The sequence below is a fragment of the Echiichthys vipera genome, assembly GCF_963691815.1.
Source record: "Echiichthys vipera genome assembly, chromosome: 23".
In the NCBI taxonomy this organism is placed as follows: Eukaryota; Metazoa; Chordata; class Actinopteri; order Perciformes; family Trachinidae; genus Echiichthys; species Echiichthys vipera.
This window is the reverse complement of record NC_139848.1, coordinates 18,337,044-18,481,222: the sequence shown is the minus strand read 5'-3', so window position 1 is coordinate 18,481,222 and position 144,179 is coordinate 18,337,044. Positions and strand designations below refer to the sequence as shown.

The 144,179-nt window shown below is 41.7% G+C and overlaps 5 protein-coding genes across 9 annotated transcripts; 3 read left to right on the top strand and 2 right to left on the bottom strand.

Moving 5' to 3' along the window:
• Window positions 1-4,957: 4,957 nt before the first annotated feature.
• Window positions 4,958-21,045, bottom strand: LOC310964570 (sodium/potassium-transporting ATPase subunit beta-233-like). Its single transcript, XM_083937748.1, has 6 exons — window positions 20,913-21,045; window positions 14,109-14,237; window positions 10,775-10,930; window positions 10,421-10,605; window positions 6,644-6,727; window positions 4,958-6,517 (listed from the first exon to the last, which is right to left on the bottom strand). The coding sequence occupies exons 1-6, from the start codon at window positions 21,001-21,003 to the stop codon at window positions 6,257-6,259; spliced, it is 906 nt and encodes a 301-aa protein (XP_083793874.1). The 5' UTR covers window positions 21,004-21,045; the 3' UTR covers window positions 4,958-6,256.
• A 34,538-nt stretch (window positions 21,046-55,583) lies between these two features.
• ddrgk1 (DDRGK domain containing 1) lies at window positions 55,584-69,570 on the top strand. Its single transcript, XM_083938292.1, has 8 exons — window positions 55,584-55,749; window positions 58,082-58,231; window positions 62,335-62,453; window positions 66,556-66,657; window positions 66,875-66,997; window positions 67,079-67,117; window positions 67,204-67,309; window positions 69,054-69,570. Exons 1-8 carry the CDS (start codon window positions 55,662-55,664, stop codon window positions 69,212-69,214), a joined length of 888 nt encoding a protein of 295 aa, XP_083794418.1. The 5' UTR covers window positions 55,584-55,661; the 3' UTR covers window positions 69,215-69,570.
• Window positions 69,571-81,394: 11,824 nt separating this feature from the next.
• On the bottom strand, window positions 81,395-104,746 carry cars2 (cysteinyl-tRNA synthetase 2, mitochondrial). 2 transcript variants are annotated; one of them, XM_083938180.1, is made up of 15 exons: window positions 104,357-104,746; window positions 104,233-104,283; window positions 102,443-102,560; window positions 102,266-102,337; window positions 101,488-101,593; window positions 101,299-101,379; window positions 100,049-100,187; window positions 98,254-98,387; window positions 94,085-94,152; window positions 93,917-93,983; window positions 89,099-89,237; window positions 85,266-85,389; window positions 82,417-82,515; window positions 81,621-81,836; window positions 81,395-81,489 (listed from the first exon to the last, which is right to left on the bottom strand). In XM_083938180.1, the coding sequence occupies exons 1-15, from the start codon at window positions 104,587-104,589 to the stop codon at window positions 81,421-81,423; spliced, it is 1,716 nt and encodes a 571-aa protein (XP_083794306.1). In that variant the 5' UTR covers window positions 104,590-104,746; the 3' UTR covers window positions 81,395-81,420. The 2 variants fall into 2 exon arrangements, with proteins under 2 accessions (XP_083794306.1, XP_083794307.1); XM_083938181.1 differs by lacking the exons at window positions 81,395-81,489; window positions 81,621-81,836 and adding an exon at window positions 82,191-82,260.
• Window positions 104,747-104,810: 64 nt separating this feature from the next.
• Window positions 104,811-120,021, top strand: atg3 (autophagy related 3). Its single transcript, XM_083937624.1, has 12 exons — window positions 104,811-104,990; window positions 105,270-105,311; window positions 105,411-105,460; window positions 108,685-108,755; window positions 109,818-109,925; window positions 110,131-110,183; window positions 113,534-113,627; window positions 113,717-113,751; window positions 113,831-113,983; window positions 115,127-115,254; window positions 115,758-115,826; window positions 119,508-120,021. The coding sequence occupies exons 1-12, from the start codon at window positions 104,919-104,921 to the stop codon at window positions 119,587-119,589; spliced, it is 957 nt and encodes a 318-aa protein (XP_083793750.1). The 5' UTR covers window positions 104,811-104,918; the 3' UTR covers window positions 119,590-120,021.
• Window positions 120,022-123,679: 3,658 nt separating this feature from the next.
• Window positions 123,680-140,582, top strand: slc19a2 (solute carrier family 19 member 2). Of its 4 annotated transcripts, none has more exons than XM_083938241.1 (7): window positions 123,680-123,835; window positions 132,218-132,778; window positions 132,923-133,163; window positions 133,935-134,127; window positions 136,291-136,432; window positions 136,944-137,139; window positions 137,586-140,582. In XM_083938241.1, exons 1-6 carry the CDS (start codon window positions 123,683-123,685, stop codon window positions 137,106-137,108), a joined length of 1,455 nt encoding a protein of 484 aa, XP_083794367.1. In that variant the 5' UTR covers window positions 123,680-123,682; the 3' UTR covers window positions 137,109-137,139; window positions 137,586-140,582. The 4 variants fall into 4 exon arrangements, with proteins under 4 accessions (XP_083794367.1, XP_083794368.1, XP_083794366.1 ...); XM_083938242.1 differs by having other exon boundaries at window positions 137,958-137,994; XM_083938240.1 differs by having other exon boundaries at window positions 136,944-140,582.
• Window positions 140,583-144,179: the final 3,597 nt, after the last annotated feature.

Below are 144,179 nucleotides of genomic sequence, written 5' to 3'. Positions count from 1 at the left end.
TCCATTCATTTTGATTCTGGCTGTTGGTTTGTTATATAGTGCTGCAAACGTGTCAATTATAGTTGTATGTAAGCCAAATTTCGAAAGTACTTTGTATAAGAATGACCACCTGACTGAGTCAAATGCTTTTTCGGCGTCCAAACTTAATATCAGTGTCTCCAGTTTTTGATGTGTGACTTTTCTCATAATGTGCAGTGTTTTCCTGATGTTATCTTGGGTCTGTCTTTGTCTGACAAAGCCAGTCTGGTCCTTGTGTATTAATAATGGTAATAAAAACTCTATTCGTTTGGATAATATGGAGGTGAACAGTTTATAGTCGTTATTTAGAAGACTTACAGGACGGTAATTTCCACACTCCAGTTTATCTTTCCCCTCCTTAGGTATGTTTCCCCTCCATGAGGGGGGGATATTTTTGTTCTCCAAAACCCAGTTAAATGTTTTTAATAATGTTGGAATTAGTTGATCCTGCATTGTTTTGTACCATTCTGTGGAAAAACCATCTGTCCCTGGAGACTTCCCCCCTTTCATTCTCCTAATTGCTGTTAGGATTTCTTCCTTTGTTATTTTGGATATTAATTTCTCATTTTGTTTATCAGTGATCTTTGGGAGAGTTACCTGGGCCAGGAAGGCATCAATCTGGTTGTCATTGCTTATCTGTGGTTGTGTAAATAATATTCAATAGTATTCTTGGAAGCATTGTTGTTTTTTCTCCGGACTTGTTTATATTACATTTTTACTGAGTTTCTTATTTTATATATAGTTCTATCTGCTTGTTGTTTTCTTAACCTATACGATAGGAGTTTCAGTGATTTCCCACCAGTCTCATAGTATTGTTGCTTTGTAAAAAGGAGCTTCTTCTAAAATTCCTGAGTATTTATTTCATCTATTTCTTTTTTTAAGTCTTTGATCCTACCTTTGTCATCATCTTTGTGAGACTTTGCATGTTTCTTCTGTAGTCTCTTCAAATTCTCTTCCAATGTCTTGAGTTTTTCCTCTTTAATTTTCTTCTCATATGAGGAGATGACTATTTTTTTGCCCCTCAACACTGCTTTTAATGCATCCCAGAGAATGGGTGGGGTCACTTCTTCATTATCGTTGTTTTCCAAATACAATTTAATTTCGCTTCTCAATTTATCTTTAATAACTGGGTTATTCAGAAGGTTTGAGTTCAGTCTCCAGAGAGTGGATTTCTTGTTATTATTCAGATGGATTGACATATACATGGGACCTTGATCTGAAATAGTTCTAGGTTCTATTTCACAATTGCCCACCCTGAAGAGGTCTCCTTTAAGCATAAAAAAGTAGTCGATGCGTGAGTAGACATTGTGAGTGTACGATGTAATGTGAATAGTCCCGGCTCGTCGGGTTTATCTCTCTCCATACGTCCACAATCCCCACTTCACGCATCCATGTATTTAATCTGTTGCTGATATTTTTTCGGTCAGATTTCCCGTTTGAAGAGTCAATTCTGGGATTTAATCGGATGTTAAAGTCCGCCACATATTAAGATCCCTTGACTCTTTGTTGTCATTAAATCAACCATATGTTTATAGAAGGACCAGTCACTGCCCGGCGGCACATACACGTTAAGGAGACTTATCACAATACCTTCTATCTTCCCTGTGACCATAACAAATCCGCCTTCCTTGTCCTTATGTGCTGATATGTGTTCATAATTTACTGCACTGGATATCAAAATCGCCACTCCTCTCCGTCTCCCCGATACGTGTGAGGAAAAGTAAACATGTTTTTTGGTTTTATCTTTCTTTAATTTTGATTGGATTTTCCACCTTTTAACTGGATTGAGTACTCCATTTATATTAAATTACGCTATTTTTAAAGACCTGTTTTGCATCTATGTGATTTCCCCCTCCCTCCCACTCAAAAACCCGGTGCGCTTCCCCCTCCCTGTGAGAACCAGCAGGGAATTAACAACTAACACGTTAAACATCATCAAACTGAACTCAATTTGTCCGTGTGACTCCCTATGTAGGGGTCTGATAGTCCGACCCTGTTGAGCCTCCCGGGGTGGCTCTAAGGAGACAGTCTCCCTCCCTGACCCGGAGGAAGAGGCCCTTACCTGCAACAGCCGCATGTCGGGAAAAAAAGAAAGAAAGTCCAAGGTGAACAAGTCGCCCCAAGTGAACCAATAGTGGATCTCAACCACTAATTATACTCAGTATATTTAAAAAATATATATATACATGTATTTCACAATTTAGTCCGCCGTCCTCTAGCGTGGGTTAACTCTTCCCGTCCCGGAGGGGGTCGGTGATGTTCTCCTGAAGGTTCGGAGCTTCTCCTTGTAGCCCTGGTCCCATTCAGCTAGGCCCTTCTTTGCTCGTCTGTCCACTCTCGTCCAGGAGAGCCGCTGCACCTGCTCCATGAGCGTCTCCGGAGGTGTGGTGGTGGTTGTCACAGCGTAGCCTCTTCTCAGCAGGTCCTCTGATGCCTCCTCTACCGTCTCGTAGGTTCTGGTTCCGTCCTCGTGTCTCACGCGCAGCCTGGCAGGGAAGAGGGTCTGAACTGAACTCTGTTCTCCTTCACTATTTTGCTGATCTCTGTGTATTCTCTTCTTTTGAGTATTAGAGGTGGGTAGTCGTGATCCAGGTTTATGTGGTTCTCTTGCCAGGTGAACCCCTTCTTCTGCCATGCCTTGCGGAGTAATGTCTCTTTTGTTTTAAAACTTAAACACTTGATTATGATGGAGCGTGGCGGGCGTCCCCGGCGGCTGCGGTCCCAGCGACTTGTGAGCCCTTTCAATCTGCAGGTCGGGCATGTCGTGCGTTAGCGCGAGACCGTCGCGGAGTAAGTTTTCCACAAATGAGACCATCGTGGTTGATTCCGTCTCGGACCCCTCCGGCACCCCATAGATCCTTATGTTCTCACGCCTGGAGCGGCTCTCCAGATCCAGCAGCTTGTCTTCCAGCTTGGTGTGTAGCTTTAGCATGGCCGTGATGACGTCTTCTGTGTTTTAGATCCTCTCCTCTGCTTTCTCAATTCGTCCTTCCGCCTCGTCCAGTCTGGTATTAGCCTTCATAATTTCCTCTCTTATGGTCTCTAATTGTACTTTGTACTCTGTTTTCTTGGCGAAACCCTCTCAGTTCTGTAAAATCAGATCCAAGTCGGCCATCTCTCCGCACTTCACCGCGGTGTTTGCTAGCTCCGACCTGTTAGCTGCACTCCGTCTTTCTCTCCCACTTTGTTTCGGTCGACGTTTACTGCTCAAAGTGGTGATATTACTATTTAACCCCTTTCTCTACATTTTATTTCTCGAATTGCTCTGGTTCAACCGGGAGCTCCCTCACTATGCAGCCATCACGACGGTGTTCCGACCGGAAGTCCCGGAGACTCTGTTCTGTCATTCTGCTGTTTCTTTCCCCAACAAGCAGCAGCAGCTGGGGAGCTTCACCCCCCGTCGCGATCACTCACACTCACAGGCGGTCATACTTCACAATAACTTGGCGCAGCAACTCCAGCTGGGCCAAGGCCGTTTAAGCAGCCTATTTCTGCTGGCCATTGAGAGGACACTGGTGAAGTCCCTGGGAAGGACGCCTAGTTGGTACAACAAGGTCACAGATCATTTTCTTGAAAAGGAACAAAGGGTAGAATTTACATATAAATAAACAAACAAATTCATGATGTAGGCCGGAAAAATGAGCTTCCCCTCCATGAAAGACCAGCAGCCACAACTGGTAGAGAGTGTGCTTAAGATGAACGGTAGTCTGTGTGCTCCTTTTAGAATGTGTAGAGATGTCATGCAGGGCTTTGCTCTGTCTGGAATGCTCTACTCGCTCTCACTGGAACCTTTCCTCAACAAAATACGTTTTAATATTGAAGGTCTAATTTTACCTGGTTTGAATGGAAGCATTGTTTTATCAGTCTATGCTGATTACCTAATTGTTTTTATCAAAAATCAGTGTGAGATGGACATTTTAGAAAACACTGTAAACAATTTTGCTATTTTATCAGCAGCAAAGATGAACTGGAAAAAAGTGAATAATAAATTATTTTGTTGCATCCCTCCTGTAATCATCTGTTGTGTGTGTAGACCCCCCCAGAAAAAAATAGTTAATTTCTTTTAGGGGGGTCTGCTATATTTACCTCTCTTTCTGATTTTAAGATTTTAAAACTAAATGGGTTTCCTCCTTTTTATCAGTGCGTTTTTAAGTCATGTGCCCTTTTTAACCGTAAAATGTGTGAAAATACTAACTCTCTGCACTGGTTATTAAAGGAGCCTCTGATAAATGAGAGTAGGCTGGACATTTGTAGTGACGCTTGGGCTGGTGACACTGTCCATCTCCAAGACTGTGAGCCTGAAGCAGCTGGTGGAGGCTGCAGGGCCGGAGCTGACAGGGGCCTGGGCCCTGGGCCAAATCCTGGGCATTCCTTCCGTCAGGGTGGCTGAGAAGCTGCTGGAGCTCTGTGGGATGGAGAGAAACGTTCTCACAAAGTATGGTTGCGGAGAGGTCATGCCAGACCCCACTGACCCTTTACCTGAGATCTACCTGAGCCCAGAGCTTAGAGAAGAGACTGGGTCCGTTAGCTGTCACTAGCCCGGGAAGCTCAGCCTGCACAGAGCCGACAAGGCAACACTGTACAAGAACATTGTCAAATAAGTCAACAGGAGCATCATCACAGACAGGTGTAGTCTTCTATGAGTGTATCCATTAATGGAGTATTGCATTATGGAATTGCGGCCAAAATGATTTGGGAAATTTGCAAGCTTTATGCTATTAATAGGTATTGATTTCAGACAGCCTGAGAGGTGTGCTCCCTGTCTTCCATAACCAGTGTATTCTAGGAAAAGGCAGGCCCTGGATAAACATGTTGAGATCAGATGTGGTTCAGGATGCAGATCTGTGAACATGTCACAATATAACAGAAAAGGGAAACACAAGAGAAAGGTCTATAATGATTTTATTTGTATCTATCTTTGATTAAATGACAAAGCTGGATGAACTGATGGAAAGTTGATTGATGTTGAAGTTCAAGTCGAGTGTTTTACATTAATATGAGATCCTATGGAATACTAAAGCCAACATCATTAATCATTTAAAGTCACTGAGCTCTGGATGAACTCTTATCTTTTTAAAAATGCAGGAAATCAGGTCATTGTGGTCATTGTCACTGCCTGTTACCTGTTTGCCTAACTACATTCATGGCCAAAACACAAATCATGAATTAACCATTTAGGTTGCAAGACACTGACTTTAGCATTTAACATAATGAGATCCTCAAAACGAGTACTGCATTGCTTTTGATAGATGCACTTCAACTCGTCACTTTGGTATTGCATTAATACATTAAAATATTCTGCAAAGAAAAAAAATGTACATGCTTACATATAAAATTCTTCTTTGTTTAATGGCTAAAACATTCAGTTACACCACAATTCTGTGATGAATCCAGCAGAAACAAAAAAAAAAATCTTAAAAACTCAAGTTAGCACTGCTGCTCATACAGTATGGCAGTGTCTAATAGGCTGGGCACAACTCTACACCCAATAAAAAATCAAAAGTAAAAGGCATGAAACCAAGTAATAAAACCCCTTTACACAAGTGATTTAACAAAGAAAAAAAGGCTAAGTAAAAGGTCTCCCATGATCAGATGTAAAAGACGAAAAAAAAGAGGAAAGAAGTTCCCTGGAGTGAAGCCTTTTCCTTACACAGATCAGAAGAGTGCACCATATTAAACTATTTCAAATCATTAAGTGGGAGTGTGCATGCACGTCTGACACACACATGCCTAGAACTGCTAAAGCTTGCTCACAGAGAATAATTAGGAACAGCATGGTTTGGAAGGACCAGATTTTGCAACTAATGCACACTCCAAAAGAATCCACTGAAACCACACAAGGCAGCAATATGCAGAGGGGACAAATACAGCTTGTTACACATCAGAGATGGAATTAAACTCTTCAGTCATCAATGAATAATGTCCTATGGCTTGTGGAAAAGTAATTTACAGCTGAATAAATATTTTTATTTAGGCCTATTGCTACTTTTCCTCTAAATTACAATCTAACGCTAGACAGAAGTGTAGAAGCTAGTGTTGAAAGCATAGAAGATTACACATCGGTCCCCTATTAGGTATTTTTCTTTCATATATTCATTTGAGACTATTTGTGATTGACTTAATCGCTACAGCCTACCCCCCTCACTTATAATCTCTTACATTAGATTTGTATTTAGTTAAGGGCAGAGGGGTGGGGGGGCTGGAGGGGGCAACGAAAGTGCTATGGTCCTGATGACGGTCATAAACTGTTAATGGTTAATTTTATGTCAAAACGTCCCTGGTAGCGGTCCTTTTCGCTGTAATGGATGTTGTCTCCGAACACTTTGCACTCAATGCGCAGTTCAGTGTTCAGGGTCAAGTTGGTGAACTGCAGAGCCACCAGCGGCTGCAAGTACTGAGGGTGCAGCAGCTTTCCATAGTAGGGGTAATACTGCAGGGGGAAACCGTTGCCGATACCATAGTACTTAATCTCCCCGATTTTACCAGCATCCTCCTCTTTCTGCGGGGAAGAAGAGACAAACGTATTGAATGACAAATTAGAGCAAACACAAATGTTTCAAAAAACACACAAAGCAAATCACACATACATGTTATACTGACATCTAAACTGAAAAAAAGAGTATACCTTGTTGGTGCAGTAGATAGGGATGACATTCGGTTGCACCTTTGGTTGAGCCTCTTCAGGGATAGTTTCATTAGAGAGAGGAGGCTGAACAAAAAAAAAAGACAAGTTACAAGTTGGACTGGATCGATATGCTTCAGTAAATAAGTCCATGACAACTTTGTCTTTCATACAGAGACCCAATTGACCATTCGCAAAGTCACGCAGCGAAGGGTCTGTCAAGCTTTCATTTCAATATGGCATTTTCAATTATCTGTGAGGGATATACTCAAGCACAGTAATTATCTGGAATAACAGTTGTGAAATATCAGACAGGCCGAACCAAAGAACTACAATTTCCATTCACCAATGTGCCGATCACCACTAGATTATATATATATATATATATATATATATATATATATATATATATATATATATATACACACTACCGTTCAAAAGTTTGGGGTCACCCAGAAAATTTTGTGTTTTCCATGAAAAGTCACACTTATTTACCACCATGAGTTGTAAAATGAATAGAAAATATAGTCAAGACATTGACAAGGTTAGAAATAATGATTTTTATCTGAAATAATATTTTTTTTCATTCAAACTTTGCTTTCGTCAAAGAATCCTCCATTTGCAGCAATTACAGCATTGCAGACCTTGGGCATTCTAGCTGTTAATTTGTTGAGGTAATCAGGAGAAATTTCACCCCATGCTTCTAGAAGCCCCTCCCACAAGTTGGATTGGCTGGATGGGCACTTCTTCCGTACCATACGGTCAAGCTGCTCCCACAACAGCTCAATGGGGTTTAGATCTGGTGACTGCTCTGGCCACTCCATTACAGATAGAATACCAGCTGCCTGCTTCTTCTCTAAATAGTTCTTGCATAACTTGGAGGTGTGCTTTGGGTCATCGTCCTGTTGTAGGATGAAATTGGCTCCAATCAAGCGCTGTCCACAGGGTATGGCATGGCGTTGCAAAACGGAGTGATAGCCTTCCTTATTCAGAATCCCTTTAACCCTGAACAAATCTCCCACCTTACAAGCACCAAAGCAACCCCAGACCATCACGTTACCCCCACCATGCTTGACAGATGGCGTCAGGCACTCTTCCAGCCTCTTTTCAGTTGTTCTGCGTCTCACAAATGTTCTTCTGTGTGATCCAAACACCTCAAACTGCGATTCGTCCGTCCATAACACTTTTTTCCAATCTTCCTCTGTCCAATGTCTGTGTTCTTTTGCCCATATTAATCTTTTTCTTTTATTGGCCAGTCTCAGATATGGCTTTTTCTTTGCCACTCTGCCCTGAAGGCCAGCATCCCGGAGTCGCCTCTTCACTGTAGATGTTGACACTGGTGTTTTGTGGGTACTATTTAATGAAGCTGCCAGTTGAGGACCTGTGAGGTGTCTATTTCTCAAACTAGAGACTCTAATGTACTTTTCTTCTTGCTGAGTTGTACAGCGGGGTCTCCCACTTCTCTTTCTACTCTGGTTAGAGCCTGTTTGTGCTGTTCTCTGAAGGGAGTAGTACACACCGTTGTAGGAAATCTTCAGTTTCTTGCATTTCTCGCATGGAATAGGCTTCATTTCTAAGAACAAGAATAGATTGTCGAGTTTCACATGAAAGCTCTCTTTTTCTGGCCATTTTGAGCGTTTAATCGTCCCCACAAATGTGATGCTCCAGATACTCAACTAGCCCAAAGGAAGGTCAGTTTTATAGCTTCTCTAACCAGCTAAACTGTTTTCAGCTGTGCTAACATAATTGCACAAGGGTTTTCTAATCATCCATTAGCCTTCTGACCCAATGAGCAAACACATTGTACCATTAGAAAACTGGAGTGATAGTTATTGGAAATGGGCCTCTACACACCTATGTAGATATTGCACCAAAAAACAGACATTTACATCTAGAATAGTCATTTACCACATTAGCAATGTATAGATTAGTTTAAACTTAGATTAGTTTAAAGCACTGTTTAAAAAAACAGTGCTTTTCTTTAAAAAATAAGGAAATTTCTAAGTGACCCCAAACTGTTGAACGGTAGTATATATATATATATATATATATATATATCATTCATTCATCTTCAACCGCTTATCCCGGGGTCGGGGTCGCGGGGGTGCTGGAGCCGATCCCAGCTGACATCGGGCGTGAGGTGGGGTACACCCTGGACAGGACGCCAGTCTATATATATATATATATATATATATACATATATATATACATATATATATATATATATATACATATATATATATATACATATATATATATATATATATACATATATATATATATACATATATATATATATATATACATATATATATACATATATATATATATATATACATATATATATATATATATATATATATATATATATATACATATATATATATATATACATATATATATATATATACATATATATATATATATATATATATATATATACATATATATATATATATATATATATATATATATACATACACACACACACCATTGTCTCATTTGAATGTAAATCTATATACACTAATTCAACTTCTTTACCGGAGTTGTTTGTGCTTTGTCATCTCGCAAGTCTCTGCTGATCGTGGTGGTGCCTGCTGCCGTGGTCCTGCATGACGCTTCCTGCTGCTATTATCACTGTTACTCATATATACTATCACTAGTTTTATAAATTATTATATTTGTGGCCATAAAAACATCATTAGTGATATATCTCATTGTATCACAGCTGTTGTTACCACTACTCATCATTGATCATGTTTACTACCATAATTATTATGATCATATTCTATCTTCTTAGCTGTACTTGTTTCTACTGTATTAACTGCCATAGCAGATAAATACTTTTCACATTACTATAGATATTATTATAGTTACTGTTACTTTTGTGGCTGCTTTCATCTCTGGAAATGTCTATATGTCTGTCTTTGTCTTTCTCTGTCCATCTGTCTGTCTTTTCTCTCTTTCTCTCTCTTCACACTGTAAATAAATTTGAATTAAATTGAATTTACCGCCCAGCCCCACAGACGACGAGCTCTTTCTTGCAGAGTAAGACTACACCAAGCCCTTATAGTAGCATTGTTTAGGAAGCCTCTCGAGGGACCGCAACGATGTACAAGAAGAGAATCTTGTTTTTTTATGGGGGTACCTGAGCCAGTACTAGTTCTAGCAAGGTTCTTAACCAGACCCGATTACCTTCTTACAGTATAAATAATGTATAAGGTGGTAGCCTATGGCCACCTTCAGCTGTATGTCACAGGACCCTCGACTTAAGGGTATGATGCATCACTTCTCCTGACCTGGACGTGATGTCAGTTGACAAGTCTGCCAGCACAGCCTACCAAATGCAAGTCTAATCACAATATGGGCAGAGGTCTGAGCAGTTGCCATTATCCGGATGACTTGTAAACTACGCAAGTAGGGATACTTATCATGCAGCTGTCAAGGTTTGGTGTTATTTCTGAGCAGTATTAGTGGTTAAAAGAGCTGTATTAATACCTACACCGTACTGGCCCAAGCTTATCAGTGTTAGCCACATTCGGCTGTCAGCAACTCTCCCAGATTAGTTATACATTAAAAAAAAATGTCTCGGTGGCTTATTTGATGTATGCAGGTACCGATAAAGACAACAGATTTTTTTTGTGCCGGAATTACACTCTAAATGATATTTTGAGTTTGGTGCTCAATTTGTTGCAGCAAACAACAATTTAAAAAAATTATGACTTCATCTCCAACAATTCATGAGTCCACCTGCAAACAGACTTATTAATTTAAAATCACCTTTGGATGAAAGTTGACAATCCTGTTGAGCTTTACAATCAGGCAAGGCTTGCCGTCCTTGAAACCAAACTCACGGTCCTCGATGCCCGAGCAGGGTCCCAGTAGGGACCTGGAGAAACGACAGGCCTTCCTGATGCCGACATCACTCTCTAAGTCACCTCTGTTCTTGAAATCTGCGGGCTCATCTAAATGGGGGGGCACATTGTCAGAAATTCCAGCCAGAAATATTCAGTTAATAGTTAAAGATGGCTAGTCCTGTATTTCCTTGTCAAATTTCTGATGGACACCTGTTCAGCTTTGGGACTTTCAAAAAGGTATCTAGGAAAAGCCAGCAGAACTTCAGAAAAAACCTACCTCCACAGTCCTCGAATTTCATCTGGTCCCGCTGCCATTCATCGTCATACTTGGCCAGGAAGTCCTTCAAGGCCTTGGTGTAAGGCAGGTAGGTCGCCATGTCATTGAGGTTGAAACTCACTTCTGATTTGTCTGATCGTGGGGTGTGTGTAAGGCCTGCATGAACAAAAGATCAGCCACTTGTCAGCAACAGTAATACTTATTCTCTATCCACTACCAGAGTTCCCACTATTTTCTACAGATCATTTTCCAAGACTTTTAAGTGAGAATCTAGCTGGTATGGCAGACAACGATGGCACTACATACTTATGTTCCTCTCTGTGGAAGTCTGATTCAAAAGATGTGCAGTCTATGGCTACAACTTAAATATGAAACCATCTCTTTTATGGTTAAGTAACAAATTTCTAAAATAAGAATATAATGATAAAAACCCGTGCAGTTACCAGGCTTCTGTGACTAGGTTTGCAAAATTCCTAGAATTCTCAAAGTCGGAAACTTTACATGGGAAACTACAGGAATTTATGGGAATATACATATTGAAGGTTGGCCCTTGACAGTGATTTTGCTGTTCCTCAATCACATGCATGTAGCACACTGCAGGGGTATTGAGGCCACACCCCCTACATGCACAGATGATTTGTAAAACCCTGGACTATCGCGGCCATATCTTTGAGCCCAGATCACAAAACTATTGAAGCCACACATCTGAGCCCGTAGACTACATACAATTTCTAAATATTTCCAAAATCCCCCAGCTTAAAGTGTAATTCCAGCGCAAAATCATCACGTTTGTTTTTTTCGGCACTTACAGCCGGACGTTGCTAACACGGATTAGCTTCAGTCATTATGGAGAAGGCATTAAAGCTTTTTTAACCACTAATACTGCTCAAAATAACAGCAAACCTCTGCAGTAGCATGAAAAGAGTCCCTACACATAAAACAAAGCACCAATTGGCTCCTTTCTTTTGGATTGACTTTGGTAATCTACTTGAATGGACTTTACTACGAGAGAAGCTGATACCAGGGTAAGTTGGTAAATCTTTCAAAACATTCTTTCGATAAACTCCAGGTTTGCTAGCTACATTGTTGGTGCTTTGCCAAGTCCGGCTGTTAGCAAATCTCCCTGATTCCTCCATAAATAGTTTATACACGAAAAATATTGTCTCAATGCCTTTTTGATGTATATAATTGGCGAAAAATACCATTGGATGATTTTGTGCCTGATTTACTACTGAAAGTATCCAGAATTTTACCTTTGTATTCCTTCCTGTAACTAATATTTAACACATTATTGAAAGATAATTTACTGTGCTACAATGTGATGTGACTTAAGGGTGTATTCACAGCATTTCCACAACATTACAGTTCATTCAAAATACTCAATATACTGCCATCTGAGAGGATTTGTTCCTAATCATATTAACATTTAGTAATGTTATCCGTTTTGAAGTGCTGCAATAAATAGCCTAGTTGTTCATTTTGGTCTAAAGGAAAATGTTGAAAATAATTTTCCAGGACAACACAGGATTTTCCAGGACATCTCGCCTTTTCACTTATTTTCCATGTTTGGAAACGGTTTTCCGGGAAGTGCAGGAATGCTGACGACAGTAAAGCACACATGAAAAAAAGGGATCGACTGATATGGATTAGTTAGGGCCGATACAGACTGCCATTATTTGGAGCTGATACTACTTTTGCTCCCTCAGTTTACATCCTACAAATAACACAATGATGATAACAAATGTTATGAGTCTGAATTTGAAAAAAAGGACGTCTGTAAATAATGCAGGGAGCCGATGCATATAAAAAACAAAAACATCAGCCGATGTATCGGTCTATCACTGCCAATTTTTTTTCCCTTTTACATTTCTTTTAGTCTTTATAAGATTTGGCGACTTGGGCCTTTCTTAAAAAAGAAAATATTTTCACAGTCAAATAAATCATTCTTTTTCCTTATCCCAGAGTTTAAGTGGATACAAAGTCAGGAGAATAAATTAGAAAAGGTTTCGAAAGACTGGAAATTAGAAATTAGAGTTTAGATGTCTCAGCATTACTATGACAAATTAGGAATACACATTTTTGCCAACTTCTGCGGAGTCAGATGTGACTATGAATATTAATGTCATGTCTGTACTTCCAGGATACAGATACTGTTTCCTAATGCTTCCAGTTCTTGTGCTAAGATAGGCTGGATATGGTCCAGACCTGTAGTGTTGCTAAGAAAGCAAGTGAGTGACTCTTTATTGTCAAAAAAGTCCTTCAGCCCAGTCACAGATTAAGTTCATTTTAACCTGCTCCCTGTAAGCTGCATGATTATAACACTGTCTGCTTTAATCAAATGGTCAAAATGCTCATGGATATCTCTCCTGTTTTACGTGGAACTCTGAAACGAACTCCAAAAGCAGTCAGACAGTAGCCAAACGCTACCAGCCTCCCTCCTGCGAGGTTTGGCCTGGTAAATCCCTGCTGGCCTCCCCACCCATGGAAACTAGGCAGTGGAACAAGGCAGTGGTGTGTACACTGGGGAGGCTGCTGACAATATATTCACTGCACTGGGACCATGATGTTAAGATATATGAAGAGTTCATTTCAACAACAATATGCAGCCATGTTACATAAGGCCAGGAGAGCACATGTACCCACACTGATCTTATGTGTTTCCTTCTATTAAGAAATGTGTCATCCAAGGCTTCTACGTACGTCAGCAGTTATCTGATTTGGAGAATCCTGTTAATGTGAAATGTAAACACTGTATCTAGGTTACTGATAATGTCTGCTCGGGGTGGGAATCTTTGATTGATCAGTACCCCAAAAATCGTCTTTTCCCGGTTAAGGGAATGATCAGATTATTGAGTTACCCCGTATACATGAAAAAGGGTTGAATGGTAAAAATGACAGGAGTAGCTAGACCTCCGGTACAGTAGGTTGCGCTCACTTTGTTTTCGGTGCTGTGGTATCTGTTTGCAGCCGAGTGTGAAACGGCTGGGAAGAGGATCAGCACCTTTAAATCTGAGGGTGTGGCTCTCCAGTGGATTGCTTACTCTAGGTACGGAAGTCCAAGTGAAGGAGTTCAAGTACCTCAGGATCTTGCTTTGTACCAACAAAAAACAATTCTAGTCTAAATGTTAAGGTCCATGTTTGTACCAGGCTAGTTCTTATTTTATTGGAGGTAAACATTTATGAATAATTAGGGGCGCAGCCTCTTGAGTGACACCTCGCCTCATTCCCCGCCACTAACAGCAACTCCCGTAGGCAAACACATTGAATCAAGTTGCGAGAACAGACCTTGACGGAGAGGCTACATCCATGTTTTAATACAGTCTATGCTTCTTACCAGGGGGTGCGACTCTGTCCTGCCAGGTAGGCTTGTAGTTGCTCAGGGTGAGTAGCAAGGCTTGGATGGTTCCTATGAAGATTCCAGCCAGGCAGCCATAGAAAATTATATAGAAAAATATAATTTTGACTGTGGAGGGAAAAAAGAAAGAATGGGTAAGTACAGAGGGTAAAACCGTAAGGTGTCTGGGTTAATATAATATAAAAGTTATAATCATTATCTAGTGGTCAGTAGAGCTGGACGATAATCTTTCCAATCCAAAATCTGTAATGCATGTTCTCTGGTAATTTAATATGTCTATTGTTATGTATGAATTTAAGATATAGCACATATTATGGCCCAGCCCTAGTAGTTAGGGCTGCAAAATTAATAAAATACTAATCAAGATCACAAGTTTGGCTTTCTATTATTAAATGAACATGATCAACTGCCACTCATAATCAAGTGATTCCTAAACTAACAGCATGACTCAGCCAGTGGCATGCTAGCAGTGGCATTATGCCTTGCCATTTACAGTCTTTACCTTCATTGAATGGTCTGAATGCCGGACCTCTACTCACATCAGACTGTCTGTCTATTAGATTGTTATAGGGCCACAATTTCTCCGTTTCCAACTGTGATGGACAAGATAGCGCTGCAGTGTTTCAGTGTTTCCACTGTAAAAATGACCAAAGCCACTAGCAGATTTCCTCTGCACATCTATCCAGACGTAGGGTCTGGGAACGACCAATAGACCTTCCCAACACATGTAGTACAAATACCACAGCACGCAATTGGATAGCAACATGACCAATTACAACCAATCAGAACAAAGAACAAGGTGACGGATCCAATTTTCACTGATCCCCATTCATTTAGCTAGGTAGGCTGGTCGCGATAAGCAATAAATCGATTAATCGCATAATAATGAGCTTGGTAACTTTTCCAGCTGCAAATATTTTCCATTTTTCTCTCCATCAGAGAGACTTGATGAGAAGAGTTTTCACACCAGTGAATCAGTTTCTCCTGACCCCTCTAAACCCTTGTCACATGTGCCAGTCACCCGGCAGTGGCACTGTCTCTGTGTGGGAAGGCTGACCCCTGGTGTTACAATCAGAGTGCAGCATGAGAGCCCGGTAAGAAGCACACATGGTAGTTGAGATTTGGAGTTTTAAAAAGATGAAATTCGTTTCAAAGCCGAATGCGACAGCTGCCATGTGGGAACAAGCATAACCATCCAATGCGATCCATATGATTTTGTTTACATCCATTTTATTTATTGTTTCAGTGTCTGTTTTTTATTTAAATTTTATTGAGATTGACATCAGTTAAACAGGAATGGACGCAGTGTCCGTAGGCAGCAATGTTTTTTACCTGCTACAAACACACTGTCTGTGTGGTTGCTGCCAGCTTCACTGTGTGCACATTGCGCTTTATCACAGTTGGTTCTGCAGCTTTGTAAACTGTTTACAAAGGTCCAAACTGGCAATTTTGCCTTATTCAAGTGGATTTTTTGTTTAAAAAAAAAAAAGTCGGGGAATTTTATTGTTTTTAGTCGTTTTGTTTATTTATTTTGGATATTTCAATATATTCCAATTTCTAATATTGAATATTTTTTAGAAATAACATTTTTTTGATCTTTGAAAGGGTATACTTGCATTACTATGCCACTATCATATCAGTTGAAAGTGGTCTCAAAATGGCAATATTATCGTGTATTGCAATCATTTCTGGGACAATTAATCGCCCAGCAAAATTTGTTATTGTGATAGGCCTGTCAATGGGGCTCACTGGTAAATTAAACTTTTGCCATATCAGGCTCAGCAAAACAGCAAATAAATCTTTCAAACTAAAGATTTGAGAGCCATCTTCTGTTCATTTTTAAAAGAAAAAGCTAAGTCCAAGTTGCTGAGAGTCTAGGCCAAAGCCGTTTCGAACAACTACTGTTCATCCGCAGCCATCTTTGTTGTTTACTAACGAGACTATGATGGCACTGTCATCATTGATTACACCCGCCCATAACAGATAGTACGATTTCATTGGTGATTCGGGATGTTGTTACAGAGCAGCTAATATAGGTTATATGCAGGAACCCTTAAGTTAAACTTAATATATTTTAAGGCATTTTAAGACCCTTTCCATACATTTTAAGACCTCATCGCCACTTCAAAACGTGAATGTTTTTTTAGTCTTTTGAGGCTCTTGTCAAACATCATCACAAACAGCCCAGCCTTATTGATGCAACTAACAAGCTGTTCTTTACAGAAAAGGGCTAAGCAGAACCCCTGTACCATGTTTTGTCTTTTTCACAGGTGACTTCTTGGCTATTTTGCCTCAGTTACTTCCAGAGACAGCCATGGTTCCTTATCCTCCAAACATTTCTTTGAAAACTTGCATTTCCCCATCAGAGAATTATGTTGTTGAAACATCAGTGTAAAGAGTACCTTTGCACGATATCCAACACGTGAGTGTAGAGCACGCTGACTGTTGCCTTTTGACATCAAATCTATCAGGATTCCATAGATACCCTACACAGAATCCAACTATTCATCAATGCAATGATTTTTAGCTTTAACTTTAGCTACAGCCTCGTTCAACAAATATATATATATATATATATATATATATATATATATTTATACATATACACACACACACACATATATATATACACACTGAAGATACAAAACCTTGCACAATGGACCTGAAGACTTTTTAAGGGTCTTAAAGGTTGCTAAATCTATTTATCTATTTATCTTTATCATGAGGACACTCATTTAAAACTAAATCACTCTAAACTAAAAAATATCTTGATATTTAAATATTATTTTTATGCAAAGATGACATTAGCAGGAGTGTAGCACAACATGGAAAAGAAAGCAGAAATCTATAAATATGAATGTCAATGTGCAAGAAAAATATTTTGTCCCAAAAATCAATATTAATTTGTGATAAAAAATTGCGATCTCATTATTTATCAAAGAATTTTGATAATCATGTATGGCCATTATCATGTAGCCCTGCTCACAGTAGCCAAACAAATCACAAGTGAATAGTTTTATAATGTATGTGTAATGTATAATGTGATTCATCATAGGATTGTCATGATGATACATTTAGTAGCACCGGCTCTCGTGACATCTCCAATAATAATAGTGCAGTCCAGTTCATTGCATAATTGTTAGCTTGAAATATTTAACCCACACTACTAATTATGTCAAAAAATAAGACCGTATAATCATACCATCTGATACCATTATAAAAAGACGATAAACCATAATATTATCATCTATAAAATATCAGATTGGGCAATGTTTGTTGAATTTATAACTTCCCGTTTCTTAACTTTGGCGCCAAGCCACGCCCACACATTGCACTTAAAAGTCAAAGTTTTCGGAAGTGTTTGGTCAACATGTCTTCGATCGTGTTTAATCCGTAGGAGGAGTTTGTTATCAAAATGTCCAAAAAATAAATCGCCACTAAATTCAGAACAGCCAACTTCCTGTTGAGTTTACGATACGGCTCCAAAGGGCTTTTTTGTTTGACTGGAAGAGTTGTACATGCCTACAGAGTTTGGTAAATGTATCATTCGTAGCGCCGTGGCTGATTTGAGCTAATTGGCCATGCCCATTTCTGAAAACGATGAAATACGTACATATTCACTGAGCTTGAATTTTGTGCGAAGTTTGGGGAGTTTTTGAATATGATAAAGCTTCCAAATAGGCAATTTATTTGCATGAATAACAAAAAAAATAATAATAATAATAATAATAATAATTCCTTCAATTTCAATAGGGCCTTCGCTGGCCCAATTTTCGTTAGTGCTCGGCCCCTAATAATAATACCTTCAATTTCAATAGGGACTGACAAGGGATGTGGACAGTATTCGCCATCTTGGGTGGTTTTTTGCACTATATCGCATTACAGTTGTACAACATAAAAATCAAGGCTGTTTTGGTTGTTTTTTTTTACACTGAACAAAAGCTCTTTAATTAATTTCCGCCTACAACTGCCTAGAAATTCTAGTCACCACTGGGGCAGTTAGTTGTGTTATTCCATCGCAAAATCATGATCTTTTCCGGCACCTACATACATCAAATAGGCCATAGAGACAGTGTTTTTTGTGTAACAACTATTAACGTATAAATCCGTCAGAGTTGCTAACAGCAGGACATGGCTAACACTGATTAGCTTGGGGTAGTATGACAAAGGCGTAGTTAGTGAACCCAGAGTTTATTAAAAGAGTGTTTTAAAGACTTACCTACTGGTCCCTCTACCAGCTCCTCTCATAGTCAAGTCCATTCAAGTGGATTACCAAATTCAATCCCAAAGGAAGAAGCCCATTGGTGCTTTGTTTTCTGTGTAGGGACTCTTTCTCATGCTGTTGCAGAGGTTTGCTGTTATTTTGAGCAGTATTAGTGGTTAAAAAAAAACTGTTTTAATGCCTTCATCGTACTGTGCTAACCCGAGCTAATCACGGTTCAGGACTTCTCCGTTAATAGTTGTTACACGAAAAAAACTGTCTCTATAGCTTATTTGATGTATGTAAGTGCCGAAAAAGGCGGAATTATTCTCCTGTGTGGGTGTGACACATGATTTGAAGGTAAGTCCTCAATGGACACAAAAATTGCAATATTTAACAAACTAGTCAACCTAAAAAATCTGTTCTGCAGTGTTAAAAGCAGGGAGGACACCCAGGTGCAGGGCTAAAATTTGTTTTTTTTTATAGCTGTATACTAGCCAACTAACTCTGTATGGATGATAGTTTTGTGGCCTGGCTCAGGTTTAACCCTTTGTAAAACATGAACAAATACATATGGAGAATCAAGCAATAGAACGTTATTTCATAAGTTTGAGAGGCAGATAACGAAAAATAACAAACAACTATGTACTCGCCAACACCAGCATTTCAGGCAGTATTGGATGCATGAAACCTGCTGGTGGCAGCAACATGCTGTGGGGCGGCTGCACCTTTAAGGCTGGAGAAGGTTGAAGGTCAAAATAAGCAGCAGCATACTGAGACAAACTTCCTGCAGTTTCAGGAGTACCAAACCAAACATGAAGCCCGACACCAGAACAACCAAAAAGTACACACCCGGACTGACCAAGTCTGACCCCGGGCTTATTTAGACCCATTTGACTTGAAAACCCTGTTGTTAACTCACAGTCATTTAACTTAACCAGACTTAAATTTACACAAAGACAAATGGAAGATAAACAGTCAAAAATGGTGAGCGAAGCCGACAGAGAGGTAAATCCTGAAAATGGGGCTAACTTTTTCGGGTGAAAATGTGTTTAGAATCAATTATTCTGTGCTCATGTGTTGAGATTTGTTTGAAAAAAAAGGATGTGAAAGCATCCAAGGGAGCTGCATACTTGATAGAGTTTGATGCATGGATGAAGACTACAGATTACATTCTTTAAATAAGTCATTCACAATTGCACTAGTCTCTTGAAACATAAAGAAGTCTCTCAATAAGCCGTTAAAGGGCAAAAGATGTCTGTCAGAAACCGACGAGTAAAAAGAGCTTATGTCGTCACCGAGGAACTACAAAGCCAGCATTCATAATAAAACTATCTAACAGTGGCAGCCATTGTCTTTACAGATTCACACAAATTCAACTGTGAAGCCTGTACTTGCAGTACAAGGTTGGAATTACCCCATGAACCGCATGGCTCCTCAATGTTATTTTCAGCATAAAGATGCTGTAGAAATACAGTAACAAATATGAAATGATATTGTATGCACTGCCAAGTAATATATAAAGCATGGTTGACTATAACCTTGCAGTGCTATACATTCACCCAATCAGTCATTTTGCTGCATGAGACAATGTCAAAGGGTCACAACAGCCTGAACCAAGTTGTGCAGGGCAAATCACTTGAGCTTGTTAGATGCGAGGATATATTCTAAACGCGTGTACCCTCTGGACATTAGGGTAAAGCTGACATTCCTATCATTATAGATATCTATAGAGCTATATCCCAGCCACAGAAAAATAACTATTTATATTCAGTAAAAGAAAAAATGACTTTGTTAATGGGGTCCCACATCAGCATGGATGTCCTTTCACAACCTTCAACACAGCCCTGTTCATGGCACGCTTCCCAAATCCATCAGCATTTTTCAGGTGACCTCAGAAGGACAAACACACGCATCATCCCCCTCAGAAGCAGCTCCCGCAGGCTGCCTCACTGTTCCTGAGCTCTGATCGGAGTTGGGCAGACGTCATGTCACTGAAAACATTGGGTTTTACCCAGGTGTTATAGCGTCTAGACAGGACCGAGGAGCTCGCGTGACATTGAGGAGAGGGGAACAAGGACATGCGCACTACCGCTGCCGGAGAAACAAGAGAAGGAAGGTCGCCCAAGTTAATCAGTTGTATTGTTCGTTAGATTACAGTGACATCTGATCAGAGGAACCCGACACGGATCGATGGTCTTCTGTCCCGTTTCCCGAGCAGAGCCCTATCACCTTGGCTCACCTTGGACTGTGATGCAGTTTTAACCCTTTGACTGCCCATTTCCAAAACTACTAAAAAAAAAAGAGTGAGAGAGAGAGAGAACATGACGGTTCCCACAACAATAAATATTCGTTCAATGTGGACAAGACTGGAGGTCCAAGCGTGAGCGACATTTCTCTTCCGCCGCAGCCCGCTCCGCTGCGCCTATACGCTCAGAATTTAAGTTACAGTAACCAACAGCACAAAAACATATAATGATCTTATCTGATCTGATCATATCGGATCAAACAGGTGGTTCAATAAAACACACACACACTCATTTATACCACAACATCCCCGGCAGTTTGGCATTCATACTCACACCAACTGCCTCCGGTGCGACCAAGCAGCTCTCCTTTCTCCGAGTCCCACACAAACTTCTTCCACCCGCCATCGTCTTTGTTTGAAGGCATTGTGTTTCTAGTACTCCGTCCGCGCGATAACCGAGTACTGACCCGAGGTGGTGAAGGAGCCCAGCTCGGATCCGCTGGAAGGCACCTTAATATAACCGTTCCCCCCCCTCGACTCCGCCCGAAACTTTCAATAAGTTACCTTGGAGGAGGGCGGAGCAGCGTTGGCCAATTAGGGAGCGGAGAGGCAGTGCGTATCTCTGATGTCAGGAGGACGGATAGTAAGCCTAAAGATGCAGACATTGAGCTCTGCACATATCTTGGCTGAGCTTTGCAGATATGTGTGTGTAGGTATTAGACACTTATCCATTCAGGTATTATGTATAGTCCAAACATCAGCCATACAGCCACACAAATAGGTAACATACATATGCATACATACATACATACATACATACATACATACATACATACATACATACATACATACATATATACATACACAAAGGTTATTGGAAGATAATGGGCAAGTCAAATAACCAGTGATCATATATTCTACCAACACAGATTTGAACATTATGGCACCTCACAAAAACTTTTTATTCCTGTTTCCCCTAATGTCCTTTGATATTTGTGTTATCCTCTTGTGCATGTATGATATTGTGGCGTAATAATGCATGTAGCAAGGTTTGGATTTACAAACCAAATGATGATTTAGTGTTGCTAAAGTGCCCTCTCTGAAGTGGTGAAAACGAGAGAAAGTGCCTTATTAGCTGCATGAAAATAATTATTAGTGCCCTCCAGGGTGCCCCTTCACACAATAAAGGATGTGCCCTTTAGAGCAAGAATATGGCAAACCGAAAAAACATGTTGTGGTTAGCCACATCTAAAAAAGAAGTCTCTGCTCTCCTCCCCTACAATGCAAATGAATGGGTCTTTTTTTACACAGATGCTGATGATCAGCAGGCTTTAAAAAAATGGGCTTCATATTTTGATATTTATTCATATGAATGAATCATGCATAAAGTAGTCCCATACACTGGGAGAAAAGGAAGATGGTGAGAATAATTGATGGTGAGTAGACATTACATGACTGAGACCCTTAAAATTCTGAATTACTATTATAACAGTAAGCAGTGATATCAAGTTGAGAGAATAGACCTCGGCATACAGGCTACATCCATTTTTTATACAGTTTTTGGTGAGATTGCATGCCACTTGTTAACAGCCTTTTTTATGTGCTGGGTTATATCTTCTTCAGCCTGCTCGCCAGAAATAATGTTGGCATTGTATGTTACTGCAACACAACAACAGAAAGGTTGTATTAAACATTTGTGGCACACTTTTATGCCTATATAGTACGTGCCAGGCTTTCAACTAAACATTGTAAAATTATCGACCTTAATATGACACGGAAAGTGCTCGAGATGTCAAGTGACTTAATACAACAAGCCTCAAACTCTACTTAGGGAGGATGGTTGGTTCAAATAATTCAATTCAATTTTATTTCCAGTGCAAAATCATAACAAAAGTTATCTCAAGACACTTTACATATAGAGTAGGTAAAGACCACAACAATTCCCCCATTAGGCATATACACACCAGAATTTAACTCCCAGGAGACCACTTAAAAAACTTAAAACTTAGCTACATAACATATGTTATTTTAACCTAATCCAGTGAATTTTTCCTACACCTTACCATGTAGTGTTTATGTCTGAACTGCAATGTTAATATGTTTGTCGTGTTTACAACTGCAACTGTGGAGCATATGGAGCATGTGGAGCATGTTGAACATGTTGAAGCAGTTCAGAAACGTTGTGTGGTTCGCAGAAGTGTCAGATTCCAAAGTTTTGACAGTTACAATGCCAGTATTATATTCTGGCAACTGAGTTTATCTTTTTGGGTAAGACGGAGCAAAAGAGAGGAAATGTAAATCCAAGTTTTTGAAAATATGAGCAATTCAATTGGATGCCCAAGGATAGCTAAAGGTTTGTAATTCAGCATAACAGTTCAGGTTTAATCACTGCATGCCAATTCAAGATTCAAGATTCAAGAAGCTTTATTTATCCCGAGGGAAATTATTGTGCAACAGTTTCATACAAAGGCGGAAAAGGATCAGAGTAACAATAAGCATAAAAACATAAATCAAATCAAAATAAAGCTAACGTCAGATAAATCAGATAAATCAAGCAATGAACCAAGTGTGACAGAGTGCAACAGATGTCGTTACAACAAGGCACATGCAGAATGCCAAATTACATCCAACCTTCAATTCTGGATTAAGTAGGTTGCTCTAAAACACTCATTATGGCACAAACAATACAATGACTTTATCCCCTTCACTTGCAGGACATGGAGTTCATTTATATATCTGATATCTGTTTCCAATTTAGCTTGGTGGGTGTCCTGTGTTGTTGTGTGTAGTGAAGTCCTCCTCACAGCCACCCCCCTCACACCACATGGATAATAAGCTTTAGCTACACAGCATTGCCAAGTATACACATAGTTGAAACTTGTATATATATCCTACCTTCTATAGCCCCTCTCTAAAGCCGGCTCCAAGGGCATTTCTTCTGACAATGCCAGGGGCCATACAATGAGCCAATTTTCAATCTGAGCTCAAAAAAGGAGGCTTTTAATTTACATTGTGTTACCTATTGAATGGCTTTACCTTTTAAATGTTGCAAATGCTTTGTCTAAATTGATTTTGAAAAATACAAATATGATAAGCAGCAAATGACTTGACCACCCGTACTCTGACAATAGAGACGTGTGTACACCCTTCACATTTTTGTCTGACTATGTGAGTTGTGTGTAATGTGTGTGTCCATGTATGCATGTGTGAAATTGCTCAGCAATGTTCTGCCATGTTTGTTTGAATGTAAATATGTGTGTGATGGGTTGTGGATACAAAGGGGTTTTGACCTTTAAATACCTCCTCAAAGACAAGAGGAGTAAAATCACTGATGTTGTCCAGCCAACTCCACCATGAAGCAAATACTCACATGTCATGAACCCCCTCACCCTAACCATACATAAACCCTTTTGGTAAATAAAGAAACTTTTGTTTAACTATGCTGTTTATAGACACCTGTGTTCATGACAAGGCACCTAGACAGTAAAGTCAATAGTATACAGGAAACCCATCACAAAGACCAATATCTTAGTATGTAAATAGTAGAGGTAAGGCCGTGGCTCACTGCGCGGTCAAAAAAGGATCAAGATGATCTCCAGGAGCCCCCATCACTACGGAAGGACTTTTCAGATCGATTTCATCGCTCACTCAGCGCTTTAAATGACTGGAGAAATCACAGCTCAGTTGCCACCTGCTGCTCATGCAAGGAGGTATATTACAAACAAAAGACAATTTACAGACAGTATCTTTACACACTGTTGTATGCTTTTGAGAGAAGATATTTTTTAAGATGTTTTTAGTGAGTAGAGGTGAGTGTCGGCAGAGTGATGCAGGAAAACTATTCCAAATGACTGGACCTCTGTACCGAATTGAAAACTGGCCAAGACTGTTTCTGTAAAACTGACTGAAAACAGTTTAAGCAGTCGTAACTGAGGACATCAAAGTGTTGTGTTCATTCATGAATGCTATAATCAGCGTGATGTTGTCAGACAATACACCTCACCTGGTAAAGTGGCTTTGATTTTATTATTGTCAAATCTGCAAAAAGCAGTCAAGTATTCAATTAATGTTAGTGGGATCTCTGTATATAACTTTAAATTGTGAAGAAAGGCAAAGGCCGTAAAATTGCTACATTTGCTAATTGAGCAGCACTTAATTATTTTCAACATTTTCTTTATTATTTTAAGTGGCTTCAGAAGTAATTAAATGTGCAGTGCATACGTACATGTGTATAGTCAAAGTGCAAATGTTATATCATAACATTTTAAGGATTTGTTTACCGCCCTGTGTAAGGTAAAAGTTAATAAGCAGCTACTTTATTTTGTTTGTTTATTTTTAGTCATTAGTTTATTTTGGTCATGTTGCCCACTAGCCTCCTGAGACAATCCTGTATTTTACTCACAGATCAGTCTGGTAATGTGCGATGGAGTAAATTTGGAGCTGTCTGCCAAGCAAACGTCCAATAAGCGTTGGTTTTAAGGCGGGTTTAAGTGTGACTCTATACATGCAAATCCGACCTGATCAAGACATATTTTCAGACAGTGGTAGCTCTAATTCTGTTAGCTGCTTGCTAATGCTTTTTTCTCTTGGATCCTTTTTTTGGAAAATTGACCGGGCGCCTGATATTGTGCAAATATCGTTTACCGTCATGTGTACTTTCTGAGCTTTGCCTTGACACTTCAATTGGTTGATTTGGCCCGTATGTTGGTAATAGACAGATGGTTTATCCAATCAGCAACCAGTATTTTCGCCTCTTCCCAAAAGCTCTCCAAACCAGAGTTTAGATGTATATGCTGAGAAAATGCAAATTATGCGAATCAATCCATCTGGCAGAGTCAGGTTAGTTGCTCACCATGATACAAGAAGAATAAAATTACTGCACAGGTTAGATACTCTCTTCTGTGGTAATTGATGGCAAGGGCTGCTACATTGTACATTACAATTCATTTCAGCTGTGGCATGCCAAGCATGTGTGAAGCTACAATTATTTGCAATGAATTGAAAGGATAAAAAAGCCCTGTAAATAATAAGGTTGTAGAGATAAGTGCACTGTTAGTAAAGCTATAACTATACTGTATATATCCAGTATAATGAGTTGTGAGTGGCCTGGTCTGAGGCATGAATTTCCCAGGTTGAAATTGAGTCCCACTCTAGCCCCGAATAGTGTAAAATAGTGTGAAAATATTATCTAAATATTTAGAGTTTGCTCCAACACCTACAATTACAAAGTGTTTTAGTTATTTCATAGGACTGTTTTTGACTTTTCAGCAGTATATTCTCACTGTGGTGAATTCTGTCTATCTGCTGTTCCAAACATGACATGACAAGCTCTAATAATTACTGAGAACCATGCTGCTACTGTATACTTGTCCTGATCCAAAATTGCTCATAATTTGCACGACTACAATGCTCATTTCCTTTGTTTATATGATGGAGCTCATGTGAAACGTAATCATCGGGCTGGAATCACAGAGGAGATAATGCCCGCCATTTTTGTAATTATATAGCTTGGTGTCTGACAACCATGCCTAGACAACGGCTGCCTTTTGTCAGATTGTGTACACAATAAACATGTGTACTGTGTACTGTAAATGTGTGGGGGGAAAGCTGGACTCAAGGTGAAAGTGGGTCTTCCTGTTTCATGCTTGCACAGGTAACTAGCTTCCGTTTACACAAATGCAAATTTCTATCGGATATTATTGGTATTGTTGATTGGTGTGGATTTCCCAAGACATCAGAATGATCCCTTAAAAAGACTAAGTCCACAGTTACAGTACACTAGCAGCTCTCTGAGGTAATACTTAGGGACAGAGCTAAATGTTACATGATAATATGGACACAATGACAATGCTAACATGCTGATCTTTAAACGGTCTAGTATTTACCATCGATGCATCTCAGAGATGATTGGAAAATTGTAATAGAAAATGTTATAGTATGTTCATAATAAAAACATTAAATGACCCAAAAAATGCACCAGGTGACGGTACTTACTTGACGCATCAGATGGTTCTGTGTAACAGACCAGGTCAATGAACTTGCACTGCCTTGCCCATGGTCTCACAAGACAAAAAAGTGAATACAAATTCAACCTGTTTACAAAATATGTCTTCAAAATGATCTGAAATTTGATATAATTTTTCTTAATTATAGTCAAACAACCTGCTTCTTCGTGTCTTGTTCCAACATGCAGACATTCATCTTTACCCTGAATAGTTGCAGTGACAAACTGTAATATGTAGATGGAATGATCCTGATGACAAAGGATCATTCCATTTAGGCTATACTGGGTGCTGAATATCTGATATCACATATAATTGTGTAGTTTCTCCATTCCTTGCACAGCAGCTTAATTCTTGTGTGATTATTGTGTGATCTTGGTCACGGAAGGATCGCGGGTTCACATCTCACACATAAATCCATCTTGTGAGGCTACAAATTGTGTTCAGACCCACAGTGGGTCACCCAATCAGCATTTTGTGTGGAGCTACCAGTAGTTGAGGGGGGACTGGGCAGTGTTGACAACACAAGAGGCAATTGGACATTTGAACAACAATGGCGGCTCTTAAAGTGGTCAGCATTGGTGCCATAATAGCATTAGTTTTATCCGAACTGGAGAGTATTTCCTCATTGAGAGAGAGAAAGGCACTGAAGGCTTTTGAATGTTTTAAAAGTGCCTGCCCTTTTTAAACAGCTTCAAATGACAGCTTGTAGGTGGTTCTGTGGAATAAACCATCTGAGTCTCCCAATAAATCATGATATATTGCCTATTTTTGGTTACATTTAATAATCAGAGCATAACATAATATAATGTAATGCAAGCAGCGGGCTATATATTTTTCTATTTATGAACGATTCTGTCAAAATCAGAAGTGAGAGGAGTCTAGAAATAGCTGTTTTGAGCTTGTGGCGCTCACTCTCAAGGAGAACAATGATGAACTGACCAAACTGCTGGAGAGGGTCTGGACATTTGGCTTTTTTGTAGTGGCCCAGTGTAAGAGGGGCTGGGAAGGTATGGGGATACTCCTGGGCCACTGTTTTGGAGGTCATAGAAAAATTCTATGTATTGTGTGCATCATTAAGTGCTTTTATTACGAACATTTTTAGCCTGGCATGTTCAAAACATTGTCGACTCTACTAAAACGTAAAATAATTGGATCTGAATGCAGCTCATCCACTTGACATAAGGTTCTGACAACTGACCCACTGCTGTGTCTGACAGGGTTATGGAGGTTAATTACTATCTAATCCAAAAGCTGTGGATGGTCACATTCTATTTCCTGTTGGCTTCCTCTCAGTTTCACAGACGAATGAAAGCACTGACTCTGATTACTGTTGCTTCCACACTACATTACATTAGTTCACTATGAACTATGTTAGTATTTCAGGATGTCTTTATATTATTTCTATATTCTTACTTGTTTGTTTGTCTCATGTTATAATGTATTTAATTACTAAAGGAATATTGAAACACTTTGGAAATAAACTTATTCTCTTTCTTCCTCAGAGTGAGATCATAACTGTCTGTGTCTGTGTGTTAATCCTGTGTTCATCTGGTAATGGTGTTACCATAATTACCCATATACTGACATAATTATTATGACTTATCTCCTTATCTCTTTACTTATCTTGAAAACCAAAAGAAACATAACAAACACAAATGCCAGTGGAAGTGCATCATTCAAGGCACTTAAACCCAAATGTAATGCATGTTGTGCCATGTTGTTTGCTCCTGGAGGAATGTCTGTATATCATAAATTAGTCAGGGTGTGGTCTAGAACTGCTCTATATGTAAAGTATTTTTGAAATAACTTTTGTTATGATTTGACCATTGCAACTTTACAGTTGTACCTACCATTTTTTATGACATGAATGCAGGATAAGTACAGAGCTGGAGTCAGAACATTGTTGGCGTAGCTTTGCATGAAGACTGAAAGGGGAAACAGCTAGTTGGGTTCTGTTCAAAGTTCAATAATACACCTACAGTACCGAGACCTCTTTGTGACAAAAAACAAAACCTGTGCTCACCAGTCATACCCGTGAAACCAAGCATTAACTGGAGATGCTGCACAAAAGTAACCTGGAAATCCAGATTCAATTTTCTCTGCTGCTGCCTCTGGGCATGCCTGGTTAAAGCAACCAAATTTAAAAAAATTTGGTCTGGGAACCACCTATTAATTTTCTTGTATTTGAGGCGTGGTTTATGATTGCCCAGAGCTGTTTATTGGGCGCCACAAATGTCTATCAAATGCATCTGTACAAAACTCATAGCCAATCAATTCGTATCAATAATACCATAAGACGTATGTAGACAAACTCCAAGCTTTGGTGTGTCACACGTCGTCATCTTCTTGCCGTCCCTCCCTGTTTCGTGATTGGTTCCCTCGCTTTGCGATTAAATTTTTGCTAGTCAAGAAATCACTCTAGTTGCTAACTCTCCCTTAAACCACAAGCGCCTCTGGTTTCATTTTTACATTTCGGCATTTAACAGCCAAGGTACAACATGCTAGCCTCGTGAGATGGTGCTGATTTAACAAGTTCCACTGTATTTTACTCACAGATCAGTCAGGTAATGTGCGATGGAAAAAATTTGGAGCCATTTGCCAAGCGAACGTCTAATCAGCGTTGGTTTTGAGGTGTGACGCAACTGCATGCAAATCCGACCTGATCCAGACACATTTTCAGACAGTGGTAGCCCTAATTCTTTTTTCTCTTGGATCCTTCTGTGTGAATATGGACAGGGCACATCATATTGTGTCTTTTATCTGTAGATTTGTGTTACAAAAACGGCAAATATACTTTACCAACATGTTGTTTACTTTCTGAGCTTTCCCTCAACGCTGTTAGTATGTCATACACTTCAATCTCCTTGGTTGTTTTGTCCCAATAGACAGATGATTTATCCATATTAACCAGTAATTTTGCCCCTTCCCAAAGTCAGGTTAACAACATGCTTAGCTAAGAGGGAGCTGAAATCATGCCTCCTGTTTGATTAGACTCCATTCTAAAGTGTTTTACTGAAAAGCTTCAACATGAGTCATGACACAGAATTATGCTGTTTATTTTTTGCTCATTACACTATTACAGTACACTATTAATGTACCAACTTAACATTTTGGCACTGATCATTTTGTTAGCATTGGACATTCCTGTGATAATTTTAATTTTAGACTTTGAGAATCAAGCTGTTGCTGAATGCCAACAGTTTCCTTCTTACACCTTTCTAACGTATATATTTAATTTGACTAACAAGTACAAAAGATAGAATATAGAAATAATATGATAGTTACGTATCATAATTTTCTGAGTATAGCCTTAGCCCGTAAGAGCTACGCTATTGGGTTTATTCCTAGCGCATGTGCAATTGTGAAGATTTCATTTGCGCCCTGCACCAGGATGGCAGCTCTGCTCTCCTCCTGGATATTAGTCAAGAAGTTAGAGGTAAGGGGGACTTGGGGGGTGAGGGGGGGGCCTCCACTCCAAGTGGTGGGATGTCACTTGCATTCATAGAGAATCACAGAGTGCATTGCATATTCAGCCGTGATCCACCTCCACTTTCCTGAACCTGTTCCATAACATTTACGCGAGAGTGGGATTCAGTCCACAGGCCACAGGACATCAAGTCCACAGCACGGTTCTGTACCCCCCCCCCCCCCCCCCCCCCCTATACGAAATAGGAGCATATTTAAGGCTTTCAGACATTTCAGTCATTTCTGCCTGTCTCTTAAGACTAAGCTCCTGGCGGCAGAGCTGGTGTGAGACTGTGTTGACTGTGCCGCTGTTTATAGGTAAAACACTGTTAGGAATGCCATAGTACAAACTGAATGTTTTGTTGAAGGTTACTACTGGGTTTCACTGAGGTTTGTTTACAGCTAACATAAACTACAAACAATGGGATACATGACATTTTTGACATTAACCAATCATATATATACAGTATGATTGGCCAATCCATGGTCTGATAAACCATAAACCATGGATTCATTAACTTTCAACCAACATTTTTAATGCTTTTGATTCATGCTTTTAAATTCAATTTATGTTAATGGTTGAAATTCAAGTTAAAATTATGTATCCCAATATATTATCAAGATTATGCTTACATAAATATAAATTAACCCTGTGATTACTTTGCTCACACAGACAGATATAAATGAAAATACAATATAACAGTCAATGCTGAGTTTTGGGAAGAGAGAACAAAATGTCATGTCAGTTCGACGTTCCTGCCTGTTTAAGGGTTTAATTGCCACTGTGTGCTGCTCATGAGGGAATTGTTTGGTCTACGTAAATCATAAGTGTGGTCTTTACCTACTTTACATGTAAAGTGTCTTGGGATAAGTTTTGATTCTTGAGACCTGGGACAAAACATGTCTGTGTCATAAATCACAGGTTTTAGCTTAAAATGTGCATAATTTTTTTTTTAAAAAACCTAACCAAAGTCATAAACAGGACAAGGGCAGCACCACAAAGAGTGTTTTCTTTTTATGTCCAACATTTTGTTTTATTTTAATTGATATGATATGTGCCTACAAAAAAAACAAAAACAAAATGTTCCGGAGCAGTTCTCATCACAATCCAATGCTTAAAAAGTCCAAAAAGTAACATTAAATAAACATTATCAATATTATGTGTAAATTAAGTAGTATTTATTTCACAAATTTCTGGTCAATTAAAAATGTGTCTGGAGTTTTTGTCAACACCATTAGACTTTTTTAAATGGGGGGGGGGGGGGTGTCATGAATAATTTAGGGCAGATTTAATGCACAGGGCCCCTTTCCTTCCTCCTTGGTGACCTGAGAAAAGCTCAGGTAAGTTTTTAATAATCCTTTAAATTATCTATTTACTAATGTGCACGTCACAACCATAGAGTATCAACTAAAAGTCAACATTTAAGTACAATTTTCTGCAATCTAGCATTTATTTATATAGATTGGCTGGACCATGGCCAACATATGATAAACAAGATGGCTCTTGTGAGAATCCTATTTGATATAAGGAGAAATGCTTTTTCGGACACCAATTTTAATGGTGGTGTTGACAAATGCCATTTTAGTGTCTCTCTTAATAATTCTAATGTTGTTTATACCAATAATAATACTTCTTATGCATTTTTTATTGTTATTGCAGTTTCTTTTGTCAATTTGAAACCTAGTTGTAATATACAGTAGTGTACTTGAATGTGTTTAAAGAATCTGACTCTCAACCTGAAAGTGGTTTTGAATGACCATACACACAAAGCCGGTGTTATCGAAGCCTGAAAACGGTATCTTTGAAACCAAGTCCCAGAGTGGGAAGATTTGAAAACGCCCCCCGTGGCGTTGTAGTTTTGGCGGCGAAACCGCATGCTTAAACAATACCATCATCGCCCCACCTCCAGCCTTAACCCAGCGGCGTTGCATACCAACAACAGTGCTGCTGCGTGAGAGGACAGAGACAGACCCAGAGACTGTACTGAACTGAACTCTGAGCCACATGCATGGGAATGAATTACGCCGACCACAGATTTCTCCCTTTTCCCTGATGCTCTGAATAAGGAGCTAAACTGCTCTCTAGTCTCTTTTTCATAAATCAAGCTCTAAGAAGGTGTGAAAAGTCTCTAAATGTAGTGAGAAAGTGGCGCCTGTGAATGCTTTGGGACAGGGAAGGGGCTCCCAGCAGCGCCCTCTGCTCAGTGAGGACACTAACTGCAGAGTGATCGGTGCATCAGAGTCCAAAACAGCACAAAAGTCTCCACTTTCACCAGAAACAGTGGACACATTTCTCTCTAGGATGGAGGAGGATTTGGGTAGTCTCCAGATTTGGAGAGTGTTTAGATTCTCCACAGCTTCTCCCCGTCTCTTCTTCTCTGTTGTTGGTGTATTTCTGTGGCAGTTACAGCGCCGCATCCAGGCCTGGCATGTGTACTACAGCGTTTGGAGTCGCTGCACCTGGTTTCCTGTGGACGCAGATATTTCTTGAGTCAAAGTTTTTTTTAAGAACGATAGAGGATAAAAAGGTCGTTTTTCATCGTGTGGGCGGTCCTGTTACGCATGTAAACGCAAAAACAAGTAATCTGTTAATGTTTATTTCATTGTAGGATCATTGTTGGATAGATTAGTTAATCGGTCTTCAATGCTGTCCATCCCCTCAGTTTATCCGGTTGTTAAGAAGTGACGTAACGCCCTTTCAAAATATGATTTCCGGGTAAAGCCTCGTAGGCAGTGCCGTGTTGCCTGCTGTTTGAACAGGTCTGAGTTCTTAGAAGACAACATAATTGTCTTTTTTCCTTTTTCTTATCGATGAAAAAGATTTCCAACTGACGAAAAAGGTGATCGTAATTGGTCATATGTTCGGCAAGTCTGTTTTATTTCAACGGAGCGTTTGGACGCGGAAAGCGTATTTTGAAAAGAGTGTTACTGTAACAGCTGGATATAGAGACAGTGGAGGGACTCCATGTTAACAGTTAATTTTGCATAGTTTACCAGACCAACATAAACATGTAAATGGCTGGTAGTGTTATCCAGAGTATTTTGTATGTCAAAAATGTAAATTAAAAGACCCCTGCATCGACAATTCCTTTTTGAGGTGTTTTTCAGGGGGAAAATATATTCTATTACAGTATTTTCTTCATCTATACAGTTGTTTGAGAGTTCATAGGACCTTTCCAGTGAGATTTTTCAAGTTGGTGATAATTTTATTGTCCCTGAAATTTTGATAAGTCAACTCCATCGGAACCCTGTCAGCTCTGATGAGGCCTTGTCAACTCTGTTAGATCTCTATTTTTATAGTATTTCCTTGAAAATTATGTCTCTTTTATTCGTAGAAGGAAATTTGTTCAGAGTCTAACACATTTCTGTGCATGTGTATTTTCAATGCTTTAATCTCACTGTTAGATCTTAAAATTAAAGACAAATGTGATTGCATGGTAGTTTTCAATTACACTCATTTAATCTTGACTTCTTTGCCATTAAAAATGTTAATGTTAATGGAATTGATTTCAAGACAACAAATGAGTGAAATATTTCAGATAAGATCATTTCAAATCATTTTAAAATAAGCATTTTCTGATGGTAGATCCAGCAAAACAAAAATCTGCACCTGGGAGGTTGAACCAAAACAGGTTTGGATAGACGAAACATCATTTGACAAAAATGTATTCCTATATTTTAGAAATTATCCATATATTTTTTGTGAAAATCAAAACCTGTTTTGTCCCTTATCTCAAGAGTCACTGATTAAATAGAACTGAATTAAATTGTACTTCCAGTGGTTCAGTATGTTTATGTTTAGGGACACTTATCATGCTACTGCAGAGGTATGGTGTTTGAGCAGCGTGCTGCCCCCCGAGCTAAACAGTGTTAGCCACGTCCTGCTGTCAGCGACTCTCCTGGATATCTCTGTTAATAGTTGTTACACTAAAAAACTGTCTCAATGGCTAATTTGATGTAAGCAAGTGTTGAAAAAGACCATGGGACGAATTTGCACTAGAATTACACTTTAATTTTGGTTCAAAATAATATTGGTAAAATATCATTAACTTACATTTTTGGGTGTGTACGTGCACATGTGTATGTGCATGGACCATATGGAGAAGGTGGAGAATCTTAAACAGAAAAGTCAAAAGCCTACAACTTTACATTTGTTTCTTATGTGTGTTGTGTGTGTTAAGGCCGAGGGTAAAGGGCACAGTCCTGAAACAGTAGTAATATTTTCCCTGCTACACCCCATTGATAAACAAAGAACGTAGTCAATAGTAAAGCCTCTCTGTGCTTTCCTTTAAATTTGTATAGAATGTCTGAAGTCCTTTTTGTCAGTCACAACCCACGGCCACATCATAATGCCCAAGAGGTCAATAATTGACAGAGGATCATTATGGCAGGTTTAAATGTCCTCTCTCAAAGGCACTGGTTAATGTGTAAGAGTTGGGAAAAAAATCTGTGGTTTCACTTAACTTGTTGGAACTGACTCTTACATACTGAAACCTCACAAAACACAGGACACCAGTGTTCATGCCCCGGCAGTACTAAAACAAACCGCAACATTTTTTGTAACCCTAACCATGTCACTTTGATGCCTAACTCCAACCGACACATTTTTTGGCCTTAACTTCACTGATCACATAAAGGTCGTTTTGGTGCCTAAAACTACCTTTAAACTTTTGTTGGCTAAAACTTAACCGTTATAGCCCACTTCCGGTCACCGCTTCATGGTGTTAAATAAATATAAGATATATCATATTCCTTAAGATATCATACAAGATACATACCCATTTCATAGCATGAAAAAGAACATCATATTTCGTAAGGTATCATACAAAACTTTTGATGAGAATGCGTTGCGTGGTTTGGTTTATTTATTTTTTGCCAGCACACCTCCCTATTCTTATTATGTTGTTGATATACTCTTAAACTGTTCATGGGAGTTCTTTATAATGATCTGCTCCTCTTGAGTGAAATATGCGGCTCTTGGTCTATCCAAAGGGTGAGTAAAATGACATGACACACACCCTTTTTATGAGAACGCACATTGAAACCCTGGCTTGCCAAATTAACTCTAAAGTGAGCATACGGAGTTTCATATTTCTCGATCCAGGTTATCCAAAGAAACCCTGGGGATGTTCAGCGCGCTTCGTAGTACACCCCTCTGGCTTACCCTTTAAACCAAATATCATGCATGTGTTCCTTCTCTGTCTAAGCAGTAGGGATTGAAATACTGGATTTGCTTACCAGTGGTATGACTGAATATGAAATCAGCCACCTAGCCTGCAAACTAAATATTATTGTATTGAATGGATTGTACAATGTATGATAGATGAATTGATTCATTTTCCAGTCTTGTAGATTAACATTAGAATATTATGTTGAATCTTATCTGTTGCCAAAATGCACTTATAGTAGGAGCTATTTCAGATGTGTGATGTCCATCAGTATTAATGATTTGCCTGCATTTGTGTCGCTCTGTTGCTGATAAACTCAGTCAGCTGGATGTTTTTCTTTGACAGACTCTGTAACCCAATCTCCTGAAGGCAGGCCATAATGTCACTGATGTCATTGAAGGTGGGAAATTGATAGGGACTTGGAAGTGAATAGAATTGGAGAAATAATTACTCTTGGGGAAATGTAAGGAAACTAGAAACTGTTGTAAACTGGAATCTATAAAGTTAAAGTTTTTTTGTATTATACAGTTATAAAAACTAGCTAGCAGTAATCTACCAATAGCTTTTGCTTGTGTCTAAAACAGTAGTCTAAAACAGAAGGTGCCTATGACCAACTTCTGGTGTCCACTATGTAATGAACACCCCACTTATTAAACTTTCATTGTTTTCCCCGTCTTGTTTTAGCTGTCACCATGCTCTAAACCTGTTTCAGAGCACCAACCTGACTACGGACTACTCCTGTGGCGAAAATATAAGCTATTGCGAAACTGTGCACTGGTTACAAATTAATCCACATCTCACTCATATTTAGCTGCTGCTTACCCCAGTACAAAGTTTAGTACTCATTCCTTCCAATAATTCATGTGATGGTTAATATTTGAGCCAGATAGATAACCTGGTCTACAGAATTAGACTCCAGTTGTATGAACTGGGGTTTACTTAGCACTACACAGTCACACTATACAGGTTATGAAATGTGTGAAATGTTAGCATTGGAGCTATTTGTCGAACAACAGCTGGATTTAGTGACTGCTACAGCATCTTAAAGACTTTGTCGTCGTAGTCTTGTTGCCAGGTTTGAGCTCTGCTTACACTATTGGAAAATGAGTTGCAGCCAACTTAAATCAATCACTCTATCTTTGAGGCTTGTTGGAAGTGTAATGTAGCAGCAAGGCAACACTGCCTGACCCAGAATCTTGTTTTTCTACCAAAAAAACATTCTTGATATACAGCACATTTATGGTGTACTTTTCAAAGTTAATTTTTATTTAGTTTGAGAGAGAGCTTGATTTGATGACCTTTAAAAAACTTGGTTGGTATTCAGGAGAGATGTCCATTAAATCCATAGCATTGAAACTGCTCAATACAAATATACTCAATATGATGAATCAAATGCTATTATATTGTATTACATATTCCCATTCACCCAGAATGGGTGTGGAACAAACCAGAGCAGTTTGAGAAACTAGTCATTGAAAGCTAGGGTCTCTACACGTCCTAGACTGGAAGGGAAGCTCAGCTTCCTCTAAAATGTCACCTCCCCCCAAAAAAGTGGTGAAATATGTACTGCTGTGTGTACATTTCATTGACTAAATACATGCTAGAAACCCTTCATCTTTAGTTCAGAATCAGCTACTTATCACAGGTAACCGGAGCAACATCCTTCTCATTCATCCCCACAGCGCCACAGCACTTTACACAGTCGGACGCTCAGCTTCTACTGACTTCAATGGGGAAGCGTAGAGCGGGTTGTTCCACTGCAGCCAAACTAGACGCTCAGTGGATAAATGCTGGGCTTTTCCCCACCCATCGAACGCTCAGCATCTCTGGGGGTCTATGGGACAGTGGGCTGGCCCGGACGCTTGGCTTCTGCATGATGATTGGATGAGCTGTCTGAGGCGCAATCCTTTTTTGATTGACAGCTAAATGAGCGAATCAGCGATCTTGAAGAATAAACAAGCATTTTCCAAGTTTTTCATTCCGTTGTCCTGAACTGATCCGGAGACTTTACCTATCCCCAGAGACTTTATCTTTGTTAAAAATGACTAGTGTTGTTTTTGGAGACTCTGTTATGTCACTCTGCGGTTTCTTTCCCCAACGAGCAGCTGCAGCTGCCGAGCTTCTCCCCCCGTCACTTACACTCACACTCACAGGCGGCCACACTTCACAGTAGCCTGGCGCAGCAGCTCCAGCTGGGCCAAGGCTGTTTAAGCAGCCTAGCTCTGCTGCCATTGCACTGGTCAAGTCCCTGGAAAAGACGCCTAGTTGGTTCGACAAGGTCATAGATCATTTTATTGAAAAGGAACGAAGGGTAGAATTTACATATAAATAAACAAACGCATTTATAATGTAGGCCGGAAAAATGAGCTTCCCTTCCTTGAAAGACCAGCAGCCGCCACTGATTCATAATCATTTTTAAATCCTATAGCCCGAGGAAAACATTGTTAAAATCTTCTCTTATGACACAATGGTTACTGTTTTCTAATTTTGCTTACTGCTTTTTTCACAAAATAAAGGTTTTTTGTTAAAGTGACTTGATTATTCTTTTTTTTTTAAAACATGCTAGTACAGCAGTGGTATAGCCATGGATGATATTCAATGAAGTTCTGAATGATAAAAAATAAAGTATTAATAATAGTTTGTTTTCTCTTTCTCTTTCTCTCTCTCTCTCTCTCTCTCTCTCTCTCTCTCTCTCTCTCTCTCTCTCTCTCTCTCTCTGTGTATATATATATGAAAGTATATCTACTTCCAGCTTTATGTTGTGACTGACTAAAAGAAAAAAATTCCATTGGTTATTACGGGGTGGGGCCATGGGTGGGCTATGGAGTTCTAACCTTGACTTCATGACATTGCTTTGAGTATTGCCTCCCCGTCTCTTACAGGTAAACCAGCCTGTCTGTAGCAGACGTACAGTGCATGGAGGCGCAGTGTGACCTCATATTAACATCCGTTGAAAGATAGAAAAGAGTGTTTGGCTGAAAATGAGAGACAAAGGAAACTCTGTGATTATAACAGAAGCCATGATGTCCTTGAAGCAAGGTGAAAGTGACACAACACACCCAGTCACAGCCGATGATCTGCAGTCATATAAAACACACAACCATTAACAGACTTTGGACTGATAAGGGAATATAATGCTATAAATCAGAGAGCAGTCAAACTGAATCCTGCCTGCCGATGGTCCTCCAGCATATTTTCATGCTTTAAATGCAACGTCACTTCACAAAATCAAATGATTTCAGAGGATTATGAAGGATATCTCTTCATCTGCTTAACCAACAGAAAAGTTGTAGCGGAATGGACGTCATCACCATTTATTGTGACGACGACAAAGTCATCGTCACGGATCACAAGTCACTTGCGTGTACTGTCAACAAAGTCTGTTTTTAGAGAAGGACAATCTGGCCTGCCCTTCACCTGTCAACTCGTACCTGTCCCCTGCTGAAAATGGCAGCATGTGGTCAGATATGTAAAGGGGAAATCCAGTGTTTACCAGCATATTACAGATGTGTAGTTGAGAACAAAATGGAATAGGAGTTTAAAATATATCATCCACTTGTGTGTGTGTGCATGGGTGACGATCTGGGAAGGGGGGGGGGGGGGGGTGTCTAGCAGGTCACATAGTTTAGACGGTGGAATGCCTCATAGCTGATCACATCACAATGTCTGAAAATTCAGTGGTAAAAATACAACAACCTATTACAAATATACTTTGTATATCATGTTAAATGTTGAATCGTGAGTAGCTGTTCATCTTGAAAAACTGTGTAATGTGGCATACAAACGTTCTCTCTGACTCTGCAGGTGAACAAACCCGTTCTGCGGAGGAGTCACCTTGTCTCTGCAGAACTTTGCAGCTCTTCCTGTCTTCCTCTTCCTTCCTCTGTGTCCAGGCCCCTCCTTACTACTACTTCCTCTTTACATCTGCATGACTACATCTACGCCACCACACCTGCTACATTCTGCTGACTAAGCTGTCTTTGCTCCTTCTCTGATGCGACTGAGGCCACACTGACCTCTGGAGGTTTGACATAGAAACAGGACACATCAGTCATGTTCCCACAACTACTCCTCTACTATATATTGCACTCAATACAAAGACGTCCCACTAGAGGAGCTGCAGTAAACTCTGCCCACCCCCCTCGTAGATCACCTGAGCGGTGAACCAGGAAATAAGGACTGCGGCAAGTAGAATGTCCTTCAAATGCCCACCTTCAACTTTAAACCATCTCAGCCCTGCACACATTCTTTTCATACCATGAGATAGCTTCTGACAGGTAGATTATGATGAGAATCAGTATGCCGGCTGAATACAATTATTCTTATCTGGAATCAGAGACACATTTAATATGCTTACAGTAAAACACAATACGGGGCAAAAGTCCACTGTTGGGACAGACAGTGTTAAAAGACAGAAGAATTCACCTTTCTCATCATACCGACACATGTGTACTATAGTAGAAAGTAATTGTCATTGTAATCACTGAAGTAAAGAGCAACACACACACACACACACACACACACACACACACACACACACACACACACACACACACACACACACACACACACACACACACACACACACACACACACACCCTGATCTTTTTACCAGCATGAAAAGTGTTATTACTAGCAACAAAACATTTCCACATACAGAACTGAAAATACACAGAGAGACAGAAAGAGATCAGATTGCAGTGGGTTCCAGAAGGAGGCTGTGCCCTCCAGATGTCAGCAGTGACGGAAAAGTACTGTCACACCCAGTGGAGCCTCACATCCTTCTGTAGGAGAGGGGATTAAATGATTAGCTCATCCTCACTTTTATTTGCTCTCTTCTCTCCTGTTCTTATGTTCTGCTGCTGTTGTCTGCAAACTGCTGACTGGGACATTCTTTAAGCTCCTGCTGCACGAGCAGGGAATGAGTTCACTGCTTATTGTCGCACATTCAGACATGATGTCTCATTACTCACTTACTTTATGACGTGTTCACACTAGATGCCAAAGAGCCCTTCTTATCAAACAAATCAGCACTGTTTTTCTGGACTCACCCAAACTTCCCATCTGTGCCATCTTTTTTACAAAACTGAATGTATGTTTTTGTGTAAAATTACATTTTAAATGAATAAATGGGTAAAATGGGTCATTGCTGTACTCATTATGTCAGATAGATGGAGAAAAGAAGAAAATAACCTGATCAAGACATTTGACATTGCCCCTCCCTAGAACAGCCCCTGTCCAATCCCATATTAGTAACCGTAACTAGGCACGGAAGGCTGATCAAGCTTTCAGAGAAAGGGAATGTTGTGCATATGGGACCTGCGAGCCCGACAGCATTTTAAAGACTGCAGGGATAAGACGGCTCAAGGTTGTTTTTCCCGCATCCTGGTGACTAGCACATCAGATAATACTGTTGAATGTGCGCTAGCATGTAGTATGTGTTTCCGTTCACATCTCACACAATGATGGTGCAACGCTGCCACAGCCCTCTTCTTATTAAGTTATCAGCCTGACTGGTCTCCCAAGAATTACAGCTACAAATTTTATAATTTATGAAACCAATGATAGTATACATAAGTAATAGTGATAATAGCAGCAGGAAGAAGCAGAGACCTGAGAGACGACAAAGCACAAACAACTCCAGGGACGAAGTTGAATTAGTAACATGCCCTGATGAGACATGAATGATACAAACAGAGAGGAGAGAAGCTCAGAGGATCATGAAAAGTATTATCCCCCGGCAGACTAGGCCTATAGCAGTGTAGAAAACATTACCCTTATACCGTATGTGGTCATCAAAAAATTGGGGAAACGTTTGGGGATGACACCCCTAGATACAGTGTGATCAGTAATCCTTGATGCCTTATCAGACATCTCATCTTTCTCTCCCTCTCTGGCCTGTCTTTCCCTTATCTTTGTTCCTTGGCCCAGCTATGAACTGCTTCTCCACTTTCAGGACCTTTTGACTTTTTGGAGGAACCTCAAACGTATTAAGGAGTGAACGAAATAACGTCAAGGTCATTAAATGAAGAACCATGTAAGACTAATTTATGTTAGACAAACATTCATTCATTCATTTTCAACCGCTTATCCCGGGGTCGGGGTCGCGGGGGTGCTGGAGCCGATCCCAGCTGACATCGGGCGTGAGGCGGGGTACACCCGGGACAGGGCGCCAGTCTATCGCAGGGCACATAGAGACGAACAGAGACAGACAACCATTCACCTACGGGTAATTTTAGAGTCATCAATTAACCTAATACGTGCATGTCTTTGGATTGAGGGAGGAAACCGGAGTACCCGGAGAAAACCCACACAGACAACATGCAAAGTCCACACAGAAAGGGCGAACCTGGAACCTTCTCGCTGTGAGGCGACAGTGCTAACCACTACACCACCGTGTAGCCTCGTTAGACAAACAGACACTGTCAATAAGTAAAAATCATATGTTAACTAATGGACACAAGACTTTTTTAAGAGATAAGTTTATTGCACCCTGACTCTGACTTAAGACCCCCGTATTTCCTCACAGAAACCTGTGACACGTTTTATGACTCTGAGAAACCCACAGACCTGATCTGATAAGAAGACCAGAGACTCACACTTGTTCATGTTCTTAAAGAAAACTGATATAGGAAGTATAAACTGTTAATGTGTATTTTATTCATCCGTAAAGATATTAGTTTAGTTTGGAACGACGTTGTTATATGATCAAAATTGCCAAAGTTACAGAAATGTGGTGATATTTAACCTGATCATGTAAGTATTGACATTAAGGATCAACCAAGGATTATATTTGAAGTTTGTTCCAGTCTGTATACATGTATCATTCAATCATACCGTATATTATCATTGAGGATTTTATTTTAATACATTATCAAAATATATTTAGACTACTGTCACAGAATGATTATTTTAACATATGAAAATGTCATTATTTGATGTTATTGTGTCACTGACAGTTCCACTGGATTATTAAGAGGAACGTTCACATTATGTGATAATGTGTGTATTCATTGTGAAATTGATACATTTGGTCTTTTGGTATGTCTATGCAAACCAATGCTTTTCTTTTGGAACAAAGAAAGAGGGGTTTCTTCCAGTCTAAGTGGGAAAATGAATGCATCTCAATATCCGGGCCACACCTATGGACTTAAAGATAGCCAACCCAAACTGTCTCTTCAGATTTATAGAAGATTTCCTCAGACTTCTCACTTCTTTGTCTTAGCCTTGCCTATTGTACGGTCTTTTATTGTGTAACATTTTTCTAGTTTATTTTTGTCTTTCTATCAGCTGTGTGATTTTTTACATAATAATAAGTTATTTGAGGACTTACAGTCAGGATTTAGAATGAATCATAGGTTGACTAGCTGGTCCTCTGGTGTGGTCAGAACAGTCTGGAGTTAAACCCACTCAAGACTTTGGAGATGACAGTAGACTTTAGGAGGAACCCAACCACCTTACCCCCCCCCCCCTCACCATCCTCGACAGCACTGTGTCTACTATGGACTCCCACATAGACTCAGTCAGGATAAGGCCTAGCAGAGGTTGTACTTCCTGCGACAGCTGAAGAAGTTCAACCTGCCTCAGGGGCTGCTCATCGTCTTTTACACATCCATCATCCAGTCTGTCCTGTGCACATCAATAACTGTCTGGTTTGGATTGGCCACCAAACAGGACAGGAACAGACTGCAACGGATAATCAGGTCTGCAAAAAAAATCATACGGGCCGACCTGCCCTCCATTCAGGACCGATACCGGTCCAGAGCAAAGAAACGGGCAGGAAGGATCACTGCAGATCCCTCACACCCTGCACACCAACTGTTTGCGTTACAGAGCTCTGTATGCTAAGACCACCAGACACAAAAACAGTTTTTTCCCCCAGGCCGTCTCCCTGATCTTCCCATAATCCCTCTGCCATTGCAGGCCCATTTGCCCTAATATACATTGTCTTCTTTACTTTATTTTTATTTTGTATTTTTCTCTGTTTTTTGTAATTGTGTGTATTGTGAACACATAGGAGGGGAAAATCTGGAGTCAAATTCCTTGTTTGCTGATTCTGATTCTAATAGCTTCAGATAAAGGACTTGTCTCTGTACTTGTTTTACTAGATCTTAGTGCTGCCTTCAACACTGTTGACCATCACATCCTGCTACAGAGACTGGAGCATCTAATTGGCATTATAGGAACCGCATTAAGCTGGTTTAAGTCCTATTTATCAGATAGATCTCAGTTTGTACATGTTAATGACAAATCCTTCATGCACACTAAAGTCAGTCACGCAGTTCCACAGGGTTCTTTCCTTGGAACGATTCTTTTCACCTTATATATGCTTCCCTTAGGAAATATCATAAGGAAGCACTCCCTAAATTTTCATTGTTATGCTGATGAAACCCAATTATATGTGTCGATCAAACCAGAAATAACTGATCAGTTAGATAAAGTTATTGTTCTTGACCACGAAGATATCTAAAGATATTGTTACTCTGGATGACACAGTAAGGGATCTGGGTGTTTTGATCAGGATATATTATTTGATTCTCACATAAAATTGACAACAAGGACTGCATATTTTCACCTGCGTAATATTGCAAAAATTAGGAACATTGTGTCTCAGAAAGATGCATTAAAACTAGTCCATGCATTTATTACTTCTCGGCTGGACTTCTTATTATCAGGCTGCTCCAATAAGTCTGTTAAGAGTCTCCAGTTGGTCCAAAATGCTGCAGCTTGTGTACTAACTAAAACAAAGCTCTTATTGGTCAGGCTCCGTCGTATCTTAAAGAGCTCATATTACCGTATTACCTGACTAGATCGCTGCGCTTTGAGAATGCAGGGCTACTTGTCGTTCCTAGAGTTTCCAAAAGTAGAATGGGAGGCAGAGCCTTCAGTTACCAAGCTCCTCTCCTGTGGAACCAACTCCCAAGTGTTATTCGGAATACAGACACTGTCCCCATATTTAAAAGTAAACTTAAAACTTTCCCCTTCGATAAAGCTTATAGCTATGTTGTTATTGGCAATTTCTCTTAGAGCCTGCATGTACGGGGCCTAAAATGATTTTGTTATGCTTAATGATGCTGCTATAGGCCTAGTCTGCCAGGGGATAATCCTGTTCCTGATACTCTGAGCTTTTATCCTGTCCGTCTGTATCATTCATGTCTCATCAATGCATGTTACTAATACAACTTCTTACCCAGAGTAGTTTTTGCTTTGTCGTCTTGCAGGTCTCCAGTGTTGGGAGACTCTAAATATACAACATTTCACAAAAAAAAGCAAATATTAGGGAGAACCGCTGAACAAAACTACTGAATTGTTTATAAAATAGTTTATAGTTTCCTTTATTGCTGTTAATATCTCTGTATTTTAACTTAGGTAGGGTTTAAATACAGTATTTAAAAAACTTTAAGTTAAGTAAAACCTGAATACCTTTCCGTTTCTTTTTTCTTTTTCTTTGGGGGTCCTGTGTTAAAACGTAGTTTTAAGACCTTCATCTACTTCCACATTTACTAGTTTTGTATTTGTTTCCAAAATGACTGCGGGTGTGTTGGTTAGCACTGTCGCCTTACAGCAAGAGGGTTGCAAGTTTGAATCCTGGCTGGGGCCCTTCTGTGTGTAGTTTGCATGTTCTCCCCTGTGTCTGTGAGGGTTCTCTCCGGGTTCTCCGGCTTCCTCCCACAATCCAAAGACATGCATGTATTAGGTAAATTGATGACTCTAAATTGCCCGTAGGTGTGAATGTGAGTGTGATAGAGTAGCGTCCTGTCCAGGGTGGACCCTCGCCTCATGCCTGATGTCAGCTAGGATCGGCTCCAGCCCCCCGTGACCCTGTTAGGGACAAGTGCTTGAAGATGGATGGAAAATAACTGTATAATAAATTTTCAATATCTACATTTTGTATATTTACTATGAAGTAGTGGGTAAGTCTTTCAGTTGTGATTCATTACAGAGAGTGCAACACTGTCAATGTGACCTTCCCCCTGACTTGATGGATGAGGTGTGTGTGTGTGTGTGTGTGTGTGTATGTGTGTGTGTGTGTGTGTGTGTGTGGGTGTGTGGGTGTGTGTGTGTGTGTGTGTGTGTGTGTGTGTGTGTGTGTGTGTGTGTGTGTGTGTGTGTGTGTGTGTGTGTGTGTGTGTGTGTGTGTGTGTGTGTGTGTGTGTGTGTGTGACTGAGAGAGAGAGAGAGAGAGAGAGAGAGATATTAATGTGGAGTATCAAATTGTACTGTATGTTAGGACAAACTGCTTTGCTTGCTGAAGTGGGCTTTAGATCTGCAGACGTTGCATTTAAACTCTCTCTTCCTTTTTTTTGCATAGCCTATATTTTGCATTCATTTGGATTAAAAACATTTTCTCAGGTTGCTCTTAATCATTTTTGGAGGAGTAGTCCTACAAGATCTCTTCAGAAAAACTGGAAAGTCTGCAAAAGTTGGCATAATACAAAAATACAACAAAAAAGAAATAGGAGAGATTTCCATCTTTCCATATCCATCTTTTGCTCCTGATCTACCTGTCTGTAATATCCTTATGATATTATAGAAAAATGGACTGACACAGGAGCTAAGTTTTAGGTTTGTTTACTGGAACACTTCAACATGGCAGACATACATACAAGTCAAGAGCTCTAAAAACCTATGCAGCCTCTGCTGCCACCCCGAGGACAACTCCCTTCATAACACAACATTGTCACTCTTCTACATTCCTCCAACCTTAAGCCATTTTCCTTGTGCCCCACAATAACCCTGTGTCATCTTACAAACACTCAATAGACACTGAAACAACAATTAACAGGCAACATATTTCAAAGTAACAATAACCATCAACAATCACCATGACTGTGAGTGTTCTCATTTATCCAGGTCAGCGTTATCCCCAAGGCAATTTCAGCAAAAGCAACTGGACTTGGCCTTGTGAGAGGTTAAATACCTGGATTTCAACACCAGTTAGTTGGACCAGACCCAGCCTGGTCAGATGCGTACATGAACTGATGAAGCCTCTTGGATGAGAGGTGAAACGTCTTCCTAGACAAATAACCAAGTCCAGGTGCTTTTGACTGAAATTGCTTTGGGGACAACAATCACCATGTAATCGAGTTAGCATGCTAATCCTGACAACTAGCCTCCCAGGAGAAGTGAGGGCCAGAGGCTAGCTATCACTCAAGAGGACGCGTCCCTAATTATTCATAAACTTGAACCTCCAATAAAATAAAAACTAGCCTGTTACAAAAATATTCACCCTCTTAAATGTTGTCATGGAGATATGAAAAAAAAAATACAAAGTAGAATGTTTTTTTGCAAACAAGCCCTGAATTGAATTAATTATGCTGTGAAAAACGGCCTGTTTAACATGAGAAACTGCTCTATTGTGCAAACTAGTCTTAATGGACACTCAGAGAACTGCAGTTTTTTGCACTTCCATATTGGATCAACCAGGAAGTCGCTTTGGTGGGGGCTTGGGAATGACACGTGCAATGGAACTATTGACTGAATTAAAAATGATCCTTTCTCTCAACTTGATCCAATCGTCCTTGTGTGACGTGTGACTCCTCCTCATTTCCTCTGACCAAAAAAGGGCACGTAGTGACGTTGGGGGCAGGGAGACATGTCCCTCTGGCTGATGTACCTCCAAGTGACGGCCAGTGGCTAGCTGTCACTCAAGAGGCCACGCCCCAAATTATTCATAAACTTTAACCTCCTCCAATTGGCACTTCCGTATTAGATCAACTGGGAAATCGCTGTAGTTGGGGCTTGAATGGAACTGGAGCTGTGCTGTTGGAGGGTTACAGCACATGGCGCTAAAAATAAAGTGATGGTTTCCCCTCAGGTGCTCTTTGGGGGTGTTTGGGATGTTTTTTTTCTTTCATTTTCATTTTTACTTTATTACAGTAATAGCACAAATATAGTTAGGTACATTGACAAAATCAGTGCTATAGAAGTCACCATGATTACTTTGCAAAACAAGGTCACAACTCTTAAACATAACGTTTGATTGTTCTATGATAATGCGCAAGCTATTCAGCCTCTCCACAATTGCAGAACAGATGTTACTGCACATGTGTCATAACCCCAAACTCAGACCTTTTCATTTTTGGATTACCCAGCCTTCTTCTATATTGCTTACTCCAGGTAGGGAATGAGTTCTTACCCCAAGTTAAGGAGTTCAAGTACCTCGGGATCATGTTCACGAGTGAGGGGACGATGGAGCGTGAGTTTGTCCGAAGAATCAGAGCAGCGGGGGCGGTGTTGCAGTCGCTCTACCGCAAAAAAAGAGAGCTGAGCCAGAAGGCAAAGCTCTCCATCTACCGGTCAATCTTCGTTCCTACCCTCACCTATGGTCATGAAAGCTGGGTTATGACGGAAAGAACGAGGTCGCGGGTACAAGCGGCCGAAATGGGTTTTCTCAGGAGGATGGCTGGAGTCTCCCTTAGAGATAGGGTGAGAAGTTCAGCCATCCTTGAGGAACTCGGAGTAGAGCCGCTGCTCCTTTGTGTTGAAAGGAGCCAGTTGAGGTGGTTCGGGCATCTAGTAAGGATGCCCCCTGGGCGCCTCCCTAGGGAGTCGTTCCAGGCACGTCCCGCTGGGAGGAGGCCTCGGGGAAGACCCAGGACTAGGTGGAGAGATTATATCTCCACACTGGCCTGGGAACGCCTCAGGATCCCCTAGTTAGAGCTGGTTAATGTGGCCCGGGAAAGGGAAGTTTGGGGTCCCCTGCTAAAGCTGCTGCCCCCGCGACCCGACTGCGGATAAGCGGATGAAGATGAGATGAGCCTTCTTCTATAGCCTTGCATTCAACTGGGATATATACGATATATATTAAGCTATCAATTACCATTACATATAATATTATGATATTAATATTTTTGACCAATTTGTATTACTATTCTTTTACAAGGCAAGGCTGGACAAGAATGGGACTTGAAAGGGATACTTGGAACCAATAGAAATGATGTGGGGATGTGTGTAGGATATGTGTGTGTGTGTGTGTGTGTGTGTATGTATGTGTGTGTGTGTGTGTGTGTGTGTGTGTGTGTGTGTGTGTGTGTGTGTGTGTGTGTGTGTTTTGGAACCTACGCCAGGGTTCCGATTGTGGACTTCAGCTTTCCCAGCTGCACGTGCTGGACTCACTGACTTCCTGTCTGACATGTCCAGCTGCCTGACCATCAGCACCTGTTCCCCTCAGAAAGATAGGAAGAGAGAGAGGGGGGAAGGATAAAAGGGATAAGGAAAGATGGAAGGAAAGAATCAAGGAAGGGGATAAGGCCTGGAAAGAATATAGGAAAGAAGGGGATCAGGGAGGAAGGAATGGGTTAAGTGACAGATGAAGGAAGGAAGGAAGGAAGTACAGAAGAAATGAAGGAGGGAAGAAAGGGAGGAAGGAAGGAAGGGGATCAGGGAGGAAGGAAAGGAGGAAGAGAGGAAGGAGTAATGGAATGATAGATATTTTTTTCAGGATATGTCCTTCGATTCTCATTTAAAACTACAAGGACTGCATGCAGATGAGACTAAGACTTGGACTCTTTAAGTGGTGAACTTGCAACTTCTAAAGACAGTTTGGCACCTTTGATTTCTGTCTCAATAGTTTTGAACATTTCAATGAATCTATGCAGGAACCCTGTAGTTCTGTTGTTCGGGAGGCAGGCCCATCCCCATATATAAAAGTAAACTTTCCTCTTTGATAAAGCTTATTGCTAGGGCTTACTAGCCCTTAATTCTGCTGCTATAGGCCTAGTCTGCCAGGGGATAATCCTGTTCCTGATACTCTGAGCTTCTCTCCTCTCTGTCTGTATCATTCATTTGCCACCATATTTATTATCATTGTCATACCCGCCTCACGCCCGATGTCAGCTGGGATCGGCTCCAGCCCCACCGGGACCCCGGCCCCGGGATAAGCGGTTGAAGATGAATGAATGAATGAATGAATATTCTGTCACCATAGCTGTGCTTATTTCTACTATTCTGCTGTATTAACTGTTATAACACATAAGTCATATTCACATTACTATAGATATTATTATAGTCACTGGAAGTGTGTCTGTCTCTGACTTTGTGTCTGTCTTTGTCAGTCTCTGTCCATCTGTCCGTCTTTTCTCTCTTTCTCTCTCCTTTTCTTCCTCCCCAACCGCTGCAGACAGATGTCTGTCCTCCACAGAGCTGGGTCATAGAGTGTGGTCCATACCTGTCCTGAGATAACTTTTGTTATGATTTGACACTGTAAATAAAATTGAATTGCATTGGAAGGAAGGATGGAGGGAAGGACAGATGAAGAAAGGAAGGAAGGACGGAAGAAATGAAGGAAGGGAGGAAGGAAGGGGATCAGGGAGGAAGGAATGATGGAAGGAAGGATAGAAGGAAGGACAGATGAAGAAAGGAATGAAGAAAGATAGGGAGGAAGGAAGGAAGACCATTATACCAGAGAGAGAGAGAGAGAGAGAGAGAGAGAGAGAGAGAGAGAGAGAGAGAGAGTGTCAAGATCTGGCTCTGTCAGTGCCCTCCTCTCCTTCGTCTTGTGTGTGTTTGTGTCTGTCTCCCTCTGTCTGCGTTTCCCTGCATGTGCTTCCCCCTGTCTGTCTGTAGGTCAGGTAGGCGTTCCCCAAAGCTGCAGCCTGTTAGCTGATTACACCACCACCTTAAAAGCCTGAAGCTGGCAGGCATGCAGCACCGGACTGTCGTCGACCCAACCTTGGTAAAACTATTCCCCCCGGACTGGCGTCCCCTTTCTCGTTGTGATTATCACGCTCCCCGTAGTAAATTTATTAATCGTGTTTGTGTTCTGATTTTCTCCGTAGTTTCCCGTGTTCCCGTTTCCCATCCGTCTCCTGATCTCCCGTCGTCTCCCCGTTCTGTATTGTTTAGTTAGTCTTGTGTTTGTATATCTGTAGTGTTTTGCGTTTGTCCGTTTGTATTATTAAACGTTTATTTTGTAACTTTATTTTTGTCTGTGTCTGCATCGGGTCCACCTTCGTGTTATACCTGAACCGTTCATGACAGAACGGTCCGGCCATAACATGGACCCCGCGGACATGGAAACCGAACCCCCGGGTTTTTCCGTGCGTCACGCGGTTACTTCCCAGGGAGTACACCTCGGTAAACATTCAGAAACTGCAAGGAATTCTGGAGAATCTCAGTCAGTTGACTGCCTGCGTCTCTCGTCTGGAGTCAAGACAGGTGGGACCTTTCCTTGCTGCTCCCGTGAATGCTGAGCCACCCGCTACTGCTGTGAGTACTCTTTTATCTCGTGAGCCCTATGTACCGGCGCCAGAGCATTACTGTGGAACGCTGGGTGATTGCGGAATTTTTCTTTTCCAGTGCTCTCTGGTGTTTGGTCAGCAGCCTCGCACATATGCTAACAACTGCACCAAGATAGCATATGTGCTGGGGTTGTTGTCAGGTAGGACTCGAGCCTGGGGAGCTGCGTTTTTGGAACAGTCCCCTGACTCGGCAGGCTACGTTCCAACAGTTCTCCAGTGAGATCATGTCTGTGTTCGATCCTCCCGTCTCTAATAGCGATTCCAGCAACCGGTTGCTGGATTTACGTCAGGACTCCGCTAGCGCTGCAGATTACTCCGTTGAGTTTTGCACGTTAGCGGCAGAATTAGGGTGGGATGATCGGGCTCTTCAGAGCATTTTTGTTAAAGGGCTTAATGAGGAGGTTAAAGACAGTTTAGTGGGGAGATCTGAGACTGCTATCCTTCAGGAGCTCATTAGCCTCGCTATTAAAATTGAGAACCGTCTGCGTGAGAGACGCCGCGATAGATGGTCAGGGTTTCCTATGACTCCTGTTCCCCCCATTAGCTTTCCCGAGCGGATCCCTGTACTACCCGTGAGCAGTCAGGTTCCCTTATCCTCCGTTCCGGGCCAAGAGGAACCCATGCAGCTAGGCCGTAGCCATCTGACCCCCGCGGAACGTGAACGGCGTAACCATTTATGCATTTATTGTGGGGATCCGAATCACCAGATATCTAACTGTCGAAAGAGGTTAAACTGTCAGACTCACCAGTCACAGGCGGGGTCCTGGTGAGTCGTTCAGTGGTTCCTAATAATCCCCGTCAACGCATAAATTTGGATGTGGTATTGTCGTGTGAGGGCAGGGAGTATTCCCTTCAGGCACTCGTTGACTCAGGTGCCGACACTAACATTATTGATTGCGATTTCGTTGCCAGTAACGCCATTCCCGTGAGCCAGCTGGAGACCCCCTTAAGTGTCAACAGTCTCAGTGGGAGCGAACTCGCTCAGATCTCCGCTGAGACCTTGCCCTTAATAATGTCTCTGGCTGGTAACCATTCAGAGTCAATTGCGTTTCATGTCATGCCCTCTACCAATGCTCCAGTAGTTCTCGGACTTCCTGGCTTATCACTCATAATCCGGTCATCGACTGGGTTACTGGTCGGATTGTGAGTTGGAGTAGCTTTTGTCATTCCTCCTGTCTACGCTAAGCTCCTTCTAGTGGTCCTCGCGTTCTCAGTTCCCCCGTACCTGATCCGCCTGATTTGACTTCCGTACCTCCCGTTTATCACGATCTGGCCGAGGTCTTTAGTAAGACTAATTTGTTATCCTTATCTCCTCACCGTCCCTACGACTGCCCCATTGAGCTTTTGCCTGGATCAACTTTTCCCACGAGTCGCCTTTATAATCTGTCTGGTCCCGAACGGGAGTCAATGGAGACCTATATAAACGACTCACTCAAATCAGGGATTACCCGTCCTTCGTCTTCTCCACTGGGAGCAGGGTTCTTCTTTGTGGCTAAGAAGGAAAGATCCCTGCGTCCCTGCATAGATTACCAGGGACTTAATAATATAACCATAAAGAATAAGTATCCCCTACCATTGATCAACTCCGCCTTCGAGCCGCTGCACGGCGCTACCGTTTTTTCTAAACTCGACCTCCGTAATGCTTATCACCTTGTGGGGGTGAGGGAGGGGGACGAGTGGAAAACGGCTTTCAATACGCCTCTGGGGCACTTTGAGTATCTAGTCATGCCTTTTGGCTTAACTTATGGCCCGGCTGTATTTCAGGCGCTAGTGAGTGACGTTCTTCGGGACATGCTCAACGGCTCAGTGTTTGTGTATTTAGACGACATCCTGATTTTCTCTAAGGACTTGAATGAGCACGTGGTGCACGTTCATCAGGTTCTTCAGCGTCTTCAGGAGAATCGTCTGTTCGTCAAAGCCGAGAAATGTGAGTTTCATGTTTCGTCCGTAGCCTTCTTGGGGTATATTGTCGAGAGCGGACAGGTTAGGGCTGACCCTGCGAAAGTCACAGCTGTGACCGAATGGCCAACACCTACCTCTCGTAAACACATTCAGAGATATCTGGGTTTCGCTAATTTCTACCGCCGGTTTATTCGCAACTACAGCCAGGTAGTTTCCCCTATGACCAAATTAACCTCTCCCTCTACTCCATTTGTCTGGTCCCCTGCCGCTAACAGCGCATTCTTGGCTCTTAAGAAGCGTTTTTCATCCCTCCCTGTTCTTGTGCAACCAGACACTGGTCTCCAATTTATTGTCGAGGTGGACACTTCTGATCTAGGAGTGGGGGCGGTCTTGTCCCAGCGAGCAGTTTCCGAAAACAAGATTCACTCGTGTGCATTTTTCTCTAAGAAACTATCCCCGGCAGAGAGAAACTACGATGTCGGAAACCGTGAGTTGCTAGCCATTAAGCTAGCACTGGAGGAGTGGCGTCATTGGCTGGAGGGGGCGGAGGTTCCATTCGTGGTCTGGACAGACCATAAGAATTTGGCCTACATACAGACGGCCAAAAGACTCAACTCACGTCAAGCCAGGTGAACTTTACCTTGACCTACATTCCAGGGAGCAAGAATATCAAGCCTGACGCACTCTCGCGGCAGTTTGGACCTGCCGAGTAGGAGGAGTGCGGCGTAGAGAACATCGTCCCTTCATCTTGTGTTTAGGCAGCATTAACCTGGGAGATCGAGGCCACGGTCAGGCAGGCGCAGCGCTCACATCCTGACCCTGGTGTTGGACCACCGGGACGCCTGTTTGTTCCTTCCAGTGTTCGCTCTCAGGTACTCCAGTGGGGACACTCGTCACGGCTCTCCTGTCATCCCAGAATCACCAGAACTCTGAATCTTCTTCGTCGCCACTTCTGGTGGAGCTCTATGGTACCAGATACCAAGCAGTTTGTCCTGGCTTGCACCGTCTGCGCTCGAGGGAAGGCTTCCCATTGACCTCCAGCTGGCCTTCTGCATCCTCTCCCGGTTCCTGGTCGACCATGGTCACACATTGCTCTGGATTTTGTTACCAGACTTCCCATGTCTCAAGGTAAAGACACCATTGTGATGATTGTTGATCGCTTTTCCAAGATGGTGCATTTTGTCCCGCTACCTAAGCTGCCATCCGCCATGGAGACTGCTCAGATCCTCGTGGACCACGTATTCCGCCTCCATGGAATACCTGCGGACATCGTTCGACCGTGGCCCTCAATTCACCTCCCGGGTCTGGAAGGCCTTCTTCCAAGCCTTAGGGGCCAAAGTCAGCTTATCCTCTGGTTTCCACCCCCAGTCAAATGGTCAGACGGAGCGGGCAAACCAGGATCTAGAAACTGCCCTTCGTTGCATCTGTGCTCGCAACTCTTCTTCGTGGTCTTCGCAGCTTTCCTGGGTCGAGTACTCCCACAACTCCCTAACCAGCACTGCTATAGGTATGTCCCCCTTCGAGGCGTCTTTGGGTTACTTACCTCTTCTGTTCCCGACCCAGGAAGCAGACATAGCCGTGCCATTTGTCCAGCACCATCTCCGCAGAGTGCGTCGGATTTGGAGGGAGACCCGTGGGGCGTTACTCCGAATGGCAGAGCAGAACCGGAGGATGGCGGATCGTCATCGCATCCCTGCACCCAAGTACAGACCAGGACAAAAAGTATGGTTGAACACTCGAGACATTCCCCTGAGTATTTCTGGCTCCTCGGTTCATTGGTCCTTTCGAGGTCGAGGCCATCGTGAATCCCAGTTCTGTCCGTCTCAAGCTCCCTACGTCCCTCAAAATCCACCCGACCTTCCATGTTTCCAAAGTCAAGCCCGTCACTACCAGCACGTTGTGCCCGCCTGCCGCGCCCCACCACCCCCCCGTACAGTCGACGGCCATCCGGCGTACACAGTCAGGGCAATCCTGGATGTGCGACGACGTGGCAGGGGATTTCAGCACCTGGTAGACTGGGAGGGTTATGGACCTGAGGAGAGGAGTTGGATCTCCAGATCACTCATCCTGAATCCGTCCCTTATCCGGGATTTCTACCGGGCTCACCCCGAAAGGCCCGGTAGAGCGCCTGGAGGCACTCGTTGAGGGCGGGGTACTGTCAAGATCTGACTCTGTCAGTGCCCTCCTCTCCTTCGTCTTGTGTGTGTTTGTCTCCCTCTGTCTGCGTTTCCCTGCATGTGCTTCCCCCTGTCTGTCTGTAGGTCCGGTAGGCATTCCCCAAAGCTGCAGCCTGTTAGCTGATTACACCACCACCTTAAAAGCCTGAAGCTGGCAGTCATGCAGCACCGGACCGTCGTCGACCCAACCTTGGTAAAACTAATCCCCTTTCTCGTTGTGATTATCACGCTCCCAGTAGTAAGTTTATTAATCGTGTTTGTGTTCTGATTTTCTCTGTAGTTTCCTGTGTTCCCGTTTCCCGTCTGTCTCCTGATCTCCCGTCGTCTCCCCGTTCCTGTATTCCCGAGTTTGTTTAGTTAGTCTTGTGTTTGCATATCTGTAGTGTTTTGCGTTTGTCCGTTTGTATTATTAAACGTCTATTTTGTAATTTTTCTGTGTCTGCAACGGGTCCACCTTCGTGTTATACCTGAACCGTTCATGACAGAGAGAGAGAGAGAGAGATCAGTCGCCCCATGTAAAGAAGCTGAGGGCTCTCGAGGCAGTGGCCGTGGATTCGACAGCAAGACCTGTCCGCCTGGTTCTTTTTTTTGACCGGGGCGACGCGGAGCTCGTTTATCCGCCTCAAGAGGCCCGAATTTCACATTTTATATTCTATATTTAGAACCTTTCAATGCCTTCTTTTTGTATATTTGTTTTTGCTAAATGCTGTTCAATTCTGTTAAATGTGTGAATTCTCCCTGTGTTTCTATGTGTATATCTGTATGCATCCGCTAAGTACAAAATCACGGGGTCAAATTCCTGGCATGTATTTCGTTTCCATACTAAAGTTGATTCTGATTCTGATGACTGTATATTCTATACATACTGTGGTCCAGTGGGCGGCGCTGTGCCCCTAAAGTTGGTATTGCAATCCGCCAAAAACACAAAGAAGAAGAACACTCCGCCACAGTAGGTAGCGCTATGGCGTTAGGTACCTTCTACTATGGTTTGGCCATACGCAAATAAACCCAACGAGGAAGAATCACGACGTCCCCACGCAAGTCAACACATCTGTGATGAGCTGGGAACGGAGCGAGACGTGGACATAATATCCATTTAGTGGAAGTGTATTGTAAGAACAGCCATGGAACTAGTGCTGTATTTGATATCTGCTTTCATCCTCCTTGTCCTCATTTTGTTGGCGTTGAAGGTGCGGAGGAAAACCCAGGGAAGTAAGTAAAGTTAAAGCTAACGTTAGGTAACAGTGGTGAGCTAATGCTAAGCGCACAGGGAGAAGGCAGCCTGGCCTTTCTGCCAAACAGGTTTGCGTGGACCCAAGCTATCTTTACCCTCTGTCCTTTCCTTAACTTTACCAAGTGGTTTTGTTGCCTAAACTTAAGAAGATTTCTGCCAATAAAGGCACACTTCTCCTTGAAATGTGCACTGTTAGCATAGCGCCTAACGACTTTAACATATCACATGGCATATTAACGTTTTTGACAGTCCTGTTTTGTTCATTGGCATTATATTGCATATTTATGTAGTGACAGGAAACAGTCAAGCTGACCCCCCCCCCCCCCCCCGTATTTTTATCCCACCCTGTATTCCCCCCTGTAGTTTTTTATTAATTTTTTATCCCCCGTCGTTATTTATTTATTTTTCATCCCCCCGTAGTTTTGTTTTAATTTTTTATATCCCCCTCCTGTAGTTTTTTATTTTCATTTATCCCTCTGTAGTTTTGTTTTAATTTTTTATATCCCCCTCCTGTAGTTTTTTATTTTCATTTATCCCTCTGTAGTTTTGTTTTAATTTTTTTATCCCCCTGTAGTGCTTGTTTTTACCCCCCTAGTTTTTTTAATTTTCATTTATCCCCCTGTTGTTTTTGTTTTAATTTTTTATATCCCTGATTGTAGTTTTTTATTTTCATTTATCCTCCCGCAGTTTTGTTTAAATTTTTATATCCCCAATGTAGTTTTTGTTTTAATTCTTTTTATCCCCCTGTAGTGCTTGTTTTACCCCCCCCCCCCCCGTATTTTTTTAAATTTTCATTTATCCCCCACTGTTATTTTTTTATTTTCATTTATCCTCCTGTCGTTTTTTTATTTTCATTTATCCCCCTGTAGTTTTTGTTTTCATTTTTTATCCCCCCTGTTGTATTTGTTTTTATCCCCCACTGTTATTTTTTTATTTTCATTTATCCCCCTGTTGTTTTTGTTTTCATTTTTTATATCCCGACTGTAGTTTTTTTATTTTCATTTATCCCCCTGTTGTTTTTGTTTTCATTTTTTATATCCCCGACTGTAGTTTTTTTATTTTCATTTATCCCCCTGTGGTTTTTGTTTTCATTTTTTATCCCCCACTGTTATTTTTTATTTTCATTTATCCCCCTGTAGTATTTGTTTTTATCCCCCCGTAGTTTTTTTACATTTTCATTTATCCCCCACTGTTATTTTTTTATTTTCATTTATCCCCCACTGTATTTTTTAAATTTTCATTTATCCCCCACTGTATTTTTTTTATTTTCATTTATCCCCCACTGTATTTTTTAAATTTTCATTTATCCCCCACTGTATTTTTTTTATTTTCATTTATCCCCCACTGTTATTTTTTTTATTTTCATTTATCCCCCACTGTATTTTTTAAATTTTCATTCATCCCCCACTGTATTTTTTTTATTTTCATTTATCCCCCCGTAGTTTTTGTTTTCATTTTTTATCCCCCACTGTATTTTTTTATTTTCATTTATCCCCCCGTAGTTTTTGTTTTCATTTTTGATCCCCCACTGTAGTTTTTGTTTTTATCCCCCCATGTAGTTTTTTTTGCATTTATCCCCATATAGTTTTTTTAATAATCCCCCGTAGTTTTTGTTTTAATTTTTTATCCCCCCTGTAGTGTTTTTTTTATCCCCCACTGTAATTGTTACCCCCCTGTATTTTATTTTTATTTTTTTAGCCCCCCCTGTAGTTTTATTTTTTATTTTTTTATTCCCCCTGTTGTTTTTTATTAACTTTTTTTTATTACCCCTGTATTTATGTTATTTATATTTATTCCCCCTTGTATTTTTTTTTCTTTTTTTTTTTAGACTTAGACTTCTCTTTATTGATCCTCTGGGATGAACTTCCAATTCAATTCAATTCAATTTCCGCAAGGAAATTGAGATTTCTGCAGCTTACAAAAAACACAAGGGAGGTATTAAAAAAACGCGTGTTTCAGTGGTTGACTAAGGTTTAACAGTTAAAGCTGTATTGTTTTTATTGTTTACTATTTTAAATGGACGATGTGCTGAAATCTTGTAAAGTATGTATAATTTTTTTTACTGTTAAAGCTGTTGGACTTTACTATTGTATGTTATTATTGTATGGTTGAATGTGGATCCCAGGAAGACTTGCAAACTATGGCAAAAGCTAGTTGGGATCCTTCAATAAAACAAAAGAAAACAAATTATTTTTGCAGGAATAAGATATGTTTGCACCGGTCTTACCCCACTTCCAGTGCCCAGCTTCATTGTATTCACCAATGCCATGTACTGATCAGATACTAGTGGTTTTCTTTTTCCTTTCCCAGGTGATGAGGAGCAGCACAGGGATGTTATCCAGGCAGTGGGGGCCCCTCAACGGGCAGCAGAGGAGCGAGGAGCCGGTATGCCTCGCAGGAGGAGGAATCTTGCCACAGTGATGGCCAACAGACGGCCAAACAGAGAACCTGTGGAACATGGTAAATACTTTCAGTTCTAACTTTGTTTGGGAGCAACCATAGGTTCGATGTTCCCTGCTTTTCCCAAAAAGGGTCCTATGTTATTTTTCCCACAATCAGTGCTGAATTCCATGAAAAATAGGTCTATGTAGACCCTAACACTACCCCCTAACCCTGACCGTAACCCCTAACCTTAACAGAATGCTGAATTAAATCAGCAGAGGCTTATGCGGCCGGAGAACATAGTGACGACCCCCCTTATTTAATGTAGCCATTAGGCCAATGCTTAATCTAAGAGTTGTGAATAAGTCTTTAAGAACTTCTGGGGATCTTTCTCTTTAGATTACATTATTAAGAAGAAGAAGAAAAGAGAAGAAATAAGTTAAGATTTTGCTATAATGGTTGTTTCCTATAGTATGTCTGACAGAGAAACCCAAGAAGCACAAGAGTTCTATTTCAATTCAATTTTATTTACAGTGCCAGATCATAACAAAAGTTACCTGAGGACACTTTACAGAGTCGGTATAGACCGCACTCTATGCCTTATTTATGATTTACATAGACCAAACAATTCCCCCGTTGAGTATACAGTAGCAGGAATGTCGGAAAGACCCAGCTCTGTGGAGGACGGACATCTGTCTGTACCGGTTGGGGAGGAAGAAAAGGAGAGAGAAAGAGAGAAAAGACAGACAGATGGACAAAGACATACAGAGAGACATTTCCAGAGATGCAAGCAACCACAAAAGGAACAGGAACTATAATAATATCTATAATAATGTGAATATGACTCATATGTTATGGCAGTTAATACAGCAGAATAGTAGAAACAAGCACAGCTAAGGTGACAGAATATGACAATGATAATAATGGTGGCAAACATGATCAGTGATGAGTAGCGGTAATAACAGCTGTGATACAGTGAGACATACCACTGATGGTGTTTTTATGGCTACCAATTTTATAATTTATACAACAGTGATAGTATATATGAGTAACAGTGATAATAGTAGCAGGAAGCGTCATGCAGGACCACGGCAGCAGGCACCACCACGATCAGCAGAGACCTGAGAGATGACAAACACAAACAACTCCGGGGAAGAAGTTGAATTAGTAACATGCATTGATGAGACATGAATTATACAGACAGAGAGGAGAGAAGCTCAGAGGATTAGGAACAGGATGATCCCCCCGGCAGACTAGGCCTATAGCAGCAGCATTAAGGGCTAGTAAGCCCTAGCAATAAGCTTTATCAAAGAGGAAAGTTTACTTTTATATATGGGGACGTGTCTGCCTCCCGAACAACAGAACAACAGGGTTCCTGCATAGATTCATTGAAAAGTTCAAAACTATTGAGACAGAAATCAAAGGTGCCAAACTGTCTTTAGAAGTTGCAAGTTCATCACTTAGAGTCCAACAATAAGTAGAATATAGTGTTGTCACAATACCAAAATTATGACTTCGGTACGATACCTGCCTAAAATATCTCGATACCGATACTGAAACGATACCACAGCAGAAAACTAAAACATCAGCAAAAGTAATGGAATAAAATATTAGATGACAAAATGTGGAACTTAAAATTATTTATTTTTATTCATTACAACACTTAAACTTAAAAAGTCAAAATAAATATAGAGATTTTTGTCAAAGCTGCAGAACTTTATGCTTATGCTTCAATACTACTAATATTATCATCATTATTTCAGGCTGATAGTTAACTTAGCTGCCAATGTGGTTACAAGCATCTCTGTGTCCAAAAAGACAAGTGTCTTGTGTTGTTTATTTGTCTTGTTTGCTCTCACAGATTATTTAATGACCTGATTTTCCATTTAAAGCTCAGTGTTTGTAGTAGAAAAAAATTAACAGCACATTAACTACAATTCTATTCAGCATAAAAATAATTGTAAATCTGGCAATTCATAAAATAAGATAAAATACAAATTGCAAATTTCCCTTTTGTGGGACGAATAAAGTATTAAGTTGATAAAATTCAAACCTTGTATTATCAGCCTGCAAACTACATTAGTGCAGTAAAGTATAACACAAATGACCCAGACCCGGTGGAGGTCTGTGCTCTTACCATACCATTTTCTAATAATGTAAATTACAATATATCTTGTAAATTTTTGACAATAATGTACATGCTATGATTATATTACTAGCACCGGTTGACTTAAAATGAGTGGTGTTGTTTATCATACTTGTGAACACCAGCGCATGTTATCGTAAAGTTCATGTCACCAGTGTGAACGTTGCGTTAGCAGACAGAGATATGTGGAACCACATCGGACTGTTAAACAGCTTCTCCCCTGACTGCCTCCTGCAATTCTGATGGGGAAAACAGTTCGCTTGACTTCATCCGGGGGATATTTAACGTTATCTATTGCTAACCTGCAGCTCTTTGAACTCTCGGTGCAAATCGGGGTGTCTGTCCGCGAGATGCTTCGCCAGGTTGGACGTGTTGCCTTCCTTGGTCATCACCGACTTATAGCATCTCTTACATACGGGCCTTGTGGTGTCCGTGGGCTTGCCCTCGCTGTCTGCAATGTAAGCGAAATATTTCCATATTTCGCTCCGTGCGGCTGCTTTTACAACAAGCCTCGGACGGTCGGCAGGAGCACTCATGAGACTTTCGGCCATGTCTGTCTCGCTCTGCTCTGTGACTGTCTGTCACCGTAAAGCCACGCCCACTCCGTCTGCAGGCAGCGAGGAAGCAGAGAGAAGCTGCACAGACACGCTGTCGCAGAAAATTCAGAAAGTACCGATACTAATAAAACGTGAAAAGGTATCGTTCTTAACGGCTGGGTACCGCGGTACCTTTCTAGTATCGGTATACCGTGCAACACTAGTAGAATACAAGTCTTAATCGATGCGATGTTAAAGAACTAATTTAATCTTTTTCTACACAGAAAATGTCATTGAGACACTGGGACTCATTCTCAAGAGAGACCTGATTAACATACAACAGCAAAACAACAAACGTTGCATTCGAAATCGTTCCCTATCATAGAATTGTACACGATTTTGCGTAGGGGTTTGAATTCTCCATGGTTAAGTTCATTCACTATATAGTCCACTATAAAATATCCGCAATGCACAGCTAATTTGAGTGGACATACGATGTACACTACATTGTACTCCCGTATACCACAATGCAATGCGGTCGTGTTTTACCGGAGGAGAAGAAGAAGCAGAAGAGGTGCCAACGGTAGCCACAGAGCTAACTGCAGTTACCAACAACCGCTGCTCACAAGCTGACTCGTTCCTCGCGAGCTTACTGCTGTTACTTGCACATGAAATAAACTTGCCGTGGACTATTAAAGCTGGCACACAACCATTGTAAACCAGACTTTAACACACAAACATCAGTACAACCTTTGACCGTCCTCCTGAGTGCAGATTTGAATTAGAAACAGAATGTAAAATGGGTTTACAGCTCTGTTTGTTTACATGATGCTGGACGCACCCGCTTCCGTCATGTATATCCGGCGTATCTGTTGACGCAGCGAGTTGTTAGAAAATTCCAGCATAATGTCATTCCCTATATAGTGCACTATTTAATGAACAGGATTTATAGGGGATAGAGAGTGAGTGAATGAGGGAATGATTTTGAAAAAAGTTACATAGAACAGGACATTCACACAAGGAGAAAATAGAACACAGTCCATAAAAGTGACAAGTGTCTAGATAGTTTTAAATGACTGCCAAAACAAACAAGATCAGACCCGCCCACACGATCTCTCCAGATTTCATAAAATGAGTTTAAAATTTCCAGAGGAACCACTCTGGAAAGCCTCAGTTCTTGTCGCAGTTTGTTCCAGGTGGCCGGGGGAAGAGTAGAAAAGGGCCTTTTTTTTCAAATTTTGTCCCGACCAGGAGGACAGGGAGCGTGAATAAGTCCTTGGAGTGCAGGCTACGGCAATATTGTTTATACAGTATATGTACGTGGATAAATAAGAGGGCAACAGAACAGGGATGGATTGAGAGAATAGAGAGTGAAATGTGTGTGAGGGGTTTACAGCCAGTTACAAATCTCTGAGGTCCAGGATAGGCGGCCCCAAGGAGATGAAGAGATTGAACCGAAGCGTTAACGTAACATGTAACCAGTGTGCTGTTCATTTCAGAGAATGAGCCTATGGAGGAAGAAGAGGCGGATCAGGAGAACGCCCAGCTGACCGCTAAAGTCGGAGCCAAGAAGCAGAAGAAGCTGGAGGAGAAACAGGCCAAGAAAGCCCAGAGAGAGGTGAGGGAGGTCCAGACTGGACACTAATCCGAAGCTGGTTTTGTGTACGTAGTCGCACTGGAAAAATGAAAGCTAAGGATAGAATAGAATCTAAGGAGACAGGAAAAATGATTGTGGAAAACCACACTCAACAAGTCCCACTATCTTTGATAAAATTATTAATAATTATTATAGTTATTATAGTATATTCAAAAGAACGTGGGACAAACCCAGCTCTATGGAGGACAGACATCTGTCTCAACCAGTTGGGGAGGAAGAAAGGGAGAGAGAAAGAAAGAAAAGATGGACAGATAAGACAGTCCCAGAGATGCAAGCAACCGCAAAAGGAACAGTAACTATAATAACGTGAACATGACTTATATGTGTGGTCAATATAGTAGAATAGTAGAAACAACTACAGTTTAGGTGATAGACTATGGTGATGATAATAAATATGGTGGTAAATATGATCAGTGATGAGTAGTGGTAAAATGAAATCTCAGGTCACCTAATGATCCCGAATGACATACGCCCTAAAGTTCTGTTCAGATTGAGCTGTTAAATGAGAAATGAACAAATGACTTCCTCTGCCTGATATCATAGCGGACTTTATTTGTTCAGCATTCAGCAATGTATGTTTCAAATTTCCAACTAGCTTAACGGTACTCCGTACACTACTTAAAATTATAGTTACAGTGTCACAAGACAACCGATGGAAGAGGATAAGGTGTGAAAACATGTATTTGAGTTCAAAGTCTTTTAAAGTCAATTAAGTTCCATTTACAGTGCCAAATCATAATAATCAGAACCACTTGCCTACATCTGTAATTTATCATTTCAAACAGGTACATTTCCAAACTAAATGAACACAGCAGAAGTCATTCCCTTGTACAAAACGGGGGATAAACACAACTTCACAAATTATAGACCGGTTTCTCTACTGCGACAATTCTCAAAAATTCTAAAAAAAACAAAACAAAAAACTATTCAGTTACAGGTTAGCCACATTCATAGACAAACATCAATTACTTACAGACAGTACAGATTCAGCCCAACCCGTTGAACAGAACTTGCATTTTGATGGAATCAATTGAGGAAATCACAAACTCTAGTACAAAAAAGCATTTGACACAATCAACCATGAAATACTTTACAATAAACTGGAACGGTACGGCATCAGGGGTTCGTTTTAAATAGGTTAAAAAGTTATCTGAGTAACAGGAAACAATTTGTGCAGTTGTGTGACTATTCCTCTTCATGTTTGGATATTACATGTGGTGTACCACAGGGGTCAGTACTGGGTCCACAATTGTTTATCCTGTACATTAATGACATATGTAAAGTTTCAAAGGTGCTCAAGCTGGTATTATCTGCAGATGACACAATTATTTTTTGTTCTGCGACTCATCTACAGAGACTATTGGAGGTGATAAAATAAGATAAAAGGCTGGTTTGACAAAAATAAAGTGTCACTAAATTTGTCCAAGACTAACGTCATAGCCTTTTGCCATTTTAAAATATATTCTCAAGTAAAGATAAAGATAGCAGGAGTGGACATTGAAAGAGTGCATGAAATTTAATTTGGTGTGATAATAGGTGACAAGGTCAATATGAAAGCTCACATAAAACATGTACAATCTAAACTGTCAAGAAGCGTTTAAATGTTGAGCAATGTTAAGCATATTCTGTATCACAAGTCACTACATATCCTATACTATTCCCCGGTTTTGCCATATTTCGTTTACTGTGCAGAAGTCTGGGGAAACGCACATAAATCTGCATTGCAATCACTAACTATACTTCAAAAGAGAGCTATAAGAATAGTTCACAAAGCTCAATATCGAGACCACACAGATTAATTTCTTTAAAGTCAAAAACAATAAAATTCATCGATATTATAGAATGAAAAACGGCGCGAATAATGTTCAAAGCGAATGATAATTTATTTCCTGGTAATTAACAAAGACTACTCTTCAGTAGAGATTGGGGTTATAATCTGAGGTGGAAAACGGACATTGTGCGTACGACAATGAAAAGTTTCTGTATCACAACTTCAGTTTGGAGTTGAGTCAATGTACATTCTGTCTGATTCAGTTAAAAAATATGTATAAAAAAGGAGTCTTCATAAAGTACAGAGAGGAAGAAGGAAGCCAAAATCACAGATTATTAAGATGTAATAAAAAATAAACAAAAGTAAAATTATAATAATCAAAACATAAATAAAAATAATTGACTAATAAGTGTCTAGGCAAAAACGTCTAAACTATATATTATGAAATAGATTTAAAAAGGATTTCAATGTGATTAAGTTTGAAAATGGAGAAGGGGTAGTATTAAATAAGTTAATCTTCTCACTACTTTCCGGACACGTTAAAATGTTTAAATATTAAGTTGGTTATTTTGTGTTCCATTAGTGGCAAAAATAAACCAAAATATATTATTCTGATTTTGTTATTATTATTATTATTGTCCTGTTTTTTTTCCTTATCTTTTTATGCTGTTATTCCATTCACATGTTCCAAATCAAAAACAACAGAAATAAAGGTTCTCAGGACACTTTACGGAGTAGGTAAAGACCACACTCTGACTTGTTTATGATTTACAGAGACCTAAAAATTACAGTGGCAACGAAAACCTTCCCTGGCTGCTGAGTTCTGACCCTTTTTAAGGTCTTCTTAAAGTCATAATTATTATATATATTCTTTTTTATTCAGAATTAAAAAATAGAATCTTAAAAGAAATGGGCCAGAATTCCACACGTCCTTTAAAAGTCTTAAGTTCATAGTTGGCCCACGTCTCTTGCCAACCGGGACAAGACCGAACCCTAATCGGGGGCACATTTACTTCTGGAAAAGGACAAGACTGCCTACGTAACTCGTTTTGGACTAGCGCTTTTCATCAGAAGCGAGCTAATCTGCAGCGTCAACACGTCTTGTTTGTTCAATAAACAGACAAAAAGTCAGCTTGAATGAGTCTCATGGAGTGACACACATGCTTGATTGGGTTGTAATACAGCTGGATCCCCCAACTAAAAATATTTTCAACTCAGCACTCAAATCATTTGTATTTTATTTTGCCACATGGAACTTATCCTCCTTATCCGCAGCTCTCACCCCTGCGATGCAGTGTGATGCCTTCACATGCTCCGCACTGATAGGAGGTCCGAAGAGAGAAGGGGAACGACGTAAAAAGTGCTGCTAACTTTGCGGCGCATTCCGCATATGAAAGTCCCCACAGACACTCAGATCATATTTTTGGGCAAAGCAGCAGATACAAGGGATTTCATGAGTGGGTCATTGCTCAATTACCATTGTTATAGGAACTATGGTCCACATTCTGAAAATCAGTTGAGCATCCACACCCCTCCCATCAGTGTTTCACGATTCCTCCCGCCCTCACCTTCTAACGACACGCCCCCTCTGGCAGAGCAAGATGCTGGCCGGTTAAAACACATGGCTAATGTATGCTAACATGTGTTGACATAGCTATCAATAAAAGGCAAAAATGAACTGTTTAACAAAAAGTCTGCTGACTCAGCATCTCTTTTCAGTCCCTAATCCTGGCGTAGCCTTCTTCACCGTTCAGAGGAATCCTCCATCTTGACTCGTCTTTGGTTCCTGTGTAGCTCACATTTCTGCCTTTTCCTCGGTCGACTCACGTTTTCTCCAACCTTTGCCGTTGGGGCAAGCAGAGGCCTCTTGCTGGTATCAGTCTTTTCAGTCTCCATGGTAACAGAAGCTCCGGTAGCTGAGCTGCGAAGCCGCTCAGAGTTTACAGAGAGGGAGTGGGAGGGGACGAGGGGATTGGATGGAGGGTACGAGCTAATGGGAGCCTTCCGTGATGGACGGCTCCCATTGGTCAGTTTCTATGCAGCCTGAGAGACTGAATGGATTTTTTGGGTTCTTTTTCTATTCATATTGTGTAGATCGGACTACAGGACCATAAGCAACGTATAAACGATGTTAACAATAATTACCAATATTCCAAATGGTAGACCATAGCTTTAATGGAGAATTAACTAGATGAAAATCTTACAGAATACAATTTTAATTTTTGCAGTAGCATGGAGTGTTGTGTGTTCTTTTATTGTATTGTATTGTTATTTTATTTTTCTATTTTTCAGGCGGAGATGGAGGAGCGGGAGGAGAGGAAGAGGATGCAGGAGCTGAGAGAGCAGGAGAGACGTCAGGAGGACGAGAAAGAACGGCAGCTGGAGCAGAAACAGGTCACACCCTTGGTCCTTTCACCACAGTACATGCCTACTACAGGACACACACTCAAAATGGTTGCAGTTTGGTTAGGTATAGGCACCGAAACCACTTTGGTTTAGGTGGGGTGCCTTGCAGTGAAGTGTGCATGTTGTGTAACCTACCAGACTGCAAATACACCCTTCTCACAATCCTGCAATATGTTTCTGAGACTCTGTGCTGGTGTTTATTCAGGAGGAGGAGGAGCAACGGGCTAAAGAGGAGCAAGAAAGACGAGAGGAGGAGGAGTACTTAAGACTCAAAGCCTCCTTCACTGTAGAGGATCAGGGAGAGGAGGAGCAGCTCACTGAGGACCAGGTCACATCTCTGCTGAGCTCGTACCATTTTAACATTCCATTGATAATATATTTTAAATTGTTTTTTGTTCTTTACTCTCAGTCACGCAACCTGCTGCAAGACTTCATTCAACACATTGAGGTGAGAGGTAACGGACTCTTCACACTCCTACTAGTCCTAAAGTATCTAAATATGGTGTCATTTACAGTGTTTCTCCTGTTCTGCAGAGCTCTAAGGTGGTTCTCCTGGAGGACTTGGCTTCTCATTTTGGGATGAGGACACAGGATGCCATTAGCAGACTGCAGGACCTGTTAACTGAAGGCTCCCTAACAGGTTAGTGTGACAGAGGCAGGTGTAAAAGAAGCTGCTCATAGTTAAAATTAGGCGCGTTTTGATTTAGGTCAAATGTTGCCGTCGGGAATGTTTCAGGTCACGCCCTCTCACTCGGCGTGTCTCCATTACAAAAAAGTACCCCAGAGGGATTTACCAGACTCCGGAGATGATGTCATCATTCTGAAAGGGCTTCGATCGCCCGCGTAACCGCTTAGTGACAGGTTCGACCGTGAAGTCACATAAGCGACGTGTAAAGCGCCGAGATAGAAGGAGCAGAGTTTTCTAGGTTTCTTGTCGGGATGTTCACGCGCATGGTGCTGAAGGTTGTGGAGGATTGTGTCTACTCTATACTTCGCTGTCTTACGTTGTTGAGTACTACTACTTCACATCCAGCTTATAGTGCTATCCAATCAGCAACCAGGGAAGAAAAAAAGTTCCTCCTCTTCAGTTGGGCCAACAAAATCCCGGTGAAACGGCCTTTGGGGGCGGCTCTCATTCAAATTCGGGGCGTTTAGCGATGGAGATATGCCTTATACTGGAATAAGTATTACCTGAGGTATTTTTTCTGAACCATTTGAGAACTGACATGCCGCATTCAGACAGGGCTAAAACCCCTAAAAATATATTAAGTAATATATTACGTGGTGTTGCTGATTTAACATGAAACCAAGAACGGATTTGAGGAAAGATGTTATAAAAGGAAAATTTGGAGTTGGGATCTGTACAAAAACTAAAAAAGAAGCATGACCAACTATTTGCATGCATGTCATTGCTGCAACTGCATTTTTTCCCGTGTCCAAGAGTTGTAACAACTTTAATCTCCAGCCATGCATCTTTGACCATCTCGATTAAGGCGATACCTTTTAAAAGCTCACCATCAGTTAATGTCTCCAAAATGTTGACTGCAGCAGCCATGTGAGGTCGTTCCTGATTTACTCGTAGCTTTTTTGTAGATTTGGAAAGTACTTTTAGCGCTAAAATGCTTTGTGAATGACACTTCTCTCCTAAAATTAGGAGTTACTCCTAAATCAGCAAGTAAGGACCCACTCTTAGCCTTAAGATGTTTTGTGAATATGGCCCCTGGTAAAAATGCCCTCACCCCACGCCCCCACGTGAAACTAATATCAGCAATTATATACATCAAATAAGCCATCCAGACAATCCCTGAGAAATCCTGGAGAGTAGCTAACAGCCAGATGTGGCTAACACAGATTAGCTCGGGGTAGTACGGTGAAGGCATTAAAATGTCTTTATTAACCACTAATACTGCTCAAAATAACACCAACCCTCCACAGTAGCATGAGAAGAGTCCTTACACACAATCCACTTGAATGGACTTTACTATGAGAGGAGCTGGTACAGGGTCAGTAGGTAAGTCTTTAAAACACTCTTTTAATAAACTCTGGGTTCACTAACTACGTTGTTGGTAGTTTTCCTGTGTAGGGACTCTTCTCATGCCGCTGCAGAGCTTTGCTGTTATTTTGAGCAGTATTAGTGGTTAAGAAAGACGTTTTAATGCCTTCACTGTGCTGCGCCGAGCTAATCGGTGTTAGCCATGTCTAGCTGTTAGCGACTCTCCCGGATTTCTCCATTAATACTTATTACATAAATAAAACTGTCTCAATGGCTTATTTGATTTATGTAACTGCCGAAAAAGACCCTGGGATGATTTACCGCCAGACTTACTCTTTAAGTTGATAGTCCCTATTGTATTAAATGAATTATTATTGTATGTTTCCTCCAGGAGTTATTGATGACAGAGGGAAGTTTATCTCCATCACCCCAGAAGAGCTGGACTCAGTGGCTCGTTTCATGAAACATAGAGGCAGAGTTTCCATCACAGAGCTGGCTCAGGCCAGTAACTCTCTGATCAACCTGATTCCCGAGAGCCGTAGCACCGCCTGATGGACTCCCTACACTGCAGGATGCCTCGATGATTGACGAATAATATAATCTGCGTGTAGATAGCACTCACCTGTTGATGAAAAGCGCATACTGGACTGTTCTGCTAAGGCTGGTGTTTGGTTACAGGTGATGTCATTATGTTTTGTACTTGATATTGACATCACGGCTCAGTAGCCTTTATTCACCAGTAGGTGTCAGATTTCATATAGATTAGGAGTGGGTTGATTTACCTAAAAGTTGAAATTAACATACAGCAACTACTGTGTATGACATTAAATTATCAAGTCCATCAACATGATAAATGGATATTTTGATCATTTTGAAAATTAAAAGATATACAGAATGAGATTTATATTGTTTTCTGCATTTGGTTTTGTTTATAAGGGCTGCAAGAGGATACAATGTACTTATTCAATTAAATCCAGTTGATCCAAGTTAAACCAGATGTACCAGAGTTTATGATACTGGAACTCTACTTCTCACCAAATTTTCACTTTAATGTGATGATTTTCAAACAATGTGAAACTTCACATTTTGAGGCAGAACCATGTCTTGACAGTTTAAGATAGTCTTGTTTTTTTTTTCATTGATTAAAATGTAACAGCATAGAGAGTTCAGTATCAGGATCCAAGAACTTATTATCTTATGGAAAAACAAAAGGTAAATTGCAACTGAAAATACTGAAGCCTTTGTTTTCTGTTTTGGTGTAATATTGCCATCAAGTGGTGTTGGGTAAGCCACAGAAAGTACATGACTACAATTCCCGCTGCACAATAATAGACAAGGGTAGAACATGCAAACTCCAGCCGGGACTCAAACCAGGAACCCCCTTGCTGTGAGGCAATGGTGCTAACCACCAGGCCACTGTTCGCCTGTTTTTATGGCTACAAATTTATAATTTATATAACTAATGATAGTATATATGACTAATATTGATAATAGCAGCAGGAAGCGTCATGCAGGACCACGGCAGCAGGCACCACCATGATCAGCAGAGACCTGAGAGACGACAAAGCACAAACAACTTCGGGGAAGAAATTGAATTAGTAACATGCATTGATGAGACATGAATGATACAGAAAGAGAGGAGCGAAGCTCAGAGGATCAGGAACAGTGTTAACCCCTGGCAGACTAGGCCTAGAGCAGCATCATTAAGCAGAACAAAATCAGCGTACATGCAGGCTCTAAGAGAAATTGAATGCCAATAACAACATAACTAAGGGCTTGTAAGCCCTAAATGTAGCCAGTGCAAAGTAGCTTATACAGGAGAAATATGTCCCCCGCTCTCTCCTGCTCTCTCTTGCTCGGAGTGTCGTGTGTTTAGTTACTCCTCTGCCTCCTTTAGTGATAATGGTAAGTGTAATAAGTGTAGTGTACTAGTGCTCGGTGAGGTAGAGGCACAGCTCCGCAGCATGGAAGCTCAGTCTTATGCTACGGTAGCTAGCTGGCCACTTATTACTTCTTCCTATAACTTCTGCGAAGCCACATAGTGTAGCGTTAGCTTCTGCTAGCCCTCCCCAGAAATCCCTGAGAAGCCAGGGTCCTCCTGGGTGACTGTGAGAGGAAAGCATAGCTCTAAATCGAAGCCCATGGTTAACCATCCACCCGTTCAATTTTCAAACAAGTTTTCTCTACTCCAAACCTGGTGAGGAAACAACCTCAACCTCTCTGCGCTCCCTGTGGAGCATTTTCCAGCTCAGTATATTATACAAACGCTATCTGTCCTATGATCATTTAGATTGATTAAATCAAAAATTAACAGAGGAGCTATACAGAAAAACTTGATACAAATCAACACCAAATCTGCAATAATGCAACAAAATCAGAAAATAAAATGTGGACTTTTAAACATCAGATTGCTGCCATCTAAAGCTGTATTAGTAAATGATCTGATATCAGATAACCATATTGATTTCCGTAATTTTCTCTGGTCCCCTGCCCAACGTATAGCCGCATGTCATCATTCCAGTCACTGGCTGTCTGGATGGTGCCCGGTAAATAATGTGGGCTTCGTAGATAAGTGGCAGTCTTTCTGGGGAAAACCTGGTCTTATAACGAGAGATGGTATTCATCCTACTTTGGAGGGTGCTGCTCTCATATCTAAGAACCTGGACGCAGTTGTTAGCGGTCTAAAACCATGCCAACCCAGTGTTGGGATCAGGAAGCAGAGTCACAGTTAAATACACCTCTCTGCGCTGCCCTTATCGCAGATGCCCAGGAAGCAGAGTGGCAGTCTAACACACCTCTCTGCGCTCCCTGTGGAGCATTTTCCAGCTCAGTATACCATACAAACACTATCTGCCCTATGATCATTTAGATTGATTAAATAAAAAATGAACAGTAGAGGAGCTATACAGAAAAACTTGATACAAATCAACACCAAATCTGCGATAATGCAACAAAATCAGAAAATAAAATGTGGACTTTTAAACATCAGATCTCTGTCATCTAAAGCTGTATTAGTAAATGATCTGATATCAGATAACCATATTGATTTACTCTGTCTGACTGAAATCTGGCTGTGTCGTGAAAAATATGCTAGCCTAAATAAATCCACTCCTCCCAGTCATATCAATACTCATATTCCTCGAGGCAATGGCAGAGGAGGAGGCGTTGCAGCTATTTATGACTCAGGCCTATTAATAAACCCTAAACCTAAACTAAATTATAATTCATTTGAAAGTCTTGTTCTTAGTCTTTCACATTCAACCTGGAAAACTGTGCAGCCAATTATATTTGTTATAGTGTACCTTGCTCCTGGTCCGTACTCCGTCTGAATTCTCAGCGTTTCTGTCAAATTTAGTCCTTAAAACTGATAAAGTAATCATTGTAGGAGATTTTATTATTCATGTGGACGTTGTTAATAATAGCCTTAGTACTGCGTTTATCTCTCTATTAGATTCGATTGGTTTAGTCAGAGTGTACATAAACCTACTCACTGTTTCAATCACACCCTCGACCTTGTTTTGGTTTATGGTGTGGAAATTGATGACTTAATAGTCTTTCCACAGAATCCTATTTTATCAGACCATTATTTAATAACTTTTGAATTCATATTACAGGACTACTCACTTCTGGGCAAAAGTGTCTACACTAGATTTTTATCGGATAGTGCTATAACTAAATTTAAGGAAGCGATTCCATCTGCATTTAAATAATGCCTTATCCTAATATTCAAGATTCCTGAACGTTAGTTTCTCTGAAATTGATCACCTTGTTGACAGTGTTGCAGGCTCACTACGAACAACACTTGAATCTGTTGCTCCGTTAAAAAAGAAAATAGTGAAACAGAAGAAGTTAGCTCCTTGGTATAACTCACAAACCTGTGAATTATAACAAGTATCAAGGAAATTGGAAAGTAAATGGCGCTCTACTAAATTGGAGGAATCTTGCTCAGTTCTGCAAGAAAGTCGAAAAATACATAGGAAGGCCCTCCATAATGCCAGAGCGGCCTATTACTCATCTTTAATAGAGGAGAATAAGCACAATTCTAGATTTCTTTTCAGCACTGTAGCCAGGCTGACAGAGAGCCACAGCTCTATTGAGCCATGTATTCCTATAACCCTCAGTAGTAACAACTTCATGACCTTCTTTAATGACAAAATTATAACTATTAGAGACAAAATCAACTCGCTTGGCACCAATTATTCTTCAAACCCAGGAACCTAAGAAAATTCTGTAAAACCTGATATGTTCTTGGACTGCTTTTCTACAGTCAACCTTAACAAATTAACCTCTACTATTTCAGCATCAAAGCCTTCTACTTGTCTCCTAGACTCTATTCCAACTAGGTTACTTAAAGAAGTGTTACCTGTAGTTAGCACTCCTGTATTAGATATGATTAACATGTCTTTATCAGCAGGTTATATACCACAGTCAAGTAGCTGTAATTAAACCTCTTATTAAAAAGCCCAGTCTTGATCCAGAGGTACTAGCCAACTATAGACCTATATCTAACTTTCCTTTTCCTTTTCACTGAGACAGCACTGGTAAAAATTACTAACGACCTTCTAATGGCTTCAGACAAAGGACTTGTCCCTGTACTTGTTTTACTAGATCTTATCGCTGCCTTCGACACTATTGACCACAGCATCCTGCTACAGAGACTGGAGCATCTAATTGGCATTAAAGGAACCGCATTAAGCTGGTTTAAGTCGTATTTATCAGATAGATCTCAGTTTGTACATGTTAACGACAAATCCTTCATGCACACTAAAGTCAGTCACAGACTTCCACAGGGTTCTGTCCTTGGACCGATTCTATTCACCTTATTTATGCTTCCCTAAGGATAGATAGGGAGATCGACGGACGCTTCAGAATGGGGCACTTTCGCTAAATCAGTTCCCTTTTCCGCCACCAGGTGGCGTGCGGGGTACCCCGTTCCGAAGGAAAGTAAGAAGGGGGCACTATGCACATATATAAATAATTTAATGGAGTTCATAATGGGTCACTTTTTACAATGGAGAAGTGCCCATTATGACCTCCATTAAATTACTTATATAACTTATACAAGTGATATAATGTAGGTCATAATGGGTCGCTTCTTAATATAGGGAAAGTAACCCAAGTTGAAGCATCTGTTTGGGGCACCTGAAGCCCATTCACCACATCCCCAGACACTTTGCCCATGTCAGTAAGTGATTCAAATGGAGGTCATAATGGGTTGCTTTTTAGAGTGGAAAAGTGTCCCAACTCGACCTCGAGTTAGGGTACTTTCAGGAAGCAAAAAGTGCCCCAAATTAGAAAGTCTTTTTTGTGCAACAGGAGCCCTTTCACCGCATCCCCAGACACTTTGCCCATGTTAGTAAGTGATTTAAATGGAGGTTATAATGGGTCGCTTTTTAATATAGGGAAAGTAACCAAGTTGAAGCATCTGTTTGGGGCACCTTAAGCCCATTCACCACATCCCCAGGCACTTTGCCCATGTCAGTAGGTGATTTACATGGAGGTCATAATGGGTTACTTCTTAATATAGGGAAAGTAACCCAAGTTGAAGCATCTGTTTGGGGCACCTGAAGCCCATTCACCACATCCCCAGGCACTTTGCCCATGTCAGTAAGTGATTCAAATGGAGGTCATAATGGGTTACTTCTTAATATAGGGAAAGTAACCCAAGTTGAAGTATCTGTTTGGGACACCCGAAGCCCATTCACCACATCCCCAGGTACTTTGCCCATGTCAGTAGGTGATTTACATGGAGGTCATAATGGGTTGCTTTTTAATATAGGGAAAGTAACCCAACTTAAAGCATCCCGAGGGACTTTGCCCATGTTAGTAAGTGATTCAAATGGAGGTCATAATGGGGCACTTTTGCACTTTAAAATTATCTTATTTTGAAGGCAGTTGTTAAAAACACACGTGATTTGTCATGAATGGTACAGAAATATTATACAAAAATGGTGGACAAATGCAGACACGGACACAAAGTAAAAAGTACAATAAAAAGTTTAATGAATAAACTAACTCAAAAGCACTACAGGGTAAACAGTTAACACAAATGACAAGACGGTCGATGGAAAAACAGGAACGAGGAGACAACGGAAGTCTCAGGGAGTCGGAAATTTTAGTATGTGCATCGTGAGGGCAGAGTCATGAAAGCAATGGACTAAAGCAATGCTTTTTGGGCATAATTCAACTTGTCATCTAGGTGGGGGGCTGAAACGTACAGGCCTGCATCAGGAGCACAGAGTCATGAAAGGTGCTGAATTTCAGGCCCCTGCGCCCTTCGCAAAGGTCAAAGGTCAGCGTTAGGCTCGGTCGGCCCTAAACAGGCCTAAAGCAATGCTTTTTGGTAAATAATTCAACTTGTCATCTAGGTGGGGGGCTGAAATTCCCAGGCCTGCATCGGGAGCACAGATGCATGATAGGTACCGAGTTTCAGAGCCCTGGGCCCTTCGAAAGTGTCAAAGGTCAGCATGACAAAAGTACTGGAAAATAGAGAGGGTCAAAGAGGTCAAACAAGGCCAGAGAAGTCATTTTAGGGAATGCTGCCTGATATTTGACTATGTTGTGCGCCACTGAGCCCTCTGCTAAGATTTTTTGGTCCGGTGGCGTTAGGACCCCCACAGAGCTACTTGGCTTCGCTGAGGGGCTGAAGAGTATGGACTCTGGCAGCCCAACCTTTTCAGACTCCTGGGACCTCTAGAACATGATTTTCTCCTAAAACCTCAGCTGGGGTGAGAGGCTCATAGAGTGTACAACTCTGAGAGGACTTGCATTTCTCATTTTGACAAGTGCACAAAAAGAAGCCTTTCCTTATTCAGGAATAATTCAAAAACGCTATCAGGTGGGGAGCTGAAATTTTAGAATGTGCATCGTGAGCGCAGAGGCATGACAGGTGCTGAATTTCAGACCCCTGCGCCCTTTGAAAAGGTCAAAGGTCAGCTGTTCGGCCTAAAGAGGCCTAAAAAAAAGCTTTTTGGGAATAATTCAAAAGCGCATCGAGGCAGGGAGCTGAAACTTGCAGGCCTACATCAGGAGCAGAGAGGCATGATAAGTGCAGAGTTTCAGAGCCCTGGGCCCTTCGGAAGGGTCAAAGGTCAGCCGTTTGGCACCGTCTGGCATAGAGAAGGCTTTATCAAAGCTTTTTTGAATAATTCAAAGACGGAGAGAGGCAGGTGGCTGACGTTTGAGTATGTCTATCGGGACTCAACGGGCGACCGGGTTGCAGAAAAACTCACTTCATTTTTGGAACCCCCGGGACAGTTTGGGTCACCCTGCAGGCCAGGAAAAGGCTTTTAGCTGAAGGCCCGAAAGCAAGAGATTTTTAGTCAGGAATAATTCATAAACGCTTTGATCGAGGGGTCTGATATTCGGATATGCTAATAAGGACCCCCAGTTTAACTACAATGCAAAGTATCAGACCTCTGTGTCAAAAGGTCAGCACTTCAGATCGGGGACTTTTCCCTATGACAAATGTAATCGGAAATGGAGAAGGTCAAAGAGGTTAAAACAAGGCCAGCGATGCCCGTCTCATCATCTCCAATGGCCTGCTTATTGGGGGCTGCTGCAGGGGGGTTGCTGCTGCAGTCCCCTGCACAGCCCTCTACTCTATTACTCTCTCCCTCTACTACTTCCATCTCACTCACCTCTTCATCCTCACTGCTCTCTTCCTCCTCAGTGCTCTCCGAGGAAGAGGCCGGTGGCTGCACCGAAAGTGTGGAGCAGCTGTGCTGCTCATCCTCCTAGAAAAACAACAAACAAACATCATTATCACCTCTACAACATGACCGCACGTCCTCATTGGATCTACACTTGGCAAAGATCTGTAAATTTATTGGTGAACTTTCCATCTCACCTCGGCTGTTTCCTGCTTTTTGCCATGCAACTGTTCCTGCGGAGGGAAAAACATGCAACAAGAGAAAAAATGACTAAATAATGGCAATGTAATGATTGAGTTATTAAAATAAATTAAACATGAATACAATGTTTATGTATTTTTCATTGACTTACATTGACTGAGGCATTCAGCCTCCTCAGATCCACTATAAAGCGCTCTCTCAGCTTCTTGCGTAGCTCTTTGCAGCCAGGTTTCGGGCAAAGGCCAACCACACCCCCCTCCGGGTCATCATCAACACTAGAGTCTTCGAGGTGAAACACCGTCGGGGTCGGGGTGGCTGGTCTTAAATGCTTTGAGCTCATTTATTGCTCACCTCTTTCCTCAGCCTGCCCTCTGTGATGTCCCTGTGGGTGTGCAGGTGCTTCTACACATGGAGGAGGAAAGGCGCACACAGATGCTTTCTTTTTTTACACCGTGAATGTCACGTGTTTTGCCACAGATGGGGCACACGCCATCTCCCTTTGGTTTAGTCATCTGTAAGGCAGGAAAAACAAGGTTTTAGATAATCATCATCTAAAAGAGCTGAGCCACTTTCTAGTGCAAGAAGAATGAAGCTACTAGCTAAAATACTTTTAATTTTACAGCGCTTTAAACTGAACCATGTTACAGAGACTCGCCCGCTCCGTTTTCACGTTACAGTCGTTACTGTACCAAGCTGTTAATGAACGCAATTTCTCTGTAAACAGCTCAGTCAATATCTGTATTCATATTTGGAACATTATTCGGCTTAATACACTCACATTAACGGTCAGAGACACTGTAGGCGCAGCGCGCTTTGAAGTCGGCCTGATGAAAGGAGCGTGTAATTGACGTTAACAAGCACCGAATTGAAGAAAACTCGACAAGATATCCGTTAAATTTAATTAAAAACACCAAATTATGGTCTTACATACATTAAGGAACACTTTTGGAGTGATTTGGCGTTGAGTTTCTTCATCCGGAAGAAGAGTTGAACTCTAGATTTAAGAAAATGAAGCATTGTAGTATATCCCCAAAGCAAATGTAGTAATAATAACAATAATTAATAATACTCACGTTTGCAGGGAAACAGCAAACCCAAAAGTTCTTCTCTGCCTCGTGCTCCGTCGGTCTGTTCCTCTCAGCTCCTGATCTGATCACGTGCGTCAGAGGGTCAAGTGCATTCCTTGATGGACAGGTAAATGTGGACAGCCTTAAACCCTGGAATTCTGCGGCAGGTGCGTAGCTGTCCTTGTGAATGCCTGTTTCCTTTTCATGACCCTTTTAAACAGAACGTCAGCTCCCTGATCAGTCTTTAGACTTTGGTTGGAATAATGTGTCAGTGGCGTTTAGATGTTGCTTGTTGTTACATTAATCAGGAGGAGAGACAGTTGTTCCTCCTAATAATATCTGTGTCTAATTCATTTTCTAAACAAATCTGTTTGTCTTTGAAACCTGCCTGTGTAAACACGTGTGCGTAGAATTTTATTCACCACTTCAAAGGACAAAACTTTTTTAGGAGATTTGCTCAGGAGATTCAGGAAGCAGTACGGCTTGCAAAGGGCTTCGGTCATTGCCCCAGTTTTAAATAACTTTGTGTTTCTCCCTTCCTGCACCGACGCTGCATTCCACATATGGTCAGATAAGGGCCTCAAAACTCTCAAGGACCTGTATGACAAAGGTGTTTTTTTGTCCTTTGCATCTATGTCGGACAAATACAGCCGGCTTAATAGCCATTTTTTTCGTTACCTTCAAATGAGACATTTTATCCAAAAGCAATTCCCACATTTTCTGAACCACCCCCTGAAGCTGGAATGGACCACTTCCTGTCTCTCGACATACAACACAAACCACTGATAGCTGTCACTTATAATAAGATTGCTCCTCTGAACCCAGTCCCCACTGCCTCACCTAAAAATGCATGGGAAAAGGATTTTGGGGGTAGACATTACTGAGGTCCGGTGGGACATTCTAAAAACTGGTCCACTCATCCTCAATTTGTGCCAGGCATGGCCTGTTACAGTGGAAGGTGCTTCATAGAGCCCATTCACCAACGCTAACCTGGCTAAGCTTTACCCTAGTCACAGTAATGCTTGTAACCACTGTAAGCAGTCCCCAGCCGACCACACACACGTTCTGGACGTGCCCGAAGCTTGCTGAATTTTGGTCCGATATATTTCTAACCCTCTAACAGGCTCTTAACACAAATTTGGAACCCAATCCCCTGACTGACCTTTTTTGGCTCACTCCGTCTAAAAACCTGCCCCTTACTAGTCAACGTGTCATGTCCTTTACCACCCTGCTCACCAGACGTAATATTCTTCTTAAATGGAAACATGTTTCTCCACTGACTCATTAGTTGGATACGTGAAATTTTACAATGTCTAAGGTTAGAGAGGTTAAGGTTTTCACAGAGGGGATCTCTGACAGCATGCCACCAAACCTGGGACCCACTGCTGGCTCTTATTAGTAATATTCTTACTGTTATTCCTGATGAGGCTGAGGACACTTCCTAGTGCTGGAAAGAGAGAGACACACACACGTATATATGTATATATATATATATATATATATGTATATACACATATATACACACACATATATGTATACATACATTGTTGTTGTTTTTTTCTTACATGAATTACTTTATTTATTTTTGCTATTATTTTAATTTATTTATTTACTTTCCCTATCCACTTAAGTTACATGTTATTCAGTTACTTGGTTGGTTATTTTTACCGTGTCTGACGTGGGTTGTTGGGAGGGATAGTGGGATTCATGTTGGGGTTTTTCTGTTTTTGCCTTTTTTAATTTTCTTTTTTACCTTAAAGCACACACTGTACAATTATTATACTTTTTTTTGTGTACCTGTTTGAATAACCCAATAAAAAAATATGGAAAAAAACTAATAAACCTTGGGCGTCTTCATAAACCTCCGGTAGAAGCTAGAACGTAGTTACTGAAGAGTCACAAGATAGTGGCTTGGACAGATCCAGGATTCTTCAGCGAGAGAGAAACATGCAAGTTTTGTCATATCTGTTGGAAATCCATGTTAAACAAAGAAATATTACATCAGAGTCATTTTGAAATACTTTTACACGTGTCTGGAGTGCCACTTTTCTACTACTCCATAAGCCTGTGAATGTTCTCATTTGTCCAGGTCATCGTTATCCCCAAAGAAATATCCGTCAAAAGCAACTGGACTTGGTTCTTTGTCTTGGAAACCGCCTGTTCTTTCAGAGCCTCTATCTTGTCACGTTCACTGTGTTGACCTTTTTTTTTGCTCATTAGTAAAGTTTATTGAAACACTTTCACCTCTACTTCCAGTCCATCCCCTATATGTTCCACTCTTAAATCAATGTACAGCATACACATGTTCCTGTTATGCTTCTGCCCTTACTGCATGCCTGACTCAGAAGGTGGAAGTTCCCAAATACAAGTGAATGCAGCATCACCGTTAGTGACGATCTGGGCCGACAGACTAACAGCTGTCAGCAGCGTCACTAACATGGCGGCTTATTTCCATTTAGAGAGGGAATGTCTCCACAGACACTCAGCATGAGGGCAACAAGTGCTTTCATTAGTGGGTCACATGATCAATCACTATTGTTTTAACTCACTGTGATAGATAGGACCTTAAAGATAATGAAACAGATGAAAATCTGAGAGTACAATGTTCAGATATCTGAAGGATAATCTTTGATTTCAGCCAGACATTGAAATGTAACAGTATTAAGGGCTGTGCGTCAGTTATGACTTGTGCCTGGAGTTGCTGTTGATCTTCTGCCCCGGTGTTTGTCATCCAACAAATCAACTCCAGCCATGTCCCCATGCAGCGGAGCACAATATGATGCAATAGTATACTATGAATGTTTTCAACACACGCTCATTTAACTTACATATTGTTCATTGACAGGTCATTCTGGTATTAGTCTGCTAATGTGACTGTGGGTAATATTTCCAAAAATATGTTTCTTTAATATTCATTCCATTAGACATATGGTAGCAGCAAACCATCATCGTGGTGGAATCTCTACTATAATTATTATTAAAATGCATTCATAATGCTCATGTTGAAACAGACTTCAAGATATAATTAAAGGGCAGTGAGACGACAGTCATGGCTCCAATAAAAATATAAAGAATGATGAAATTAAATCACTCATTTGAAGTTTAGTTTATAAATGCACCTTTGGTTCACATTCTGCAGAATGCTGTGTAGACGTTCAAAATAACAACGCAATGAGTGAACATGACGGGCTGGCTGTGGATCAGAGGTAGAGCGGGTTGTCCATTCGAGAGATCGGTGGTTCGATCCCTGGCTCCTCCGGTCCGCATGTTGAAGTGTCCTTGGGCAAGACACTGAATCCTGTGCTGTGCATGGGTGTGTGAATGATTAGAATAGAGTAGATGGTGTGTAGATGTCCACTGCCATGGGACTACTCATTCTTTCACACTAGTCAAATTCACCCATTCACACAGACATTCAGATCAGAATCATTATTAAAGGATTTCTGATTCTGATCTGAATGTCTGTGTGAATGGGTGAACGTGACAAGTAGTGTGAAAGCGCCTTGAGTAGTCAAAAGACTAGAAAGGTGCTATAGAAGTACAAGTCCATTCACCATTTACCATGTCAGATAGTTGAGTTTTTTAATGATAAAAAGTTTCTTCATTTATGCATATTGTTCTTCTTTAGTGGTGAGTAATAAGTGAGTTTGCTCATTACTGCCACCTACCCATGGATGTATTCTCTTCCACCAACCAGCCATTTACAATCCATGAGGTGGCCACATTTTCACCACGCATTCTTCCATTATAAATACCAGTTTGTGTGTGTGTGTGTGTGTGTGTGTGTGTGTGTGTGTGTGTGTGGGGGGGGGGGGGGGGGGTAAGGCGTACACATGTTTTATACATCCGGTCCCTGGTCTTTATCCTGGACCCGAGTTAGCTCCCATGTTGCATTGGCTCCTCTATCCTAAAAAGCAAGAAAAATACATCAGTCCAATTTGCCTGTATATTGTTATAGTTGATGTCAGAGTAAATGCTGCAACTAGCTCTTTTTCTCTACTCAAACTTTTCATTTTGATGTGAGCCAACCCAGCATACCTTTATTAGCACACCCAAAGGTGTCAGGTCATTCCTGAGGCTATCGCACGCTTTGAGGAGAGGGATCCTCTCTGGGTAAAGTCCAGGTTTGTCGGGGGAGCCGGCGGTTGGACTGTCCTGACGAGCAAGTGCGAACGCTCGAACTTCACTTCTGAAACGAGTGAGCCGCTCCACGATGCCCTCCAGACTTCCACAACTACTGACCGCCTCAGCCTCCTGCACATGACGGCAGAATGGCACAGGTGAGAAAATGTGAGAAAACAACTGTTTCTAATGTAAAATAAGTTACACATTCATAAGGTTTCCTACACCTTTTCCAAAGTCAGATTCAAGCACTTTTCAAGCACTTCAAGGTGCATTTCCATGCTTTTCCAGCACCTTACCGCTGTGGTAAACTACATATTTGTATACAGCATACTACTCAGTACTCAGCAGACTTATTATTGCAATTGTTCATCACATTAAAGTAGCTGATATTGTCCTATAAACAATCAACATGTTTTGAGACATGAGGCATGACAAATTAAAAGGGAAACTAACTCGACTAACAGATGGACACAAATATAATCACCAATATGGAGATCTTTTCACTGTCTTATATCATATCCTCTTCCTCTTTGTCATAGGGCTATATTGTTGCCTAGAAACAATAAAAAAAGACACTGTTTCACTGATGTCCCTTCATTAACATTAAAAAAACACACACTATTTTGACTCCATCCCTGTCCTGCTGCCAATTGAAAATGAAAAAAAAACCAAATCTGCTAATTTGTAAATGTTATCTCTGAGCTCTGACCTTTATGTGCAGCAGATCGATCCCAAACACATCCAAGACATCTCTGATGTAGCTGATCATCGCTCCAAACACCGCAGGGCTCCGAGCTACTCCCTCAGACTGAAGGGATAGAAACAGACACACACACACACACTTGTAACCTTGTTGTTTTCTGCAGTTGGGTAGATGACTATCTGACGGGCAGACCGCAGTTTGTGAGATTACCAACAAATCTTCTAGTCGTCTGATCCGTAACATCAGGGCCCCCCAGGAAACTGTACTTTCCCTTTTCCTCTTCACCACATACACATCTGACTTTCAGTACTGCAGTCAGTCGTGTCATCTGCAGAAATTCTCTGATGACACGACTATTGTGGGGTGTGTTGAGGGCAGGGGGGGAGGCAGAGTACAGGGTCCTGGCTGACCGCTTTGTGAAGTGGTGTGGGGAGAACCACCGGCAGCTGAACGTGGAGAAGACGAGGGAGATGGTGGTGGACTTTAGGAGGAACATAATTCATAAACATCCGTCAGAGCCTCAATAACCCACCTGGACTAAAGCAGATCTGTAAATTCTTGCACATTCTCTGTACACATATTCATAGTATAGTATTTTTTAGTATCAGTATGTATATTACCTCTCCGGGAACCGTCAACTTATCGTGGTGGAGAGGTTTGTGTGTCCCTGTGAACCTGAGGGCTGTGTTGTCTGGAGCCTAGTGCTCCTGGTAGGGTCTTCCATCGCAGAGTGGTCTCAGGCGAGGGGCCGGACTAAGAATGGTTCACAAAGACTCACTGGACAAAGCAGGAAGAGGAAGAGAGACCCTGTCCGGAGGAAGCCCGGGGCCTCTGGAGCCAGGCCCAGACAGAGGGCTCGCTGGCTAGTCACGGATTGTCTATAACTAACTTTTGAATATAAGGATGCTCATAAGTGTACCTGGTACCAGAGCACCCTAGGCCAAAGGTTGATGATCGATTTTGTGATCGTATCATCTGATCTGAGGCCGTATGTTTTGCACTCGAGTGAAGAGAGGGGAAGAGCTGTCAACTGATCACCATCTGGTGATGAGTTGGGACAGAGGATAGTGGAAGATTCTGGACAGACCAGGTAAGCCCAAACGAGTAGTGCGGGTGAACTTGGAAAGTCTGGGGGAGGCCCCTGTCCAAGAGATCTTCAACTCACACCTCCAGTGGAGCTTTCAGGCATCCCTGTGGAGGTTAGGGACATTGAACCGGAGTGGGCAATGTTCATAGCTTCCCTAGCTGAAGCTGCAGCGGTGAGCTGTGGCCTCAAGGTCTTAGGTGCGTCAAGGGGCGGTAACCCTCGAACACTGTGGTGGACACCGGTGGTCAGGGAAGCTGTCCTAATGAAGAATGAGGCCTTCAGAGGCAAAGCAGCGGGTGTGGGAGGAGTTTGAAGAAGTCATGGAGAAGGACTTTCGGGCGGCACCAAGGTGCTTCTGGAAAACCATTCGACATCTCAGGAAGGGGAAACGGGGAACCGTCAAAGCTGTTCACAGTAAGGATGGGACGCTGGTGACCTCAGCCGATGATGTAATCGGGCGGTGGAAGGAGCACTCTGAGGAACTCCTTAATCCGACTAACACGTCCTCTTTTGTAGAGGCAGAGCTGGAGGATGATGGGGAATCACTGTCAATATCTCTGGCGGAAGTAACTGAGGTAGTCAAACAACTCCACAGTGGCAAAGCCCCAGGGATTGATGAGATTCGTCCAGAAATGCTGAAAGCTTTGGGTTTGGAGTGGCTGTCTTGGTTGACACGTCTCTTTAATATTGCATGGAAATCTGGGACAGTGCCAAGGGATTTGCAGACTAGGGTGGTGGTTCCCCTATTTAAAAAGGGGGACCAGAGGGTGTGTGACAATTACAGGGGTATCACACTACTCAGCCTCCCTAGTAAAGTTTACTCCAAGGTGCTGGAAAGGAGGGTTCGTCCTATTGTCGGTTCGCAGCAGAGTGTGAAACGGCTGGGATGAGAATCAGCACCTCTAAATCTGAGGCCATGGCTCTCAGCAGGAATCCGGTGGATTGCTTAATCCAGGTAGGGAATGAGTCTTTACCCCAAGTGAAGTGAGTTTGGCCGGAGAATCGGAGCAACGGGGGCGGTGTCGCTCTACTGCACCGTTGTGACGAAAAGAGAGCGGAGCCGGAAGACAAAGCTCTCGATCTACCGGTAAATCTTTGTTCCTAACCTCACCTATGGTCATGAAAGCTGGGTCATGACCGAAAGAACGAGGTCGCGGGTACAAGCGGCCGAATTGGGTTTTCTCAGGAGGGTGGCTGGAGTCTCCCTTACAGATAGGGTGAGAAGTTCAGCCATCCGTGAGGAACTCTGAGTAGAGCCACTGCTCCATTGCGTTGAAAGGGGCCAGTTGAGGTGGTTCGGGCATCTAGTAAGGATGCCCCCTTGGGCATGTCCAGCTGGGAGGAGGCCACGGGGAAGACGCAGGACTAGGTGGAGAGATTATATCTCCACACTGGTCTGGGAACGCCTCGGGATCCCCCAGTTAGAGCTGATTAATGTGGCCCGGGAAAGGGAAGTTTGGGGTCCCCTGCTAAAGCTTCTGCCCCCGCGACCCAACCCCGGATAAGCGGTTGAAGATGAGATTAGATGAGTATGTATATTATACCCATACTACAAATCCCATACATATCATATATTATATCATCATATATTGCATGTACATATACATTAGTATTTTATTTTACCATCATCCTGCCATTGCACCTTACTATTCATTTATTCATTTATCTTGCTTTATCTCGTGCTTATGTCTAAGTGCCCATGTTCAGTTCTGTGTTTAGTCCATCTATGTTATCCCCTGAGAGTCAGATGTCAGGCACAGTGAGTTACCTTAGAAATAGGCTGGAGTTGGCAATTTCCATAATAAACCAGATTCATCACAGCACTGATGGCTCTTGGGGTATCAAAGTCATCTGCCAGCGCTCTCATCACGCTGGATTTAGTCTCGGCCAACCTGAAAGACAACAACACAAGTTCTCAGCTTGCGTACGTCTCCCAGTGTATTGTCCTGCGCAAAGCACCTCATGAATGTTGATGCCTAGAAATGTTTCGTGATCTTTACAACTGAAAGTTGCTTATGAATTAGTTGTGGCTTACAATCACAAGTAACCCTGCAGGTTTGAATGTGCATGATAATGTTGATCAATAGTTAACGTGCGATATGAGGTGAAATATAATGCCAGAGGAATCATTATAGGAATAAAGATCCCTCTCTGCATCTCCAAAATTTGCATATGCATGAGTCAGCGTTTCAGTAACGGAAAATTTTCTTGTCAAGTTTTTAATAATTTTTTTAATGAGCTATACTTTACAATTCATGCCTATAGGTGTAATGTAGTAAGTATCGTATATTGTAAACACACATTATTCCAACCTTGCCTCCTCTACTCCCAGAGAGAGAGAGCGAAGGAGTGAGAAAGAGAGCAAGGGGCTTTTGACAGAGATTCCGCAAAGGCACTGGTCAGTCACACACACAATAAGCAAAAGCAGTGTAAAAAGCCATAATCAACAGAGCTCCGACGATACAATTCACCATGACTACAGGTAAATAAAAGGCAGATCCTGATAGAGGAATGCCCAGTGTATGTAGGGGGTGAGGCCTCAATAGCCATGCAGTTAGCAGTGTGCTATGTGCATGTGATTGATAAATACTTGTATGAAATCTGGTTGTTTTGGTCAAGATTATGCTCAAATATACAGTGGAGATCAAAAATTTGAAAACAGATTAGTAATACATGATTTATTCTGAAATGCTGTTATTTTTTGTTGTTCCTATTTGGTAGAATATCAGCTGTGACTATACCACTACTGTACAATCAATTTTTTTTTTAATAACCAAGGCACTTTAACAAAAAGCTGGATTCTGTAAAAAAAATTAGTGAGCAAAATTAGAGAACACTTTCAGATTCCTTCCAGTTATTGGTGTTAATCTGTACCTGGTGAACACTGACTTCATTGTTGGACACACCCTATTTATCTGCAGCTCTCCAGGTAACTTTGTAAGATGGAAGCTGCTCTAAGGAGACTGAAACCCTAAGACACCTAAGTCCCTCAAGTCCACGTAAAACAAGTGCACGGGAGGACAGGATTATGAGAAGACTCTCAATGGGGAATCAGTTCAACACTGCAGCTGGAGTTGGTCTCCAGTTCTGTGCTGAACAGGGCAATGATCGGTCTCTGCACACTGTCTCATCATTTAAGACTTTTTGAACTGAAACTCTGCAGTGACCAAACCTCTCATCAGCAGAAAGAATGAAAGGCTAGACTTGCCTTTGCTGAGGAGCATGTTGTGTGGACAGAGGAGAACTGGTCCAGAGTGACTTCAGTGATGAGGACGTTCACTTTATTTGGGTCTGATGGAAACATTAAGTTGGGCGTAGGACTGGGGAAAGACTGATTCCAAAGTGTGTAAAGAATTCAGTTCAATTTGGAGGAGGAAGGGTCATGGTTTGGGGGATGTTTTCTGCAGCAGGAGTTGGGCCTCTTGTACAGCTACATTGCAGGGGGAATGCAAATGTTTATGTGAACCTCCTTCAGCAACATGCAATACCTTCACTGCAACTGTCTCGAAATCAGCTGCAATTTCGGTGCAAGACAATGTCCCCTGTCACACTGTAAAACAGTTTCAGCAGTTCCTTGGAGCCGAGAATATTGAAACAATGAAATGTCCAGCCCAGAGTCCAGATCTAAACCCCAAAGAGAATCTCTGGAAAAGACTGAAGAAGAATGGACCAAGATCAAACCAGAGCAGTGTGAGAAACTAGTGATGTCCTGTTCATTTTTGAATCCTATAGAAGAAAACATTGTTGAAATCCTCTCTTCTGACACGGTGGTCACTGTTCTCTAATTTTGATCGCTGTTTTTTTCACTAAATAAAGGTTTTGTTGAAGTGCCTTGGTTCTTTAACAAAAACATGCTAGAACAGCAGTGGTATAGCCACAGCGGCTATTCTATCTAATTCTGAACAATAAAAAAAAGAATAAATCAAGCATTTCTACTTTGTTCTCTAATTTTGAGCTCCATTGTATATGCTGACTGTGCACAGGGAAAAGTTTCAATAAGTCCACACAATAAAGTTTTGCTTGGTGTAATCCAATAATTCATCATTTTAAAATGTAGTTGAAGATTAAACATATATGGGCTACATCAAAGACTTGCTCAGAAATATTAACATATAATCTCCAATAGTGTGGAAATTATGTTCCATCAGTGCCATGGATTGACATACAGGAAACCTACGGTAATTATGTGCTTGGATATGGACTGAGTCAATGAGGAAATAAAAGCATGTCTGGCTCTGTAAGAGGGCAGAGACAGAAAAACTCAGTATGTTGAAAAAAAGATACTCTGAAACTTAAAATCCAGAGTTTACCTCATCTCAGGGATAACTAATCCTGTTTTCTAAAAAAGGCCCCTGCCTTGTATGTCAGTATGAGACGCTTAAGGCATTGTTTCCACTGCATGATGCGGTCAGTTCGGTACAGGATGGTATGGTTTGGATTGGCAAAAGCCTGGTTAGAAAGGGATTAGTTTGACGTGGGCACGTGGAATATAATAGTCTTACTCAGGATGTCTGTAATATAAAAGGCCAATTCACACAGGATTACTAAATCTCTGTATTCCAACAGAGATAGGGAGGGTTTACTCAATTTACACACTGCTGTCACCTCCCTATCGCCATGTGCGTACTACGTAGCTTCCTATTATCACAAAATTAACTTAAAACAATCCTGAAGGACATAATTGATTATCAGAAGTGTTAAGAGTGCTTCTTCAAGCGCCTCTATGCTCTAAAATATGTGGATGTGGCGAAATTGTCCGCATTCGGATGCAATTAGTATTATCTGTGGTATTTTTTTCCGGACTGTTTAACAGAAGGTAAAAATCGCCGTAATTTTACTGACATGGCGCATTCGGATGGGACTAAAACCTAATGTAAAAATGACCTTACCCCACGTCCCCACTTAAAACTAATAGCGTGACATCATACCAGTGCAACGACAACGAACACAGGAGGTGCCTGCTGTGGCACCCTCTGTACGGTATAGGTTTGTTTTTTTATCATAATGGAAACGTAGTGAATTGCGTACAGTACTGTACTGAACCGCACTACAGCAGTGGAAACACACCATTAGGGACATGGCAAAGCTGTGGTTTTGGAGAACAAGCTTTACATCCAGCGAGCTGTTATCGGCTGGTTGTTATGGGGAGTGGCTGCTTGCTGACGCCATCGCGCACAAAGCAAAAATAAGAAGAAAAGAGGAAAATACAGGCAGAGGGTCAGGGGTATTTTGGGTCATAAGTGATGACTGAGAGGGGTTACGTTTGTATTAGTCTATACATTGTTTTTCAGGAGAATACTGCACATTATACCTCTAAAATGTTGCATATGCACATTTCACATTTTTCTATGCGTTGTAGGGAGCCTCACCTTGTGATGGCAACACCTGCTTTCCTGCCATCACAAAGTTCCCACTACACATCAAACCTGCTACCCGTTTCCACTTTATTATGGTGTTGAATAAAATACCACTTTTATTAAGGTTTAGTCTCCAACAGCCCTAACCCCTCACACAAAGAACAGAGAATATGAGACACAAATTCGAAGAAGACAGTTAACAACGACAAAAATTAATTGATCAAACTGGAGAGGAAGTTACTACCTCTCCCAGAGGAAAGCTTCCTGTGCAGGTGAACACTGCAGCTGACCCGTCATGTAGGCTTTAGCATCATGGATAAAGGTGGAAATGGTTCCCAGAGAGGTCCGTGCCTGCAACATGCTGCTGTCACTGTAGTCTATAGCTGCGGAGACACCTTTTGTTCAATATTTAAAACTTCACATTGTACTGCAATGAATGTCAAATAGGACACAGTTTAATTCCTGCCCCATTACTGTGGGGGGCATGGAAGCTTAAGTGTGCCACTAGAATGATTACCTCCTTTTTTCACTCATTAATTACAACCCTGTTTCTGTTGGGATTCTGTGTAAACTATCAATACAAATCAAATGCAATGACTTGCAACTCATTGAAAACCATTATGTCATTGAAAATACCACAGCGAAAACGTTGTGATTGGTTTTGCAAATCATCTTCGTTTAGAATTTGATGCCAGCAACACGTTTTAAAAAGAGTTAGTCCAAAGTGTTCATGTTTGCCACTCTGTTGCATCACCTTATTTTAACAACACTAAACTGATCAAATAAGACACACCACTTGTTATGATATTTTAATGCTTTGTCTATTTTTTATGAATATTAATATGCAGAAATTATATGGGACTTACCGGTCACATTTTGTGCTTTGTCTATTTTTATGAATATTAATAGGTAATTCCTACATATTAATATTCATAAAAAATAAATGCATTTTAAAATATCTAATTTTATAAGATAATTTCTGCATATTCAAGATGGCGCCGCCTGCGGCTGCCTCGGTGTTTTGCCGCGCAGCAGTTTTTTTTGTTTTGTTCGTTAATTCAGTGTTTTGTGATACGACTCGGAGCTCTTTCTCCAGAGAAGTGCTCATGAGCATCAGGGAAACAACTTCTGTGGATTTATTTCTTGACTTTCTTATCCCATCTGTGGAAATACTGGGCATTTTGGTCAAAAGGTGCCCTCCGCTTTGCTCATCCAGTGAAACGTGGAGTGAAACGTGGAGTGAGACGTGGGCTGCGCACACCAGGGAATATTCCTCTCCTATGTCAGATCACTGTGCAACAAACTGGACGAACTTCAGCTACTGGTGAGAAAAAACAGAGACTTTTCCACATCTTCACTGAAAGTTGGCTGTGTGGATCCTTACCGGACTCTGCGCTGCAGCTGGCAGGCTTCCAGCTGTTCCGAGCGGAGCGCGACACAGAGCTTTCGATAAGCTGTGTGGAGCGGACTAACCCGGGCTCCTTCGTTATTGTCCGTGGTGACTTTAATAGAGGCAATCTCAGCCATGAACTTCCCAAATTTCGTCAGCTTATTAAATGCCCTACCAGAGAGGAGAAGACTCATCACTGCCACACAACAGTCAACAGAGCCTATCACGGCGTCCCCTGAGCTGCACTGGGCCACTCTGACCACGCCATGGTTCGCCTGATTCCTGCATACAGGCATAAACTAAAACTCTCTAAGCCTGTTACTAGGACATCAAAGAAGTGGAGCAGTGAAGCTGTGGAGGATCTCCAGGCGTGCTTGGACTGTACTGACTGGGATGTTTTCAGGTCTTCCACAGACTGTCTGGATGAGTACACAGATGCTGTGACATCATATATCAGCTTCTGTGAGGACAGCTGTGTACCATCACACACAAGGGTAAACTACAACAACGGCAAACCCTGGTTTACAGCAGAACTCAGACAGCTAAGGTTGGAATAGGAAGAAGTGTTCAGGACTGGGGACAAAGAACGGTTTAAAGAGTCTAAATATAGGTTTAGCAAAGCGGTGAGAGATGCTAAACCCATGTACTCAAAGAAACTCCAGTAGCAGTTCTCAGCAAACGACTCAGCATCTGTCTGGAACGGTCTGAGGCTGCTCACCAACTACAAACAGTCAACCCCCCACCCTGAAGCACTGTGCTGTTCAGCTATCTCCAATGTTCACAGACATTTTTAACACCTCGCTGGAGACCTGCCACGTACCAGCCTGCTTCAAATCCTCCACCATCATCCCAATCCCCCAAAAAACAAGGCCCACAGAACTCAATGACTACAGACCCACCACCTTGAGCTCTGTGGTCATGAAATCCTTTGAGTGCCTTGTTTTGTCCCATCTCAAATCCATCACAGACCCACTCCTGGACCCCTGCAGTTCGCCTACAGAGCCAACAGGTCTGTGGACGATGCTGTAAACATGGCCCTCCACTTCATCCTCCAACACCCGGACTCAGCAGGAACCTACACCAGGATCCTGTTTGTGGACTTCAGCTCCACATTTAACAACATCCTCCCGACCCTGCTACAGGACAAGCTTTCCCAGCTGTGTGTGCCCGACTCCACCTGCAGGTGGATCACTGACTTTCACCTGCAGGTGGATCACTGACTCACTGACACTGAGCATGTGAAGCTGGGGAAGTACATCTCCGGCTGCCTGACCATCAGCACCGGTTCCCCTCAAGCCTGTGTACTTTCTCCACTTCTATTCTCCCGGTACAGTCCGTCACGCTCCTGAAGTTTGCGGATGACACCACCCTCATTGGACTGATCTCTGATAGAGAAGAGACTGCCTACAGGTGGGTGATTGACCACCTGGGGACTTGATGAGGACAAAATAACTTAGAGCTCAATGCTCTAAAGACAGTGGAGATGGTTGTGGACTTCAGAAGGAACACAGCCCCACCCTCCCCCATCACCCCGTGTGACTCCTCAGTGGACACTGTGGAGTCCATGTATTGTAATCACGTACCATCTTTATGTTGATTAGGTTGCTGCAGTCTGTCTTAAGTTTGTTTATTGTTATTAGGAGGCAGATGGCTTTCCAAACAGCACTTTCAACATACAAAAAATTAGCTCCCTTGGAGAAGTAGAACGAGGTATGTGAAACTCAAATTTTGGGCAATTACTTTTATACTTGAGGTGTCTAGATTTATTTTTGGTTGATCAAGTTTTAACAATGAGTGTAAACATTTTCTAATAAATGTATCTCTTTCTGATTTTATTATTGAATGGGGGCGATTGTATTGAGGATTCGGAAATTGTAAATCAAATGTTTCATGTGTTTAATCTAACCTCTTTATTTTCTTTCTGTATTTACTTTTCATAGTTTTCACGGTGCTACAGCAAACAATAAAAATTAAGCACCCGTCAGAATCTCTCCACCTCATTTTGTTGACGCCAAGGGTCCGCTACACGTTATATTAATGTCCACATACTCATGGTGCCTTACATTAACGCCATTGCCTGCACATTATAGTTCTATCCATTCTATTATATCCATATGAACAGTCTGGTCTCCCGTAAGGACTGCAACAATGTTGGCTTTGGTGAGCCCCTGGATGTTTCACGGAGAACTTTGATGACGCTTACCGCAATCTTAACACTGATTGGCTGTCGCAGCACAGCTTCAGGCCTGAGGCGATAGATGCAATGGATGCTTCATTGCATCGCTCTTAGCGCTCAGGTTGCCCAAAGCGACATCACGAGTCATCACGTCATTAACATTGATTTTAAATGGCAGCTTGACTCTTTCATCGCCTCCATCGCTTTTGGTGTGAACTCACGGTTAGGCAGATGATAGTGGCTGCCTGCCCATGGAGCTAACAGTAGCGGTCTGCAACTTAGTTATAGTCTTGGAATCCTGGACCTGGCATCAGTTCCTCCTTGTTTGGCCTGTTTTTCTACATCAGCAGATGTATTCAGGTTTTGTAGTGAAATGAGGATGTCTTGTTATAAGTCATCATTTCAACTTCATAATCAGCTGTTCTCTTTTAAGGGTGCGTCAGTAATAAAATAGAAACCGGGCGTCCGACAAAAGCTCAGTTGCAAATAGCGAAGCATCGGGCAGTGCCACTTGCTGCCAGTTAGGACATTCTAATAGGAAACAAAGTGCTTTATCACAGACACTCGCTCGAGTCCCCTGCTGTTAGGACACTGTGTTAGATTCTATCAAAATTGTAATTATTATACAAAAGTATAAAATAACCTAACTTCATTCACTCTCTGTGTATAGATCAAGACACACTGGAACAGGTTACTGGGCAACATTCAGCGTGCATGAGAATGAGTATTAATGTGAAAGAGTTGAATTTCAACAGGGCCATTGAGTTAAACCAAGGAGGATCGCCTGTAGCGCTACTACAGCATGTCAGTTCTGACATAAGTAGTGACCTCCTTTGCACATTCTTTAGTTAAAATTGCACAAATACTTCTTGTTTCAGTTGCTGTTTAGCCCTGTATTTATTTATATTTGTATTGTTTGTTCCAGATATTATTTTGAAAAGATTACTATTTATTTACAACAATGTCCTGCCCTGGAGGGTTCAAGTTTCTTTGCCGGTGTTGTATCAAAGTTGTTCCCCCGTCTGTGGCCAGTTAACCTTATTAATTGTGAGATGTTCCACCAGGTGTTTTCTTTTAGCATTTCACAACTTTCAATCTTTTGTTGCCAATATCCCAACTTTTGTGAAACGTGTTGCTGATGAAGTTTGTGATATGTTGTCTTTGTGCCATTTTCAAATAAATATGGGCTCTTTCAATGTTTTGCAAATCATCACATTCTGTTTCCATTTACATTTTACACAGTACCACAACATCAAGGTTGTGCATTGATTGCCTGATAAATGTTTGCCTGAAAAACAACAAAAAATATTGGACCGATACAGTTATTGGTCTGTCTTTAAATTAAATTACAAAAATGGATTCAAAATGCATTTTTCAATTTTTTGATATGCTTTCATATCACATTGCACTGGGTAAAAGTGCACAATGGAGAAGCAGTCTACAGTCTGATGCAGACCAAGACATTTATAAAAAAAAAAAATACTTATTTTTCTCACCTGATCTGTATTTGGTCAAAAGACAAAACATCCGGAATTCATCGGAAGAGTAAGACTGCAGGAAATCCTAATGGAAGACAAAAAAAAACATGACTGTTTTCACAAACTGGAGTATGCAATATGGAGGACTCTGGGATTTATGTGATGAGTAAATCATGATGCTTTTACCTTGATGGTGATATAGTTCTTTAAGGATTTGGACATTTTCTCTGAACTGCCTTTGAGGTGTAAGTGCCCTAAAAAACAGTAACAACCAATCAGGTGCACATAGTTCGAAACAGAAACAGTCACTTGTTTTAACCAACCCCTCACCACAGTGACTTCTTGGTTGATCCAATCAGGAAGTGCCAAAAACTGCAGTTCTCTGAGAGTCACTAGGGGCCGGTTTCATAATAGAGCAGTTTCTCATTGACCCCCATGTTAAACAGGCTGTTTTCACAGCATCATTAAACCTGTTTAAGGCCTGGTACAAAAAACATTCTAGTCTGTATGTTTAGGTCATATCTCCATGACAACACTGGGGGGGGATGTACCAGGCTAGTTTTTATTTTATGGGAGGTTAAAGTTTATGAATAATTAGGGGCTGGGCTTCTTGAGTGACAGCTAGCCGCTGGACCTCACGTCTCCTCGGAGGCTAGCTGTCAGGATTAGCATGCTTACTCTGTCATCTTGACCTGGACTGTGGTCATTTATGAGGTGGTGTTACCATAAGTGACAAGATGGTGTGCTCTTTGATCAACTGTTTAGCAACACAAGGTGTTAGCTCTGTTATGCTAATTAAATAGCCGCACTTGCACCATGACTTGAATACAGCCTACTATTAATCACACACACACTTGATGCTAATCTGGAGCGCAAGGAGGATTCCGGCCGTGAGGGTCGGTGTTTTACAGTCTAAGAGCATGGTACTGCGTTGAATATCAGTTTAAATCATAGATCATAAATGCTGTCTGCACTTCACTCCCGGAGCCGGTTTGTTCTCCGCTAGAGACTGACACTGGAGTGCCTGTACTTTCTACCCTCTGAAAAAATCCTGTTCCTGTCCCGGCCCTGGAAAAAAATTTCTCAACATTGACTCCCACTCCAATTTATCTAGTAGCATGTTCTGTTAGCCTAATTTTGGGGCGATGGTGCCAATGCGGCTAATCCAGTTCCACTTGGAATCCTATTGGTTGAGGATTTCCACACAAAAAATCTAGTCTGGGTATCACTATCCCCATCTTCTTCTGCTGGTGATTTAAATTCGCACTGCACAAGCACCTGGAAAAGAGCAGGTCTATTCCTCCTGTTTCCCATCCCTTTTTTCTGTATCCAATCACCAAGCTGGCTTTTTTCACCTGGCGCGCTGTTGGCTGGTTAAACCCTATGACGAGAGAGAAGCGTTGCAAGCAGTTTTGTGTTTACAATTTGCATTCAACATGGCGGCCACGAAGCGCAGCAAACACTACCCATTGATATAGCTGTCACTGCAGTTTGAAATGATTTCAGTGGCAAGTTTACTTTGAAAACTGAGCAGAAACTTGCCCTGGAGGAATTCCTTCATAGAAAGGATGTATCTGCTTTACTGTCGACTTGTTTTGGTAAAAGTTTAATCTACCAGTTAGTCCCGCTGGTGGCCAAACGAAGGGAGCCCAGTCTAAACCCTGTTGTTGCTGTCGTCTATGCGTATTACGTCATCCCGATTGTTGGTCTTATTGGTTGATGGACTGTCCAATTGCGTGCAGCCATTTGAACTCAACCGCCTCTTGTGCAGAAGCAAATGACAGCAGCCTTCCCAGACTAACGTACAATTGTAGATTGAACTTGGTCTGGCAATAGCCAGGCTCCAAAAAATCCAGGCGAGAAGCAGAAATCTGCAAGTAGACTACTCGAGAGCGCTGGGAGCAGGAAATCTGTGCGAGGAACAATGTATTTGCACACAAGCATACAGTTTCGGCAGAAACAGAATAGATGTGAATGCAAGAAGAAACTATTTGAGCACAAGAAGGAGCTATTTGTGTGCGAGAGCAGAATTTGAAGGAGAGAATGAAAATCTGAACGTGAAATCAGTAAATAATGCGCTTAAACCAAAAGGCCACGCTCTTGAGCACTAAAAATCAGAAATACTTTAACACTGTCAGGGGGAAATTATTTTTGTGACAAAACTCCAGATATACAAACAACAAATATTATACAGACAACATATATTCGAGAAACTCAAATTTAAATTTACAGAAATTAATATTTACAGTAGTGAAATATATACAGGATCAAAAATACCAGACCTATGTGCAAACAAACAGATTGTCTGTGGTTAACTCCGTATAACAGAGAGGAGGTGACTCCAAGGGTTGCATTGTATAGTTTAATGACCACAGACAGGAAAGATTTCCTGTGGTGTTCAGTCTGTTGGTGTCTGCGACCTTCAGCCCACTGCCCCAGCATGTGACAACGAAGAAGATCGCACTGGCCACAACAGACTCATAGAACATTCTCAGCTTTGTCCGGCAGATGTTAAAGAAGGAAGAAGAGTCAACTTTGGCCCTTTTGATAGACGGCCTCTGCGTTTCTAGTCCAGTTTATCTTATTATTGAAGTACACCCCCAGGTACTTCTACTCCTCTACAGTCCTGTATTCACTTTCATCCCCCTGTCAAATGCAGCCAACTATTGCTGAGTCATCAGAAAACTTCTGAAGGTGGCAGGACTCAATAGTTGAAGTCTCAGGTGAAGAGGGTGAAGAGAAAGGGAGAGAGGACAGTCCCCTGTGGGGCCCCAGTGTTGCTGACCACCCTGTCAGGCACACAGTTCTGCCCATCAGCTAATCCACAATCAAGGACACGGTGGGGGCCTCCACCTGCATCGCAGCCATCTTTTCACCCAGTAGAGCCGGACGGATGATGTTGAATGTACTGGAGAAGTCAAAGAACATGACTCTCACAGTACTCAAACGCTTGTCCAGATGACTGTAGACTCTGTTCAGCAGGTAGGTGATGTAGTCCTCAACTTCCAGGCGGGGCAGGTAGGCGAACTGTAGTGGATTAGTGAAGGGCCTGACCATAGGCCTTAGCTGCTCCAGGATGAGTCTCTCCATGGTCTTCATGATGTTGGACGTCAGGGCCACCGGTCTGTAGTCCTGAGGGCCACAGCATCTTTGGCAAAGGCACGAGGCAGGACTTCTTTCACAGCACAGGGACTCTCTGGAGGTGCAGGCTCAGGCTAAAGACTTGACTCAGTACTCCACACAGCTGGGGGGCACAGGCTTTAAGCACCCTGGGAAATACGCCATCGGGGCCTGCAGCTTTGCCAGAGTGGAGTCACATCAGCTGTCTTCTCGCCAGGTCAGACGTGAAGGACACTGTAGAGGTGCCCATTGGGGGAGGGCTGAGGTCATCAGGTTGTGGAGGACATGATGTTGAGCACGGGGGAGGGGTGGAATAGGTAGATGTGAAGTGAGGTGATGAGGGGCAGACAAGGGCTCTGTAAGGAGGAGGAGTAGGGGAAGGTAAAGTGGAATTAGTTGAGGGGCCGGCAGCAGCAGAGTCATGTGGGGGATGGGCCGCAGTATCAAACCTATTGAAAAATAGGTTCAGTTCATTGGCCTGGTCCACACGGTCCTCCAACCCTGTGCTACCAATCTTCTGGAACCCGGTGATGGTTCTCATGCCACTCCACACATCACTCATGTTGTTCCGCTGGAGTTTGTTCTCCAGCTTTCTCCTTTAATTGTCTTTAGCTTCTCCGATTCAAATTCTGGGAACCCCCTGCACTCTCCTCACCTCTTCATGGTTGCCATCTCTGAATGCTCTCTTCTTTTAATTCAGGATGGCCTTAATGTCCTCGGTGATTCAGGGTTTGTTGTTGGCATAGGAGGTTACAGTCTGAGCGGGACATTGCAAACCACCCAAAAATGCATTTAGTCCATGATGCATCCGTGAGCCCATCGATGTCCTCCCCGTGCAGCTCACAAAGTGGAGGCCAGTCAGTTACTTCAAAGCAGCCCTGCAGTGTCTCATAAGCCTCCTCACAGTCCTTGTGGTCGTAGGCTTTATCTTCACCAGAGGCACATAGCAAAGACCGGAGCAGTAACAGACAGTAACAGACAGCGTGCAACTTCCGCGCATTCACACTAGTGTACGTAAAAATGTGCAGGAATTACAGATAAGGCTTGTTGCGACTTGGCTCGCAACTGTTTGCCATTTTCAAAATGTAGGTCACCAGAAAAAAAAGTTTAGATGTTGATTATATATTAAAGTCAGGTGCTAAGTCTTTCTTGTGAACATGCAACCACAAGACAGGATTCACACATTGAATTATTATGGACCTTTAGAAAAAAAATGTCCGGGTTTTAGCATTTACCTGAGTGGAGGAAGTAGTTTGCCCACTGTCCACACTGGTGATAGGCTTCACTCTGAGCGACCTCATTCTCATGGTGAGGAAAGGCCAGGTCAATACCTCCAGAGTGGATATCCAGCTGGCTCCCAAACACTAAGCTGAAACCACAGACACATCAACACTATAGACTGATGAGTCTGGAGAGCATGCAATATCTTTATTAAGCAATCTATTGATCATTTCCCCAAACTCCTAGAGACCATAATAGTACAGGATTAGGGCCACATGTTGTCCAAGTCAGAATTCTGAACATTAGAACCTTTGTGAATGATTTATTCAGCATGAATTTACATCAAATAAGCCACCAAGACAAGTTTTTTGGGTGATAAGAAATCCCTGACAGTCACTAGCAGCCAGACATGGCTAACACTGAGTAGCTCAGGGCAGAGCAGTGAACCATCCAAAACCACTAACCTCTGCAGTAGCCTGATAAGAGTCCCTATGCAGAAAACGATGCACCGACAATCCGAACAACTTTATTTTATTTTAATAAATAAATAAATAAATTTTAATTTTACAATGCTACAAGCCTTGGCAGGAGGCCAAACAAGTCGATTACAGAGTTCAGTTCTATTGAACCTCAATAGAACTGAACTCCAGTACATTCGGTAATTGACTTGTATTCTACTGCAGAGATTTGGTGTTTCTTTGAGTAATATTAGAGGTAAAAAAATAGAGAAAAAAGACATTTGGGATGGCTTAGCGCTCTGCCCCGAGCTACTCAGTGTTAGCCATGTTTGGCTGCTAGCGACTGTCCGGGATTTCTCTGTTAACACTGTAGGTGGTAACCCAAAAAACTTGCATATGAGTTGCATATGAGTTGTCCTGATTTAGAATTCAGTAGCTTAGAGTAACTTATTAATGCAACATTTCAGTCACGTAGATCTTAAATCAAGAATTCTGTTTGCCTTTTCTTATGCATTGAGGGCCTGGCAATGTTGAGCCTGCATCCTCACATTGTCCCAAGTATAGACATAGTATACCGTAATTTCCGGACTATAAGTCGCTACTTTTTTCCCTCGTTCTGGTCCCTGAGGCTTATACAACGGTGCAGCTTTTCTACGGCTTACGGTAACCAGGGGCGCGCACTACCGAGGATGCGCGAGACCGAGGCAGACATCTGGCGCCAGGTAACGAGAGCAAAACAAAGAGTAGGAGAGCTTCAGCGACAGTTTGCGCGAAGGAAGTGTTCATGCAAACACCCTCAACATGGAAAACAAACGGAGAAGTGCATATGATGCTGCTATGATGCTGCTTTTTTTAAAGGCAATCGATCTGGCTGTCAAAGAAGGAAATAGAGCTGCTGCACGTACCCTTGACATCAATGAATGGCTGGTTATTTTGATAACGTAAATGGCCGCGGGACTGCACTTTTACTGCCGTGTTACAGGCGAGCACTTTGTATTACTTTGCACCGTTGTATTATTTGTACTCTGCACGAATGCTGTTCGCCATGTCAAAGATGTGAAAGTTTGATTGAATGATTGAAAGATTTATTGTTAATAAATGGGACGCTTTGCGTTCCCAAACAGTCATCTCTGTCCCGACAATCCCCTCCGTGGTATTAGGAATCCCTATATACTACGGTAATTACACATCAAAACGCCTGCGGTTTATAGTCTGGTGCGGCTTTTATATGGAGCAATCTGTATTTTCCCCTAAATGTAGCTGGTGAGGCTTATAGTCAGGTGCGCTTTATAGTCCGGAAATTACGGTAGATATAGTATAAAACTAATTAAATAATAATAACGATCCAAACCTAGCAATGGTAGAGCATTCAATATGCCAGCCAGGTCTTCCTCTGCCCCAAGGCGATTCCCAGTATGGTTCCTGAGGTTTGGCTTGCTTCCAAAGTGTAAAATCCCTTGGGTCACGTTTACTCGTGCTACCTAGAGAACCTGGAGAATACAGTTTGTTGTCCATTAGTAAAATATACAGTTTGCTTAATACCAGGCGTGCAACCTCATCAAGGGTGAAAAAGGTGACAACCTATTACTGAATTTAACTATAAAGACAGCTAAAAGTGAATTTCACCACAACACAGTGCTGCTCTACAGCAAACTTAATTTATCTAGCTTCAAACAGGCTAATCTAACCACCAACATGGCCGAATAACTACAAGCAGAAGTTGCTTTCTGTCAACTTATTCCTCCAAGTTTCACATCAGTCTTGTAGTTATGATATGTTGCCTGAAGCATCTAAAAGTTAGGCATCAGGAATGAGATCGGTTGGAGGCATAGAGTGAGTCTATTCCTATGGCAACATAGATATATGCAAAATGACACAGATGACTGGCAGATTCTTGGATGAAGACACGTCTGACACGTACACCCATCTCATCTCATCTTCAACCTCTTATCCGGGGTCAGGTCGCAGGGGCAGCAGCTTTAGCAGGGGACCCCAAACTTCCCTTTCCCGGGCCACATTAACCAGCTTTAACTGGGGGATCCCGAGGCAAGAAATTACAACAGGAAGAACAGCTGAAGAGAATATATTCTGCTGTAACGGACGCAGTACTTCATTATTTTACAGTTAGGGCTAAAATTATGAAAACTAGATTAAGGTAGTATTGAAGAGGAGTTTCCCCATTGCAAGAGAAACTAAACGGGATTGTACTACTCTTGGTGTAGAGCATTTCTTCAAATTTTCTTCTGTAATCTTAAAATGCTCGAATAAGCGTATTGCACACTAAAATGTTAAATAAATCTTACCGGGTGTTGAAACTCGAAAACATTCAATTCTCATATATTTTCGATAAAAGTCTGACCTATCCTTTTATTACGTCTAAATAAAATAAAATCGGCCAAGCTTCCTGCCTGTCATCCTTCGCGCCGTTTCACTTGTGGAAAGTGGAACATCCTACTAGCGAAGTCGTGGTAGGCCGCTCTCCCTCAAATTCAATTGTAGGAGGTTTCCACTTTGACAGGCACTCCACTGAACTTTGCCTCGTTTGAGGTGCGAAATTTCAGACTTCCCATGGCACTGACTGAAGCAGACAGAAACACTTACCAGGTTCTCCCAGAGAATCCACAGCTCCCACAAACTTGCCGTAACGCTCACCAATGGACTGGATGTCAAAATACACAGCACCTACAACCAAGGCATTGCACGCAAAAGTTGACTCAGGTATTGTTAGGATACAGCCATTATTCCATAGGAAAATGAATAATCCCTAAAGTTCCTACATACTGTAATCACCTTCTTTTGTTGCGTAAGCATGCCCTTTTTCGATGATCCCCTCAATAAACGTGACAATATGATGCACATTCTCAGTGACTCTTAAATACACTGCAGGAGGAATCACCTTCAAAGCAAACAGAAAATAAAGTTTATAGATAAACACCACAAAAATTAACTTCACAGGGCTCATGACTAACGTTTAAAATGGTTGCTATGCTGGCAACCAGGCATTGACTTTTTTTTTGCCAAAACTGAAAATATGCTCGCAATGTTTAGTAATGTTGTGTGACTAATGTTACAACCCTGAGGTTAATGGAGTTGGGAAGGTCATCTTTCAGGTTTCCCCCAGGCTGGATCATAACGGCAATTGAAGTGTTATTCCGGCGCAAAACCATCCCAGGGACTTTTTCAGCACTTCAATACAGCAAATAAGCCATCAAGACAGTTTTTTTCGTGTAACGGAGAAATCCCGGAGAATCGCTAACAGTCGGACTTGGCTAACACGGATTAGCTCAGGGCAGTATGGTGAAGGCATTAAAACAGCTTTTTTTGACCCTAATCCTGCCATAAAAGAAAGCACCAATGGGCTCCTTCCTTTTGGATTGACCTGGGTAATCCACTTGAATGGAATTTACTATGAGAGGAGCTGGTACATGGGCCTCAATGGCTTAATTGATGTAAGTAAGTACCGAAAAAGACCATGGGATGATTTTGCGCCGGAATTACACTTTAAATATCAGCCTTGATGTAAATAAAATGTCATAGTTTCATGAAAAAAAAGACATGAATCACACACCTTTAATGACAACATATCCTTTTTGAATTCATCCTCATACATGGTGGCTATGGTGGTCGGGGAAACATTTTCCTATGAAGCAAGGGAAACACATTTTCTGAATAAACAGGGTTTCAGCAAAGGCGAATTATAAAAGAAGTCACAAGAATCAGTAATTTAAACACACTCTTTTCTTACCTCCCAACTTCTTTTGATAATTTTGTCATCAATGTCAGTGATGACCATAGCGTGGATGACAGTGATTCCAAACACCCTGGACAAAATCCTCTGCAGGATATCAAACCTGACGTATGAACTGTGACAAGAGATACACAAAGGCGTTAAAGTTGTAATCCCAAAAATTTGAGACATCTCGTTTCTAGTGGCCTCTTTCGTGGTAAGATAAATTGCAGGCAAACCTTTTCTTTCCAATGTTATCCAGCTGCTGTACAGGAGACCAAAAAAGACCTGTTTTTTACAAAAACGCCTCCTACACAACTGGATGATAACATTGTTTTTTAAATTATACTTTTGTATCCAAATACTTAAAAAGGCGTAATCCACTGATCTACTAGAAGCCACAGTTCCAGTATCCTAACTTTTTTTATGCATGTGCATAACCCAAGAGTCAACCGATAACGTTAGTTAGCATACTGCAGCTCACAGCATATGGCCATTTATGAAAATCAAATCAAATCGGCGCTCAGGAGGACAGTCAAAGGTTGTATTGATGCTGCATGTGAATTTCTATGTTAAATCCCTAATAAATTGTTAAAATGTTGATGGTGTTAAAGTGTGGTTTTGTTTAAAGGTTGTGTGTCCTGACTGCCAGCTGTAATAGCCCAGGGCTAATTTATTTCACTAGCGAGTGAGTAACGGTTGTTCGTGCAGTTAGCTCTCTAATAAATGGCTACTGCTTCTTCTCCGGTAAAACACGGCCAAATAGCGTTGCGTTATACGGAAGTACAATGTAATGTATATCTTATGTACACCATAGACTGTATAAAAATTGGACGTAGAATATCCGTCGGGGTCCGTTCTCTCAACTTGATCCAATCGTACTCGCCTACGGGAGACTCCATCTTGTCAGAATTTGACTCCGCCTCATTTCCTGTTACCATCCATCTTGCTGGCGTTTACCTCTGAGCAGAAGTGAGGGCCAGAGGCTAGCTGTCACTCAAGAGGCCACTCCCCCTAATTGTTCATAAACTTTAACCTGGAAAAAAAATAAAAACTAGCCAAACAAAAATCCCCCCCCCCTCAGTGTTGTCATGGAGATATGACCTAAACATGCAGACTAGAATGTTCTTTTGTACCAGGCCTTAAATAGGTTTAATGATGCTGTGAAAACGGCCTGTTTAACATGGGGGTCAATGAGAAACTGATCTGATATGAAACCTGCCCCTAGTGGACACTCAGAGAACTGACGTTTCTGGCACTTACTGATTGGATCAACTAGGAAGTCGCTGGGGCAGAGGCTTGATGTACACTCAAATTACTGGTGCATTCTGGGTATTTTAGAGTCGACTTTATCCAGATGTCCAGTGTGATTTAACACCCTTTCTAAATAAGATTTCCAGGTCAAATGCTCCGTTATAACAAAACAGACAACGGCCAAACATGTGAACAATTACGATCACCTCTAACGTCAGAAAGAGGTAAAATTACAGATCTGTTCAAACAACGGGGGAACACGGCACTGCAGCGTTGTAGAAATACGGGGCTTGGAACCGGAAATCATATTTTGAAAGGGCGTTACGTCACGATTTATCAACTGGATACTGGATTAAATTAACCACGGAGAATTCTAAAAATGGCGTACACACTACAGTGTATAGTGCACTACTTCTGTGATAGGAAACGATTTCAAACACAGCTATTAACCTCTCTACTTCCGGCCCGTCCCCTGTACGTTACCCTCCTAAATGCACACACACTCACAAACACACAAGTTCCTACGTACATGAAATATAAGTGTTTATCATTACCATGCATGACCGAGGTGGGCGTGGTCGTATACGGTGGGTCCACAGCTATACCTGCAACACAACACATGTGAACTACTGTGTCAGGTCATTATGTGCATATTCATCACATAATGATAGTCCGTACCAGGTAGCTACTCCCTCTTTTGCGAGAATGAGTGGCTCTTTTTGTTTGGTCAGGCTGTTGTAAGTCTTTACGCCCGTGGCAAACCCACTCGGTTTCACCCATTTCTTCCCCGAATTGCCGCTACAGAGTCCACCTGATGTGAATTTGACTGCCGCAGCAGACGGAGCTGGGTTGAAAGGTCCACAGAGGACCTTTGCTTTCCATAACACCGACCTCACGGAGCACCTCCACATAGCGAGGCTACTATGTGTGAAGTAACATGCGCACTGTTAGCTTAACCTAGCTACTCGACTCGCATATCAGTACTGGCACTGTCTGCAATATTCACTAATGTTAAATAATGTTAGCTTATTTTAGCAAAGGCTAGCAAAGGCTGTTTTCATGCGCATCCATGTCACCTCCGCAATTCTCGTGAGAGTTTCATACCGGAAGTGTTCAGACGTGTCATGTGATTTGCTCTCGCTGGCACTTCTGTAGTAGGTATGTCCAAATAATTTAGAGTTTTCACGGGACGGTTTTTTTTGAAGACCCTCGCGTTTTTATCTAAAAGGAAGTCTACAAGATGCAGAACGTCATAAACACAGTGAAAGGGACGGCCCTGGGAGTGGCGGAGTTTCTCACTCCAGTGTTGAAGGTAAACTTGCATTAACGTTACGCGAGCTAGCTTGTTGATATGTGGCTGTCAAAGCTACCCAGTATGTTACAGTGACATGCGTCATTCTGGTTATTTCGTTGGTGTCATCGTAGCCACGACTTGGATACAAGCTAACAGCCGTAATGGGATCTAAAAATATTTGCACAGTTCTTGTAAACGCACAGCACTTCTGTTTACAGCTGGTTAATGCTATCCTATGCTATGCTAGCCCCCGGGTACCCCTCTAAGATACAGTGTTGGTTATGTTATTAATCACAGGAATCGAAATTCAAGGAGACCGGAGTCATTACACCAGAGGAGGTGAGAAACATGTACATTATCTCACCGTAGACAGCCACTCGGACTCATACATTCTGAGAAGCCATAGTTAGTGCTTAATCCTTTCTTTTTGTATTTTAGTTTGTAGCAGCTGGAGATCACTTGGTTCATCATTGTCCCACATGGAAGTGGTGAGTGTCCATTTGGATTTTGATGTACCTCGAAATAACAAAAGCACTTCAAAATATGCAAAACGATAGCAGACTACTTACTGACTGTGTACTTCTGCTTCTGTTCCAGAGGAAAACACTGTGCTATCACAATAACTTCAGATTATAATCACAAAATATTAAAGTTGAAGTAGGAGTCATTTATATTTATAAAGTAGTAATTACTGGATTGTACCTACCAATAATTTAGAGACATAAAAACGTAAGTAAAACCATTGTTGTCAGTCAGTATGTAGTGAATGTATTGGATTGCCCCCAGTTATTTGATGACTTCCTACTGAAGTCTGTGGGCTGAGACTGTGCTGTTAACAAATGTGGACAGTAAGTAAGCTGAATATGCAGAATCTTCATTAGAAGCTATATTTAAAAATAATGATGATAATACACCCAAGGGGGATGTTTGAGGGGTACAGAATGAAAGTATTGCTTTTCCACTAGAGAAAATATATTTAGTCTGAATTAATATTTAAAACATTTTCACAGGTTTGACAATGACTTTCTGTCCTGTTCTGTTTCCATGGTAGCAGCCAATAGCGTTGGGCGTTGCTGGTTGCCAGGGTTGTCTGTTGTTGGGTGCAGCTACTGTAGGCTGGCACTGGGTGAAAAGGAGTTTGCCAATCCTGCAGCTGCTTATTTGTCCCAGCAGCTGAGTGAGCGAGACGGGCAAAAACCAGAGTCAATATAGGCCGAGCATTCACTCCATTGACTGAGAGAAAGGAGAGAAACGCCATTCAAACACACACCCACATGACTACGGTTCTCCTTGATAGCTAACCTAACTCTTCGAGCAGCCACTCCTTTAATTATGCATTACTTTAAGCCTTCATATAAGCCTTTCTTTTTTATTCTATTGATATATATACATGGGGCTCTATGGGGATATGCTCTGTTGTGGCGTCGGCCTCATCCTTTTTTCCATATCTAACCATTTGATTTGATTGATCTAAAAAGCTACAGCTGTGGGAATTAATCTAATCTCATTTTAAAAACAAACAGATTGAAAACAAAAATAAAACAAACTAAAGCCATTCACATAAAGACTGTATTAAGCACTGTGATATATGATAACCATATTAAAACTGTGCTCTTAACTACCAGGCGGAGGCATCGATAACAGCATCAGTGTGGAAACAGTTGTTCAGTTCACCGTATTATTTCTGAGAAGACACATCTGTTACAGTGGCGCTCTAACATCTGGCATGTGTAGAGGTCTGTGTGCTTTACCCGTTGTATCAGACTGCTGTTGTTTTCAGGAGGCTTTAATAAAGATAAACACAGTCTACGTCCCCACGTTATTATGCGCGTAACTGGAGCGGGTTGGCTCACTTCAACAAACTACGGCCTAAAGAGATGAAGTCCAGAAATTGACGCGATGGTTTTCAGCAAACAACCTGGTGCTGAACTTATGGCTAGGCAATGAGTCAATTTGAAAATGTATCATCTTTCAATTGAATCCTGTGAGGAAATCATATATTGAGATGACACAATACACAATTACATCATCTAAATTGATAATAACAAGCCCATACTAACTCAAATTTCTCAGAAAATCTGATGTGAAATATTTTGAGTGAATAAAGGAAAGATTTGTTTTGGGTACATACCACAGTATTTTAGGCACAGGCATGAGTGATCGATTCCTCAAGTAGTCCCCATTTCAAATGAACTTGCAGCATCTCTCATTTCCTCTGCTTGACCCAAGACACAAACACCTTCAATTTTTAGAGCCAGCTCTTCGCCTCACTATCCGAGAGAAGTTTTTTGACCTACATGATGGAATAATGTGCAAGGCCCAGACGATATGGAGGGGGAAAGCAGTGACACCTGGGGCTGCAACGTCACAAGCACAGACACCCTCTTCTGGGAGTACTAGTTCTAATAAATGGATATCAAGGAGCTAGAAGCTTGTTTCGGTATTCGTCCCCAGAAAATTCCACTGGAGTGGTGGAAGTCCGAAAGGCAGCATTTGACACGATAAATACAATTTAATTGAATTAATACCGTGGTAACTGGTGGCACTACATTCATGGCACCATCGATTATGATTCTGTAAAAATGATGCAAATGCTTCACATGAATATATGACCTTTTTGGATCTTGAGTGGACTTTACAGTGCTCACTTCCCTGTTCTTGGTGAATTTCACAGTACAGTGAGATATTCTTTTCGAAGAAACCCACATGCGTCACATCATTTACTGTGTGTCAGCCTTTTGTACAAAGTTTTTTGTAGAAACGTGGAAACAGTTTCAGGTCACTATAACAGAATTTTGAAAACGCAGATTGACAGATGAAGTAACTCTGATGACTATTTATCTGGACATATAATTTAATACAATGTATAAAAGAACTGGCCACCGGGACATCACTTTGTTATGCATGCTAGCTCTAGCGTTAGCTAGATCAGATTCATGTCAACTGTGATATTAATGGGGATGCGGTTTTCGGCTAGCATAAAACAGGCTTAAAACAAAATGTACTTACCGGATAAAATTAACTGCTGATTTTGAGTAAAATCCTGATGGACGGGTCGCTGTGGTAGCCCTAAAGCATACCCCGCTTTGTCTGTTTTACTAAATAGGACCGTAATTTACAAAATGAACATCATTATGTATTGAAGAAGAATTTAAACTAGTAATTGAGACCATAAAATCATTGGAAAAATGTAGGTAATCTTTCTTTTCCGTCTTTATACTCTATTTCAAACATGTATGTAAACAACAACAAAAAACAAAGCAAATAACAATAGGCTAAATGGAATAAATGATAAACCCATACATACATTAACGCAAAAAAAATCTTACATGTGCAGAAAGGAGTAGGGCGAAGTATATTCATCATAATAATTAAGGTGAAAACTAGTAATTTGTTAATTTCCTCATAGAAAATCAAACTTGCTTTTACACCAATGGAGTTGCTCATTTATGCTGGGTGTGATGAGCATGCACCTGAAACAGTCACAGTTTGGTTTTGCCATAGAACCTTGGGCTGTATACCACAAAATGTTAAATAAATAGTAGCTAATTATTTCTATATTTGATTCATATTGTTTGGCAGTATTAACAAATCAAACAATCGTTAAAGGACAATATTATATTATTAATTTTCTCTACACGTGCTCAGAATCTTTGGAGTTGAAAGTAAGAACAAGTCATATGTTTATGTCTGTTGTTGCATCTCCCTTCAGGGCTACTGGGGAAGAAGTCAAGGTGAAGCCATATTTGCCCCAGGATAAACAGTTTCTCCTGACACGCAATGGTAAGAGGTGGATTTGAAATGGGTGTTGTTCATTTTCTATTTCTTTTTCATTTGTTCTTAACTGAATTTTAACTTCCAACATAAACAACTCCTGCTAGTTCCTTGTGATTCTCTCTGGAAGCAACTATAACATTTTCATGGGTTTGACTTCTTTAAAACTATTCTTACCTTTCTGGCATTTTTCTACTTTTCTTTTGTAAGCTCAAAATGCTTATAATAAGCGTATGGCACACTAAAAAGAGAAATCCACTAGGTGTTAAAACTCATCAATATTCAATTTAGATATATGTCTGATAAAAGCTAGGAGGCCTCGGGGAAGACCCAGGACCAGGTGGAGAGATTATATCTCCACACTGGCCCTGGAACACCTCAAGAACCCCCAGTTAGAGCTGGTTAATATGGCCCGGGAAAGGGAAGTTTGGCGTCCCCTGCTAGAGCTGCTGCCCCCGCGACCTGACCCCGGATATGTGGTTGAAGATGAGTGAGTATGGGTGATAAGTCTGATAAAAGTCTGACCAATCATTTTACTCGGTCCCAATAAAATTATTTGCCGAGCTCATGCTGCGAAGTGCACTTGAATGCCTGTCAAAGTGGAACCTCCTACTAGCAAATTTGACAGGCATTCCAGTGCACTTTACCAGGTTGGAGGTCCAAAAAGTCGGACTTCCCATGGCACTGGAACGCAGCCTTTCTCTCTCACCGCACATGTCAGGAGAGGAGGGAGCGTCAGAGGTCAGGCAGGGGGAAGAGGGTGGGACTTTTGAGGGAATTGCTGTGTCCTCTAATTGACAAATGCAAGAAAGGTAAGAAATGCTTTAAATATGACAAAAAACTCCAGTAATTCATTAAGACTTGACAAAGTTTGTTATTGTAAAGGCTCCTTGGCAGAATGTGTTCAGCTCTTTATTGATTGCTTATTAATTTTATACAGTTTGTTATTAACCCTTGTAAAATCTTTTGTTGTACAGATAGGGTTGTTGTGTTTTCTTCTATAACACACACATAGACTTCACACTGGTTTGTGTTTAAACCCACCTCTCTGTTTTGACTGGGGTCTTGCAGTTCCCTGTTACAAGCGTTGTAAACAGATGGAGTATTCAGATGAGCTGGAAGCCATCATAGAGGAGGACGATGGAGATGGGGGCTGGGTGGACACTTACCATAACTCAGGTTGGACACCATCTCTCAACATCCATACAGTGCATCTGTCCTGAGCATGGCTGCATGCTTAAAGCATGTCTTACTTATACCAGTTAGATTTACCAGATTCTGAAGCCACGATATCAATCATCAGTTCTTATAACTTAATGGTTTAAATTGAAATTACTTAAAATGATTTTTAAGAACATTTCCCGACACTTCTGTGTTTCACCAGGAGTGTTAGGAGTCACAGATGCTGTACAAGAAATTTCACTGGACAATAACAAGGTATGATTCATGCTTTTTTTTTCTCGTTTCGTGTTGATTCTGATTAATACAATATGAAATCCAAAACTTCCAAATGTAAACCTGTACCCAACCTCCCGCCCAATGACAGCTGAGATCGTCTTCATCCCCCTGACTCTGTTAAGGATTAGCAGTTACAGATAATGAAAGGATGGATAGGTACTAAGTGGTTCTAACCAATATTTTTACCATAACAATATGGCAAATGACAAGGGTTGTCAAAAAAATCGATACTCAGAAAATGATTGCTACTAAACTTTGTTATAGATACTAACTTGTAAAAGTATCAAAGAGGCTAGTCTGGCTACAACCTGAGAGTGGCGGCTGCAACCAGACACTCTTGACTTTGGCCTCAACAGTGCCGTCTCCACCTCCAATTGACGCGTAACGTCACCCAGCAGGGCTGCAGACAGAACTGACACTTATTCTTCTTTTACACTTTATTCTTGTTGATAGGTTAAAATGTTTTTGTATAGTTGCACTGTCGTTATTTGCCGCTCTGTGTGCCATGAATTGCCCCCCGGGGACAAATAAAGTTTTTTGAATTGAATTGAATTGAAGCTACAGCTCATCTCTCTGTGCACATCATCACTGGCTCATCACATTAATGAGCTGGAGGACCTTCATTACCAGTTTTAGTAGAAAATAAACAAATCAAAAGTGCCTTTGGCCCTGGAGCTAAGAAACCCCCAATGAGAAAGCTTTCTCCTTTTTTTCCCATGTACACCACACATTCTCCCAAATTGATTCCTTCTTACTCAATAAAAACCTTTTTCGACTGCGTGAATGCATGTGAATATCACCCAATAGTCACTTCTGACCACGCTCCTACCGTAGTTGACATTAGTTTTCCACAGGATACAATTCCACGTTCACCATGGAGGTTCGGCTCACACAGACTGTCGGATAGTAAGTTTTTAAAGAATTTGTTGCGACTCAAATCCAGTCTTGCATAGAGTTTAATGATATCCCTGATGTCAGCAGTGGAACTCTGGGAAGCACTTAAAGCTACTGTTCGAGGACAAGTGATATCCTATGTTTCTCAAATGAGAAGGGCTGAACGGGCTAGGCTGGTGGAAATTGCGGAGGAACTGGTAAAGCTCGATGGAACTTACTGCAGCGACCCCCAATCCCTTAGATTGCTGAACGTACCCTCAGATTGATAAAAACATAGCTACAGAGCTCGGTAGACCCATCTCTCTGTTGGAGGTGCTAGAAGCGATCAAGACTTTCTTGGGTTTAGCTTCGTATGTAACCCCCTCTGCATCTGTAAACACTAACACCGTCCATTCAGCATGTTTCCCTCTCAGGCGTGGCACCTGGCAGGGCGGTCTGCCTTCACCCTTGTTGTTCAAAATAGCCATCGAGCCATTAGCCATCTGGTTTAGCAACCAGAATGAGTTTGAAGACATCACTCATTTTGGCCTAGTCCACAAGTTCTCCTTATATGCCAATGACTTTCTCCTATTTATTTCAAACCCCACAACCTCCCTCCCCCCAGTTTTATCAATCCTGGATCAGTTTGGTCACCTATCGGGGTATAAATTGAATATTCAGATGTGAGTTACTTTTTGTCAACAACTTGGCAAGATCCCTCCCACAATCCATGTTCCCCTTTAAAACAACAAGGGGTTCAAGTATTTGGGGGTGTTTGTCACCAGCTCCTTCTGGGACCTTTTTCAAAAGACCTTCCAGCCGCTATTGGATAAATGCAAGTCAGACTTTTCTAGATGAGTAGGCCTCCCCCTGTCCCTTGCAGGCCTGGTTAATCTCATTAAGATGGTAATTTTACCAAAGTTTCTCAACATCTCCCAATTTGTCTTAACAAATCGTTCTTCACTAACCTAGACCAACAACCTAACGCCTTAATCTGGCAAGATAAACTAGCCAGTATCAGACAACATATTCATCAACTCCCTAACCTGAATGGGGGACTAGCACTCCCTTGTTTCCACCACTACTTTTGGGCCTGCAACATTAATAAACTTTTATATTGGCTCCGCGGTGGAGTTACGGACGCCTGCCCGCCCTGGGCTCATACTGAGGTAACATCTTCCTCTTGCTCTTTGCACTCTACGGTTTGCTCACAGCTCCCCATAACTGCCCACAAGGTCTCATCCAATCTGGTTGTCGTTTATACCATTAAAATTTGGATCCACTTCAGGAAGCAGTACGGCTGGCAAAGGGCTTTGATCCTTGCCCCAGTTTTGAATAATTTTGTATTCTTCCTTCCTGCACCGACGCTACATTCCACATATGGTCAGATAAGGGCCTCGAAACTCTTAAGGACCTGTATGACGAAGGTTTTTTTTTGTCCTTTGCATCTATGTTGGACACATACAGCCGGCCTAATAGCCACTTTTTTACCGCACATATAATAGCACATACTTTACCGGCGTGAGTACCACAGGCCACACCGCGGCTAATACCCAGTTCAGACCAATAATTCGCAATGCGACATAACAGTTTTAGAACATTACAGGTGAAAATTTCAGCGGTGTGAACTGACCAGTCTTATCTGGACTCAAGCTGGCTGGCGGTGTCGCCTGTGACTCAGCTTGTCAAATAGGCAGCAGCAGGTTATAGAACGCAACACACGTAACCTGCTTCAACAATCAATAAAGTCTTAGCAAAGTCCGCTGGTCAAGTCTCTGACAAACTGTCAGCTGGTTGAAAAGGCCGTTATGAATGGAGGTTCAATGTGTGTGTGTGTTTGAGCAAGAGAGCAATACAATGTATAAGGAGAGGGAGTGCCGTTATTACGAAAAAAACAGTGAATCGGGGAAATAAAATATTTTTTTTGCCGTTTCATCACAACTAGAAATTTAGACTTTGTCCTCATTTATATTTTATGATGCTAAAAATTATATCCAGTCACGGAAAAAGCCTGAGAAGTGGGAGGTTAGAACGAAAGTACAGAGGGGCGTTGCTATGGAGATGACATACCATCTAGTCTCATACCTCGTCTTACTGGTGTGAACTGGCAGGTTTCAGAACGTTGCAGACCGGCACGTTGCAAGTTTCAACTTGAATCTTTGGTCTGAACTGGGCTTTACATGAGAAAATACTGAAAATTAAAAAATAGTGTTAAAATATCGTCTCGTCACATGAGCTGAGGGTCTGGTCACACCCCTATTGTTTATCATTCATTCGTCTTCAACCGCTTGTCCCTGTCGGGGTCGCGGAGGGCTGGAGCCGATCCCAGCTGACATCAGGCGTGAGGCGGGATACACCCGCATTGTATGCCTTGAGAACAATCTTGTCCATTTAGTTTCAATTTCTTTAACAGTGGGAAGTTGTAAATGGGTCCTTTTTCATTTGAATTCCTCTAGGACAAGAATATGAATGCCGCATCTGCAGCATGTTGTGTTGGTGGTGACAATGGTGAAGATGATGATGATGATGGAGAAGCAGCAGATATGGAAGGTACTCCTATCCTTCCAGTAATGAAGCATTTTGTTTCTCAAAGACAGCCTGCACTGTAACTCATGTTGTCCTTATTGCTGTCCTTTCAGAGTATGAGGAAAATGGCCTGTTGGAAATGGATGAGGTAGATACACTTTTTGTGTAATCTAATACTAATTATCGTCTGTCCAACTACCACATTAGACTTCTTTCTCCCTGTCTAGGCCACCTTGGACACCACTAAAATGGTTGAAACCAAAACCAAAGCAGAGCTGGGAAGTGAAGATGCCATCCTCCAGACAAGAACATATGACCTGTACATCACATATGATAAATACTACCAGACCCCTCGACTCTGGCTGTTTGGATATGATGAAGTATGTACCTGGGCAAAAGTGCACTTCTTAAGAGGGGGTGTCCCCTGTTTATATTTAAAAAAAAAAAAAAAAGGCCGGCTGTGTTTATCTGCTCCATAGGAGACAAGAGCCCTTTGTTATATAGGACAATTTAATGCACATTTATAGAATCTGAGATTTTATAATTGTGAAAGTGTAATTCCAGCACAAAATCATCCCATGGCTAACGCTGATTAGCTCTGGGCAGTACGGTGAAGGCATTCAAAACTCTTTTTTAACCACTAATACTGCTGAAAATAACAGCAAACCTCTGCAGCATGAGAAGAGTCCCTACACACAAAACAAAGCACCAATGGGCTCCTTCCTTTGGGATTGACTTTGGTCATCCACTTGAATGGACTTAACTATGAGAGGAGCTGGTACAGGGGCCAGTAGGTAAGTCTTTAAAACACTCTTTTAATAAACTCTGGGTTCACTAACTACGTTGTTGGTGCTTTGTTTTCTGTGTTGCACCAACGACGTAATTGGTTAAAAAAGACGTTTTAATGCCTTCACCGTACTGCCCCGAGCTAATCAGCGTTAGCCGCATCCGGCTGTTCGCGCCTCTCTGAGATTTTTGAGATTAGTTGTTACATGAAAAAAACTGTCGATGGCTTATTTAATGATACAAGTGCCGAAAAACAGCATAGGATGATTTGCGCCGGAATTGCACTTTAACTATACTTCTCTGTAGCAGTCAAGTGACATTTTAGGAGAGATACAGACTTTTATTAATCAAAGGAACTAGTAAGTTGATATTCTCTTGCTTAAAGTTATAATCCGTCAGACCTTCATCTAGTTAATTGACCGTATTCTAACCTATGTCTAGCGTCATTCCGTTCCTAAATGCAAATGCGCTGCAAGGTTAAGTCCGCTGTTTACGTCAGTCAGCAGCGGTTGGTCTGGTGGAGCTCTGGAGGAACAGGCTCACCTACAATTACATCTGACCGCCAAAGAGGCCACTAGAAACAAGGTTTCTCAAGTCTTACGGATCACAGAGATTAAAGCTGCAGTAAGCGGTTGTTTTTTAAAAGTAGGGGCTAGAACCACCCCAAACAGAACTCTCATAGACACAGCACGAACAAATCACTCACCATCAGCTGATCAAGGGGTTGTGTCTCCCAGGATAGGCAACCACTGACTGTAGAACAGATGTATGAGGATATCAGCCAGGACCACGTGAAGAAGACAGTGACCATTGAGAACCATCCCCACCTTCCTCCACCTGCCATGTGCTCTGTCCACCCCTGCAGGTGAGAAGGACACCTCTTTTTTTTTTGGGGGGGGGGGGGGGGGGGGGCACACTGTACCCTTTTGGGTTTTCTATTGCTCTTATCTTATACATGATGCCACAGTCATTATTAATTTCATAAAATTAATTTCAGAAATTATCATAAATGAATAAATATAGCATGTTATATATAACATAGGTTCAAGTGTTTTTTGTATTTTGAACATAGAATGAATATCTCTTCGTTTTAAGCTTTGTATTTTATGTATTTTTGTGTGCCAACACAAGAGTCTGGATAATAATAATAATGATAATAAAATGTTAATTCCTCTTCAGAAGGGATTTGATGGTCCCTGCAATTAGGTGTGGGAAAAAATAATATATTTATATATATAGCTTATCCACCCAGTGGCCTGGAAAATATCGATATATTGGATATCAGCAAAGAATCCAATATTGTGCATCCCTACCACGTGTTCAAAATGTTATTTTTGCTCCGATATTTTGACAATATTTTACTTTCAGACATGCTGAAGTGATGAAAAAGATCATTGAGACTGTGGCAGACGGGGGAGGAGAGCTGGGGGTCCACATGTATCCTTTCATGGTAATAACCGATTACTGCTTCTTTGTTTTCTGCAACTTGGGAGAATGTTTATCAAGGTTTTGTAGCCTGTTCTTCGGCACAAAACAGCCAAACTGGGTTTGCCCTTAGAAAAGACCACTGACCCACCACTGTCACCGCAGAAAGATTGCATGTTTTGTTTCATGCAATAATAGTTCTTTAAGGAATTCCTGTTTGGAGAGAGAGCAGCGGTGACAGCCTTTCAGTTTTCACACCAGTATAACTTTGTTTCCCGAAGTCTCCTGACTGTTGATGGCTGACACCAGTTTCAATCACATGGAATATGACAGTTATTTACAGAAATATAGTTATATGAGGCTTCAAAGTTTTACTAAAAATGATCTTTTTGTTTGGATGACAACAGCAGGCCATTTACAGTGCCTTGCGAAAGTATTCGGCCCCCTTGAACCTTTCAACATTTCGCCACATTTCAGGCTTCAAACATAAAGATATAAAAGTGTAATTTTTTGTCAAGAATCAACAACAAGTAGGACACAATCGTGAAGTGGAATGAAATTTATTGGATACTTTAAACTTTTTTAACAAATAAAAAACTGAAAAGTGGGGCGTGCAATATTATTCGGCCCCCTTGCGCTAATACTTTGTAGCGCCACCTTTTGCTGCAATTACAGCTGCAAGTCGCTTGGGGTATGTCTCTATCAGTTTTGCACACCGAGAGACTGGAATTCTTGCCCATTCTGCCTTGCAAAACAGCTCGAGCTCAGTGAGGTTGGATGGAGAGCGTTTGTGAACAGCAGTCTTCAGCTCTTTCCACAGATTCTCGATTGGATTCAGGTCTGGACTTTGACTTGGCCATTCTAACACCTGGATATGTCTATTTGTGAACCATTCCATTGTAGATTTGGCTTTATGTTTTGGATCATTGTCCTGTTGGAAGATAAATCTCCGTCCCAGTCTCAGGTCTTTTGCAGACTCCAACAGGTTTTCTTCCAGAATGGTCCTGTATTTGGCTCCATCCATCTTCCCATCAATTGTAGCCATCTTCCCTGTCTGTGCTGAAGAAAAGCAGGCCCAAACCATGATGCTGCCACCACCATGTTTGACAGTGGGGATGGTGTGTTCAGGGTGATGAGCTGTGTTGCTTTTACGCCAAACATATCGTTTTGCATTGTGGCCAAAAAGTTTCATCTGACCAGAGCACCTTCTTCCACATGTTTGGTGTGTCTCCCAGGTGGCTTGTGGCAAACTTTAAACAAGACTTTTTATGGATATCTTTGAGAAATGGCTTTCTTCTTGCCACTCTTCCATAAAGGCCAGATTTGTGCAGTGCACGACTGATTGTTGTCCTATGGACAGACTCTCCCATCTCAGCTGTAGTTATCTGCAGTTCATCCAGAGTGATCATGGGCCTCTTGGCTGCATCTCTAATCAGTCTTCTCCTTGTTTGAGATGAAAGTTTGGAGGGACGGCCGGGTCTTGGTAGATTTGCAGTGGTCTGATACTCCTTCCATTTCAATATAATTGCTTGCACAGTGCTCCTAGAGATGTTTAAAGCTTGGGAAATCTTTTTGTATCCAAATCCGGCTTTAAACTTCTCCACAACAGTATCTCGGACCTGCCTGGTGTGTTCCTTTGTCTTCATGGTTCTCTCTGCGCTTTAAACAGAACCCTGAGACTATCAAAGAGCAGGTGCATTTATACGGAGACTTGATTACACACAGGTGCATTCTATTTATCATCATCAGTCATTTAGGACAACATTGGATCATTCAAAGATCCTCACTGAACTTCTGGAGTGAGTTTGCTGCACTGAAAGTAAAGGGGCCGAATAATATTGCACGCCCCACTTTTCAGTTTTTTATTTGTTAAAAAAGTTTAAAGTATCCAATAAATTTCGTTCCACTTCACGATTGTGTCCTACTTGTTGTTGATTCTTGACAAAAAATTACACTTTTATATCTTTATGTTTGAAGCCTGAAATGTGGCGAAATGTTGAAAGGTTCAAGGGGGCCGAATACTTTCGCAAGGCACTGTAAGTAATGTTTCCTCACATGTAGCCTTCCTCTTGCTTAATGAATACGATTGCAGCTGTGACAGTGTCTTCTCCACAAACTACTCACTAGTGTGGTTTTTTGGCGGCCTGTTTTACTTTTAGTCCAGTCTAGTTTTAGTCGACTAAAAGTCTGAGCATTTTAGTCTAGTTTTAGTCGACTAAAAGTCTGATCATTTTAGTCTAGTTTTAGTAGACTAAAAGTCTGAGCATTTTAGTCTAGTTTTAGTCGACTAAAAGTCTGAGCATTTTAGTCTAGTTTTAGTCGACAAAAACTTATGACATTTTAGTCTAGTTTTAGTCAAAGAAAATTGTATATTAGTCTCTTTTTAAATTATATAAATATTATATATTTTATATTATTATATTAAATCAATATAATAAAAGTACCTAGTAGTATTGACAAAAGCAACATTTTATTTTTAGCCAAACCCATGCAGATATCTTTAGTTTATGTACAGGTCTAGAATAAGTTATTCAAAGTCATGTTGATGCTAAATTCAGTTCAGTGTGAAATACAAAACTAGTGAAAGTATTTGGCCAACAAGGGGCAGTTTAGTGCACTTATAGAGTGAGTGAGTCAGTCAGGTAGGAACTAAAAACACACACACACACACACACACACACACACACACACACACATACATACATACACCCTCTCAGCTCCAGTGGCTAACTAAAGCCTAAAGCTAGCGTTAAAACCCGACACATTAACCGTAGCCTCATGTCGCACAAGCTTTCTAAAACAGAAAGTATAGTTACGTTATGTTTTGAATTACCTAAATGTCATTTTGGGATGCCCTGAGGTGTCTTTTAAGGTGGTGCTTTTTCCTGTGATTCTGTGGTCGCATTTCTCCCTTTCTTTTTCCACACATCCCGTTTTCCTTTCCACGTCTATGTTATGAAAGTGTTTTTTTTTCCTTTTTCTCCCAAAGACGACCCCCGGCTGGTGTCACACTTTGTACTCATTTTTCTTTAGTTGTCGTTAACGCTAACTCACAGCAGCGGCATCTTCTGAATATAAAAAATGCCGCTTGTGGGGAAGTGACGTCGCCCAGACGCGAGACTGGGAGAAAACTACAAAATAATAATAATAACGTGACTAAACAAGACTAAACGTTATTTTGTCTATTATTTATTTATATTTCGACATTTTAGCATAGTTTTTATTTTGTGAACCACATTTCGTCTCGTTTTTATTCGTCAACGAAATTGCATTATATATTTAGTCTTAGTCATCGTCACATGATCAGCATTTCCGTTTCGTCTCGTCTAGTTTTCGTCACGTGATAAAGGTTCGTTGACAACAATATTTCGTCATCTTTTTCGTTGACGAAAGCAACAGTATCACTCACTAGTTCAGAAAATGTGCATGTCATACCCCTCTCTCTCTCTCTCGCACTGATTCCATTCAACGTAATGTTGCATAAAAAGTAAAGGTAAGGTGGCCCAGATTCACAAGGTCAACTTATTTACAAGTGACAAAACACTCCACCTTTAAAAATTCTGTGTGCGCACACGGATCATTTTCCGCGCTGGGTTGTACTACACCACTGGATAGGAGTGCTCACTCTACTTTGCCGAGTTGCTGTGATTTCCCTCCGTGCTCCTGTGTTTTCCTCAACTAAGACTTTTTTAGGTATCTTCTGATTTTCCTCAAGTTTGTCCAGGCTGTCATTCCTACAATAGAATACGACTACACAAGACACTTCACCATGTAGCTTCATGAATCTGCCTGCACAACATGGGAAATATCAGCTCTTCTGCCTCTGTGTTGAGATTATATCCGTTCTGGTGGAATTACAGCCAATTTGTGAAGCATTTGTATAACTGTGAGACACTTTGCGTGGGTGCAGGACATGGAAAATGTTGGAGGTATGTGACACAACTTTCTGTTAAAGGAACAGTCTGACATTGTGGGAAACAGACTTCTTTTCCATGAAACCCAGAGTCAGATAAGAAGATTAATACCGATTTTATCAGTGTGCATCCATTAAGCTTCAGAGATATATGTGTTCTGTCTGGCTTTTGCTAGCCTAGCTATGGCCTGAATAGTATTCCTCTCATCAAAGTAAGCAATGTCTTTTTTTCATGTTGTATTGTTTTATTTCACCTGTGGAAAAATAAAAATGTAAAAACATCATACTTTGTAACTACGAGCTTGCTAATTAACAAGTTGTTGAAGGGTTTATGACTACTTCCAGTCTTTGTGCTAAGTTAGGCCAACACATGGAAATGACACTTATAATCCATCTTTTCATCTGACTCTGGGTAAGACTGCGGATGAGGCTTTGCCTCAAAAGCCGGTCTGCACCTATGAAGTTTCTCCACAGGTTTAATGTTGTGACCACAATGTGGTGAGCTCTTGCACTTACATACATCAAATAAGCCATCGAGACAGTTTTTTTTTGTGTAACAACTATTATCGGAGAGATCTGGCAGAGTCGCTAACAGCTGGATGTGGCTAACGCAGATTAGCTCGAGGCAGTACAGTGAAGGCATTCAAATGTCTTTTTTAACCGCTAATACTGCTCAAAATAACAGCGAACCTCTGCAGCAGCATGAGTAGAGTCCCTACACAGAGAACAAAGCGCCAACAATGTAGTTAGTGAACCCAGAGTTTATTAAAGAGTGTTTTTAAAGAGATAGACTGGCCTCCTCTCCAGGGTGGACCCAGCCTCATGCCTGATGTCAGCTGGGATCGGCTCCAGCCCCCCCACGACCCCGATAGGGACAAGAGGTTGAAGATGGATGGATGGATGGATAGATGGTGTTTTGAAAGACGTACCTACTGGCCCCTGTACCAGCTCCTCTCATATTAAAGTCATTTCAAACACTCTTTTGATAAACTCTGGATTCACTACGTTGTTGGTGCTTTGTTTTATGAGTAGGGATACCTACAGTGCCTATAGAAAGCCATCACCCTTTTGAAATAGTCACTTTTTTTGTTTTTCAGCCTGAAGTGACCATACATTAAACAAAATAGATTTTTCCAGCGTGATTTACACATTTTGCCTTAATAAAAAATGAAAAACTAGAATAGCAGTGTTGGGAAAGTGATGAGTCCCTTTAGAATCACCATTATAAAAATTATAAACCAATCACCTTCCAGATCACACACCGAGTTAATTGGCCTCCACCTGACATCAACTGTGGTGTTTTTGATTTTACTTCAGAATAAAATCAGCTGTTCTTTGAGGATTCCACTCCTAGTCCGCATGGTAACACAAAGACTTCACCATGGTTGGAAAGATGCTTTAGAAAGATCTCAGGATAAAGTTGTGGATAGGCACAAGTTAGGAGAAGGATATAAACAGATTTCAAAGGCTTTAACTATCTGTCTGAGGACCGTTCAGAGTATTGTCCAGAAGTGGAAGGCATATGGATCCACCCAGACCTGGCCTAGATCGGGCCACCCCTCCAAACTAGATGACCAAGCCAGGAAAAGATTGATCAGGGAAGCTACCAAGAGGACCACGGTGACCTTGGAGGAGTTCCAAGTCTTAAAGACAGGTCGGTCGATCTGTTCATGTGACAACAATTTCACAAGTTCTACATGTGGCAGGGAGGAGAGAAAGAAGCCTCTTCTGAAAAAAGGTCACACTGAGTCTCATAAAAAAAAATAAAAAAAAATTGAAGATTCTGATACCATGTGGCAAATGGTTTTATGGTCACATGAGACCAAAACTGAACTTTTGGGCTGAACTCTAACACCACCCAAAAAACACCATCCCTACAGTGAAGCCTGGTGGTGGCAGCATTGTGTTGTGGGCTTGTTTCTCTTCAGCAGGGACTGGGCAGTTGGTCAGGGCTGAAGAGAAAATGATTGGTGCCAAGTCCACCCAAATTCTTGAGGAAACCCTTGTCCCTCTGTTGGACAATTTAAAATGGGCAGGTGGTTCACCTTCCATCATGACAACCACCCAAATCACACCTCCATAAAAACAACACAGTGGCTAAAGGACAGGAAGGTGAAGGTCCTAGAGTGGCCATGTAAGAGCCCTGACCTGAATCCTACAGAACATCTGTGGATGGACGTGAAGAGTGCAGTCCATCACCACTCACCACAGAATTGGACTGAACTCACAGTTCTGCAGGAAGAATGGGGAAATATTTCCCAGTCTTGGTGCACAAAGCTGGGAGAGACAAATCCAAACAGACTGTTGCTGTAATTAAAGCAAAAGGTGCCTCCACAAAGGATTACATCTGGGGACTCACCTTTCCAACCTTGTTATTCTAGTTTTTCATTTTACAAAAAAATAAAATAATTGCCTCAATGGCTTATTTGATGTATGTAAGTGCAGAAAATACCATGGGATGCTTTTGCACTGGAATTACTCTTTAAGAAAATGTAGATCCGTTTAGTAAAACTCACCCCATTCCACACTGCTTCCACTGCTTGAAATGTGTCCATTTCTGAAAATAAAAGAACCCTGGTCGTGTAAAGTGTCAGCTTTTTAAGTTATTAATAATGAGATGGCTTACAGCTAGGGTTCCAAAGTTCTGGGAATTTTTAAAGTTGGAAACTTTCCATCTGAAATACCGGAATTTACCAAATAGGTTTACCCTTAGGGATTTTAAATATATTTGGGGAAAATATATTTTTGCATCATCTTGATTAAAACAACCAGATTTCACACAAGTATACTTGGGAATATCTGTGCACATAGCCCGTGGACTACATACACTTTTCAATTTTTTCTTCCCACAGGAAGTTTCTGGAAAGGTTACCACACCTTTCTCACCCCTTTGCAACCATAGTTACAGCAGAACAAGCTGATTTATCAGAGTTTTGTTTTCGCTGAGAACGACTGCCTGCCACTGCTGCAAATCAGGTTGATGAGGCTGGTGAAAGTAAAAAGAGCAGTTCAGTTGGTAATAAAACCCAAACTGTAAGCATGCTCCACTGCACGTCATCACTGTCCTGAGTCTGTTGTTCATGTGCATCATTTTCTTTTACAACTACACAGAATGCTCTGAATAAAACATTTCAAATCTTTGGATTTGTGAAGTTTTTGATCAAACTATAGTTGGGTTATTACAGTGACATGACTGATACAACTTCCCAGTTCAGTAACCGTGGCTCTACTTTCCTCATTTTCTGTTGGTGGGATAAAATAGAGTATTCACTCTGTACTGCCTGTTCTGATCTCCTGAACATTTTTATAAAAATTATTTAATTTACATTGATCTTTGCAAAGAGAATGCTATTTGTATATATTTGGGCTGAGGAGGGGTGGAGAGAGGTGAAAGGAATTATATATATATATATATATATATATATATATATATATATATATATATATATATATATATATATATGTTAGAAATTATTTATTTATTCATTTATTTATTATTTATTTTTTATTCCTGTATTTATTTCTGTATTTATTTATTTTTTGTTTATTTTTGTATTTTTTATTTATACATTTATTTTTGTGTTTATTTATTTATTTCTACATTCATTTTTTATTCCTGTATTTATTTATTTATTTATTCTTTCGTTATTTTTGTATGTATTTATTTGTACATTGATTTTGTTTATTCCTGTACTTATTTATTCACTAAGACTTGGGTTGATAGTCATCCATATTGCGCATGCGTCAAATACACTTTTTTTTTTTTTAATCTCCCAGCCTCCTTTTTTTAGCCTTGCTTTCTGGTCCTCCGCTGCTGCTCAGCCTTCAGACCAGCTGGTGGCGGTAGTGTACCTACAGGCTGGCCGCGAAACCCCGACCAACATTAACACAACCCCCACCACAGAAGAAGCAATAGGCTATGTTGTGTTGACACTGTCAGCCGTGTGTGGAGGCCATGCCCGGGCCCAGCATGTCCGGGTCCAGCATGTCCGCGCTCGGCCCGACGCTCCTGCTCTGTCTGTACGGCTTTTTCTCCAACCTCCGGCCGTCGGAACCTTTCCTCACCGCCTTCCTCATGGGACCAGACAAGAACCTGACGGAGACTCAGGTGAGTAAGCTTGCCGGGCTAATGAGCGCTTAGCACTGACCTTGCGCCACACTTGTCACGGTAAATATTGGAACAATATTTAAAGAGTATTGTGTTTGTTCAGCGGCGGAAGGATATCACACACCGAGCAGACTTAATGCCAGTTGAAGTGTTTTATTTGAATTAGACTTATTATTTTTTTTATTGTTTCAGTGATTTTCATTATTCGTGCTTAAATGACTATAAACCATCATCATAAATCATTCAAAACGTCTCCTCAATGTCCGTTAAATGTACGTTAACGTTAGTGGCCATTTTGTGTTTTCCCCCAGTTATAGATTGTAAGAACTAACTAATAAACAGTTTAAAGTACAGTAAACAGCCGTGGTATAACCACAGTGGATATTCTATTCAATTCTGAACGATAAAAAAACAACAGTATTTCAGAAAAAAATCAAGTATTTATTAGTTCTCTAATTTTGATCTCCCATTCTCGATCCCCAACTATATTTAATTCATTAATGATTTCAGGTTTTGTTCCCATAAGTTCCTGATCATTTGGAATCATGGAAAGTTTCCAACTTTGAAAATGTCCGGAATTTTTCAACCCTAATCTCAATCCATACAATTTTGGATGGCATGTAGCAAACAAGATATGACATAAGTAAAAAGTAAAAGGTTCTGTACTCTCCATTCATACAGCAGCAGAATTTTGTGTATAGTTTTTTTTTTTTGATCAAATTTTTATTATGATTTTTGTTATAACAGAATTACAAATCACGTAAAATAGGGGGAAAAAAGGGAGGGGCAGGGGAGACAAGACTCGACAAACATGACACACACAACAGACAAACATAAAGATAAAACACAAGACAAAAACTAAAAATGAAACAAAAAAGGCTCTAGTGTCCCATCAAGTCTTTGATAGAGTCTGCTAGGTTACGCCAAAAGTCCAAAGTCTTTTCTGAAGCTCCATTGACTCTAGCTGTGGATAGTTCCATGAATATAACGTCCAAAAACGTGAGGCTCCAATGCCGCATTGAGAGGTCATGGGGTGGCTTCCACCGTGTAGCTACCATCTTCTTGGCAGCGGTTAGTCCAGCATAGATTCCCCTCTGAGTTACTCCAGCAACACCGAGAGGCGATAAGTCATTCAAAATCAAAACACCCATGTGAACAGGCACATTGACAGTGAACAAACGAGACAGACAAGATGCAACATCACTCCAAAACTGAGAGACAGGGCCACAGGCCCAGAACATGTGGAGAAAGGTGCCGTGGGATTGAGTTGGGCAAAACGTGCATAGAGGGTTATTGACTATTTTCATGTGGTGCATCCTTACAGGGGTCAGATAGGTTCTATGGATGAAGTTATAATGAATGTGTTGGTGATCAGGATTACGCGACACCTCTGAGATGCTGGACCAAACATCGTCCCAATCAAATTCTTCGCTTAGATCAGGACAGTCCCGCAACCAGACCCTTTCTATAGGAAGGCCAATATGTTTGGGTATGACCAAGAAGTGGTAAAGCCTAGATACCATACCTTTTGATGATGACTGACTAGTAAACAGTTTACGGATAGGATGAGTAGGCAAGGAACTTTGCCAGGGGACACCATATGCTTTGAGCGCAGATCTTAATTGTAAATAGAAAAAAAAGGTAGAACGTGGCAGATTGAATGTATTTTGTAAGTCAGAGAATGGTAACAAGCCAGAGTCACTGAATATATCTTTTAAATAATGAACCCCTCGTTGTTCCCAATGCGGTGCTGTTATAGGACTCCCACCTATCAGTAACGACTTATTGTGAAATACAGGGGAATGTGAGTGCCAGTTACAGTTTATGCGAGAAAACTTTTCTACTACCCGCCAGGTCCTGATGAGATAAGAGATGATGGGCCCAAATCTTAGTTGGCACTGCTTATTAGAAATATTAGAAAAGAGATCATCCTGTAATGGCCATGGTTTCGTCATAGCGCGTTCTAAAGTAAGCCAAGAAGCAGGCATGTCTGGATTAAGCCAAGTAAGGAAAGGTCTTAAAACAAAGGACCAAAAATACAGTTTAAAATCAGGAACAGCTAAACCACCATTTTCCTTTTCCCTCTGAAGAGTGGCCAGTTTAAGTCTCGGCCGTTTGCCTTTCCAGATGAATTTAGAAACGGCTGAATGTAATTTAGTCCAGTAGTCAATAGGAGGCGATAGAGGAAGCATGGAGCTGACAAAATTGATCCTGGGCAGGATGTTCATTTTAACAATTGAGGCACGGGCTTGGATAGACATAGGGAGAAGCACCCATTTTTCCATATCCTTCAAAACGTTATTTTGGGCTACTAAGTAATTGTGTTTAACAATTTTATTTAGGCAGGGGAAAATCTCAACACCAAGGTATTTAAATTGCTTGACGATCGGAATGCAAGAAGAAATGTTGGAGTTGCAGGCGGCCTCATTCAAATGGAGGAGTGCAGATTTAGACCAATTGATTTTAAATCCTGACATTTTGCCATAATTCTCACAAATAGACAGAAGATGGGGGATGGATTGAGATGGATTTTCTAGATAGACCATGATATCATCTGCAAATAAAGAGAGATGATGACGTGTGTCATGCAGTGTTATAGGAGATACCAACTGGGACAGACGAACAGCTTGGGCAAGGGGTTCTAACGAGAGAACAAACAGTGCGGGGCTCAGAGGACAGCCCTGTCGTGAGGATCTAGAGACAGGAAACAGAAGAAAATGTACGCCCGGTTAAGACGCGTGCCGATGGATTAGAGTACATAACTTTAATCATCCCAATGAAAGATCGGCCAAAGCCCATCACCTCCAGCACAGACCATAGAAAGGGCCATTCCAATCTGTCGAACGCCTTCATGGCATCCAAAGATAGGAGTGACATTGGCGTATCGCATGACTCTGCAGCATCAATGATGTGCAGAAGACGTCTAACATTGTCTGCAGCCATTCTTGTTTTTATGAATCCAGTTTGGTCATGGTCGACTAATTTGGGCATGAAAGGCTCTAGGCGTTGGGCTAAAAGCTTGGCAAAAATTTTAAGGTCAGAGTTCAAGAGGCTTAACGGCCTATAACTAGAGCAATCAGAAGGATCTTTATCTTTTTTCAGGAGCAATGAGATCAAGGCAGTGTTAACATCCCTTGAGAGTTCCCCTTTATCAAGAGAGAACAGAATCATGTCAAGTAGGTAAGGCCCCAGTTGTTCCCAAAACGTTACATAGAACTCAGGGGGGATCCCGTCCAAACCCGGGGATTTCCCTTTCTGCATACTCTGTACTGCCTCCTTCAGGTCATCTAGCGTGATTGGTTTGTCTAAGGCGGCCGAATCTTCTGCTGTGAGCCGGGGCAAGTTAAGGTTTTCTAACCATGAAACACACTGGGCTCTGTCTAGAGTGACGTCAGATTCATATAAGTTGGTATAAAAACTCTGAAAGGTAGCATTGACTTCGACAGGGTCAGTCTTGATGACGCCATCCTCAGATTTAATCATAGGTATATCTGCAAAGTGATCATTGGCCCTGATTCTCATGGCAAGTAGATGACTAGGTCTAGCGCCTTGAAAATAGTAGCGTTGCCTTGTCCTGTGAATTAGAAATTCTGACTTCTGTTTTAGAATGTTATTAATTTCCTTTTTGACTAAAGACCGTTTAAGGTCTGTTTGATCTGTGAAATTTGTTTGTAGTAGGGAGTCTAACCTGGAGAGCTCAGTCTCAAGATTTTTAAGATGAAGAGACTTAGCTTTATGTTTGCTAGAACAGTATAGAATAGCATTGCTCCTAATGAAGCCTTTTAATGCATCCCACAAAATCCTGGGGTCCTCCACTGACCCAACATTGAAGCTTGTAAACATATCAAGTTCAGTAATAAACTGAGAAATATAAGTTTCATCTTTCAATAATGAAGTGTTGAAACGCCATCTAACAGCACGTTGGGATAGATTCCCAAGGGTAGTAGAAGATAGAACGCCTTTATGATCAGAAAGTGCAATACAAAGTAGCTCTGATTTTTCTATAGTGTTGAAAAGATGGGGAGACACAAAGAGGAAATCAATTCTAGAGAAAGATTTATGCCTACCAGAATAAAAAGAAAACTCCTTGTGAGTGGGGTTCATTACACGCCAGATGTCTATAAGCCCTAAATTATTGGCCCAAAACCTCAAAGCATTTGTGGCCTGCGCCTGATCCCCTGTTGCCCTCGCACCCGACCTGTCTACCAAGGGGTCCCACACAGCATTAAAATCTGCACCTACCATGAAGTAGCAATCTTCCTGTTCTAACATTTGATGTGTGAGTGTATTGTAAAATATTTTGTCATAGTTATTGGGGGCATAAGCTGATATCAGAGCAATTTTCCTATTAGAAAATTCCACAGTAGAAATCACAATTCTGCCTGAATTATCCGACCATGTCGACAATATTTTAAGTGAGAGATTTCGTTTAACAACAATAGCCACACCTTTTGTTTTTGTATTGGCAGAAGATGATGCAATTGTGTGGTAAAATCTATTAGCCAGGCGGCTGTTGTCAGCCTGAAGTAAATGTGTCTCCTGTAGGAAAGCAATGTCAACATTTTTCCTTTTCAGTAATCCTAGAGTGCTAGTCCTTTTATGAGGGGCATTTAAACCACCACAATTCCAGACTAACGTTGTCAGTTCACCCATTGTCAAAAAAGAGACGTATTAGCGGAGAGTGCGCACAAATAGACGCGTCAACGCCGCCTTTTACATCATCAGAACAGTTCAGAAGAGCATTGTGATTTGACGTTACACGGAACATGTAGAGCGCGAACATACAAAAATAGACGAGACGGAGATACACGGGGGAGTAATACACGTAAGGGGAAAACATATAAAGCCAAACGGCAAACACTGAAAGTAGGTCTGTGACCAGCAATGGAAACGGGCAGCGAGAGAGGAACCGGCCCAACTTACAATATGAAGGTAAAATATTCCAGCTAAATACCTGGTTACAATGCTCTAAGAGTATTCAGAGTAAGGACATGCTAGAGCATAACACTGCTACGGCTCAACACAGCCCAGAGTGTAGCCTACTCAGCATCATTTAACTCAAGGGGGAAATGGGCAAATCATGGGCTGTTGCAACGGTTTTGAACATTAAGCATCAAAAGGGTAATATGAACATTCAAGTTATGAAATGAATACCCTTATAAGAAACCTGAGCATATCATGTCCTTGGGTCAACATGTCAATCATCATCCTGTACGTTACCAGCCGCATCCGAAGCATCCTCTTCAGAGGCGGGCGCCCTCTCCTCCAAAAGGAGAGGGGAGGGAGCCCGACGTTTACGCACAAAGTCCTCAGCCTGTCTTGCAGATGTAAACGAACTGAAACGGCCGCCCTCTTTGATCTTCAGTATCGCAGGGTAGAGGAGGAAAAACTCCAGACCTTTGTTGCGAGCCGAATCCATGGCATTACGGAAGGCTTGGCGACGCTTCACCGTGTAGTTACTGTAGTCGGCGGTGAATCGTAAAACTCGCTCCCCAACCTTCAGCTCCACTCCACGCGCTGCCCGTAGGATAGCCTGCCTCGATGTAAAACGAAGTACGTTGAAGATCAGGGTTCTTGGGGCGGTATCTGACTTCTTTGTAGCGTTTCTGTATATTCGGTGGGCTCTCATGATCTCGATGCCATCGTCTGACAGCTTAGGGAACCATGTCTTGAGGGAGTGCGTCAGGTATTGGACTGCATTCGATCCTCCAGCCCCTCTGCTAATCCAGTGATTCGGATATTGCATCTCCGATTTCTGTCCTCCATTTCTGCCATTTTTTCCTCCAAGTCTCGCAGAGATCGGGCTTGTTCATCCAGGGTCTCAGAATTGCTTTGCGCAGTGACTTTGAGAGTGTCGACTTCAGATCTAACGTCATTGAGGTTAGCGGTTAGCGTTGCTAGTTGCTGGTGGATAGCAGTTAGCTTTCGCTCGTTGTGTTCCCCCACATGTTGAATCTGAGCGAGGCGAGGCTCCAATTTTGCCAACAAAGCCTCCGCAATAGCGTCCACATCTTGACCCTTGGTCTTGGATTTTTGAGACATGTCACTTTCAAAGAGTTTACACAATTCGCAGTAAAGTTATAATATGATATTTCCCAGGTAAAGCTAGTAAATGAATAAGTTGAGCCGGGAGCTGAAACTTCAAGCTGCCATCTCTGTCCAGGCGATCACGTGACTCCCAATGTTGTGTATAGTTGAATTCTGCTGCACACCAGTGATTTGCTTTATTGCACTGCGGCTCACATAGACAATGAATGGAGAGCGGGGACATGACGGACACCGTGGACCGCGATTCTTCCAAAAAGATACATGTACGTTATTTATCACAACATTTTTCACAGACGTGAGGTAATTTCCCTCTTGGGCCCCTGACTAATGAAAGTGACACCAGCCAGCCCTGTTTCTTAACGTCAGTACACAGATTAAAGCATGATGTTTATTTGCATTGAGTCTTTTCCTTGCTACACCTGTTACACCTGCTTGTGTCAGAGCCGGAGCGCACTGAAACACATTCCTTATGCTCACAGGATGCATACTTAATGGGGTGTGACCATTTAAATCTTCAACATGCATATGTTCTAGCAGCCGTTCCGATAAAAGCACTGTTGATGTGTTAAGGGCTGCTTCATCATAATACATCTAGAACGCAGACAGAATAATCCCTCAGGATTTATGGTCGGATCCTTTGGAATTTCTGGTTAATCTCAAAATAATTGCCTCCACGAAGTTATGAGCTGGCAAATCTTTCAAGAAGAGAAGCTGTAGGAAATGGTATAAATAGTAGGAAATGACTGACTAATATCCATGCTTTGTAGGGCCTGTCGCAGTAAGCAATAAATCAATTAATGGCATAACCTTTAATGAGCTCTATAACTTTTCCAGACATATATATTCACATATATACAGTACAGGGGGACCAGAGGGTGCGTGCCAAAAACAGGGTTCATATTGAAGAGGAACAATGCAGATTCCGTCCTGGACGTGGAACAACGGACCAGCTGTTCACTCTCGCAAGGATCCTGAAGGGGCCCGGGAGTAGGCCCACCCAGTCTACATGTGCTTTGTGGATCTGGAGAAGGCATATGACCGGGTCCCTCGGGAGATACGGTGGGAGGTGCTGCGGGAGTATTGGGTGAGGGGGTCACTTCTGTGGGCCATCCAATCTCTGTACACCCAAAGGGAGAGCTGTGTCCGGATCCTCGGCAGTAAGTCGGATTCGTTCCCGGTGGGGGTTGGCCTCCACCAGGGATGCGCTTTGTCACCAATCCTGTTCGTGATTTTCATGGACAGGATATCGAGGCGTAGTCGTGGTGGGGAGGGGTTTTAGTTCGGTGGGCTGAGGATCTCTTCTCTGCTTTTTGCAGATGATGTGGTCCTGTTGGCATCGTCGGTCAGTGACCTTCAGAACTCACTGGATCGGTTTGCAGCCGAGTGTGAAACGGCTGGGATGAGGATCAGCACCTCTAAATCTGAGGCCATGGCTCTCAGCAGGAAACCGGTGGATTGCTTACTCCAGGTAGGGAATGAGTCCTTACCCCAAGTGAAGGAGTTCAAGTACCTCGGGATCTTGTTCAGGAGTGAGGGGACGATGGAGAGTGAGTTTGGCCGGAGAATTGGAGCAGCGGGGGCGGTGTTGCAGTCGCTCTACCGCACCGTTATGACGAAAAAAGAGCTGAGCCGGAAGGCAAAGCTCTCGATCTACCGGTCAATCTTCGTTCTCACCCTCACCTATGGTCATGAAAGCTGGGTCATGACAGAAGGAACAAGGCCGTGGGTACAAGCGACCTAAACCGGTTTTCTCAGGAGGGGGGCTGGAGTCTCCCTTAGAGATAGGGTGAGAAGTTCAGCCATCCGTGAGGAACTCCGAGTAGGGCCGCTGCTCCTTTATGTCGAAAGGAGCCAGTTGAGGTTGTTCGGGCATCTAGTAAGGATGAACCCTGGGCGCCTCCCTAGGGAGGTGTTCCAGGCACGTACAGCTGGGAGGAGGCCTCTGGGAAGACCCAGGACTAGGTGGAGAGATTATATCTCCACACTGGCCTGGGAACACCTCAGGATCCCCCAGTTAGAGCTGGTTAATGTGGCCCGGGAAAGGGAAGTTTGGGGTCCCCTGCTAGAGCTGCTGCCCCTGCGACCTGACCCCGGATAAGCGGTTGAAGATGAGTGATTTAGTGACTGATATACAGTATATACCCCCTGTTAGACATATGTACAACTTTCATATGGATACTGATATCTGGTCACTAATACTCTACAACAGATCGTACCAACTGTGTTTAATAGTTTTTCTGTTTGTTTTTTAGGATATGTATCCAGGACTCCCTGGGGAGAAAACTGAATATAATATACATCTTATAACTGTATATTTTCATCTTTTATCTGCAGGTTGTCAATGAAATCTATCCAATCTGGACGTATTCCTACCTGGTGTTGCTGTTCCCCATCTTCCTGGCCACTGACTACCTCCGTTATAAGCCTGTACTGGTCCTGCAGGGCACCAGCTTAGTAGTTACCTATGTCATATTGCTGAGGGCGCATGGCATGCTGGCCATGCAGGTCCTGGAGTTTTTCTTTGGGCTGGCCACAGCCTCAGATGTGGCCTACTACTCTTACATCTACAGCGTGGTAAAGCCGACGCACTACCAGAGAGTGACAGGTTACTGCCGCAGCATCACTCTGTTTGGATCAGCTGCCGGATCACTGACGGGTCAGCTCCTGCTAACTGCTCCCAAAGTTCAGCTGGTCCACCTCGTCATGATCACTCTAACGTCAGCCGCTGTGGCCTTTGTTGCTCCTTGGTTTCTACCCATGCCCAAGAGGAGTTTGTTCTTCCATAAGAGTCAAAAGGCAGCAGAGGAGAGGCCACTCAGTGGCAGCACAGCCCTGTCTGAGAAGGCAGACGATTCAGAGAGCCATTTGCCTCTAAACAGCCAGGATATCCCCACAGTGAGTGACAATATTCTTTGTCGAGGTCACACCAGGGCCTTGATAGGGATTCATGTGTTAAAATATGAAAAACGGTATTTGTATGAAAAAAGACATGCAATCACTTGGCTGTGTTTATACCCCCCCCCCCCCCCCTCCATTTAGATATCCTCTGAAACAGAAAGTCAAAGCAGTGGTCTTTCAGAGGTGTTACGGATACTGTTTGATGACTTCCTGAAGTGCTACAGATGTCAGCCCCTGCTGGCCTGGTCTCTGTGGTGGGCTCTGGCCACCTGCGGCTACTTCCAGGTTGTCAACTATGCTCAAGCATTGTGGGAGAAGGTTCGTCCATCCCAGGACTATGTAATCTACAATGGCTACGTAGAGACACTGTCCACACTGCTAGGTGAACACAAAGGGAACACAAATTACGTGGCCATTTTTAGACTTCCTTGTAGGCTATAGGATTATTTGAATTTGGGAAAGTTCTATGTCGGTTGCAATTAAAGTGTAATTCCGGCGCAAAATCATCCCATGGTCTTTTTCAGCACTTACATTACATACATCAAATAAGCCATCTATACAGTTAACTATTAACGGAGAAATCAGGAGTCGCTAACAGCCGGACTTGGCTAACACTGATTAGCTTATTGGCATTAAAACATCTTATTTAACCACTAATACTGCTCAAAATAACAGCAAACATTCGTTTTCTGTGTAGGGGCGCTTCTCATGCTGCTGCAGAGGTTTGGTGTTATTTTCAGCAGTATTAGTGGTTAAAAAAGACCTTGTCGAGGCATAGTCCTCCGGCTGTTAGCAACTCTCCCTGATTTCTCTGTTATTGGTTGTTCCACGAAAAAGAAAAATTGTCTTGATGGATTATTTGATGTATATAAGTGCTGAAAAAGTCCATGCACCAGAATTGCACTTAAACTAACACGTTGAACTTGAAAGTCGCCTGATTAAATCATCTTAACTTAATTCCCTAGTTTTGTTGCACAGATGAGTTAAAAACTATTTTGCCAAACTGGGAAATGCTTTAATCTAAAGTTACTCTCCCTGTAATTGTAAAGCCCAGGCTTCCGACTGGCCAGCAGGACTACCATAAATGTGAAATCTGAAGTGACGTATAAAATAAACAGTTCTAACAGTTCTCCTGTGTTCTGCTGGTCCACAGGGGCTGTGGCAGCTCTGCTGGTGGGCTACCTGCCTGTGTGCTGGGCTGTGTGGGGGGAACTGGCTCTGTGTCTCCTCTCCCTGCTTCTGGCAGTGTGTGTGTTTGTTATGGACACACTGAAGAACATCTGGCTATGTTACAGCTCATACATCCTCTTCAGAGCCACATACATGCTGCTCATCACTGTGGCTACGTAAGTAAAAAAAGAGGCAGCATATTGATTTCCATGAAGGTTATACTGAAATTTGATTAGATAAACTGGCAGCTTTTAAGCAACTGTGGTTCATCTTTATTATCGGAAACGCTAAGATGACTGAAATCCTACTACCTTATTGTCCTGAATATAAGACGACCCTCCTTTTTGTAGAATAATTTTGGGAAAGATACTTTTTGAAGACCAAATCTTGTTTAACAAAAAAAACTGTGTTTTCTCTCAATCCAATGATTTCAAACTCACCATTCCAACGACTAAAACAAAATGAGTTTCTTCTCAAACCAGAAATAGTGCTCTTCAGGAACCCATTAAACAAACAAAATGGTCAGTGGCCTCTCCCCCCCTCGTGCCTCAATGACTAAAAAAAATGTTGTCTTGGTTTTCATGTGTTTCCACTGTAGCGTTGTTGCCTAAATGTTCTTTTTTTTAACGTACCAGTCGGTGTTTAATCGGACAATTTAATGGTTAGGTTCGTATTGAAGGCCAATCAACACATGGATAAATGAATCAGTGTTAGAAATCACCAGAGAGAAGGATCACACTTATACAGCAATAATCAGCCACACTTGGCATCAGAAAATGTCTTACAAATAATTAATTTCCAAAAGGTCCAAATAATGTTCTCTGACAGAAACAGTCCAAAGTTAAATCAAAAATCAACAAAATAAAGAAAGAATTTCAGTTTGTTTTATTCTGTTGTTTTTGTGGATTATCTTCTCAAACTAAATAAAAAAGGATCTCTGATAAGTTTCAGTTTCGTTTTCCCCGTCGAAACATCCCATCGTATAAATAGGATCAATAACATAAGGCTGTTTGGTTTGTTTACTAAAAGGACAAAGTACAGAGCTGTTCCATAGGAAAGGATCCTTAAATGACTCCTGTTGGGATCTGACGCTATTCAGAAAATACAATTACATCAAATTTACTTGACGTTCAAGTAATGTAATGGTAGGGGAAACACTGGTACTATAATTGGAGTGTGTGTTTGTTCGTTTGTGTGTTCTTGCACAACTCGAGAACCGTTTATCCAATCTACTTCACACTTGATCGGTGTACTTCTGGGGACCCAAGGACGTGTGTGTCAACTTTGGTGCAATTTGGACATGTGAAGCGTTCAATATTCATAAACTTTGGTCTTTGTAGCAGCCCCCATTCAAAAGGGCCCTGCCCTCTGGTTAAGGCAATACTCCGGTTTCTCAAATGCCAGTTAAACGCCTCACTCCAGCAAAAGTTGGAGTTCTCATCAGGGGCGAATGTAGTTTTTATTTCTTGCCGGTTCTATCATATTGACCCATAGTGCACATGCAGCGCACACTGGAAATTACACTTAATCATTTATTCTAGTCTCCTTATCAAGCATTTACTAGGACTTCTTATCAAGCTAGTACTTTTTATCACGGTAGTATCACTTTCATCCCCCTGTATCAGTTTTTGATTACAAATAAATTGAATGTTATCGCAGGATGGGTGAGCCGTATGTGCGCTATCTCACTCGTCGTCTGTCAAGTGACACGCTGCACGGCAGGTTCAGAGACAGTTCAGAATGAGTTATATATGCCATGTATGATGAGGTTAACGTGCTGCTTCTGGTAATTTGACGATAGTTGGTGTGTTGTCATGCTCAAAGTGCAGTTATTTTCAGAGACAGTATATTTTTCTTTCCTGTACGACGTACCCTCTCCAAATCATTTACGCCGCACCGGCTTACTTCACTCCTGGTTCTGACACCCCAGTTTGCAGACCCAGATAAAGTCAATAGGAGTAAGGTCAGGTTTTGGGTCAGCGCACGCTCCGTAGGTTATATGCCACCCCTCCCCATCTCACTCCGCAGCAGTTCTTGACCTGGAAATAGAATGGAAAGCAACGGGCGCTGAAAACGACGTGAAAAAAATAGCCCCGCCACGAGCTTTACCTTTTTAACTGACTGAGGACTTTGCCATGGCAAGTAACACGGCCGTCACTTGCTCTTCTGACCGTTACGTTGCTGACGCTACGCTACAGTTCACATAAGTTTAGTTACTACCGTTTAACTGCAGCTTACTTATGTGAAATATGATAAATGACACGTATTAGATGGACACTGTGCTGTGGATCTAAACGTTTCTCACATGTTTTCCTGTCCTCTGCTTTCTCACCCACCAGATATCAGATTGCTGCGAATCTCAACATGCAACGCTATGCCTTGGTGTTTGGAGTGAACACATTCATGGCCCTGCTGCTGCAGTCTCTCCTCACTTTTGTGGTGGTGGACTCAGCCGGCCTCGGCCTTGACGTCTTCACTCAGGTGAGGAGCTACACCGAGCTCTGCCCACCCATCCTCTGTTGTTCACGGCAACATACATGGCGGCACCGATGCTGTTTATTCACCTTCTGCAATATAGATCAGCAAGATCTCATGCTGTTTTCGAACATAAAACAACGAAAAGTCATGCGCAGTTATTTGTGTATTCCACATATTTAATGTGGGTGGGGGCTAAAACACAGGACTTTAAGCCAGGAGAGCTAGGTTTGATTCCCGTCCGTACTGAACCAATCCATGCCTCTTTTCTGATCCTAACCAAGTGTTTTTCATGCTTAACCCTAACCGTCACCTTTTTTGGCTGAAATCAGTCACGTAACGTTGTTTTTTGTGCGTTGTTGCACTTCCTGTGTAGCGTATTCCGACTTCCGGTACCTTCTGAGGTCCGTCAGCTTGTTTTTTTTTCGTAGGAATTACTACAATTTTCTATGCACAACTTTACGTGGATTTTCTACGCAGAAATTAGACTGATCCTTGTCTTGTTTCCTTTCCTCAGTTCCTCATCTATGGCATCTACTTTGCTGTAATTTCTGTGGTCTTCCTCCTCGCCGGGCTTTACAAGTTGGCCTCCAGGAGGCGCTCCAATCAGGAGGAGGCCAACAGCCCAGCAGAAACAGACTCCGATTCTTCTCCAGTCAGAGATGCCAGCTCCTGCAGATAATGATAGATATCGATAAGTTCTCACATATTAGGTGAGTGAACTTGGTGACCAGTGGCTTTTTTTATACTTATGAAAACATTCGAAGTGTATTAATCGATTTTGGTGGGACAGTTACTTATTTTATGACTAAAAACGCCTGATGAGAGCACTGAGGCTGAACTTTATAGAAAATGTGAATTATAACTAAAACAATGAGCAAAGATGTCACAAAGTTGGTGCCTTAGACTTCTTGTAAAATCCTAAATGAACTCCAGGAATGGTACTTTGATAACATCATTCCTTCTGTGTTACATGTGAAATCAGCCAAAAAGATGTTTGTATTTCTATATGTATTATTTTCTCCTGTAATTGCAAAAATTTATATTGTACTATCATTGATAAGTACTGATAGTGGTATCAGATTTATCAGTACGTATCTTCAGTGAATGACAATGAAACAATGCTGTTCACCTCTACCACATTTTTGATGATTTTTAGGCTGCTTATGTCTGCAAAGGATGCTCTTTACTGCAGTGTCGCCCAGTGAAGTGGTGCGGCCATTGATCATTTTGAGCTGTGGAGCTCTATGGCACAGAGGAGTAAGATATACACTGATTTATTCTGGGGCTACATGGTGGTGGTTGACACTGTCGCCTCACAGCGAGAAGGTTCCAGGTTCGCATCCCGGCTGGGGCCTTTCTGTGTGGAGTTTGCATGTTCTCCCCGTGTTAGCGTGGGTTTTCTCTGGGTTCCCCAGTTTCCTCCAACAATCCAAAGACATGCACGTGTTAGGTTAATTGATGACTCTAAAATTGCCCGTAGGTGTGAATGGTTGTCTGTCTCTGTTCGTCTCTATGTGCCCTGCAATAGACTGGTGTCCTGTCCAGGGTGTACCCCGCCTCACGCCCGATGTCAGCTGGGATCGGCTCCAGCCCCCCGCGACCCCGACAGGGACAAGCAGATGAAGATGAATGAATGAATGATTTATTCTGAAATAAGCCTGTGAATGTTCTCATTTGTCCAGGTCATCGTTATCCCCATTATTATTTTGATTGAAATCGCCTTGGGGATTCTGAAATATTGATTTTGTTTATTGTTCATAATTTTATAGAATATCCTCTACGGTCACACCACTGCTGCATGTTTTTTTAAATAACCAAGGCACTTCAACAAAAACCTTTGTTGAACAAAATTAGAGAACAGTAACCATTGTGTCGGAAGAGAAGATTTCAACATTGTTTTCTTATGGCTATTCTTTTAAAACTCATCAAGTATGAATAATTTGCTAATTTTGATCTCCGGTGTATATCTGGCTTTGGATACACGCACACAACACTACATTTCATGCATTGATTTTTGCTGAAAAAAAGACAAATATATAATATAACCGGACTTATCTTATATCTGGTTATATCTTGAAAAAAATAGGGCAAAATAGAAACTACAAATACATGTCTTCCACACGTTTCCCACACACTCTACAAAGCGACAGTGCCAGTAACATACCATATCTTAGAACACTTCAATTCATACCCATTTCTTTTCTACTGTCCACATGTGCACTTATTTTATAGGTATTTTATAGAAGGGTGGTGTGCCAGCCTCTAGCTTTTGTTAATGTCACTAACTAAGCTCATGTCGCTTAATATCAGTACAATATTCATAATGTAGGATACTAAATTCAATTGCATTGGAAAAATCCTGAGCCATTCAAGTTGGATGAGACACATTTGTCACTATTAAAGGTATTCTCACCTTTCTGGCATGTCGCACAGCACTTAAAAAAAGGTTTGAACATAAGCAACTCCTCCTCCCTCCAAAGTCCTATTCTCTGGCCCCTGAGGCTCCAACTTCCCTGATGCGTGTGGTGAGACAGTAAAAACGCTGGTTTGTTTACCCTACCGGTGACGTTAGCGCTAACGCTAATCTTCCTAAGTATTAGAGTACTATAGTAACTGATAAATGATAGCATCTGGAGGCTGCGTTATCAGATGTAATGTTGCGTTCTAGGATCAGTCAAACTAAAAGGACCCGTCCAGCAGAAACCCTCCACCATCTTATCTCTTTTTAACTCTGGATGAAGCTGCATTAGCCTCCACCATTGCTGGAAAGCAGAGTCGATGTTGACCAGCGTAACCGTGCGTTCACACCAAAAGTGATGGAGGCGATGAAAGCGTCAAGCTACCGTTCAAAATGTAAATGACGTGATGACACGGGATGTCACTTTGGCGAGCGTTACAAGCGCTAAGAGCGCCTCATCGCGAGTGTCGCTTGAAGTTGAAAAATTTGAACTTCTCAAGTGGCATCACGTGAAGCCAATCAGCGATGAGATTGCTGTAAGCATCATCGAAGTTTTCCGTGAAACATCCATGGGCTCACCGGGCTCAACGCTGTTGTTGCAGTCCTTGGGGGAAACCAGACTGTTCCTGTGGATCTAATATAATGGATATAACTATGAACTGTGGGTGGCAGCGACATGCCTTCAGGCATCTAGTCTGCGGGAAATTCAGAAGAAGAAGAAAGCCGTCAGTGCAGAGTGAAGCTGAGGAGGAGAACGGCAGCACCTGTGCAGCTACGGAGGTTAAATCACTGACGGCTTGATCTCACTACAACACAACAACACACTTAATCTGAGAGCTCATTTCTGTTCTTTTAGAAGGATTCAGACCCCTGTTAGCACTAGCATCACTTCCATTTAGCAAAACAGCAGAGTTGGCTGAGCCGGGGGTTAGCTTCAGTTAGCTAGCCGCCTCGGCTGCTACCTGCGGTAGACGCGATGAATCGATGATCAAAAATGTGACAAATGTGAGCAAGCGACGCGTAACTCGAGTTCCGGGCGATTCATTCGCCTCCATCGCTTTTGGTGTGAAAGCCGGTAAAAATAGCTTTAATACTATATTGCTAATTTTCCAACATACAGTTGCAATAAGCCAATGGATTTTAAACCTACGGCCTTTTGATGTATGAAACGGCCCACTTTTCCAATGTTGTCAATTGAAGTTGGTCACCAGTTTGGCAGAGACATGGGCCTCATGAGGAAAGCCCCCTTCACACATGCACTGCAAACCTGAAATTAAGGATTTTACAGCAGGGCAAAATGCAAATATTCAATTCAGTCGGACTGGGAATTGGCCTCCTTCTCCGGTGTAGCCACAGAGAGTGAATGGAGCGCCTTGATGATGTTCATATCATGCTTCAACAAACAGCGGAGGAAAACGAAAATGTGTAACTGGAGAGACGACTTTATTCAGAAGCTTCTGTCGGTAAGCACCAACACCAAAATTCAAATTCAAGGAACTCAGTTGTTTGTGACCAAATTACAAACTGGATCCATTCGGCCCGGTGCAACCCACACCGTGCCTGGCACTCTCCCCTCCTAAACCAAATGGAGTAATTCCATAAGTGAGAACACGCCTAACACAGAGAATCTCTGGCTGTTCGCTGCAAGTGTGAGAAACTCAGGACTGTCTCCGGACCTCATTCTCCTGACATGGTCCGTGATTCATATATGAAAATGTCAAGTGTATTGTTTCACAGTTTGCTTTGTCTGTTAATTCCTGATCTCCATTAAATGCTTTGCACTATTTTTAGACATGGTCAAACATGGAATCCTGTGTGTAGTTTGTTTCCTGTCTGGAAGGTGTTTTTGTGGTGGTAGGCCTACTGTAAACAGTGCCAAAGTGATCAGAACACTACCATATTTGGCAATTTAAACATTCAAACAATCAAATTGTAATTTGGAATTAAAGGTTTTAATGGAATATTTATTACGTATAAATTAAAGCTGAAAGCAGCATTGATCAGCCCCACGCACCTCGGGGGTGTTGGTGGGACATCGGTGGAGTTAACTGCCTTCCCGAACATTGGACAGGACTTTGATGTTATCCCCTGTGTGGAGTGCCTGGCACTGGAAATGTAAATGCCAATGTGAAATATATCTGAAATGATGAGAGGTTTGTGGGAACCAAATTTAATGGATATTGATGGAACTTTGTTGTCACTAAGGCCTTCCATGCATTAGGGGGCGCTAAACAAACATGAGCAAAATTGCTGTTTATAATTTCACAATGTGCAGGGTTTTGATCATAGACTTAAAAAAGTTGTCCCATTTCACATTATAACCACAAACTATATAAAAATGGACGTAGCATCTCTTTCAAGGCCCGTTCTCTTAACTTGATCAAATCGTCCTCGACTATGGGAGTCGTTTCATTCATCATTTCCTCTGCCCAAAAAAGGGCATGTATGGGACGTGGGGGGCTGACGTATACCTCCGAGGAGAAGTGTATAGAAGTTAAATAAAAATGATTTAACATGCTTTCACATTATTATCAACTTATATGGCATAATTAAAGGATGTGGCAGATAAGCTCCATCTTAAAACTAGGTGCAATAAAAGATGGTGGTCAGCCCCCTTTAAGAAGTTCTCTGCCTTTTATTTGAGAAAGAGCACAACAAATTTGGTGACCCCCGAAGTGATGAAGGGAAAGCGGGGGAGGGTTGGACTTGGGCCTAAACTGGATCTCCTTACACACTCATACAGTCTTTAGTCTTAGAGTGTGGAGGAGAGATGGGGAAGTTAAGTAATTTTTGGGTCCAAAAAATGTTGTGTACATGTAATAATAGCAAAGCATATTCTGAATAAATTGCATGTTGGGTAATTAAAATGTTGGGGACACATGGCTGGGAGCCAATAAACGACAGGGACGGGTTTATGCTTATGTATGTTTGTGCTAGGAGCACTTGAAATGTCGGGGACATTGATGAAAGGGATTTAAGTTTGAAGAATTGGCAGGGGCATTGATAAACATAAAAATAGGGTAGCATAAAAAGGTGTTGGGTGCCTATATGTGAAAAAAGGTGCCTGAAATATGATGTTTAAAAAAATGAAGGACTCCTAGATAAATCCTATAGAGGAGTAGAATTCCATGTATGCTTTGCATAAGTAAATGATTAGAATAAAATGGGTAATCTGATAATGAAAGAGATGAACTTGAGGTTACTCATTTCAGTGTTCCAGGGTGCTTTGCATGAAACCACCTGGCTGAGGGAGTTATCCAAAGTTTGTGTGTATTTGTTTAAGATCCAACCATACAATCACTTGTATGGGAAGATCAGAGGGTGTCGAAAAAGATTCTGTGATACATAAGCCCACTGAAAATGAATGTGTATTGCAGAGTCAATCATTAAATGGGGATTCAAACTGGGAAATTAAATTCATTCGGAAACTCTTGCAGGTCCTGCTAAATTTACAGCAGATACATGGGGATAGCATTCCACTTTGACCTTTTTAGACTGAGGAAGTTCTTTCCATAAATAGGTTCATGTTAGTAACATATACATAGTTAAGAAGGTATAAAGTGATGCATGTGTGACAGAAAGAGAAACGATTAAATGCATGGAAGAGGAGGTAAAGTCAGAGGCATCTACTGCCGTCTCCAGGCAGTAAAATCCCTTTTTGCAATCCAGCGGCAGAACTTTGAGATCCGTGTGGGGGAAGGGGAACCAGATCTTCCTCAAATCTACAAGACCAGTGACTAAGAAAACGGACAACAGCTAACATTGCATCTCCCAGAAATGTATTTTCTCCAACAGCAGCTTTGAAGTCTAGGGCACAGAGATATCATCACCAGTGCTTGTCTACAGGCCAGATGAACTGAAAGTGGTAAATGCACGGGGAGCAATTCAGAGTTCAGTGTCTTGCCCAATGACCCTTGGACGAGCGGACCGAAGGAGCCAGAGATTGAAAGCTTCCAAGGAAATTGCCTGATCAACCCCAGAAAAGACTGGAGGTGAGAAATGAAACCTAGCGATCCAAAAGCTAATTGTCCATGTGTAATCCAACACTGCAGTTGATTAAGACGATTCATCAGCGAAGCAACCAGAAGCAGGATCACAGAAGCTTGGAAAAAAATCACAGTCTCTCCAGAACAACAGCAGAAGCAGGAGAATCGATAATAGGTCCAATTAAAGGTTCTACACTTGGGATGGATCTGGACAGATATCGCTCATTTCTCGTACAGACTAAAGAAGAAGATGGGGAGCCTGAGAACGTAAAAGACACAGTTGAGCCGGTTCAGAGCATGAGAAGCACAATAGACAACACAAGACTACCTTTGATGACACCTTTACTTAAAATCCACAAGATGTTTAAGTTCTATACATAAATGCAAACATATACTTAGGAGGATTTATCCTTTAACCGTGCGTTCACACCAAAAGCGATGGAGGCAATGAAAGCGTCCAGCTGCTGTTCAACATCAATGTAAATGACGTGATGATGACATGCGATATCGCTTCGGGCGACGTGTTCCGAGCCATAAGAGCAATGCAGCGTTGATCGCCTCATCGTGTGTCTCGCTTGAAGTTGAAAAATTCTAACTTTTCAAGCGACATCGCGTGAAGCTGTCCTGTGACAGCCAATCAGCGTTGAGATTGGGGTAAGCGTCATCAAAGTTCTCCGTGAAACATCCAGGGGCTCACCGGGCTCACCAAAGCCGCCCTTGTTGCAGTCTTTGGGGGAAACCAGACTGTCCCTGTGGATATTATATAATGCATATAACTATGAACTGTGGGTGGCAGCAACGTGCCTTTAGGCATCTAGTCTGCGGGAAATACGGAGCACAACTTAGCATAACTTACATTTAGCACAACAGCAGAGTAGGCTGGGCCGGGGGTTAGCTTCAGTTAGCTAGCCTCTTCTGCTGCTACCTGCGATAGCGTAACTCATTTATTTGCCTCCATCGCTGTTGGTGTGAATGCACAGTAAAACTGAAAAGACGAATTACTCAATAAGGACCAAACAGATAATGAGTTTGTAGTTTGTAGTGAGTTTGATTTTAGAGAGATGGAAAGTGAATTCTTGTTAGTTTGAGACAAAATCTTTTTCAGGTTAGAGAGGAAAAGGCGAGCGCTAAAGACACAGTTTCCCCCTCGTTAAACAGATCTGTCAATGTGGAATGTCATTTGCTTGCAAGAGTAAAATAACAAAATTTTGGAGAGATATTTCATGGCCTAGGGCATAAAATGTGTTGCAAATGAGCTGCTTTAACCCCCCAACGCAAATTCCAGCGAATTCCAGGAGAATCAGTA

Bases quoted from the DNA above. Each gene is read 5' to 3' on its own strand.
- slc19a2 (XM_083938241.1), top strand. From the start codon at position 123,683: ATGCCCGGGCCCAGCATGTCCGGGTCCAGCATGTCCGCGCTCGGCCCG. The intron at 132,779-132,922 runs GTGAGTGACAAT...CCCTCCATTTAG, and splicing joins ACAGCCAGGATATCCCCACA to ATATCCTCTGAAACAGAAAG. The intron at 134,128-136,290 runs GTAAGTAAAAAA...CTCACCCACCAG, and splicing joins CTGCTCATCACTGTGGCTAC to ATATCAGATTGCTGCGAATC.
- atg3 (XM_083937624.1), top strand. From the start codon at position 104,919: ATGCAGAACGTCATAAACACAGTGAAAGGGACGGCCCTGGGAGTGGCG. The intron at 113,628-113,716 runs GTACTCCTATCC...CTGTCCTTTCAG, and splicing joins AGAAGCAGCAGATATGGAAG to AGTATGAGGAAAATGGCCTG. The intron at 115,827-119,507 runs GTATCCTTTCAT...AGACTTTTTTAG, and splicing joins GGAGAGCTGGGGGTCCACAT to GTATCTTCTGATTTTCCTCA.
- cars2 (XM_083938180.1), bottom strand. From the start codon at position 104,589: ATGTGGAGGTGCTCCGTGAGGTCGGTGTTATGGAAAGCAAAGGTCCTC. The intron at 104,284-104,356 runs GTACGGACTATC...GTTGTGTTGCAG, and splicing joins AAAGAGGGAGTAGCTACCTG to GTATAGCTGTGGACCCACCG. The intron at 98,388-100,048 runs GTTTGGATCGTT...CTGTGGTTTCAG, and splicing joins GAATGCTCTACCATTGCTAG to CTTAGTGTTTGGGAGCCAGC.
- LOC310964570 (XM_083937748.1), bottom strand. From the start codon at position 21,003: ATGCCTTCAAACAAAGACGATGGCGGGTGGAAGAAGTTTGTGTGGGAC. The intron at 10,606-10,774 runs GTAGGTTTTTTC...CCCCCCATTTAG, and splicing joins GAAATTCGAGGACTGTGGAG to ATGAGCCCGCAGATTTCAAG. The intron at 6,518-6,643 runs GTATACTCTTTT...TCTTCCCCGCAG, and splicing joins CTATCTACTGCACCAACAAG to AAAGAGGAGGATGCTGGTAA.
- ddrgk1 (XM_083938292.1), top strand. From the start codon at position 55,662: ATGGAACTAGTGCTGTATTTGATATCTGCTTTCATCCTCCTTGTCCTC. The intron at 58,232-62,334 runs GTAAATACTTTC...TGTTCATTTCAG, and splicing joins CAGAGAACCTGTGGAACATG to AGAATGAGCCTATGGAGGAA. The intron at 67,118-67,203 runs GTGAGAGGTAAC...CCTGTTCTGCAG, and splicing joins ACTTCATTCAACACATTGAG to AGCTCTAAGGTGGTTCTCCT.